Raw genomic sequence first — 144,179 nt, 5'->3', positions numbered from 1 at the left:
CGCCCAGATTATATTTGGTGTTAAATATAGAAAAGTCAGCAGCGAGTTATAGACAGGGAACTAGATCCCTGCTTTATGCTGTCTATGTATATACCCTAAAGTAGCATTTAAAAGACATAGTGGATTGACTCTTTACACTCTACTTTTAGTTTTTTTATATTTAGGAAAATTGTGTTTATAATGTATATGAATTTATATGTTTTTTAATGATGCTATTAATTATCTATGTGGAATGCAAATCTGTACAGTTTTATATTGAATAAAACATAATAATATTTTTGACAAAAAGAACTAGAAGACCTATAAGTGCCTTAACTTATTCTAAATACATGGTCAGTACGGTTTTTGTGAAGTATGAGTATGGTTGCATGACGGGTGTGAATTGTTGAACATAGGCTCAATCCAAAGGGAACATTTTTTTTAACCTGACCATTTTTTTCTGCTTTCTCTTATGTCTTTTATTCAAACTGTTTGTGTTAGCATTCATTCCAAGCGTGCTTGTGAGCTGCTTCCAAGACTCGAACCAGGTTCCCCAGCTCCAAGGTCAGGAGTTCTAGTCGTTATGCCACATCCTCTGCCCGGCTTATTCTCTCTATTTTAAACCTGCTCCGGGCTTCCTCTGGAATGCAAACACACACACATATTCCAGATACCTCGAGTTTAGTTTGAATATCGCTTTCTTTTCCCAAAAGAAGCACTGCTAGTGTGGCGTATTGATGTATTTGTGCTTCAATTGTGGGTTAATGTAAAAGGCTGCTCTTTAGTTTTGTGGTGTACAGATGGGGGAATACCTTGTGTTACAGTTGACTGGCGCTGTTTCTACAGGGGACACTACAGTGATCACCATAATAATAGACGAACAGTACTATAGAATGGAACGGGGGGCTCTAAACGCCAATGATGAGGATGCACATATCGATGTTTCTTGTTAGTCTATTTCCTTCATAGATGTGTGTATTTCTGGTGGGCATTGTTACTGCAAAAAATAATATCTAACACAGCACCTACACCTGGATCAGCCCCCTCCAAGTATCAATACTTGTAAAATAGTCTTTTAATTTGCACCCCCTCTCTGCATTATTTGTGTCTGAAGTAGCCCAACAAACTCACATAGTCCTTCTTCTGTGTCCATGGAGGTTAGGGTGCTAAAAGTCACATTATTTAGCCGACTGATGCAACGTCCACACATGTGTGAGCTGCATTGCTGTATAGTCTCAGGTCACAGTGTCTTAGCTTCACCACACATACCTGGTTTTAAAGTCCGCCGACAAAGTAATTCATTGCGGATCTCTCATGTCACCTGACAGGCTGCATCAACTTCTCATGGTTTCGCTTTTATTTAAATAGTCACCCCCTTCCGAGTTGCTCATACATTCCTTACAGATAAAAGCACTTTTACCCCTGTGCAGCCTTAAACTCCCCTCTTCCCAGAGATCTGGACACAGTGAATGTCTGAGCATTGGTCTCTTCCGTCTCTCTTCAGACATGTCTGCTACAATGCTCTGCTGGCCAGCCTCAGGGGGGCCTTGGTGTCGACCCTGGTACTGCACCGCTTGGACCTCGTCAAGATCTGCTTTGCAGGTAGCGTCTCTCACTATCACTCTTCCCTTTAATGTTTCAGCTGCACTGCACAATCTTATCTCCAAAGGATTGCATGGGTACATCAATCCCTTCCCTATGTTGCACCCGCAGGCCTTACAAAGATCTATTCATCTCACTCTTAAAATTCAGCAAGGCCGTACATTTCTCTACGAAGATCCCCAGTTTAAAGTTACTACACCTAAATATTTGCAGCATTTCTATTATACTCCATAACGGATAGCTAAATTCAATGGGAGGGACTGGATCAAATGTGTGAGATGTGGTACTTTATTAGCTGACTTCTTAATCAATCAATCAATCATTTGTAAAGCGCACTAAATACCCATGAGGGTCTCAAAGTGCTGGGGGGGGGGCACTACTGATTGAACAGCCAGGTCTTGATCATCCTCCTGAAGGTCAGTAGGTCTTTGGTCTTGTCCTAAGCTCAGTGGGAGGGTGTTCCATGTCTTGGTGGCAAGGTGGTTGTTCTTCGGATGCGCGAGACGGTGGCGAGTGAGAGGTCAGCGGAGCGTAGCTGGCAGTTGGGAATGTAGAAGGAGAGCTGTCTGTTGAGGTAGGCTGGGTCGGTCTTGTAGAGTGCCTTGTGTGCATGGGTGAGGAGCTTGAAGGATATCCTCTTGTTGACAGGGAGCCAGTGCAGGTTTCTCAGGTGGGGGGTGATGTGGCCGTGGTGTGGTATATCAAGGATCAGTCATGCCGAGGCGTTTTGGATGCGTTGTAGTCATTTGATGAGCTTGGTCAGGGCTCCCGCGTAGAAGGCATTTCCGTAGTCTAGTCTGCTGCTGATGAGGGCCTGGGTGACTGTCTTCTTTGTATCTGGCGGAATCCATCTGTAGTTCTTGCGGAGCATGCGGAGGGTGTTCAAGCAAGAGGAGGAGACGGCGTTGACTTGCTTGGTCATTGAGACCGTTGAGTCGAGGCTGATTTCCCGGTTGCATGCGTGGTCGGTGGGTGTCGGGGCTACCCCAAGTGCCGTCGGCCACCAGGAGTCGTCCCAGGCTGAAGGGTTGGAGCCGAGGAAGAGGACCTCCGTCTTGTCCGAGTTCAGCTTCATGCGGCTGGTCTTCATCCAGTCGGCGACGGCCTTCATTCCTTCGTCGAGGATGGCTTTGACGGTGATGGGGTCCTTGGTGAGGGAGAGGATCAGCCGAGTGTCGTCGGTGTAGGAGATAATGTTGAGGTTGTGCTGTGGGGTTATGAATGTGAACGGGGCCATGTAAATGTTGAACAGCGTCGGGCTGAGAGAGAATCCCTGGGGTACCCCGCAGATGGTCTTGGAGGCTTGGGAATGGAATGGGGGAAGGCGGACGCACTGCATTCTGCTGGAGAGGAAGGAGGTGGTCCAATCCAGAGCCATGTCTCGGATGCCTGCGGTGTGGATGCATGCGCGTAGTGTGCGGTGGCAGACGGTGTCAAAGGCGGCAGCGAAGTCTAGGAGGATGAGTGCTGTGGTCCCACCTGATGTCATTGATGGCTACGATGAGGGCAGTCTTGGTGCTGTGGTTGCTGCGGAACCCTGACTGGGAAGGGTCCAGGATTCTGTTTTCTTCGAGGTATCGGGTTAGCTGTCTGTTGACGGTGTTCTCGCTGACCTTGGCCGGGAAGGGGTGCAGAGAGATGGGCCGTAAGTTCTGAGGTCTATTGGGTCTGTCTTAGGTTTTTTGAGTATGGCTTGGTCATGACCGGTCCTAGCAGGTAGTTTTTCATAGCATGGCAGCTGTCCTGAATGTCACCATCAATCCCTCGACCAAAGCTTGCAGTTCTAATATTTTGCACACCACTCTGTGCCAGCAATGCTAGCAGTAGCTATGCCCCAAGGTTTGCTGTGTAAATATATGCACACTGCTCATTGTTGGTAGTGCTAGCAGTAAATACACCACCAAAGCGTGAGACAGGTGGTCACCTCAAAGGAATTGCCTGACTGGATGACAGGTGATCATGCTGAGGAGTTACGGGTACCACCATATCTGTGCCCTATACGAGGCAACAAAGATGCTGTGGGCCTAGTTGTTGTTGATCTTCTTTGAACTCAGGGTAGGGGAGGCAGTGGTGGGAAGGCAGAAAGGATTCCCCTGCTACATTCTAACCAAAATGTCTCTCCTAACAAGTGTTTTTTGGAAAATACAATACATAAAATTGTTCACACTTCATGCTCCTGAAAGTGGCAAAAAGATCTAGCCAAGGCTCTCATGTCTGGTGGAAGACACCTATCACCACTTCATGATGTAGTTACCATTCATAATCTGCCAGGCAACATCTGCTCTATTCACCCAGACTGGCACTCCTGCCACCTCCTGAGGTGCAAAGCCTCTTGGCACAGAATCCAGGATCCCACATCATCTTGCTCTTTGCAGTACCACTCGCCACTGGTGCTTTTCATGAAAACTTGCACCAGCTTCTGGCTGATGAGTGGCAGAAAAACCTTCAGGGTCACATGAAGGGCTCATAGCTTGAACTGGTCGATGTGTATCTGGCCCTCTACTACAGCCTTTGATTGCTACCTTCCGGGGTGATCCACCAACCCCGCAGCAATGTGTCCGTCACCACTGTCAGCTGGTCGGAGGGAAAGTGGCATGCTGCAGGGCAGGTTGTAATTGGTCAGTAACCTTTGCATATTTTGGGTCGCCTCCTCGGAGATCTGGATCATGTAGGAATCATGATGCCTGGCCCACTTGGACTGTAAGTTCCACTTCAGGGCATGCATGCGCCACCTGTTGAGGTTGGTTAGAAAAAATCTTAGTGCCACCTGCACCTGCTTCCAAGATTGAGTCTGAAACATTAGGATGATAGTCTGAAAGTGCCAGAGTCAATGTATCAGAGGAAAGCCCTTGAACTTCCCCATATCCAGAGCTGCCCCAATGAAAGGAAGTCTATGTAATGGGGTCAAAGGGGAGCAAAGTAAATGGAAAATGCTCTTGATCCACCTTAAAGCACAGTTAGGACCTGTGGGGCTGCAGGATGGATAAGAAACTATGCATCTTGCAAGTCCAAAGGCACCATCCAGTCTCCTGGGTCTAGGTCAGAAAGGATCTGAGCCAATGTGAGCATTTTGAATTTGTTATTCCGGAGGAAAGCATTCAATAAACAGAGGTCCTCATCCTTTTTGTGGATTGAGAAGTAGTAGGGATATAATCCAGTGTCTTTCTCTGAGTCTGGGACACTTTCTATGGCACCCTCGGAGATCAAAAAATGTACATTTTAATGCAGAATGGACAAATGGTCTTCCGAAATTAATTCTGCAATGGGAGTGATATCACGTGTAGTGGAGAGAAAGCAGGGCGCACCACTTTTTCACAATTTGAAAGATTGCTAACTCAGAAGGATCCTGCCCTCCACTATTTGGGCGTGGGGCGCTGAGGGCAAACTAAAGTGGCTTATTGTTCATTGTAGCAGGGGATGTGTTACAACCATCCCTTCTGCCTCCTTGGCATTAGTCTGCACTCCGGTGCTGAAGCACTCCCGAATAGGAGGACGTTCCTTCCGGCTGCAAGTGGCTAAACTATGAAATATTCTACCGCTTGTTCTGAGACAACTGCAGGATCTGCTTCCCTTCAGAAAGGCCCTAAAACATGATTGTTTCAGCAATAATCTGGTACTATGCTTCCAGGATATTACCCCTTCCTCATCATGTTAGCCACACTCACCCAGTGCTGGGACACTCAGTAGAGTAGCTGTGCGCTTTATAAAAACACTGTTAACATAACATGGTGTCTTGGCTGCATGGGTGTCAGAGAACCAGAATGCTTTGCATGGTTCCTCGTTTCCCAGATCACAGGAAATACAGCATGCAGGCTGGTGCTGCTGGCTATTAGTTTCCCTCACCAGGGCTGCCTTCCCTCATGCTACTGGGCTCCTAGCAGCTACACATTGCTCCTTTATTTCCAAAATGACAATCACCTGCTTTAGGGTTAGCAGCTGCCTTTTAACACTACTCCACCACTAGTATGGTTCAGTTTTTCATTCCTGTTTCATTCCCTTTTCCATCTTCCTTGCTCTTTTCTAGTTTTCACAAACCTTTGTGTTTCCTTTCATGTGATGTTTGATGTAATTTCCTTTTCCTCTCCTTTTAGTATATAACGGCATCATATTATTTGAAGGTGCATTGCAACAAAGCAGTATTATGGTGATTGTTTCTATGCTCCCTCCACTTGCTGATCCTAACTCCTTCCACCTAAAGAATTCATAGCAGATTCCAGACTCTTGCTTTTCTTCAATCCTTTAAAGTCTTTGTCCAGAAAGGAGGCTTATTACAACTTTGGCTTTTTCCTCCTGAGAAGGTGGCAGCTTCTCAAGGGCACTTTCCTACCACATATTCTAGTATTTAATGAGACTGTGGCTTCTGGAAACAGTCACACCTACATCGGACATTAGATGACCAGGAATGGATTATGGCTAAGCATCCATACTGGACAGCAAGAAGAGTTGGAGAGCTGATGCCCATGCTGACCCACACGTTGCCTCCCGGATCTGCTTGTGCAACCTCAAACTGGCAATCAAATTTCTTTGCAGTGGTCAATGGCCTCAAGGAATGCACTATGGTCATATTGTCTTTAAAGTATTCCAAAGCAGAATCCGCTTTCTCCCCAAAGATATGAGGTTTATCAAACAGCATGTCCATTAGTGAAGCTCGCTTATCACCGTAGAATCTGGTGGACCTCATCCAGTCATGTCTATTGTGAGGAAAGTGGTTTATTATACAGTTTAGTTGTGTGACCTCACCATGTCATAAAGTCACAATTCTCTATAATGTCTAGTCAGATTAGTTTGTAAAACCTTAGCTCCGTCCTGGGTAGCTGTTGCTCAGAGCAGCCAGGCTTTATTAAAGGAACAAGTGTAAAGCAAAAAATGTGACAGAATAAAAATCTGACACTAATTTATAAAAATAGGTTGAATTTTCCTCCTTAAATAGGCACCTAAACCTCATAAATTCACTGATGGGCTCATGAGATATGACTATTTAAAGAAACAACATCCAATCTACCATGGCTTGCAATTTAGGGTTAACCACAACAAGTAACTTAACAATATGCACTCTTGTGGGGACCAGCTCCGATAGCGAGCCAGTCACAGGGACCAATATGGGCCTGTTGAACACTTACTCCATAATAAAAGGAGTCTCTGGTCAAGGTACAAGGTCAGTGGGCGAGCCACCATAAGAGTCAATTGAGTGTTCCCGCCTTAAGAATCAAGTGAGTGGTCCTGATGCAAGGGATATTGGATGCTGAGCCAGTGCTGAGGGTTTTACTGTCACCACTGCTTGGTTCACAAACATGGAGGAGGGTATTTGGCCTCAGCGGTTGATGTTCCACGAAGTCTGGGTGATGTCCAGCACAAAATCAGTTGCCACTGGTCTACTGGTCTCCAGTTATAGCCAAACCAGCAGTTCTGCTTAACTTGAAGTACCTTTTGCACTGGGCAACCAAAGTGCACTCCAAAGAGTCTCCTAGGCCCAGCAGACCCAGGTGCAAATTTTAAGGGTTGGGACCCAGACTCACAGGCTGCAGCTTGACATCCAGCTGCAATTAGCTCCTTTGTGATGGGCTCTCACAGGAGCAAGCTCATTAGCTTTTATGTCCTGTAGCTGTAACAAGGAGTGAACCAACTGACTCTTGGAATCAACGTGTCATTGTTCGACTCGGGGGCAGTTTTTTGTTGTGGGGGGCACTGCAGGCACAGTCCTTTTTTTGCTAGTCCAGGAATCAGCATGTGCAGTCCAGTCTTTGGTGTAGCCTCTCTTTGCTGGGTTCAGAGAACTGTAGGGCAGTCCTTTTTTTAGTCTTTCCCAAGTCCAGACATAATCAGAGGTCTGGGTGTCCGGGGTGCCCTTTTTATGCCTGCTTGTTGTCTAGGGGAACGTGGCAACTAACTAGCCAATAGACGATGAGGCCCTTCTTATCTGTTGACAACTTCCTACGAAGTGTGGCATCTAATTAACCCAAAAAACATGATGCTGCCCACTCCAAGCATGTCGAAACCCTCCTCTTGGTGTATCTCCCTAGCCCATGCCAGAGTTGTGGCTACCCAGGTGCTACCCGTCCATGGAAAAAAGGGTATGGCAATGGCTCCTCTCTCTCTGTCCAAGATGCCAACCTGTCCACTAAAACAGTCCCTCTCGCATGTATCTGCCAATTGCCCTTTAAAGGTGAATTCTCTTTGAAGCTCTCCTTTTGGGCTCACATCCTGCTTGGTCATCCTGCCAGGAGGAGGTCACACCTTGTTGTAATTGTTTATTACATAGCCCTGTGCTGATGCAGTTCATGCAAAGAATGTTCACGGTCTCCATGGTAGGGGGGTTCTATGCAGTGGGAGTTGGAGACTGGGAGTTGGAATGGCTGGTTGCGCAGTTGGTGGTGTACTGCTGAAGGCACAATAAAATACCTTTCAAACTTGAGAGGCTCTTTATTTTAACACACTTCTGCCCTCGGCAGGCCCTTTGTGTTCCTTGCTGAGAGTCATGCACACCTCTCCCGAGGAGGAAAAAAGGCGTTCTCAAGGGCAGCAGCTTGTGTGCGACCGCACACAGTCACTGGAAACTGTGGCCAACTAAGTGCCAAGCATTTACAGTTGCCATTTGTCCAAAAGTTACATTATATTCAACTTGAGCAACAAGTCAGGGGTAATGCAAAGGTTCTTTGGGTACCTTGAAGTACCATATTTAGTAGTACCATCCAGAAATTAACACTACTGGGTTGTCAGCATGTTAACTCTGTACTAGCCAATGGGGCTATTAGACTTTCTGCAGTAAAAACAACAACGCAGGGTTGTTACTGTTAGAACATGCAAAGTTAATGAAAATGGCCATCTTCTAAATATAATGCACCCTCCCTTTTCAATAGGCCTGCCTTAGGGTTGACTTATAAATATCAAAGAGGAAAGTTTGGGGGTTGCCATTAATTCAAATGGAAAAGTTGAGTCAGCAGTTTAAAACTGCTTTGACAGTTGGCAATGGCAGGCCGGGAGCCATGCCCTGTTTTGTCTCATTCTTTGTTGCACATCAATGCTGCATTTCATGAGGGACACTTAATTTACAGTTTTACAGGTGCTGGGTACCCCTGGTATCATATACTAGGGACTTATAAGTAAGTTAACTTATGCCAATTGTGGGTGACCCAATTAGGCATAAGACTCAGTGCACTTACAGAGTTGAAAAACCAGCAGCATCAGTCCAAAAACTTGGGGGTGATTGTACAAAAAGAGGAATTTCCCTACATCTATAAAGGAAATGTACTAGTACAAACAGCCCTGCAAATGCAGTCCATGGTATCTAAACCAGCACAGATAACATACCAGACTGTGTCCTGTCCATCATGGATCGTCTGAGCCAGAGAAGTCATAAGGCCCTCCAAGACTGCCACAAGATCTCGATGCCATATCCCAAACGGCATGCGTGTATCAGTCCAACCGACAAACTGCATTTATGGAATACCATGCCAGACTGGCAGAAGAAAACATATATTTGCCAAAGGCATTATTCCTTATAGGCAGGCGAGTATATGGCTTTGACCAAGTAGCCATGTGCATCTGTGAGGCATCATTTAATGGGAGCTAGGGATCACTTGGTGCTGGCCTAGGCCGTAGACGTTCCATCTAGACATTTGTATTAGTCTCAATAGAGCACAGCTGTATTTCTTGTACCTTTAAGCTCTCTGAACTACCACTGCAGATGAGGTACTTAATTTGTTTTGTGACAAATGTGGCAAGTAAATTCTGTTTCAGACGAGTTGTGTAAGCAAATGTTGCCCAATACTAATAAATTGTGTGTTCACCCTTTAGGATATTACAATAGAGATCAGAGCAGATTTGGTTTTGATTAATTATGCCTTCTTGGGCAAAATTATATAAGTATGAACATTGTCTATTTACTATGCAATTGCTAGAGGTTTAGGAAGATGCTGTCCTCCTATGAGGTATTTGAATATGGGCTAAGATTAAGGGCTTGATTATGAGGTTGGTGGTCTAGCAGCTGGCCGCCACACCCGCGCAACGCTCCAAGACCGCCAAACTTGACCGCCTCCCGCCCGCCAGATTCCGAGTCATTTTGTTGTCCGGTGGGCAGGTGTTACGGTGATCCTACGTTGGTGCAGTTCAAAGGTTCATATTTGAGCCTTTCAACTGCAGTGCTGAGGGAGCACCAAAGCAAATTCCTGCACAACATGGAACTTGCAGTCCATGCCTTACAGGAACTCTGCAGCATGCAAACGGAAGGGCATACCATGTGCCCTGTAGGGCCCCCTTACTTCCCTGATCACAACACTTTTCTTGGCAGGATCATCGCCATGAAAAGTGTGGAGGGCAGGAAAGCATAATATACTAGCGGCACCACCAGCAAATAACTGCCCCAGACCGCCACACAAATATTGAGGGATCACGGATCCCTTACAGTTGATGTGGTCCTATGGTGGGACCTGCCACACCATCGTGGGTTTGGTTTTCCTATGGGCCTCCAAACTCAGAATTAAGCCTTATGTGTTCCTTGAAAATACTTCAGGATATTCTTTCCCACTGAGGATTGATGTTTTTGAAAGGAGTCGACCTTAATTTCTTATTTAAGCTTTAAGGAGGCAATTTATTATTGTGGATTGATCAGTATGGAAGTCGAGGCAAATCTTGTTTTGGATAATGCTTTAATGGTATATGATTTTAATTTCACAGTCGTCACTTCCACACATTTCAGTGTTTTTATTGGGCATACATTACAGGATCTTCTGCTTAAAAATGTGAACTCCCTTTGTTTGTAGAAAATTTATGATGGACGAATCAGAGCATTTTGTTTGTGGAATAATTCTGTAGCATTTTCTTTATTTTGACATGTACTGCAATTTGTGAACGAGGCGTAGTATTTTTCCATGTTTGCATGTTACATTTATAGGTAATGTTTGCAACCAGTGGATGCCATAATTTATAATTAATTTTGGTAGTTCATCCAATGAATATATCCTGTAATAATGCATTTTAATTGATGAGTTCACACAAAGTTCAGTGAATGTGAGCTTGTTGTCATCGTTTAACTATACACTGCAACCTATATTGTAGAAAGATTTGCAAGTAATTCAGGTTCAGGAAAGACTAAAAACAAAACACATCACCTGAGATTCCATAAAAACCATTGAAACTTTTCTTGAGTGAGTGCCGTATTATGTGTCTTCTGGCAGATTTTTTTTTTTTTGCCCTTTTTCACCCGCTATTGTTTTTCTGTGCCCGACTGATACCACTCTCCCCCCGCTGCTGCCCCTGCGGCCCACCCCCCGGTCAGCCCTGCTCCCAACTCCCACTCCTCTGCATCCACCCCTCCCCTACTAAAAAGCGACCGCTGAGGGGGAGTGCGCGTGATTCCTTGACCTCTGGTCAAGTAGCACTCTCCCCAGCTGCACCGCTCCTCGGCCATCCGTCTTGAGCCTCTCTTCCCAGGGTTCCCAGGGTTCGAGGCTGCTGCAGTACCTGTGACCATATTCTGTGCCTGATTGCTGCCTCACTGTATTTACTGTCTTTCACTGGTTTTTTGCCCTTTTTCCCCCGCTATTGTTTTCCTGTGCCTGACTGATACCACTTTCCTGCCGCTGCTGCCCCTGCAGACCCACCCCCCCCCCCGGTCAGCCCCACTCCTGCCTCCCACTCCTCTGCTCCTGCCTCCCTCCCCTACTAAATGGTGACTGCTGCGCAGCGGTCGCACTGCTGGGGTGCCGAAGGTGCGCCTAAGGCAAGCCTGTCTGCGCCTGTCCGCACCTGGACCACCCCCAGCACCAGAACCACACTCAACGCCGGATGATCATGCTCCTGCTGCCTGGCCACCTGAAGCGCACCCAAGAACCCTTCTCCTGCCAAAACTGCAGCTTCATTAGCATCCGCCCCACCAACCCACCCACCGGGAAAGAATCAACTACCTCAGATGCATCCTTCTCAACACCTGCTCCGCCTGCGAACACGCTGTTGAACTCTGGGACTTACTCGACTCAACCTCCCCAGACTCCGCCTTCCTGACGGAAACCTGGCTGAACCCCTTATTGTCCCCCGACATCGCCATAGCCATCCTGAACGGCTAAAAGATCTCCCGCGGGGACCGCACCAACCGAGTAGGAGGACGAATGGCCATCGTCCACAGGAACACTCTCAGAGTCTCGACCCACACCTATGACACTCGCAGAACCGCCAAACACCTGCACTTCCAGATCCACACCGATCCCTACTCCACCCTCAGAGGAACCCTCGTCTACAGACCCCCCGGACCCTGACCGCAGTTCAGCAACTCCATCGCAGACTTCATCAGTACACACGCCCTCGCCTCCACAGACTACATCCTCCTCGGGGACCTGAACTTCCACCTTGAGAACAACAACAACACCAACTCCACCACCCTGATCGCCAACCTCGGACTCAGACAACTCATCACAACACCAACCCACTCCGCTAGCCACCCGCTTGACCCCACCTTCTTCACAAGCTCACATGTCTCCTTCAACCACACCACCCAACTCTACTGGACCGACCATCACTGCATCCATTTCACCTTCCGGAGACCCATAATGCACCACCGCACCCAACAGATCCCCTGCCGCTGCTGGAGCAAAGTCACTGAAGACCAGCTAACCACCACCCTCACCCGGGGCCCACCCACCGACCCCACCGACCCAGACACTGCCACTCGCAACCACAGACAGAGGGTCGACGACTGCGCCAACACCCTCGCCCCAATCAAGAAACTCTCCAACAGTCACACCAGCAAGAAAGCCAGCTGGTTCACTGAAGACCTCCAGGCCTCCAAGCAAACCTGCCGAAAGCTTGAGAAGAAGTAGCACCATGAACGGACACCAGACAGCTACGCAGACCACAAGAACGCCTCCCGCGGACACCATCACCTCACCAGATCTGCCAAAAGGGCCTCCTTCAAAGACCGCCTAGACAACAACGCACACAACAGCAAAGAGCTCTTCAACATTGTGAAGGAACTCTCCAACCCCAGTTCCAACACCAACGACATTCCACCCTCGCAAGACCTCTGCGACCCCCTCACCACCTTCTTCCATCGCAAGATCGTAGACATCCATGACAGCTTCAACTCCACGACCAACTCGACAACCACCGAGACCTCTGCTCCTATGGCCACCTGCCGCAATGACCTCCTGCTCTCCAGGACCAACGTAAACGACAACAACACCATCAAAATCATGAACACCATCCACTCCGGTTCTCCGTCAGACTTTGCCCACACCACATCTTCAACAAAGCCAGCACCACCATCGCACCCCATCTCCGGAAAGCCATCAACACCTCCTTCAAGACAGAGACCTTCCCAGAGAGTTGGAAGCACGCCGAGATCAATGGCTTACTCAATAAGCCCAAAGCTGACCCCAAGGAACACAAGAACTTCCGGGCCATCTCCCTGCTCCCATTCCTGGCAAAGGTCATCGAGATCCGCAGCAACCACAGCACTGAAACTGCCCTCATTGCCCCCACAGATGACATCAGAGCCCTGCTAAACAACGGAGAAACCACGGCCCTCATCCTCCTGGACCTGTCACCCATCTTCGACACTGTCTGCCACCGCACCCTATACACAAGCCTTCACGAGCCGGGATCCAAGAGAAGGCCCTGGACTGGACCACCTCCTTCCTCTCTGGCCGAACCCGGAGCATCCGCCTCCCCCCTTTCCACTCTGAAGCCACCAAGATCATCTGTGGTGTACCCCAGGGCTCGTCCCGCAGCCCAACACTGTTCAACATCTACATGGCACCACTCGCCCACGTCGCCCGACTGCATGACCTCAACATCATCTCCTACGCCAACTACACCAAACTGATCCTCTCCCTCACCAAGGACAACCACACTGCCAAAACCAACCTCCACGAAGGAATGAAAGCCGTCACCGAGTATCGGTAGACCAGCTGACTAAAGCTGAACTCGGACAAGATGGAAGTCCTCATCCTGGGATCCACCCTCTCGGCCTGGGACGACTCCTGGTGGCCGATTGCACTGGGAACAGCTCCAACACCCACCGACCACGCACGCAATCTAGGTTCATCCTCAACTATACCCTCTCCATGACAAAGTAGGTCAACACCATCTTGTCCGCCTGCTTCAACACCCTACAAATGCTCCGCAACATCTACCACCGAAACAAGAAGAACAGTCACCCAGGCCCTCGTCAGCAGCAGGCTGGACTACGGAAACGCCATCTACGCAGGAGCCTCGGCCAAATTCCTGAAATGACTTCAACGCATTCAGAACGCCTTTGCACGCCTGATTCTTGACATCCCTTGCCTCAGCCACATCACACCGTACCTGAAAGACCTGCACTGGCTCCCTGTCAACAAGAGGATCACCTTCAAGCTCCTCACCCACGCACACAAGGCACCTCACAACACCGGACCAGCATACCTTAACAGACGACTAAGCTTCTAAACCCCCCACCGCCAGCTCCACTCCACTGACCTCGCCCTCGCCACAGTGCCCCGCATCCAAAGAGCAACCTCTGGCGGCAGACCGTTCTCCCACCTCGCTGCCAAGACCTGGAACACCCTCCCCATCTCCCAACAGCAGACCCAGGACCTGCTAACCTTCAGAAGACTCCTCAAGACCTGGCTCTTTGAGCAGTAGCTGCACTCCCCCCCCCCCCAGCACCTTGAGACCCTCACGGGTGAGCAGTGCACTTTACAAATGTTCTGATAGATTGATTGATATGTAATGGGCCCCACACCTGATGCTGAGCACAAAGGCGGATGGTAAAAGCAGCCAACTGTGGGACAACTACACATAAATAATATGTCTGCATTTCTTTTCAAAGCGAAATAATGTATTAATTATCAGTGACTACGAATTCACATTCATTGAATGCCATGATATCTTTTGAGGCAGAAACATAATAACCAAGCATTGGTAATGCCAACAACGCTCAGCTATCACAGACTCCGCTTTGTCAATGCTTTCTTGAAATTTACATTTGCATGTGAGTTCAAGCACCATGAGGCATGCACGAGTAAGACCAGGAGCTCGGGATTCATTTCCTACTAAAGAAAACCCATTCCAAGATCTCTACCATTGTGTGGACAAATGTCACGATGCATAGGTGTGCATGTGTTATCATGCATATGCACACATGCATTGTGACGAATACATGTCCCTGCATTGTGGTGCATGTTCATCAGTATGCATGTGTGTACATGCATCATGCAGTATGGTGGCCACTTTGCAATTTTTAATATGTTGTACAAACCGAAAAATAGAAGGAATGGAGTGACCCTGTAGCATTTTGCAGCTGCAATAAATAAATAAATTAAGAATTGAAAATGTGAAGGGAGAGAAGTAAGGTGAGAGCGAGATGTAAAGATGAATAAGCAGGGGAAAGAGCAAGGAGCCACATGAACTTCTATGGCTTGTTGAATGATCACTAAGAATGGACTACCTTCAAGTTAACAATAGAAGGATACAACTCATCCAGTGAGAACAATGTAGGACCAAAAGGCTCCTTGGTGGGGCAAACACAAGCCACGAGCAGGCAGATAACCCAACACCAACTGTAAGTATATCGTTTGGATTGGAAACAATAGGTCTGCCTATAAAGATGTGGAGAAGGGTTAAGATGGATTTGCATATGGCTGGGTCAAACTGAGGTGGCATGGTGTGCAAAATAACGATGGACTGGGAAGCATCACTAAATAATTACCAGTGGCTGAGATTAATTCAAGAGTTAACTCCATCACTTTTTTGTATACTTCATGGTCAAAGCGCTGTCCTATGGAAAATTAGCCTGTATACACTATGGTAAATGTTTGCTTTACAGCACTCCTTTTATTGCAAAGTAGCCTGCAGCGAAGCAAGGCTTCAAAAACTGAGATACTAATTTGCAAATTAAATTTTTGTCTATTTATTTGTTTTGAATCCCCAACCTGTGCAGAGCCTCCTTAACTGGAAAGCTTCTCTTAATCAGTACCCATGCTGCTACCAGCACTTACAAGGTTTCTCAGATCTTACAGCAGCAGGACTTCAGGGAGAGCACGATCCCAGCACCCACATAAAAACTAAGTGAAATGTGCTGCTCGGCTTCTTAAATCCCCCTAATTGGAAATTGTTCAAAGCTCATTCCTCTGGCTAATTGCCATGTCTTCCCAGGCAGGGTGTCTGAAGCATATTAATTGAGCTTGAGATAATTGAGATTACTTGATTATGTGCTATGGATAAGAGTCATGTTAAGGTGTGCTTTCTAAGGTTTGGAAAACAAGGTGAGACAATAAATTTCACATGGAAGATCATTTTAAGTGATTTTCTGTTTGATAAAAAGAACACTTTTAAAGCATCTGGTCTGGAAGACACAAGACCCCAAATGTGGACCTCACAAAATAAGATAAAGATTATTTCCTTCGCATTTTCAAGTTTCATTTGTTTTGTTAGTGCTTGGTAAATCAGTTTATCCATAAATGTATCTTTTAAAAATTTATTCTGCTGTGGTGCCTTTTAAATTTCCATTGGTGCTGTTGGGAGGGGGGGTTGGCCGGTCCTGTCTCCTGTGAAGAAACACAGGGAGTATATTGAATTGGGTGCCTCTACGGACAGCCATATTCATGCGCCTGAGCCAACTAGAAGAATATGACTCTTTACTAATCAAGTCATTACATTGCGTGCCTTCACAACGTGGCCATTACAACAACTGCGTTGGTACAACGCAGTACCATTACAACGCAGGTTGTTACGACGACTTGTTATATATGGCTCGCTAGACTTAGGAATAGTATGATTTACTATTCCAACTCCAGTGTGTACAACAGTAGGGAAGGTGTTGGAATAGTAAATCATACTATTCCTAAGTCTAGAGTGCCATCTAGAGCAAGTCGTCGTAACGACTTGCATTGTAATGGCACTGTGTTGTAACAATGCTGTTGTTGTAACAACCGCATTGTGAATATATTGCGGTCTAATGTCTGCGTTGTAAAGGTTTTTCCCCGACTTGAGGTCCCATTTTTGGGTGAAGCCGCGTTCTGGTCACTCGGCAGTAGGCGGTGGAATTCCTGTGCCGCAGGTACATTAAAGCAGCTCTGCAGTGTAAATTAATTTCTAGTACTCCTTGTTTACTTTTGACGTTGAATCTCTGACCTAAGCCAAGCCTGGCTGCGTCCTGACCGCAGCCATCACAAGTCATGTTGATTGAGGCATATCTGCAACTCCAGTAGTGAGCTTTAGACTCTTCACCTATGCTTTACCTGCCCTAGCATGCTGTATTTGGAGTTTAACCTGGATGTGTTTCCTGTCCAGCATGCTATTTTGAGCCCTCTCTGAAAAGCCTGGCCCCTGTTCCCTTCACCGAGCCCAGGTAGGTTCATTGAACATCTTACCAGGAGTGAAATACTTAGTGAGTAAATTGTCATTCCTACTAATTAATGTTTGCTCTCTGGATAAGCTGCTCAGCACATATTTGACTTACTCAGTAGTGGCAGGCTAGATGTGCTTTTTATGACAGAGACATGGCTGAATGAATTCTCTGCTTCAGGTATTGCTCTGGGTATTCCTGAGGGGTACTTGTTGATCCACTGCGATAGAAGTCACAAACGGGGTGGAGGTGGCGATAGCTTTTAAGCATCCTCTGACATGCTTCACTTTTGAGCTTGCTGATCTCCAAAGGTGGAGAGTCTAGGTTTCCATCTCGTGCCATTGGGCCAAATCTCCGTTACTGGGATGCTGACTAATCATCTTCTGGGCCTTGCTGGGGACTTATTGGATCCCTAGAAGATGCTCTGGCACCTTATTTATTTAAATATGTCTCAATTGGACGTGGCACCCACTCACTCGCCATTGATTTGATTTTTTCTGTCTGTTGCCTACTTGTCCTCTGAAGGCCGCCCAGTGGTCCCACAATTGTTTTATTTTGTATTAACTGTAAAGTAGGCAAACTCTGCCAGAAGGGCAGAACAGCAGACCACACTGATGTTAGGGTATGGAAGAAGGTGAAAACCTCTTACTGGGTGGCATTCTTTGCTAACACTCGCTTCTGTCTGACCAATGATGTCAACTAAAATGTGAGGACTGTCAACTCTTGAATAGCCGTAGTGATCCAGCCTAGCTCCCAAACAACCCTCAAATCTCATCCCACTCAACCCAAGAGCAACTTCACTTTACTCATCGGTGGGGCCCATAGCGCCACGAGTCACACATCCACACATCACACTACTCCTGATTCAGTGGAAAAGAAGGCGAGATGCTGGATAGTAGGATACCTCATTAACTTACACTCTAAATTGTATACATTATATACATATATGTACATATCAAAATACTCTCAGCAGACATAAGGAAATAAACATCAAGGTACGCCGCTATTTTGTTGATGGACCAACTAGTAGAAGTCAGTTTATGGCGATTAAGACCCACTCAATCACATTATTCCCATAATTTCAATGTTTAATTTGTCATAACTTTTATTCTGAATTAAAACAGACTCGAGATTATATTTTACAGAAATATATCTAAATTCAATAGGAAAGTAAAATAGCATTTCCTTTAAACAAGCAAAAGTTTTAGCATTTATTAATTTCATTCAAGAAATGAAATTTAGAAAGCATATTACCAATCTGCAAGAGGAAGGTGACAGAACTGCATAGAAAAGGTTCCCAAACTGACTGTCTTTCTAACCTCCTCGATGTCTCCCTCCCGACATAGAACTCTGAATTCGATTTCTATGCCCCATCAAAATTTAAAGTCTTAAATAATTCAAAGTCTTTGCACCATAAAATTGTTCAGACCGACAGCATGTCGTGGTGCGAAATAAAATCCAAGGAACCAACTTTTTCCCTCTTATGCGTAAGCTCTTTTATACCTGTTGGACCTTGCTCTTTTGGCAGGTTCACCCCGAAACTCTTTTGCTTTTGTCTAGCCTGTTTCTGTAACCTGGTGTTGGCTATTTTAGGTCTCTGCGCACTTTTTCACTGTGGTTCAGTGTAAAGTGTGTGCGCTCTCTGTGTGTGTGGTGAGAGTGACCTGCCCTCCCATAGGAATGCATGGGGAATATGTGTGACCATGGTAGTTCCTGATGTGTGGGGAGTGCAGGGTCGAGTTTGGTATGTGCGAACTCGTGAGATTGACTGCTGTGCAATGATGTATGCGGCATGATTGTGTCTAGTGTGGAAGTGCCACTTCTAGAAGTTGGCATGTTAGTGTAATTTGTGTCTGGCGTGTGATTGGCTGGAGCTGGCTAGTGAGCCTGGCTCCAGGAATCAGGATGGGTCTGCCCCGGTGGTGAATGGAGAGATTAGCATGCTGATGTGAGGTAGGGGTACACCTGGGACCTGAATAGGGCTGGTCCTTCCCTCCACAATGTTGGCTCCACCCCCTGTGGTGCGTCTGATGTCCCTAGCCTGGCCAGTGAAAGGGAGTTCCCCATAACCAGTTGTAGCTGGTTCTCCCTTGCCTGCACCTTTTACAACAAAGGAGTTTGCTGTATAAATGAGAGGCTGTGACCCCATGTTAGTGTTCTTGTTTCTGACTGGAATCAACCAGGGGCGTGCTGCTGCTGGGTCCCAGGGGAAGGCTTTCCTCCCTGGGCCCTGCCCAGCCCCTGGATACCTGATGGACTTTTTCTGTAGGACTTCTCTTGGACCTTGTTGCTGGGACCCGCTTTTTGCTGTCAGGGTCCTTTCTGGGGGGCTTGGTAGTATCTGTGCCCCCTTAGCGCCTGGGACAGCACTTTATTTTAACTTGCCTGCGTATGCAAAGCAGGTGCCCACCCTGCATTTTGGCAGTGCTATGTTTATTTAATTTGCGGGTGCCGTCCCGTGTCATGGCCGCCTATATTTATGTTTGATTGCGAGGGAGCCTAACCCTCATTTAGCCCGGGTTGCATATCACCGCCACTGCCCGGGGCCTAGAATCACCAGAGAACCTCGCCGTCCTCAGCCCGGGACCGCGGACGAAAAACCGAAGGGGCCGCGGTGCGATTGGGCCGCTGCTGGGGGCTCGTCCCGTGGAGCCGCACTCTGATTGGCTGGTCCCCGGGAAAGAGCTGCAGCGTCAGAAGGGGCTCATCCAGTGAGCCGCGCTAGTATTGGCTCAGCGCAGAACCCCATTGCCGAAGACGCCAGAGAAACGGGACCGGGTGAAGACTTGGCGCATTGTGAGGGCGGGGCTCTCGAGAGGAGAGAGAGCCCCGCCAGCGCCACCTGTGTTCCTGTGGAGGAGGGCTCGAGGCACACTTCCGGTGCCTGCCCCCCTTCCTACCTCCTGCTGCGAAGTATCGCCGCCCGGAGGATCCCCCGCCAGAGAAAAGCAGCCCGGTGAGTAAGAGGGGCTGGGAGGCTCTGTGGGGGCATGATGATTTTAGAAGCCCTAGTGCTCCACAGTGGCAGGGGGCATGTAGGGTGGCCCCGGATGGCAGTGGGCCACCCCGCGCTATGCTGGTCATTTCCCGAGCCCGAGGGCTCCAACGAGGCCCCAGTTGTGTCCAGAGCCTCAGTGGCTCCAACATGGGCACTATAGTTTAAAGGCCCCCAGTGGAGGTCCCGAGGGCCAGTAGGCCTGTGCTTTCCCCCAGTAGTAGGCTGAGCCAGTTCTAAGTGCCAGATGGCTCCAACCTTTAAGGGGCACATTCGTTTTAAGAGCCTAGAGGGCTCCAATGTGCCCAGAATGTGGTCCAGAGCCTAGAGGGCTCCACCGTTGGCGCAGAGTTCTTCAGAGCCTGTGTGGCTCCAACCCCTGCGGCGCAGTTTGTCTTAAGGGTCCGTGCGAGCCCATGCCACAGTTCTACATTCCCAGCTGCCCAGCAAGTAGTGGGCAGCTGCACCGTTTAGGCTTTTGTTTCTGTTAGGGGGACCTGTTCTTTGTGAATCCAGGAGTGAGTCGCACTCCCTTCACCCCTACCTTGGCCTTTCACAGCTGCGCAGCACTTAGTGCCAGCTGCAGCGTTTAGGCCATTGTGATTGTCCTCAGCTGCCCAGCAAGTAGTGGGCAGCTGCAACGTTTAGGTTTGTGCCGGTGGCGCACCCCTGACTGGCGCTGCATTGGCAGCGCGCTATGACATTCTGGACACAGGGCATTTGAGCCCCTCCTTGAGATGGCCAGTTGGCCAGGGGGCTGGTATGTGGATAGGGCACAAGGCCCTAATGTGTTTTCTGCACAATGTGATTTTCCACTATGTTTGTGATGATAATTGCCTAATGGGATTTATGGGCTAGAGTGATGTGGTGCTAGGAAATGTATTGTTTATAATATGTTTGGCATACCCTGTATCTAATACCTCTAAAACTTTGGTTTATGATTGAGGTTGTTTTACCTATGTAGGTTTATGCTATTGAGATGTTTTCACTCTGTGAGATATGCCCCTAAATGTGAGTTATTCTTAGGGGGTAGGGTCTAATGTGTTTAGACTAGTGAGGAGATTGCCTACTGTATTTATACTGGTTAGGCCTAATGTGATTGCGGCATAATGTGCTTTGCTTTTATGCTTGTGTTAAACTTCTAAAGGTGCTCATGCTTAGAAGTTTGCTTTGCCTAGTATGTTATGCTAGTGAGTTTGTGTCCCTGCGTGATCTAGGATCTTAGTATTGCGTAGTGTGTACCTACCTTTACCAGTAGTTACTGGTTGTTTTCTACAATTGTTATTTGGTACTACAATTGTTCTATGTTCTAAGTGCTAGCTATACCAAGTGCTTATTCCTTGACAGTGGTCCATGTGACCCTGTCCCATGTAAATAATTCCTTGTGAATATTGCCCGTGCCAGTTGACACAATGTATATGGTGTGATTACTATCTGATGTGTTTTGACAATACAAAAGTTATTTTTATATAACCTTGTGTGGAGTTCCTTTTGTAGTGTGCCTGGGATGTTGTTGCTGTGTGCGTGCGCAAATGCTTTACACATTGCCTCTGGGATAAGCCTGTCTGCTCGTGCCAAGCTACCAAGGGGGTGAGCAGGGGTTATCTTGGCGTGTGACTCCCCTTGCCTTGACTAGAATGGTGGTTTTTGCCTGGCTTTGGCGCAAGCCTTAGCCAACCAGAAATCCCAGTTCTAACATTGTTGGTCAGTGGTGAGGATTAGGACTTGTGTTTGCGCAGTACCACAGCGACAACTGGCTACATTACAAAACTCTGCATTTTAGATAGTCACATGTTGGGATTATTGATTATGATTTTGTTTTTCCTCAAGAGTGTCATTTTCAAACGGTGTTCCTGCGCTTTTATGTATAGTGGCAGAAGAGAGAAAATGACCGGGCGGGACGCCAGTAGAGGGGGAGGTTCCCATAGATAAGGAATCCCTTGCTGGGTCCAGTGCCCAATCCCTCTTCCTGTCCCTGTGTGGGTAGATGGAAGAGAGGGAGTGTGGAGGAGAAATGGCTTGCTCGGGAGGGTGGTTATCCCCTGAGTGTAGTGTGTGTGTCTGGATTCCCCAGTATGGTAGGAGCCAGTGGTGGCAGCTAAAATGTGTCCAGTGCGTGAAGTCCCATTCCCAGTTCCCAGAGTATGGTGCCTGGTGCTCAGTAAGAGGGCTACAGGTTGAGAGCCAGGGGTAGTGAGGAACTGTCTCACCAGTCTGAAGGGGGAGTGTGTGGATGAGTGGTGTATTGAACTGGAGGAGTTGGTGTGAGTTTTTTTTATAAAAGGAGCTTGCACTGGAGGTGTACCTCTGGTGGTGTGCAGAGGCACTGGACGAGAAGGTGGAGGTCCCGAGGGCCAGTAGGCCCGTGCTTTCCCCCCAGCAGTAGGCTGAGCCAGTTCTAAGTGCCAGATGACTCCAACCTTTAAAGGGCACATTTGTTTTAAGAGCATAGAGGGCTCCAATGTGCGCAGAATGTGGTCCAGAGCCTAGAGGGCTCCACCGTTGGTGCAGAGTTCTTCAGAGCCTGTGTGGCTCCAACCCCTGCGGCGCAGTTTGTCTTAAGGGCCCGTGCGAGCCCATGCCGAAGTTCTACATTCCCAGCTGCCCAGCAAGTAGTGGGCAGCTGCACCGTTTAGGCTTTTGTTTCTGTTAGGGGGACCTGTTCTTTGTGAATCCAGGAGTGAGTCGCACTCCCTTCGCCCCTACCTTGGCCTTTCACAGCTGCACAGCACTTAGTGCCAGCTGCAGCGTTGAGGCCCTTGTGATTGTCCTCAGCTGCCCAGCAAGTAGTGGGCACCTGCAACGTTTAGGTTTGTGCCCGTGGCGCACCCCTGACTGGCGCTGCATTGGCAGTGCGCGCTGACATTCTGGACACAGGGCATTTGAACCCCTCCTTGAGATGGCCAGTTGGCCAGGGGGGCTGGTATGTGGATAGGGCGCAAGGCCCTAATGTGATTTTTGTGCAATGTGATTTTCCACTATGTTTGTGATGATAATTGCCTAATGGGATTTATGGGCTAGAGTGATGTGGTGCTAGGAAATGTATTGTTTATAGTATGTTTGGCGCACCCTGATACCTCTAAAACTTTGGTTTATGATTATGAGGTTGTTTTACCTATGTAGGTTTATGCTATTGAGATGTTTTCACTCTGTGAGTTACGCCTCTAAATGTGAGTTACTCTTAGGGGGTAGGGTCTAATGTGTTTAAACTAGTGAGGAGATTGGCTACTGTATTTATACTGGTTAGGCCTAATGTGATTGCGGCATAATGTGCTTTGCTTTTATGCTTGTGTTATACTTCTAAAGGTGCTCATGTTTAGAAGTTTGCTTTGCCTAGTATGTTATGCTAGTGAGTTTGTGTCCCTGCGTGATCTAGGCCTATGGTTATTAGTATTGCGTAGTGTGTACCTACCTTTACCAGTATATACTGGTTGTGTTCTGCAATTTTTATTTGGTGATACAATTGTTCTATGTTCTAAGTGCTAGTTCTAACAAGTGCTTATTCCTTGACAGTGGTCCATGTGACCCTGTCCCATGTAAATAATCCCTTTTGAATATTGCCCGTGCCAGTTGGCACAATGTATATGGTGTGATTACTATCTGATGTGTTTTGACAATACAAAAGTTATTTTTATATACCCTTGTGTGGAGTTCTTTTTGTAGTGTGCCTGGGATGTTGTTGCTGTGTGTGCACAAATGCTTTACACATTGCCTCCGGGATAAGCCTGCCTGCTCGTGCCAAGCTACCAAGAGTTGTGAGCAGGGGTTATCTTGGCGCGTGACTCCCCTTGCCCTGACTAGAATGGTGGTTTTTGCCTGGCTTTTGCGCCAGCCTTAGCCAAGCAGAAATCCAGTTCTAACAATACCCTTTTCACTAACTATCTAACCCAAAATTGAAACTTTCAGGGTCCGCACTCATTTCTCACTGGTCCATTACAGGGGTGGTGATGATCAACTCATGTCCTCCTTGTCCAAACCAGTTCTCAATTTTTTCCCTGTCATTCCCAATACTTTCTCATGCCTTAATTGTCCACGTTTGCAATTGTCATTCAGTCCTTGTATCTTTTATTCATAATAAGGTAACAACGTCTTCCTTTCCCTGGCTTTTAAATGCAAGCATCCTTTGGCACGTCTCCCAGTCATAGGTCAAGACGACCTTGACGTCTCTTGCTCCGAGGACAGGCCATTCACTCATTTATAGCATACACCGTGCATTCGTGGGGGCCCTCTTTCCCGGAGTCAATTTCACTGTTTCTTTTAAACAGCCATTTTCAGACTAGGCCGCACAGGCCTCAATGGGAACTAATATGAAAACAAACACAAGAGACGTTAGATATAGAATTTTAACCCTTCTGTTTACCTCCCACCATTCTAATTTTTCCGTGTTAGTAGTTACCTAGCAAAAGCACACGAATATGCATCATTTAATTACCATCTGCATTTTTTTTGCCACAAAACTTCTAACATAAGCACAGATACACACGTTTTATTTGATTATATCTACAATATCACAGCTCTTTATTAATATGACTTTTGATTTATTAGCAAATTAATTTTTAGCACAATAGTAATTAGTTTTCCCACTTGTGGTGTCTATTCTTTGTGCAATTGGTTGATTAGTTTTCATGCATCACACATTTAATAAATGTTACAGTTATGAGATAATGAATTTACAAGGGGTTCACAACATTTTTTGTCCTTCCCCTGCTCCATCAACTCCCCCCTTTGGTGATTTTATCACTACCAATCACCCTAACTAAATTTCTTTAAAAACATGTTTCATGTTATTTTCATTCATTTTAGCTTAAACTTTAGTATCTTTTACCCTTTGTCTTTTTGTATCTTTATACATTTTCTCTTTAAATTCTTCCACCTCGATTTCTCCCATTCCATGTTCTCTTTCCTTACTTTTGTCAATTTTCTCCTTTATCAGTTTTTCAGTTTCCTTTTTCTAACACAGTTACACACTAGTCTTAATATTTATGCTATAAAAATTACTATTGTTAAGGGAATTAATACTTTCCATACTATCGAACTACCTATTTCTGCAAACCACTTCTTTACAGCAGAAAAACTCTTACCAAGTTTCTCCAGAACACCATCAACCTCCAGTGGAATAATTCAGTAATATTCTTAATATATCTTTGAATGTTCTGACGTTTGTCAGGTATATACTTATAACAGTATTGTACTTTTAAAATTCCACAAACTCCTCCTTCCTGTGCCAATACAATGTCAAGAGCAAATCGATTTTGCATCACCATAGCTCTCATAGCAACCATTTCAGTATTTACCATTAAAAATCCTCTCGTAGTATTTGTTGATAATCGATCTACTATCGTAGATAATTTCCAAATTTTATTTGCATTAAATGATATACCCACTGCTGGTATCAATGCTCCAAAAATTTCATCTTTTTTTCTAAAAAAACTCTTTTACCTGTTAATGGTTTACCTATCTCATGCATTCCGTTACTTCCTCTATGTACATGGAATATTTTTGGAAAGACCAGACCTACATAGCACGTCCCATACCAATGATCTGGTAACCTATAATAAGCTTTGTTCCCGGATACCAAGTAAATTCCAGGAAAAACAGGATCATTTCCACCTTTAAATCCCCATCCCCCTGTGATTATGTCTTTACATTCACTTGCACCTACAAAATAATTGTCATACATAGTATTGTCTCTCCGAATACCCAATTTCCCTCGTTGTGGCATATCTAAACCTATTGCTACATTAACATTATTTTTATCAAGGTTTTCATCTTCAAAATTCCACATTGTTGATTTTGATTTATTTTCAGTTGCTTTTCTTTGATATCTAATCTCCTCTCCTCAACCATATCCAGGAATACTTTTTCTTCCTTGCGCATTCTACATGTTAAATTATATTTAAAAGCATACTCTAAAGTCATTTCTTTTGTTTCCAGAAAATATTCACCAAAAACTTTACCCATTTTCATTTTGTTCAATCCACGTGTTATCGACAAAGTTGCAAAAGTGTTATCTGAATCAGAATAATAATATTCTAATTTACCTGTTTTGTAAAATAAACTAGCCAAAAGTCAAAGGAAGGTGATGATATGTTACTCCCTCTGATACAGATGCTGGTAACTGCATGCAGCAAAACACACAAGATGATGGACGGAATGATGCACAATGGCAAAACATTCACCCCTAGTCACAGATCTGGGTTTAATCCATCCTTATTTTGCTCACCAAGCCACCCCAGTTCAGACTTGGCCATATGCATGCAGACATAGCAGTCACAGATGTCCATAGTTTCTACATACTCGTACAACAACCTTGTAAAAATATTCTTTGAAAAATCATTAATTGATCTCTCACTATGTAATTCAGTGTTATCCACAAGTTCCACCTCATTCTTTAAATCATGTATATTCTCACTTTTACTATTATTTTGTTCTACATGTTCATAACTCGGTCTAAAAGGAATCACTATTGCTAAAAGAAACCATATAAGCATTAATAAACCTGTACAGATCAACCACATTCTACACCATTTGCGAAAAATAGCACATTTAGATCTAATATCATTTTAGGAAAAAAAAATTCACACACAAATACATGTCTTTTAATCCTTTCTTTATAATGTCTCTTTTACCTTTTTTTTGTCCTCTTAAGCCAAAAGATATTCTCAAAGTACATTCAATCTCTACCATCCACTACACAGCAGATGTACCCCAGTATGTGTTGTAGGCTCCGAAGATCTTATTGGAAGCGCTTTTTGCAGATACCCTAATAGGAAAAAGGTCAATTTAGTTGATCTAACTTGCCAGCCATGGAACTGATCCTAGGGTATTATATTCTGCAAAAAGGCATAATCTTTGGACCTTGTTTTAAGATGTATCCAACCAAGCAATGCAGGGAATCCAAAAGTGCTTTTTCCTTTTCCAATTTGCCCTGTCTAGATTCAATGTATGTTTAATTGCATTAATCCAGTCTAGATAGGTGGGTGCGGTATCTTTTAACCAGGATTTACAGATTTCTCTACGATCGAGTATAATTAAGTACAAAGACAGCTTGTTAACATCTCGAGAAAGAGATTCATAATTCGAAAAAATACCAAAAAATATCAGTGTTATACTAACCTGAATATTGAAATTAAACATATTTTCCATACCTTCAGCTACCGCACACCAAAAATTATACAACACCGAACATGTTAAAAACATATGGAGATCGTCTGCTTTTTTCTGCTTACACTTTGGACAGCAGGGGGTAGTACCTTTTGTAAACTTAAAGAGCTTAGCAGGGGACCAGTAAACTCTGTGGAGAGAGAAGAAATGGTTGCGTTTTAAATTGGCGGGAGATACTGTAGTGTGTAATAAGTCAAAAGATACTTGCCATAGCTCCTCTAGATCTACGTCCAATATGTGGTCTCCCAATAGGTGAACTGGCAAGGTGAAATCGCCGTCCTCTGCTTCAATGAAGGTTCAATACAGAGTTGCTGTCTTTATCTTGCTGCTCTTTCCTTGAAACAGGTTCTCCAAAGCGTTTGTTGTTCACACTTCCGATCCCACAGCCTGACTCCAGCTCTTTATTTGGAGGTATTTAAACTTAGATAAATTGTTGTGAGTCAAGATAGAGATCTCATCCCAGGATAAAAGCTTCCCATCGGGCATTAGCTGAAGCCAGTATTTTATGCCAGCAGCCAGCAAAGGTTTTGCGAGAATATCTTTAGTGCACTCTGAAGAACCGGGAGACTCCCAGATAGGAGCCATGGCTGTATAGTATGCAAGTTTCAGAGATGTTCTTACTCTTGCCCATGTAAAAGCCATATCGCTCAGCAACTTCAATCGAACCTTTTTAAAGAAGCGCGGGTCCCCATACTTATATAAGAAACCATGTGAGCCCCCTTGGATTCCTGTCAACATTTCCTTGAACATTGTGCTTACTTCCGATGCATCCGGGCAATTAAGAAGCATTATTCCTGCTTTGAGTAACAAAGTCCACGCATAGAGCTTCAGGTCTGGGGCAAACAAACCGCCTTTACTTTTTTCTACACAGTTTCCTCCATGGGATCCTGATACCCTTTAAGGCCCATACAAAAGAATTACATTTAGCTTGGATTTTCTTAACTTATCTTCCTTGAATGCTAAGGGGATGTTCTGAAATAGAAAATATTAATTTGGGCAGAAGCATCATTTTTATAATGTTTACTCTTCCAATTAGTGTGAGAGGAAGAAGAGACCAGCCCTTTAAAGAGTCGACAATTTCTTTATTTACTTTCTCAAGATTTCTGTCAGTTATTTGTTCAATATCCTGGGTAATTTGGATTCCTAGATATCTTATCTCTCGTTTTAAAATGGGGAGATGTACTTCTAAATTCCATACCATGCATTCCGATTTTGACTGGTTAATCTGATAGCCAGAAATCTGACCAAACTGGGTGGCTGCACTATAGATTAACGGGATTTTACCTCTTGCACGTGAAAAATATGTGTCCTCAAAAATCCTTCTTTTGGTAATGTCACTTTTCTTTTTATTTTTCCGACTTTCTTTGATTTGTCATCCTTTAATTTCAGTTAAGCACACTTTGTCTCTAATCACCTTTTCACTCACCAAATTTATCTTGGTTCTCTTGACTACTTTCAACTTCCTCTATATCAGGCAAAGCATCGTATATCCATTCAGGTGATTTATATTTCAGGTTTGGTCTCCTCACTCTTTTTGGCCCTTACACAATTTCTTTATTTTCTTTTATTTGATCCTTTTGACTTGTTATTTCATTCACTTGTTCCTCTTGATTTCTATTTATCAATTTGAACTTCAGTCCTTTAATGTCTTTCGGCCAATTATCTCCTTTTATTGACCTTTTTATTTCAGGTTCTATAATTCCACGTTTAATTCTCCAAGCTCTTTATTTCCTTTTCACCACTTTCACGATTTACGTTCCGGTCCTCAGAATTCTGTGTTTGATCTTCAGAGTTCCCACTTTTACCAGTTTTACTTTGCTCTTTTTCAGTGTCCAAACTAGTATTTGGTACTTCCAGATGTCGACTTACAGGTCGATCTTCACTATATGGAATTTCAATTATCTCATTCTCTGCTTCAGATGCTGAACTTGTGTCTGATATCTCCAGATGTCGACTTACAGGTCAAGCTTCCGGATCTGGAGTTTGGTCTGTTTCACCCTCAGTGTCAGAGTCTGAACTAGTAGTTGCCTTCTCCAGATGTTGATTTTCAGGTTCTGGTACTCGAATGGTGTGGCCCGCATGAACCCACTTTTTCACACCTGCACACTTCACTGCAGTGGTGCTGACCAGAATTACCTGCCGCTGTTTATCCCAGCGTGGAACTAGACAGTTTCTCCTTCTGTGCACGTTTATCCGAACCCAGCCTCCAGGACTCAGGTCATCAGCTGGATGCTTTTCCTTAGTACTTGTTTTTATTCCAACTTGGTGAAACACAGAAGTCACCATGTCAGACAAACCCTTGCAGTAATCCAGTATGATATCATCATCTAAAGTTAGCATGTCGACAGGTACATATGCTTGTCTCATTACTCGTCCCATCAGTATCTCATGAGGACTCAAACCTGTTTATCTGTCTGGTATGCTTCTTAAGGTCATTAGAACAAGTGGCAAAGCATGAGGCCATTTTAGTCCTGTGGCCAAACATATTTTTCCCAATCTGGTTTTGATTGTTCCATTTACTTATTCGACTATCCCAGAAGCCTCTGGTCTGTAAGCACAATGCAATTTCTGACGAATGTCCAGTGCTTCACATATCAATTGTATAAGTTGATTTTGGAAGTTACTTCCTTAGTCTGTTTCAATTGTCGCTGGAAAACCAAACCTAGGGATGACTTCCCTTAATAGGAGTTTTGCTACAGTAACTCCATCGTTCCTCCTGGTTGGATAGGCTTTCACCCATCGTGAAAACAAGCAAATGATCAGAAGCACATATCTCAAATGATTACATGGTGGCAGCTCAATAAAATCTAACTACTTTCTGGTGAAAGGACCTCCCTCCCGTCCTATGGTTCCCAGACTTACAACAGTTTTTTGTCCTGGATTCATTTGTTGACATACCAAACATATTTGACACAAGCTTTCGGCTATCATTAGAAACTTCGGATTATACCAAGTCTGTCTAAAAAGTATAATCATTGCATCCCTACCAATGTGTGCTTGACCATGGTACATTCGGGCCATGTTGGAAATCATGCTTTCAGGCACACCTGGTCTTTCATCCCTGTATACCCCAATTTCGTCTTCCTCTCTTTGTCTATAACCTGTTTTTATCCATGTATCTTTTTCCTCATTACTTGCCTCTTCTTGTAACTGTTTCACTTCCTGCCAGGTCTCAAATATGTTAGTATGCATCAAAGGACTTGAAACATGTTCTTTTTCTCTGCCCCGATTTATAGATGATGAGTTCTTTGCACAATATTGGGCTATTGCGTCTGCAAACCTGTTACCTTCTGTGACATATTAATTTCCATTTTTGTGAGTAGCACACTTCACAACGGTAATTCTTTTTGGCAGCTGTATCGCCTCAAGCAACATTCTCACACATTCACCATTTGTAATGGGTGATCCCGTCGAAGTCATATATCCTCTGTGAGACCACAGTTGTCCATAATCATGGACAACTCCGAATCCATATTGACTGTCAGTCACTACAGTAATTCGGACATCTTTTCCCAATTTGCATGCTCTAATCAAAGCAATCAGCTCAGCCACTAGGGTGGAATGTATTCCCTTCAAATAAGATGCTTCCATGACATCTGCCACTGTACATACAGCATATGCAGCACTCAAAACACCTTCATCTGTTCTCAGGCATGAACCATCCACAAACAACACCTAGTCTGATTTTTCCAAAGGTTCATCCTTAATGTCAGGTCTTGGTTTGGTACAATACTCAAGCACATCCAAACATTTATGATCAACATCATTTTTGACTTCCACCTCCAATGTATCAGGCAACAAAGTAGAAGGATTCACATTTACACATCTGGCAACTGTCACATTGTCTGCACCCAGAATCACTTTTCTTTTTCATATCTGGTCAAACCACTGTTTGTGATATACTGTGTTTTGGTCCTAGTGAGGAGGATCTCAACTGAATGTGGCACATATGCCTTTACTAGATACCCCATCACTATACCTTCACTCTGTTCCAAACTCACACTTGGAGCAGCAACAGCTTTCAGACATCCAGGTAATAAGGCATGCCTAATGCTGGTGCTTCACACAAGCTAGTTTTAAACTCCTCAAATGCTTCCAACTCTTTTTCATTCAGTACTATAGGGTCTTTTACATCTCCTTTTGTTAAGCTCTGTAAGAGTTTTGCAATTATTGAGAATCAACTTATCCACTGTTGGCAATAACTAACCATTCCCAGAAACATTCTCACTTGATTCTGTGTCTTTGGGGGGTTCATTCCTCTGATAATCTTGATTCTTTCTGAGGTCACTTTTCTCATCCCTTTCCCAATCTTATGACCTAGATATTGTACTTCTTGTTGACAGAACTGTAATTTTGATGGAGACACTTTATGTACTCCTTCTGCCAAATGATTCAGTAATACAATAGTGTCAGTGATACAAGCTTCTTTGGTCCTTGATGCCACTAATAGGTCATCAATATATTAAACCAAACAGATTTTTCAGGCATTTTTAGACTTTCCAATGATTTTCTAATATATTATTAAAAATGGAAGGACTTTTAGTATATCCTTGAGGAATTCGGCACCATGCCAAAATACCCTTGCCAAACCTGAATGCAAAAATTTGCTGACTTTCAGGGTGTAATGGAACTATAAAGAATGCATTACACAAATCAATGACTGTGTACTATTCGGCATCATGTGGAATTTTATATATTATCACAGCCGGATTTGGTACAATTGGACAGCTTGGGACAACAATTGTATTCACCTTTCTTAAATCCTGTACTATCCTAAAAGTTGCATTTGGCTTTTTCAGTCCCATTATTGGTGAATTACACAGACTACTCATTATTTCTTTCAGGATTCCTTGCTCAATCATTTTATTAAATACTGGGGCTAGTCCTTCAATTATTTCTGGCGTTAATTTATACTCTGGGGTATTTGGGTAAATAGCTCCTTCTTTTACAGTGAGTTTTACAGGACTCACTCCTTTCATTACACCTATTTCTTCTCCTGTGAAATACCACACGTCTTCTTTGACTGTTTCACTTTTTTCTGAATCTATTATTGACATTGTCATTTCCTACAGAATATCATCATCTGCTGTCTGAAAAGCAATGCCATCTGGTGAACAGTAAATGGCACAGTTCATTTTGCAAAGTATGTCGCATCCAAGCAAATTAACAAGACTGCTGTCACATACTACAAAACAATGCATTTCTTTAAAATTTCTAATTTCCTCCTCCAAGGGTTGTGTGAGAGGGGTTTTGATCTGCCTGTTTGTCACACCTACAACTTGGATATGCTCACCTGCGAGAGGAAGGGTTTGAATTTCTACTGATCTGACTGTAGAACGGTTAGCACCTGTGTCCACTAGGAAAGTAATATTTACACCATTCACTTTTCCATTCACAAAAGGAACTGACTGATCTACCTCCAGAGTTGCACCAAGCACGCACTCCACTTCCTCTCCTAGGCACCGTCAATAATTTTCATCGGACTCATTTCTATCCAACTTCCACCAAAATTGCGGAACAGCAGCTGCACGTGACGATCTTTTTACCTGCTCTCTTCCGTATAATCCTGTCTCTGCACTGTGTTTCTGAAGATTAACATTCTGTGGGAGAGTTGGTATTGGCACCTTACTCTATTGAGTAAGTACCTGTTGCTGTGGCGGTGATTGTTGATTTACCTCATACTGCACCTGTGGATTCAATGATTTATTTTCAGGGTTAACCTTTGGGGGTAACTTACACTCCTTCCTCCAATGCCCTATCTTGCCGCAATTATGACATGGCCATTTCTTTATAGCCTCATCTATATTCATTTGTCCATTTTCTTCATTCATACTTCCTTTCATTTTGGGTTGACCCACTTCATTATTTTGATTAATCAATTGTGCTTCTTGTTGTTCTGCAACTTTCATTTGTGCCCACCTAGCCTTTTCTTTGAGCTTTCGCTTTTTAGCGTTGATTTCATCACTACAATACTTTGAGTATCTCAATACATCGTCCACTGAACTGGACTGCCAACACATCATGTGGTGCTTTATCATGTCACCTATTTCAGGTTTCAAACCAAACACAAACCTATATACAAAATGATTCATATTCTTTTCACTCAAATTTTCATATCGACTGTATTGTTTAAAAACTAGAAGCAATCTTTCATAATAAGCATGTACAGATTCCTTAGGTTCTTGAGTAGATCTGTCAATGTTTGCCCAATCTGTTTCTTTAGGAGGAATTTTATTTTTCAAAAATGTTATAACTTGATCATATTTCCTCATTACCCCCGGACCTAGAGCACCAGTTTTAGCATCCTTTGGATATTCTTCTTTTGGGCAATCAATTGTAATTTTACATTCTGTCCACAAATCTGCAAGTACAACTATATCAAACAATCCATCTAAATCTTCCCACAACACCTTTGAAACTTTTACAAACCTATCTACTTGTCTATACCATTCTACAGGTTTTTCTCGTAATCTTGGGAAATCATTTGTAAATGACAATATATCCTGTCTAGTCCATGGTACATGTACATAACCTCCTCCTGGTATTTCTCTCATGGGATATTCGGTTACAACTGGACTGGTTCCTTTTCTTTAACAGGGAAAGCTAAGGATGTTTTATCATTGGCCTCTTCCTTTTTCTTTAACCACCTGCTTCTCCAGTGGTCTACATCTCTCCATTTTCTCAATAATACAATTAATTCCTTTATCTGAGTTAAACTTCCTTTTGTGTTCAAATTATCTAAATCTTTTTCAGCAAAATATACTCTGTAGGGTTTCTGTAATAACTTTATTTTTACAAATTCTATCCCTAATTCATTCGCTGTTTCTTCTAGTTTCTTCTAGTTGATCATGTATACTTTTACAAATAAACATCAGTCCGTCATCCTGGTATGTTTTTAGTCTTTCAGTTCCAATAGTTCCAATAATCAGTTCTTCCATATCTATTTTTAATCTAACCACATCTAAAAGATTAGGTTCCAGATCTTTCTTTTGTAAGGCTTTAACCCAATCATTTAATTCTTTTGCTGTTGGTTCTATCTGAGTTTTTGTCAAATCTACTCTATCTATACTTTTCTCTGGAGTTTCAGTTGCCGATTCGGCTCCCATATGAATTCTAGATATTGGACTTTGATTACAGAAGCTATAGTTACTGGTACAGTTACAGTTTCTAAATTTCTCATTAATTCTTGGATTTTCTCTGTGAATTCATTTGTCGATCTTGCTAATTCAGAAGTACCAGGGTTTTTAATTTGTATAATCTCTTTTTTTTCCGGGGTACTCTTTACTTCAGAATATCGTTTAGGGGTTTCTGGCAATCCGATCTCCATTGGCGGTGCATTTGGGGTCACCACTGCAGAAGTTGGCTGATATGGAGGGGTATTCTATTGAAAATATGCTCCAGTACCTCGTCCTCTGTTTCACTAATTCCACAACCACCCTTTTCTGGTAATACATTTTTCCTCTTCTCTGTACATTTTCTTCCTACAGTCTCATCAACTGTTCGCATTGGATACATCCCATTCCACATATCAGCATTTCTCCATCTTCTCATTCTACTCTCATGAGTTATTCCCCATAATCCTCTTGGACTACATCGGTTTTCTTTTGCATCTCTGAATCTCTCTCTTTCTCTTTCATGCATCTCATCTTCCCATTCTATCAATGCTTCAAATTGTGTTGGCCTAGGTCTCGGTTCAAGTCTTACCATCTTTTCTCTCAAGTTTCGTAACACTGCTGGGCTAAACAAACCTGTTTCTGGAAATGTTAATACTCCATCATTTTTGGTATACTTCACCCAATTTTCTAGCCAAATGCAAGTATGATAGCCATATTTTGTCATCATGTATGATCCTGGCATTTTCGGTGGAGGAAGTACTTTTCCCTCTCTGATGACTATTTCCTTGTCCTTCTTAAATAGATTCTTAATTTTCTTGAACCATGAAGGTTTCTCCCTGTCTTGCTCATAATAATAATACATTTTTCACAGATTTTCCCTTCAAAACAATCGTACACTAGTTTTCAGCCTGTTCTGATATTCTGTCCTATCCCAGCGCGATTCACACTAACGCATCAATCAGAACAGTACATGTCACAATCATACTGACCTATTCCAGCGCAGTTCTTGCTAATGCACCAATCAGAATATCAAACGTTACAGTCGTGTGGACCTATCCCAGCACGACTCTTGCTGATGTCAGCTCTACTCATGCTTCTGCTGACCACTCATTTACAAAATTTATCGGCAGCTTATTTATATATATTTTATACAGCTTAAATCAGTTAGTTATGACACTAATACATTTCCATTGTCTATTTCTCTAAAACTAAAGTGATAATTTGTCCAAATTTACAAGTTTTCTGTATTTCCAGTAGGCAGCGCTTACCTCTTCCCTACCACAGAAATATGTTTCGCCGATAAAGTAGCACTTCCCTCTACCTTACCTTTCTATCATGCCCAAGGCAAACCCATTTCTCTGGGGATAGTACACATGTAGAGACTACAGCTCCTGAGAATTAAGGCCAGAGTTTCACAAGAATACCTAATGCTATTCATTCAACGTGACTCATACAAGAATTCCCTGACATAACACCTTCCTGTGTTATCAACTTTGAAACTAGACAATGTACGATTCCATGTAATTACCTTGATACACGTTTTCCCCTGCCTGCATACAGATCAACCAACTTCCTACTTCCCGGAAGCTTCAAAAATTCCGACTACACATAACCTAATACAAACTCAACATAAAGTGTTAGACATAAACCTTTGAATATAGTGGTTTTATATACACTAAGCTAATCAAAAAAACACTACTAATCACCAAACTGACCTATTGTAACCAGACCTCTGCTAGCAAGAAATCTGATCCAGCACGGCTCCCAAACAACCCTCAAATCTCACCCCACTCAACCCAGGAGCAACTTCACTTTACTCATCGGTGGGGCCCATAGCACCGCAAGTCACACATCCACACATCACACTACTCCTGATTCAGTGGAAAAGAAGGCGAGATGCTGGATAGCGGGGTACCTCATTAACTTAGACTCTAAGGGCCAGATGTAGGTAAATCGATTTTACCGATTCTAAAATACCGAATTTTACAGATTCGGTATTTTAGAATCGGAAAAAGGGATGTAGGTAAGAAATCGGTAAAAAATACCGAATCGGTAAAATTCGGTATCGGACAATCAGAACTTACCGAATCGGTGTTTATCGAATCGGTATTCCCCATTCATTCCTATGGGCCAAAAGGCCCATAGGAACGAATAGGGAATACCGATTCGGTAAATACCGATTCGGTAAATACCGAATCGGTAAATTCCGAATCGGAAAGCTAACAAAAGTGAAACTCAAGTAGGCAGCCAATCAGGTGCCACCACCCTCCCCCTCCTTACCAGGAAGTGGCTACACAGGCAGCTGCAACTAATTAGAAGCTTCTGGAAAGGCAGTCGGAGCTGAGCAGAGTGCAGGAGCAACAGAAAGTGTTTGGAGCACTTTTAAAAGCGAAAAATGACAAGCAACCAAGAAAAATAGCAGCCTGAGAGGAGGAGGAAACTGAAATTCAGCAGCATGGAGCTGCAGGGCCTTGCGGAGGAGGTGGTCAAGGTGCACCACAAATTGTTTGGCAGGCAGTCCCTCACTGTGGCTGAATCAGCCAAAAGAAAAATCTGGCTGGACATTATGAAGAAAGTAAATGCCGTGGCGGTGACCACCAGGGACATAGAGGACCTCAAAAAACGTTTTTATGACTTGAGGAGCCAAACCAAGAAGAAAATGGCAGAACAACACAAGCAGGCATCAAAAACAGGCAGAGGCAAGAACCCAGCTCCACCCCTGACTGACCTGGAGGAGATGGTGGCCTCAACCCTAGAACCAGAGAGCGTCTGCGCACTGGGAGATGTAGACAGCTCGGCCAGAGATGCAAGCAAAAAAGGTAAGACAAATGCACTGCATTCCCCCCAATAGCAACACCCTTACCTGTACCCTTAGTGGGCAAGTGAACCCAAGTCCAGTACTGCTAGCAATATACAGGGCCAATGCATGATGCGATATGTAGACAGGAAATGTAAGGACATGTCATACACCACACCAACCAACTAGTTCATGTAATGACTGCATACAGAACATGGCCCATGTGATAATTATTTAATTGTAGTGACTGTGAAACAGTAGCGGTTAGCTAATGTACGCTCATATGTCCACAGGTGAAACGTCTCGCAGGCGCTCGCAGGAGGCTGAAGGGACACCACCTGAGAGGGAGGAGAGCCAGGATGCAGGACAAAGTACCCCCAACGTACCACAGGAGAAAGCTGCATCAAGTAGCCATCCACCTGCCCAAGACGCAGAAATGGCCCAAGATTTGCTGGCGTCCCCTAGCAGATCTCAGTCCCCCCTCCTGCTGTCATCACCAGATATGCCAGCATCACAGCATGATGTGATACCCCCATCACAACCAGGCAGGAGGCATGTCGTGGCTCCACTCCCCGATTTGGAGCCCGTAGCAGCTGACATGGAGGGTGACGGACAACAGAACTTGCCTGTGGCAGTGAGCCCTGGCACAACACACTCCAGTGCAGGGATGGGCCATAGTACTGCAAGACGCCACAGAGGGCAAGAAAGGGCAGCAGATGCACCAGTTGAGGGTTGAAGTGTGTTCCTTGATCTGGAGGGGAGCATGGTGCGGATACAAAGGATGCAGGGAAGAGCCATCCAGGCATTCCAATGACAGCTGAGGTCCCTGAATAGTAACATTGGAGAGATAGGAAAGGGCATCAGTGAGATGGTACAGGTCAACAAGGAGATGGTACAGGTCAACAAGGAGATGGCAGCAGGGATGCGGGGAATCAACAACTCGGTGCAGCTACTATGCACCAAACTAGACAATGCTTTTGTGGCAAGGCACAGGGATAGGCGTCGCGCACATGTCCAAAGTACAGCCATCAACCGCCTGGCCACTGCCACATCCCTGTTATGCAGGAGAAGCTCCAACATGCAGGAGGCCATGACACAAAACACAAATGAGGTCACTAGGGGCATGGGCAGGATGACCAGTGCTCTTGAGGCGCTGTTGAATGCACAAACTGCACACACAGCTGCTCTGGATGTGCCTATAAGTGAAGAGAGCACGAGCAGGAGCAGGAGCAGCTTTGGAAGCACCCCTGTAACTGAAACTAGGAGGAGCCGGCGCCATGCTGAGGCCACAGGCCAGCAAGACAGTGAGCAGGTTGAACAACCTACTAGTGGTACCGGGAAGCGAGCAAGGAAATAACTTTCACAGTTCATGGTGAACTTAACCTGAACTGAGAGCTTTTTGTTGCACTTTTGTGCTTTAAAAAACCAACGTCATTACAAAATTAAAGTAGTGTTGTAGCATAACACGCCTGTCTTTGTCTCCTTACTTACTTAAAAATAGTTGTGTATGATCTCTTCCCGTTTGTGTCGGCCATCAGTTGATGTTGCTCCTCCAGATGTGTGTGGTTCAGGGACTGCTTCCTCGTCGTCATGGTCCTCATAATCTGAGATTTCCACTTCTGTGCCCTTCTTGACCGCCAGGTTGTGCAGCATTGCACAGGCTGCAATCATTTTGCAGCAGGTGATTGGTGTGTACTGGCGGCCCCTCCACTTTTATGGAGGCAGGGAAACCTGTTCTTCCACATGCCAAAGGTGCGCTCCAAAATGTTTCTAGTTGTTTTGTGTGCCCTGTTGTATCTCCTCTGACTTGGTGTTGTTGGGTTGAGGTAGGGTGTGAGGATGAAGGACCGGAGGGCATATGCACTGTCCACTATTAGTAATAAGAAATTGACATTAATCACATGCTCACACACATCCACCTGTAATACGATTCAAGTGATTTCCACACAGTGTCTCACCTAGCAAGTATCCTTCGCCAAATTCCCCCGCAGTCAGGTGTGCGTAGATCCCACTGTTTTTGGAAGATGTAGGAGTCGTGGGTACTCCCTGGGAATTTGGCTACTATGTCAGTGATCACGTATTTTGCATCACAGATCACCTGTACATTTATGGTGTGGGTGGATTTACGGTTCCGATAAATGTACTCTGTGGCAGCAGGTGGGCATATTGGTATGTGGGTACCATCAATGCAGCCAATGATGTTAGGGAACTGCGCCATCTGAAAGAAGTCTGTCTTTGTCCTTAGCAGTTCTGAATGCGTAGCAGGGAAGCTAATGTAGTGCTGCATTCTCTGCAACATGACATCAAGGAATTTTTTTAAGAAACGGGACAGACAGCTCTGGGACACCCCACCTACCGCAGCAACCAAACTCTGGTAGCTTCCAGATGCAAGCAGGTGTAGGCTGCACAGCACCTGCACATGGGGTGGGATGGTGTGTGCCCTTGGGGTAGGATGGTCCAAAAGTGGGTGTAGGTCCCTGATGAGGTCCAGGATTGTTTGTGGGGCCAGTCTGTACCTTTGTAGGATCTCAGGCTCAGTGAGCTGGAATATTGTGATCCTCTGCCTATACACCTGCTCCTCCCTCCTCCAGACCCTCTCTCCTTCTGCCTGGAGCAGTAGCCGCCTCGCAATGACATACAATGCCGCCATTCTGGTGTAAGTGGTGCTTTTTGGGTCCTTTTTTATAGCCTGCACCTGGTTCCCACCTGCTTTCAATCCATAGTAAATACCGACTCTTAAATACCGAATTTCATGCAAATTCTGTATTTAAAAGGGAACCTAAATCTCGAAATTCATTTTTACGATTTCTTATTTACCAAATCGGTAAAATTTACGATTCGGTAACTTTTCCGATTCGGAAACTTTACCGATTCGGTAAATATACCGATTCGGTAAAGTTTCCGATTCGGTAACTTTACCAATTCTGAAAATTTACCGATTCGGTAAATTTACCGATTCGGTAACGTTACCAATTCGGTAAATTTACGATTCGGTAACTTTACCGATTCAGCTACTTTTTGGTCCCCTACATCCCGAATGCCCAATACCGGTCGGTAATGGCCGAAATTACCAAATTTTGGCCGTTACCGACTGGTATTGGGCCACCTACATCTGGCCCTAAATGTTATACATCACATTCATTTATGTACATATCAAATTTTTCTCAGCAGACATAAGGAAATAAACATCAAGGTACTCCGCTATTTGGTTGATGGACCAACTAGTAGAAGTCAGTTGATGGCGATTAAGACCCACTCAATCATATTATTCCCATAATTTCAATGTTTAATTTGTCATAACTTTTTATTCTAAATAAAAACAGACTCGAGTTAATATTATGCAGAAATTTATCTAAATTCAATAGGAAAGGAAAATAACATTTTCTTTAGACAAGCAAAAGTTTTAGCATTTATTAAGTACATTCAAGAAATGAAATTTAAAAAGCATATTACCAATCTGCCATTGGAAGATGACAGAGCTGCATAGAACAGGTTCCCAAGTTTACTGTCTTTCTAACCTCCTCGATGTCTCCCCCCGACATAGATCTCCACATTCAATTTCTTTGCCCCATCAAAATGTCAAGTCCTAAGTTAATTCAAAATCTTTGCACCATAAAATTGTTCAGACCAACAGCATGTTGTGGTGCGAAATAAAAACCACGGAACCAACTTTTTCCCTCTTCTGCATAAGCTCTTTTATACCCTTTTCACTAACTAACTAACCCAAAATTGAAACTTTTAGGGTCCGTACTCATTTCTCATTGGTCCATAGAGGGGTGGTGATGATCACCTCATGTCCTCCTTGTCCAAACCAGTTCTCAATTTTTGCCCTGTCATTCCCAATACTTTCTCATGCCTTAATTGTCCACGTTTGCAATCGTCGTTCAGTTCTTGTATCTTTTATTCATAATAAGGTAACAACGTCATCCTCTCCCAGGCTTTGAAATGCAAGCATCCTTTGGCACGTCTCCCAGTAATAGGCCAAGCCGACCTTGACATCTCTTGCTCTGAGCACAGGCCATTCACTGATTTCTGGCATACGTGGGGGCCATCTTTCCCGGAGTCAATTTCACTGTTTCGTTTAAACAGCCATTTTCAGGCTAGGCCGCACAGGCCTCAATGGGAACTAATATGAAAACAAACACAACAGATGTTAGATATCAAATTTTAACCCTTCTGTTTACCTCCCACCATTCAATTTTTTCCGTGTTAGTAGTTACCTAGCAAAAGCACACGAATATGCAAGATTTACTTACCATTTGCATTCTTTTTGCCACAAAACTTCTAATATAAGCACAGATACACACATTTAATTTAATTATATCTACAATATCACAGCTCTAAATTAATATGACTTTTGATTTATTAGCAAATTAATTTTTAGCAGAATAGCAATTAGTATTCCTACTGTGGTGTCTATTCTATGTGCACTTGATCGATTAGTTGTCATGCTTCATACAATTAATAAATGTTACAGTTATTAGAGAATGACTTTATAAGGGGTACCCAAAAATTTTTGTCCTTCCCCTGCTCCATCAGTAGCACCCAGGGTGCCGGCTCCTCTACAAGAGCAGAAGAAGAGAAATGGCAAACTCCTGGCCCTTTGGGTCTCGCTTCTTTAGCTGCAGAACTTAAATTTTGCAAAAATCTGGAATGAATTTGGTGCATGAACTACTCAACTGACAGTATTCCAACTACAAATCCACCCTTAGACCCTGTCATGTCTCGCTTAAACAGGCTCATAGTTTGCATTTTGCAGACAAAGTTAATTCCGCTGAGCATAGCTCCTGCTCCATCTTTCAGATTGTGATATATTTACACTCTGGAGTCCTGCCACAGGGCAATTGCCACGTCTCAAGAGCTGTGCAATGGGCTAGCAACATTCTTTGAGACAAAAATCTTAAATATTCAGAAATCACTGCTTGCTCTGCAGGAGAGTTTCCCTTCTGTCTGCCATGTGGATCCTGACAGCCATAGTATAAGGCATATCCAGTTCAGGCCAATTTCATTAGAACAATCTAGGGAAGACATTCTGAAACGTAAATAGGGCTCCCCTCTGGATGCATGTCCACCTACCTTGTTAGCTGTAGCAGCAGATATCCGCAATCCTGTGATGAAGTCAAGCAAGGCAAGCTATTACACCGTAGCAAATCTGGCTTTCGCCTCCGGCACAGTACGGAATCTGCACTACAGGAGATTTCCGACCATATTAAATGATCATTAGATTCAGATAGAAATGAGGACATGATTCTTCTTAATCTATCCCACACTCAATCCTCCTGCACCAGTTGTCCACTGTGGGTGTGAGGGCTATTGTGTGGGCCTGGGACAAGTCCTTCCTGGACTCTAGAAACCAATAGGTTTGGCATGCCCCTTGTTCTTCTGAGGTCAAGGTAGTCAAACAAGAGGCCCGCACGGCTCCTTGTTAAGCCCTACCATCTTTAATGTTTTTGTGTCTCTCCTGGCCTCTATCATTGAGCCTTTTTGGTGTAAAATAATTTTATTCTTCGATGATCCTGTTTCTGGCTCACAGGGCAGTCTATCTATCGAGCCCTGGTTATCTGGCGAACAGATGTGTCCAGTATCTCCCCTACAGAGTGCTGCGTTCTGTCTCTGCTTTACTTCATTCGATCCCCTGCTTTAATCATGTCCGAAGGGGCAGTAAATCCTAAACTTTACATGCTGCCAAAGTGTGGAACGAGCTTCCACGTGAATTGCATCAGATCCCCCTTGAGACCATGTTCCACAGAAAACTCAAAACTTGGCTCTTCTCTGTGGGACATTAAGGTTTTGATTTTTGGGTGCCTATCATGGGTTCCTTCCTTAGTGCCGGAACCCTCCTCGGAGTAGCTGCACGCGTATAAATCATTCATTCATTCATTCACCCCTCCATACTCAAGAACCATTGGCAGTACCTTAGATGTCTTGATTTAGATTTTGTATGCTTTACGTTTGACTTAATTAAAGCACGTGGTAAAATACTATGATCGCCGATGTTGCCTTTAATTTTGAAAGCAATAGGCTGAAACGATATTTTCCATCATACGTTTTGAAAATAATCAATGAAAAGGAAAAGGTAGTACAGGCAGTACAACTGGGATATATGTCAGAATAGAGTTCAGCTATCAGGTTCTCCTCTTATATGATCCAAAAAAAGCAGCATAACGTCTCAGACTAAAATACCAGGAGCCGGGGTCTAAAAGTAAACAAAACCTAGATAGGATGGGCTAGCATAGAGGTTTATTGAATATATGTCTTTGTTCCTTCTGGTCAAGCAGGTGTGCACTAATCCTAAAAATGAGTATTTTATCGCATGGCCCAAGGCTCATATTTTGTTAGTTTAAACTTAGTCACCAAGGCCAACTAGGCAAGAAGGCCTAATTTGCAATAGAACATCTAAGATGAGTCGCCTGACTGATCCGCATAGAATAGTTCCAAATGCTCCCGTATTAAAATTCTGTTCAGAAGCCATAACATCCTTGGGCGATGCAAACTTTTGAAATATTGATGGCTGCCTGCTGCATCGCCCTCTTATCTCACCTCACCAGGGGAGCCATGATATCAGCATACAAACCTTTCTCGAGAAATAAGAAGCTGCACACAAAAAAAGTCCTTGCATTTAGTTCCCTAAGTCATCACACTATCCAGAGACTGAGTGGAATGGGAGATACTGGGTAATGCAATCTGTCCAGAGGCATCTGGTACAGAGACATGTACTGAAAAGACATCTTAAGAGGAAAATATGTTATGCTTAAAGTCGTAACATCTGATACCCAATGGAAAGCTTTAAAAACAGCAATACACAATATAGACAACAACTTTTGACAATGCAAATAGGTCTGCTTTATGAAAACATGCCAAACTAGAGATATAATTCCATCCTATCTGCGCTGCTGCCAGAGAAAAACACAATCAATTATCTGGTTATCTAAGACACTTTATTAGCATTATGTCATGTGTGTGTCTCTTAAAGTTCAAGCTCAGGCAATCGGGTCATCAAACACAATGATCACAGCTTTGGAGGGCAAGGAAACACTTGATTTGTGGAAGAACACAAAGGTGTGGCGCCGTGGCCAGGGCGACTGACGCTTGAATCTGGGGATCACGGTTCGATCCCCGGCTCCGGCGGCAGATTAGCCCAGCACCATGTGACTCTGGGCAATAGCTCGCTTAATCTTCCCGACGGCCCCCAGCGCCTAGAGACCCTTACGGGTGATTGTGCGCTTTACAAATGTGGACTTTACTTCCCAATGAAAACATGTCCTCCTGGCTCCCAACATATGGGCGGAGTCATAGCCCCTTTCTTGGTGGTTGACACCAGCTGCTCTGTCAAGCCACACAATAAAAAGAGGGTCGGCACTCCTCTAAAATGAGCTTAAGTAACCATCCATTACTTGGTGACACCAAATAACAAAGAACGAGGTGAAAACTTTCTTTTTTAGGGTCGGGCAGGAGACAGTTTTAGCTGTTTTTCAGACCGCTACGAACAATATCACACACTAACCAGCATTTAGAAAGGGGATTTGGGGCACTCTGCTTCATTCATTGGGTATTTCATAGATGTGGCAATTGTTCAGCAGTTGGAACTGAAAACGGAGTTAAGGAAAAAATTATATTTTATAACGATATATTCTGTATGTAGATACACTTCAGCAGTTGATTAATGTAGCTGGCTATTTTACATTTTCTCAGAAGTGCAGTTTAGTAATTTCAAAACGGACGCGCGAAGGTCAGCGTCATGACCCATATAAGGACCATGCCCCATCCCCTCCTGCTCTACTCGCTGCTGCTGGGAATAGGCAGTTCACCTTCCCACTCCTCTGCAGTTCCCACCTGGGCCTGTCTTGACACTGGTCCTACCTCCTGCTTCAGGTCCTGCAGCCCCCTCGCACAGTGGTGCATGTTGAGGCACAGTCTATCTTCCACTGCTCCTCCTGCACTGGCCCCACCATTGAAAATGCATGAGCCACTCGTCTGTGCTGAGTGCCACACCTCCTGCACTTGTTACTGTAGAACAGGAAGCCTAGGACTCGACTGGGTGCTGAGCCCCCGAGCAGGCTAAGGACACCTCGTGGTTGATAGGGCAGACAGTGCATGGTTCAAGCCCCAGGCCACTCTTTACTAGAGGATGGTGCTTGATGATAGAGCTGCATGTGAGATACTCCTCTGTGCTCAGTGCCTTTCCTCCTGTACTCTGTCCCTGCAGAACAGGAAGCCTAGGACCCACAAAGAGGTGCTCTGGTGCTGCTCTACCTGGTGCTGAGTCGCCGAGCAGGCTAAAGACACCTCGTGGTTGATAGGGCAGACGGTGCATGGTTCAAGCCCAGGGCACTTTTATTAGAGGATGGTGCTTGATGATAGAGCTACATGTGAGGTACTCTTCTGTGCTCAGTGCCTTACCTCCCGCAGAACAGGAAGCCTAGCACCCACAAAGAGGTGCACTGGGGCTGCTCTGCCTAATGCTGAGCCTCTGCAGAGGTTAAGTACACCTTGTGGTTGATAGGGCAGACGGTGCATGGTTCAAGCCCCAGGGCACTCTTTGCTAGAGGATGGTGCTTGATGACAGAGGTACATGTGAGGTACTCTTCTGTGCTCAGTGCCTTACCTCCCGCAGAACAGAAAGTCTAGCACCCACAAAGAGGTGCACTGGGGCGGCTTTGCCTGGTGCTGAGCCTCCGCAGAGGCTAAGGACACCTCGTGGTTGATAGGGCAGACGGTGCATGGTTCAAGCCACAGGGCACTCTTTACTAGAGGATGGTGCTTGAAGATAGAGCTGCATGTGAAGTTCTCTTCTGTGCTCAGTGCCTTTACTCCTGCACTCTGTCCCTACAGAACAGGAAGCCTAGGACCCACAAAGAGGTGCACTGGGGCTGCTCTACTTGGAGCTGAGCCTCCACAGAGGCTAAGGACACCTTGTGGTTGATGGGCAGACGGTGCATGGTTCAAGCCCCAGGGCACTCTTTACTAGAGGATGGTGCTTGATGATAGACCTGCATGTGAGGTACTTTTCTGTGCTCAGTGTCTTTCCTCCTGCACTCTGGCCTTGCAGAACAGGAAGCCTAGGACCCATAAAGAGGTGCGCTGGGGCTGCTCTGCCTGGTGCTGAGCCCCCGAGGAGGCTAAGGACGACTTGCGGTTGATAGGGCAGACAGTGCATGCTCCACACTGCCAGAGGTGCAGAGAGGGCAGTCTAGCAGGCAGGACTCCAGCTGACTTTCCCATGTCGGTGTCTCCAGCCTCGTTAATGGTCCAATCACTGTTATCAAGGTGAAGAGTGGCATGAACATGATAGAGCAGGAAGGAGTGCACCAAACACTGCCAGGTGCTGCAAGTTGCACCAATGATACGTTTGCACTTTGCAGCCCTTTTACTCTTCCATTCCTCCACTGTGTTCGCAAATGCATTGATTGGGAAAATGTGCACTACCAACTCATAATTTTATTTTGCATCTCATAAAACTCAACACATCAAATGTTTGTCTTAGTGCGCTCTAAAATATATTAATGCAATGACTGCTGCCTAATTTTCTCATAAATCTCTCATGCCAGGTTATCTGGTGTGCTCAATTTCAGGGATTTCATGATTTTGGCGGCCGGTGTATCTCTTGATTTTATAATTCAATTTGCTAAATCTGTACTTTTTGTTCAGTTTCCTCATGGGAATGTCATTAGTAATTTGCTAAAGCCATCAGAGCTCACATTAAGCTTACAGGGTGTGAGAAATGATTTATCAGAAAATAATGTCACTTATAAAACCTAAGTTTTCTTTCTTTAAATAATCATAGCATTTTTTCTTTATTGTTCTTCTAGATCCTGAAAATTACGTAATGGAGAAGAAGGGCGAAGGTTTACTACACATTTGCACAACGCAGCACAGCAGGCAAAGGGGCTGCTTTGCGCTCGTGCGAGAGTGCAACACAGAACCATATTTACTGACTAAAGCCTGCCGCTGCACTCTTTACAAGTTCTGGCACAAAAATAGGCTGCACAATGGAAATTTGTGCGGGTGCTAACTAGCACACCTTGTGTACTGTACCCTATGTTTGGATTACACTTTTAACAGTTCACACATTAGATGTCTGCTCTATTGTGCAGCACAAGTCCACTGATTTAAATACTTAGATGCATTCAAATATTTCTCCTACTGAAGGCCTGTTCTCCAGGGCATATGATCAAGCCCATAATGGGCTTGATAATATGCCTTGGAGAATTCCAATAGAAGCCCATGTTCACAGCAGAACATTGACTTCTATTAGAATTCTCCAGGGCATATTATCAAGCCCATTATCACCGCTTTAGCGGCAGTTTCCTGCGGCTAAACCGGTGAAATGTTTTTAACGACGTTCTTGATAATATGCCCGTTTGTGTGGCGGCACAAAGCCTTGATAAACCCGCCCACGGTTTATAACATCAGGTCTCCACTCAGAGGCTCTCCTCTTCTCGTCCACACTGTAAAGAGCTTCATTGCAACTCGAAGGACCGTCACAAGCTGTTTATTGTAGATTATTGAGGCAGTCCTACCCATTTTACAATGCATACTGGACAGATGATTGCAATTGTTTATGGTATTATTTATACCTTCTGAACACACTCCACCCCTAGTTCCCTTCTAGACGTATTCCCTTTCTCTTCACCTCCCCCATTCCCATCTCCCTCTCTTGTTTCTGTGCTTGACCATCTCTTCTAAGCTGCCACAATGCCCAGTGTCATGTGTCACCTTCTGCCAATTCAGGCTTTTTAGCCACCTATTAGGGTTCTGAAGCTCGTAGTTTTGCCTTTTCCGTCTTGTTTTTTTTTTTTTTTGAAAATCCATTTATGCAGAGGGCTCCCTGAATGGAGGCATCACAGTTAGCATTAGGCCACCTGGCAGACATAGCACCCGCACCTCCATCAGTACTGTTACAGACACCACTTCCCTACTCACCTGACACTAAATCCCCTTTATTGCATACAGCTAATCCATTAATGCAGCTGTATGACATCTCTGTTACAATCAAGGATATAGTCCTGTGGGTTACAAAAGAAGTAGGCTTATTAGGTTTAGATCAGGTTACAGGCGAATCCTGTAAAACCCCACTAGGAGCAGCATCCTGCTGCTCAATCCTTTTCACTCCAACTGTCCACTCATCCAAGCACAAACACTCTCAACATTCCAACCATCCACTGACCTCACATACTGGCTGAGCAGCACTTCTCAATCCAACTATCCACACATCCAAGCACAAACACTCTCAACATTTCAACCAGCCACTGACCTCACATACTGGCTGAGCAGCGCTTCTCAATCCAACTCCCCATCCATCCACTAACAAAAACTCTCACCATTCCAATCATCCAATGACCTCACTTACTGGCTGAGCAGCGCTTCGCAATCCAACTATCCACACATCCAAGCACGAACACTCTCAACATTCCAACGATCCAATGACCTCACTTACTGGTTGAGCTGCACTTCTCAATCCAACTGCACTCTTATCCACTAACAACCACTCTCAACATTCCAACCATCCACTGACCTCACATACTAGCTGAGCATCGGCTACCATCAAGACTGTAGGGAGAATGCATAGGATAGCATGAGGACACAACACTCTCCACGTCCAGACTCAAACATAGCAATCATCGTAGAAAATGAAAGCATAATCTCCCTCTTTCTCAATGTCCCAGGGCTTCTAATGTGCTATTACACAGTGGCCTTGCACAGCTAGTCATGTTCTACTTTTATCCCTTTAGATGCTATGACTGATAGCTTTATTTCTCCATTGTATGTCTGGGCCAACCTGCCTCACCATGCTGACTACGCCTGGCTACTGATGAACTAAACAAAGTGTCCCTCAGGACAAACAGACAGCAGAGTACGCACAACTTGACCCTTTGATGCATAAAGTCTTGCACTAGGCTGGCTAATTGCACCCTCTCTCATTTCAATATGAACAACAAGCACATGTCTTAAACAAGCCAAATCTATTGACTTTGGCTGTCTGCTTTCAGTAGATGAGAAGTGTTCCATTGACATATTTTTAATTTTCTTGGAGCGCTGCACAGCTTTGCACTGTTTCTGATCTCAAACAGTTATAATAAGTGGCACAGGAATTATCATACAAATCAGAGGGAAACATCCTTTACAACGCAACTTTTACCACGCAGTGCCTTTACGACGCAATTTATACAACGCAAACCATTACAACGCATTGCGCTGGGGGGCGCTCTAGGATAGGGAATATATTTGATTTACTATCCAACACCTTCCCTACTATCCACAGGGACTGGAGTTGGAATAGTAAATTAAACTATTCACTATCCAGCACCCCAAAGCGCTATGCGTTGTAAAGGCATGCGTTGTAAATACCGCGTTGTAAAGGCATGCGTGGTAAAAGCATGCGTTGTAATATAATACATCCCAAATCAGATGATATTCCCCTAACATGAAACCCATTAAAAGGAAGACAACCAATCAAAAATTATCAATCTAGAAATGTTTGCTGTCAACAACTAGGATAATTCTTTTGGATCTCTCAGGCTCAGGACTACATTAATAATCTGTTATTTTGGAATGAGATTCCTACAGCTTCATGTGTTCTCAAAGATTCTTCAAGCTGCCAACAGTAACAGATGGTCCTAGAAGAGCAGGTATTTGTGACTTATAGGATCCCCTAGTATGAGATGAAAGGTAATTTGTGGCAGGCTTTTCCAGATCTGCAATGAGTCATCTGTGGACAAAAATGATATGACTAGATCCAACATTGCACCTGAAGGCAAAGCGTTCATATTAACCTTGAGATCACCACAAATATTGGAATCACATATAAAAAAAAGCCCTGAGACTATTCTTAAAGGAACACATGCATCTGATGCCAAGGCAAAAAAGTACCCGTGGGCCTTCATCTGCAGATACTGCTGGGCCCACCATATTGTTACGGTGCCAGGAGTACCCCCCAGTGAGACGATGCCCTTTAATGCTGAATTCCCTCGCGGCCTCTATTCGGGCATCTCCACCTGAGACTACAGTCAAAAATCTTACCTGTTTAGGCCTGTGATAGGGTTGTGTTTAGGTCCTTTGACTAGCTAATATGACCTTTTTAGCACCCGATAGTCATATAAACTTGTGGTTCTGCACCCTGACAGGACATCGATTTTTCTGTGCCTGTAGGTGTTCTCCCATGCATGATTTTGTTGCCACCTGGGATCTTGCTGCTCTCCTCAGAATCATCTTCCACAAACTTTACATGCCTTTACATGCATGGCTTTTCATCTTTACTACTACCACCATAAATGTGCACTGTCACTCCCACCGCGCCATCTCCTCAGCTTCAGATATCTCGTTTCACTCGGTGAAGACAAACATATGGGCGCACCTCTGCAAATGGTGAAAATCAAAGTGAAAATAAAAACACACAAACACCTTGTCGGCTATGTCAGTCGGGAACAGGATCACCTCCACACTCAATGCTGTTAAGTCTACACCTTTGCAATATCTTCCTAGACTTCCATGCATAGCATCCTGATGGCAACGTTAACAACCATCACTCTTGCCTCGCATCTCAAACACTCAGTACCCTCTCTAAGACCCAGACTTTGTAGAGTATATTGCACCTCCAAAATAACGAATTTTAGAACCTCTATAACCTGCCATAATGTATCTCCAGACCCCCATTCCCATTAACTAACAGGTTCAGTTGGGGCCTGGCAGGCAGCCCACTAGTCAACAGTCAGGGGAGTCTGTGGCCTTCACTGTCCTTGCAGAGGACTATTCACCATATTAAGAAATCTGGTCTGGTGGCTCCTCTGAATGTATCGGAGTGGGAATAGATCCTATCTGAGTGGGAAGTTTGTTTTCAGAAAGTAAAAAATGTAATGACACTGACAACTAAGGAATTATCGCCCTGTGCGAGGGGAACTATCAATGTTCCCTTCCCAGGAAAACGTTGCCTGCATGGCACTAACGGGTATTGAAAATGAGCGTCAAGTACCCTAATTAAGTTAAGATGACCGTCACTATAAACTGGTAGACCAGGATAGATGGGTGTCAGGTAGTGGGTTCACACACAGGAACAGCCGAGGTTCCCCTAACTCTAAATGGAATGGTGGAACCACAGTTTGGTGGCACCGGAGCGTCACCGATTCTCATTTGTGCTCCTGATCAAGTAAACTCTAGGGATCGATTTAAGAAAAAGTTGTGCAATGCAGCGCAGCCCCCTGCAAGGCTGTGCTGCGTTGCGTTGCGTTGCGCGACAGGTAGGGAGCAGGAGAGTGCCATATCTAAAAAGAGATGGCTATCTCATCCCCTTTCCCTTGCGCTGGCGCTGATCACAGCTGCTGTGCGCCATGCACACCCCTTAGCGCCGCAGAGCTACTGTGTGTGCCTCAGTCCAGCATAGGTTTTGTTCAGGAAGGGAAAGCTTTTCCCACTTTGTATGCGTGCCGCACAGTGCAGCACACATGCAAAGTCGGAAAAGAAAGGAGAAATGAAAGCATTTCTCTTTCTTTGCGCTTAGTTTAAAAGGGCACAGTTTTCTCACGCTAAACCCAATCTACTGTTTTTAGTAAATTGGGTTTAGCGTGAGAAACCTTGGGTGGTTTCATGGGAACGGCTATGCACCACTCTTTGTATGCCCCTATGGCGCAAAGTAACGCGAAGCGGCGCAATGCGCTGCTTCGCATTATTTTACGTTATTTCCAGCGCTAAACAAGTAAATTAGCTGGAAAGTAAATTACAAAAAAAGATTTTGCGTCGTTTGCGTCACTTCTGTGATGCAAACACAGCGCACAAGTAGTGAATCTCTTCCTAAAACTCTAGACCTCTCATTGTATATTTTTAACATCACTCTTTAACTATTCACTTAGTTTAGGTATCAGTCCCAACGCTTTAACCCTTGGACGCTCATGACGAGCCCAGCTCGTCATGGAGTTTCCATTGATTTCAATGGAAATTACATGGAAGCACTGCAAGTAGCTTAGCATCCAAGTGGTCAACCATCGTCCAACCCCTATTCAAGAAACTCACCGCAATTAGATCCAACCCTCTCCCTGTTTCACAACCTCCCCATGTTCTCTAAAATCTTGGAATGCTTTGTTTTTAACCGCCTCCATGCGTTTCTTAATTGCCATGACTTAACTAACCCATTAAACTAGCTTTAATCTCTACACTCTACTGAAACTCCACATTGTGATTTGTCCAAATTTATCACATTTGCACATAATTAAAATTGGCATTGATGCCAAAAGTCTTTGACCTTTTAGCCACATATATGCTATTTACAATGCAACGCTCCTTTCCACGCTCACCACTGTAGGCTAATGATAGGTGGAATTCTTGTCCGAACTTCGAAATAGGTAAAATTCACAGCGCTTTGTTAGTGTTGGTCCACACAGGTGGAAAACAAAGCACAGCCCAGTTGCTTTTAGGAGCACCCTGAGGGCCAGGCAATGTAATTGCCTCAACGTTAATTGCATTAACATAAGTATACATTGACAAGTCCTCTGACAGTGCTCTTCAATTAATCTTTCCAAGCAACTAACAGCCTGATTCATCAAGCCGAAATCGGCTCACAAAGGGCCAGATTCTCAGAATCTGGCCCTTTGCGAGCGCTATTTTTGCATTTGGGATTCATCATCCCAAATGCAAAAATCGGTAATAGCGATTTCGCTATTTTGCGAGGAATTACATTTAAGGAATCTCTATTTGAGATTCCTTAAATGCAATTCATCATCCATTTAAAAATTGCGAATTCTCAATTTCGGCCCGCTATTTACCGCGAGGTCAAACCTCGTGGTAAATAGCGAAAACTTAGAAAAATGCTTTTAAAAGCATTTTTCTAAGTTGCATGTTGCACACACACATGTCCTTTGGACATGTGTGTGCGCAACACCTGTTTCAATTTGAATTTAAGGGGTGCTACAGGGTATCCTTTGGACACCCCTGGCACCCTTTAAATCGTTATCTTATTTGCGATTAGCTAATTGCTAATCGCAAATAAGGAATACTCCCCATTCATTCCTAAGGGCCTTTTGGCCCATAGGAATGAATGGGGAGTATTCCTTATTTGCGATTAGCAATTTGCTAATCGCAAATAAGGAATGTGTAGGAATCGCATTTCTTTATGCAATTCCTACATGAATCCCGTTTTGCAAGTCCTTAATAGCGATTCGTTATGAATCGCTATTAGGGGCTCGCAAAACGGGAGATTGGTGAATCAGGCTGTAAGTATGTGGAGTGCCTGCCTGAAGATTCCTCCAGAGACTCTGGCAGGCAGGCTCCACTTACAGGCCTCCCTGCAGCGAAACTTCCTTTCATGATTAACATAATCTAATTCCAATTACGGTAATTAACTTGTTCAACCCCTGACAGGGAAGGGCACTACACACATATTCCGTGTTGAGCTTGGCCCACTCTGCAGGATCACCCCAAACCTGTTGGCTTCATCTCTCTGGTTTTCTAAATCCATTTTGTTGAGTTTTAGGACACTTTACCTCAACCAACCAGTGCTAAAGTGGCTTGCACTTGATTGGTACATTTAATGTACTTGTAAGCTCCTAGTTTATGGTACAACTGGTAACCAGGGCTGTAAATGAAATGCTACTAGTGAGTGGCAGCACTCATTGTGCCAGCTACTAAAAGTAGCCTTTAAAAGCATGTCTCCGGACTGTCATTACAGCCTGTAGGGCAGTTTTTAACTGTTGATTCGACCTGACAAAATAAAAATTTGCCAGGCCTAAACCTTTCTTTTTAATCCACAAAAGCCCCCACTAAAGTAGGCCCATAACAACTGATAGGGCAAGGTGCACTGTATTTAAAAAGTAGGACATTACTTTTTAAGTTTTACTTGTCCTGGTAGTGAAAAGTTTTTAAGTTCATTTATCGTGAGGCCTACCTCTAATATTGGACAACATTGGGTTACCTTATACTGTTTAATAAGTGCTAACGTTTGATTTGGAGCAGGTGGAAATGTCATGTCTGGACTTAAATGAATTGCAATTTAAACCCTCTTTAATGGTAAAGTTGAATTTTAGATTACAATTTTGAAAACACCACTTTTAGAAAGTTGGCATGTTCCTGTCCTAAATTTTCTGAGGCCTTCTAGAAGTTTCCAGCTCCTTGGACCTGTTACTTGCTCCCCTTCAGGAGTGTGGATTGATCCCAAACAATCAACAATAGGACCTAGGTGTAGCTGAGAGAGTACCATTCTTTCAGGATGGGACAGGTGAAGCTATTCTTTGTCCTACTTTCATTTCAGAGGGCTGCATCCAACGCACTCACAAAATAACTTAACATCAGCCTTTGTCACCCTAGACCTCTTGGAGCCTGGGCAGAGGACGAAAGGGGAAGGAATGAATTTTCCAGAACCAGATGTGTGGTGGACTAGAATTTTCCCCACTTTAAAGGGTGGCCCAGGTATAAATATTGGAACTCTTGAGCCTCTTATCAGTACACTCCTGGATCTGTGAGCTGCAGAAGTAGTACCCTGCTTGAGGCCTGCATTGTTCTGCAGAGGAGTGCCCTGCAGCTTGAGGCTGGTCCTGCTCTCTGAAAAGGAAGACTGGATCTGCTCCCTTCATTCCAGATTAACCTGAGTGAGTCCAAGAGTCAGTTAACTGACCTCCTGCGCTAAGCTACACGACACAACAAGCTATAGAGTGCTCCATGCAGCTGATTATCTGACTTGCGGCAACTGGCCCTGCCTGGACCTGCAAATGTACCAGCCTGGACCTGCAACTGGACCTGCCAGAGCAATGCTGGTCTCCGCTGGAGTGAGTTGCTGACCCCCAAAAGGTGCCTCCCCAATTCCTGGGCCTATGGCTGACATCAGTCAAGCTCCACCTGTGAAATCCTGAGGTTTTAGGCTCTCCACACCAGACTTTGAGAAGGTAACTTTCTCAGTGGGACTAATCAGGTCCCTATATTCGGCCTGCACTCCAATGAGCTTAGCATCAAAACTTATGAGTTTGTCCCGGTCTAGTGTGACCAGATACCCACAGTTAGTGTGTTCGGCTTCTTGGTGCTAACTTTCTAACTTGGTGTGTGATATCTGTTGAGTTGTGCTTTAACATTTATTTTATTAACATTTGTATTAGCTATACAGAGGCACTACAGACAAAAAAGCAGACAAGGGTCATACAAGTCGTCAATTAAAGTATTTGTAACTGCAATTCTATAAGGATATTATAAGGAAATAACCCAGTGGGCCGGAAAGTATTGAAACGCTTGCCAAAATGTAACCAGACCCTTACCAGGTGGCAATTGAATAGAAAATAAATACCTTTGAAACAAGCTCGAGCATTAGTAAAGTAGTCAGGCTATGAAATAATTCCTCATCGGCAGTTCAGTTACCACAGCTGATAATATAGATGTCCAGGGCGTTGCTTGGCTCCAGCAAAGATGGCCGCAATTTAGGAGAGCTCCGGCTTGCGCCTGACATCGTAAACCCTCCATTGGTTACTTAATCTAACCCAATCGATGTCACATGGCCCCAGCACATACCCCCAGCAATTACCCCCCGCGTGCATGTGCGGCTGGAGGAAATCGACCAGTGGAGCCCAGGAGTGAAAAGAGGCCAGACCAGCCGCCGGTGGAGTGCACTGGACCTGGCCCAGAGCAATGAAGCCAGTGGGGGCCTGGAGTGTGCTTACAGGGGAGAAGCGGCTTTTCTTCCCCCCTCGCAGGGGCGTCCTAATATTGGAGCAGTGAACCTGAGGAACTGGCAGCCAGAACGAGAGGGGTGCAGAGGCCCGACTCAGACGTGAGTATCTGACGCCTGAAGGTAGCGCTGTACGTGATCTATGGTCCCATATCTAGGCAGCAAGAAGGAGGGTGGGGCCTGCTCGTAGGCCTCAGAACTGGGCCAGGATGCAGGGCGGGTTGCGAAGAGGATGCAATGGTGGGTGAGAGTCTCATTGACATCTACCAGTGGCGTGGTGGAGATGGTAATGGGCCCTGCAGATCAGCTGAACATTTGAAAGTGACTGTAAGGGGGCTGCATCAGACCATCCTTGAGGCTTAACAGCTATAATTGTGCAGAATACTGGAGGGAATCCCGCTAGGCCCTTCACCGGACAGAGTGTGAGTGGTGGATTTTGCGCACCGACCACCGGGGATGGGCCACGTTTGAATTCCCTGTGTGGCGCTTCTGCCTGGCCCTTTCATCCTGTGGGCCTGCACCAGAGTGTGAGGGTGAGGAGGCCTGGCCGGCAACTACAGGGCATGGCCTTGGAGTGCCTGGAGTGGGGAGCCCTCCCTCTGGCCTTTTCTGTCAGACTGTCATAAGAGCTGCTGCTTCTGGAGGGTCATGGGGAAATCAAAGGAGCAATTACCACTGCAATCTAACAAGATGGACAATTACACAGTTCCCATGCAGTCCTTGGATGTTGTGGGGTCGGCCAGGGGATTGGTGGAGTCAGCAGAGCCCTCTTTATGGACATGTGGTGGCCAAATAGGATCTTAAGACCTTGCTGGAGTCTAAAATAGATGAGGTCCCGATAGACGTTGGTCTTCTGCATGGGAATCTTCAAACATGTTCAAAAAGGTATTGACCGCTGAGTCCAATATCCACACCCTTAAATCCACCTCCAAGTTATTGGAAGACCATGTACTCAGCCTCACGAAACAGCACAAAATCATGGCTGCCAGACTCGTGGACCAACAACATCAGAGTGGTTGGGGTCCCGGAGTGGTCAGAGGGACCTAGTGCTGACCTGTTCATTGAAGACCTTTTAACCTACTTCCTGTGACACAAAGGCCTCTCCAAATTCTTTTTGGTTGAGCAGGCGCTGATCCCCCATGCACTATTATTGACAGGGACGCCATACTCCAGGCAGCTCACTCACTTGGGGAATTGGAGCACAAAAACGCCACAGTGCGCTTTTTCCCGGACTTTATGATACAGGCACAACATTAGTGCTGTAGCTTTGAGGAAGTAAAGTGGGCACTCCTTGATAGAGAATTAAAATACATGATGTTGTTCCCAGCCAAGCTATGCATCCTGGTGGATGGTAAATCATGGTTCGTCACTTTCCAGGCGGAGGCATGGGACTAGCTGGAGGGCTGGCGTATCTCGGAGAGGAGTCGGCCTCATGGGGGCTTGAGAGGGCACCCTTGGGCCAACAGAGCAATGATTCACTGGCACTTGTTGACAACCAGGCAATTGATGCAACGGAGGAAGAGGCACCGTGAGAGACACTTACGGGCACTGGATGAGTACCTGCTTGCATTGTATTTCCGACTGCCTGTGAGACTACTGGCCATCCCCTACTGAGGGCAATTAGTCTGACTTTGATCCCCTTAAGTGTTCTGTGGGCCCGTGGGCCCGGGGCACTATTTCATTCTCCTGTTTTATTGGGGGACCCAATGGAGCTTATTGATAAAAGTTTATTCTAGTGTACTAGAGAATGTACGAGTGCATGAGGGATTGTGCATAAATCTATTTTATGGGCAATAGCTTTGGGGAGACATTAATATCAGTCTCCCGAGTGGTTTACAGGAGCCTTAAGTGGTCGACAACGAATTGGTAGAGCAGCCAACTCTTGAAATGTTCATTGTTGAGTTGAGGGCAACAGGCACTCTGCAAATTGGGGTGGTGGGCATGTTTCGACACACAGTGGAGGGTAGCGGGGGGAGTTTATAGGAATGAGACAAGGGGGTTATGGTTCCAACCATGGTGAGGGGGTCGGATGATAACCAGATCCAAATCTTGGGTGGGAAGGGCCCGCTCCACCACACAGAATGGAAACGCAGGCTTCCACAACCCTAGAAATCCTGCCCTGCAACGTTAACAGTCTGGATCAGGCTCTAAGATTAAAAGTACCCTAGTATTGCAATTTATCAGTCAACATGCCCCAGAGCTTGTTTTGTTACAAGAAACCTATTTGAGAGGTCACTGCTGTAAGGCCCTAGATAGATGGGGCTACACGCTGATAGCGCATGCAGGCTTCAGCAATGGGTCACTGGGATGAGTATCCCTCTGAAATTCTCTACACCATACACACCTCGAAAGATGTGGTACGACTCTCTGGGTCGCTTTGTGCTGCAGATGGGCATTTGGGAGTATCTGGCTCTTAACCTCTGCTCTATTTATGCACCGCCTAAGCTTCAGGGGGACACTTTATCTGCACTTGGATCTTCTCGCTTGAATTTGCCGACTGGCACACTAATTATGGGGGGGCAACATGAATAAAGTGATGGAGCCGGGATGGGACGGGACAGGTGGCAGGAAAGGGGGGCTGCTCAGGGAGGGAGCCAACTTGTCTCCTTTACGACTGCCATTGGTTTGGTAGACATTTGGCAGGTACATCATCCAAATGAGAATCAGTTCACTCACTTGTCAGGCAGACATAGCAACCTCTCTCGCCTGGATTACATCTTTACCCATCACAAAAATGTGAGTTGTTTTAAAGGAGTAATGCTGTTGGCATGCTGCATTTCTGATAATTTTCTTGTGTTGGATTCCCTGACGGGCCTGGTCAGGGAGACAGTACTGCCACCCATGATAGCATGTTGGCCCTTGAGAGACAGTAAATTCGAAGACCATGTGATTGAGTGCACCGCTCAATACTTATCTGTCAATGCGGGATCAGTAGATTTGCATTGCACTTTGTGGGGGGCTTTTAAGACTGTGTTGCATGGACACACTCAGGCCCTTATTGGTATTAAAAGAAAGGACCAGGTTGCCCAGTGCGTAAAATTGGAACAAGGGGTCATGTTCCTAGAGCAGGAGGCAACAAGAAGGAAGGCTTCAGACGCTGGATATTGGAACAGGACCTGACAGCGGAGGAAATTGAGGGGACAGTTCATGGGCTACAATCTGGGAAGGCAGCAGGGCCTAGCAGATTGCCTGTAGAACTGTTTCAATGCCAGTCAGATAAGATAGCGCCCCACATACTCAGAATGTTTCAAACAGCAAAGAAAGATGGAGCTCTCCCGCTTGATCCCCAAGAAGGGCAGCCCGCCTACAGCCTGCAGATCATACAGGAACATTTCATTACTTAATATGGAAGCCAAGGTATTGGCCAAGGCATTGGCTACAAGACTAATGAGGGTCATATCCTCAGTGATACTTTCCGGCCAATCTGGGTTCATGCAGCGCACGGGTACCCAATTCAATTTGAGGGATCTCTACGGTGTGATGCACATGACGGCGGCGCCGGCAACAGAGGAAGCCATAATGCTCTCTCTGGATGCAAGAATGGCTTTTGATAGCATAGAGTGGCCATATCGGTTTGAGGAACTGCCCAGGTTGGGCTTTCGACCCAAATGCTATTTATGGGTCCAACTTCTATATCTGGATCCTGGGCAAAGGTACAAGTGAATGGTGTAGTTTCCCGATCTTTCATCCTTCTCAGGGGCACACGTCAGGGGTGCCATGTATCACCAATGATATTTGCCTTGGTGGGGAAGCAGTTGACGGCTGGGATCCTGCAAAACCCACCCCTGTAGGGCATCCAGACAAATTAGACGTGGTAGGAGAGGATCTCACTGTATGCCGGCTACATCTTTTTATACATCTCGCAGCCTTCCCTGTCGGTGGACAGGATCCTACACATTTTTCCCCTCTTTGAGGGTTATTTGGGCTACTGAATTAAGTTCCTCATTTTCCCACTGACAGGGGACTACCCAGTCCTTCCATTGGCCTGCCTAGCTTCGGTGGTGTTGAATGGTTTTTGTTACCTGGGTATCTTCCTGACCAGGGATATCGAGGAATGCTTGCACCGGAAATTGTTTGCTCAGCTTGAACATTTTTCGGAGGATGTGACCCATTGGAGGCCACTGCTGATTTCTTTGATGGACAGGGCCATGCTTTTTAAGATGATGGCCTTACTCCGCATGCTGTACGCTCTTCAAAACACTTCAAAAAGGGTGGCACACAATTTTTTAAATAAAGTTAACAGTGTATTTCACAAGCTTCTCTGGGATGGTAGTAGCTCACAGATCTCCCTTGGGAAGCTGCCGAGGAGCATGATCGAGGGGGACTGACCTTCCCTGACATCTGTGCCTATTATTGGCCGCCCAACTGATGCCAATTAATGAATTGTTATTTGGAAATTCGGAGGAGCCAGCAGACAGGGTAGATCGCGCAGCTATGGACCGGGGCTATCTTTCTATCCTGTATGACAAAAGGCGAATGGGCTCCGTGCTGAGTCATACTCAGGTGGTCATTAAGATGTGCCACAAGGCCAATAGATACCTGGGCTGGGAAGGAAAACTGACAGCCAAGACTCCACTGTGGGAGAGTGAACAACTTGGGGAGGTAAGGAAATTGCGGGCCCTCCTTCGATTAGGACTGATAGGAATCGATCAACTTGGGGACATTTGGCGAGGGGACAATTTTGTCCTTCACTGACCTCGAGGCTGAATATGACATAGGGGCTGAAGAGCAATACAAGTACCTGCAACTGAGACATGCACTGCAGTGTCATGTCCCTGAGGGGGAACAGCTGTCGGTGGGCCAGTTTTTCCACATCCTACGGCACTGTCCTGGTGTACCTTAAATATGGTTGATGTTGGCAGCAGGGCTGGCCAAATGGAATTTTGCAAAAATGTGATGGGCGAGTGGACCCCCAGCTATCCAGGACTGGAAGAAAGATCTAGACTGGTGTCAGCTAGAGGAGCGTGAGGTTTATCAGAGTCAGGGTTGTCCTGGAAAGAATGAGAAGATATGGGAGAAATGGAGCCAATACAGAGGTTTGTCTGGGGTCGTGTGGGAGTGGGGAGGAGGGGGACTTCCATTTACATTGTTCTCCATGTTTCCATGTGCCTGCAGCCTCGTATCTGTGTAATGCTAGATGATTTCCTTCTTCTCTGAAATGGAATGGGGTTGGATTTTCAACACAGTGACTTGTTATGTGCATCTCACATTTTGTAAACATTAATGCATACTGAGCAAATGTTTGATAACAAGACTAATAAAACATAAAAAAATAATAATATAGATGTCTACTTACAAAGTAGTAGTGCTGGGTGGACGACACCTTCCCACATGATAACCCCAGCTCCAAAGATGGCTTACCAGTTGTTACAAGGGAAGGATGAAGTTACTGATGTCAGTGGTTTTGGCCAGGTTAGGACAGGTATGGGCTCCAAATGGCTTTAAAGTTGTGCAACTGGTCATTAAGTTTGTATATCAAGCATTCATGAGAGGCCATCACTGCCATGGCCTTGCACCAATCTTCAATGGCAGAAGACAGGGGCGTATTCCATCAGCAAATTATGACAGTTTCGCTGTAGCAAAGGCCGAAGCCAACCTGTGTCACTTATGTCATTTATGATTGTCAGTGACAAAGCCAGGTTGGAGATGATGAAATAAAGTCAGAGTGACTGATGCGTGGAGGTCTAGATTGCTGCTTTGGTGCAGTGACTCCCTGACTCCATCCCTATAATCCTGGAAGAGTTTGCACCAGGTCAATGATATCTCAATGAGGTTGTCAGTTGGTGCCAATCCAGAACGCAACAGCATGCATTGGGTTCATTGCCACCCGTGATGTATTTTAAAGTAACTGAAATGTAATTGTGACTCATGAAGATACTGGTCAGAAAAGCAGTCCATGTACTGTCCATCAGGGACATTAATGGGGTCTACCGAGCTAGCAGTGCCCAAGATGTTGGTTTTGAGTGTAGGGCAGCTATCAGTACTCCATAAAGTCCCAAGATGAACTTCCTGTATGCCCCAAAATAACTCTGAGTCCTTTAGCTCATCTTGCTTTCCACGAAGAGCAGCCATTATACAACTCTGTATGTACTGTAGGTGGTTGTATTACAGAAGGGTGCCTCCCTCCAGTTGGATCAGTTCCTGTAGCTCATGCAAAGGCTTTTATCTGCCACGACATTATTACCTGGAATACTACAAGACTACCTTTCAGCTTCCACATAGTCCAGCTGAAAGGAATGTCCTCAATTAATAGCCTAGCATTATCCCACATGTGATCCTGAAGATGTAAAAGTCAATCAGAGCAAATAAGGAGGTGGGTCTTCTTCCATAGTTGAAGCATGGTTGATACCACCGGATTATCAAGGGCTTCCTGAGGGAGGCATCATAGGTACAGCATTTGCTGACTGATCATCCCATGCCAGAGGCTGTTTCAAGTATCACCCAGTATGGTTTTTCGAGGTCCGGGGCAAAAAAGTAGACCACTTGGGAGAGATGTTGTGCATAAGTATTAGAATGTGATGTTTAGTAGGCTTAAGCTTCCACTTATTGTGTCACATATAGTTTTGAAATGGTCAGGCGTGGTATGTCCATTTTCCGGATGTAAGACTTGTACAGGTTGTCTATCCAGCACAGTAGGTTTTGTTGGATCGAAATCAGTAACATGCCAGCACAGTTGTTACGTGAGGCCACCACCACCTTGACCGCTTGGAGGTGGCCCCAGAGTGACAAGCTCAGATAGCTCCACTTCTAAAAAGTCCCATTGCAAGCAATGGCAAAAGATTGAATTGAACAATTGCATGAATAGAGCGTGGGATCCATATTCTAAAGTACTACATCTGAACAGGTTTTCATGAGAAGGGTGAGTTCCATTATCAGGCCGCTGTAGTACTGTACATCATTTGGAGGGCCTTACTTTTATCCCGGTTAACTTTACAACCGGAAAATGGCAAAGTTCTTCCAGAACAGCCATTAAAGCTCCCACCTAGGATGCCATAGAAGAAAGCATCGTCAGGAAGTCAACCGCGTATAGCTGGAGTTTCAATTGACCAGCAGCCACGGTGATGCATTTTATCTTTCTGAGATTTGGATTGTGGAGGCCACCGGTTCTAATGGGAACAGGAAGAGCAAGGATGACAAAGGACACCCATGACGAATTCCATGATGGATGGACCGAATGTCATTACTAACCATGGTAGCTTTCACAGTGGTGTAGAGCCAAGAAGTTATGGCAATGAAATACATCCAATCACAAAGTGAGCCATGGTATGAAATAAGTAGCCCCGCTCCACCCGATCGAAGGTCTTTACTTCATTGAGAGAGAGGGCCACTTTCTCACCTGCAGCTGTTTTCAAATACCATAACAGGTAGAGCAGTATGCAGAGGTGGTTCTGGGAGGACTTTCCAGGGACTAAGTCCACTGGGTTTTGTGTATCAAATAGGGGAATGCTGCCTCCACTTCCTCTCGGACGCCGAAGAGAGGTACCGACGGATAGAGCGGGGCCTCATATTCCCGAGCGGTTGCCGGGTGAGGTGAGGCCATTCCCCACAAAAAGCTGGGAAAAGAAAAACGTACTTCATCTCCACCAGAATACATTAGGGATCCAAGTTCCTGGTGGTATGGTATTAATTTTATTACCACACTTTTTCCGCTATCTTTCACGAGTTTGTATATATGCAGTAGCTTTTTTTCATCTAGTTGGTCCTGAAGAAAGCCGGACAGTGTTCTCCAACCGGCTGAAACATGTCGACCCTTCTGCACATCGCCATTGTTTAGTCATACTTTCAGACTATCAGGCGTTATTTTTAACCTTGGCACCCAGACAATACTGATTAAACATATTTTTTGTCTTGGTAGTCATTTTTAATTTCACTCACGTTTTCACATCATAGCACTGCACCCCATCAGTACCATCAAGATACACCTTGGTTAGAGTTCATCTATGGTATCCAGTTTCGCACCATCAATTTGATGAGTTGGGCGATCTTTGGATTTACCATCTAAATCCCACATGATGATGTTCCGCCAGAAGGGTGGCTGATGGGAATTTCTCGGGCCAGGTGCCTTTCTTGTTGTTGCTGTATGATGGCTTGTTCTCTTTAGTTTCTGGCACGGGACACACACATTCTTCTTTTTTCTGACCGGACATCTCCCCTATTTGTTGTTGTCATATATATTTGGGGTACGGAGGTGTCAAGGTCGATGAATATATTCCCCCAGACCCCCATTTCTACTTCTGTTTCTTAGAATACTGCTTTCAGCCTGCTGGCCAATACTTTGGAGAAAAGTTTAACATCATTGTTGATCAGTGATATTTGGCTGTAACTGGTACATTGAAGGGGGCCCTTTCTGGCTTTGAATAGCACTGTTATATAAACGTGAAGAAATTCCAGTTTAAAACCTTTCTCCAACTTTGCCTCTTGGAATATTTTACCCAGAAAGGGATCTATTGTTCTGATGTTATCTTGTAGAGCTTGATAGGGAAACTCTTCTCCTCTGGCGCCTTTCCCGTAGGCATGCTTTTTATTGTGTCAGCAATTTAAGCCTTCATTATGTCTCCATCTAGCCAGTCACGCATGGCTGCTGGTAGAACCGGTAGGGGCAGTTGGTGCATGAGCCAATCTTCGGTAACAGTGGTAGATGGGGGTTTGGAGGTGTAAAGCCAGGTGTAATCTGACGCGAATTCCTTGCTTATGTCCCTGGGGTGCATGAGAATGGATCCTGATCTGTCAGAGAATGCTGTGATAGTTTCTGGGTCTGTCTTTCTGTGAGTTGCTAAGCAAGGAGCATTCCTGCTTTTTCAAAGTGTTCATAGTTCTGTTAACGCGGGATTACTGGTTACTAGTTACCTTACCAGATCCCAAACCAAGTCGACTGGATCGTTGGTACCTGTCATTGAGTAAAAGGTAATCTAACAATAGGTCAATCAATTAAGAACTTACACCACTCTAAATGACCACTGACCAGGATTAAGTTTCAAAGATTTAATATAAAGTCAAAGATAACTGAAGATACAAACTTCTCAAAATGAGATTCAGAAGATAAATTGGTATCACTATGAACATGAACTTTTTGAATAGTCTGAGTCTGAAAAACAGAATAATGAGTACAACTTCCAATAACATGAGCGTTGCCAAAATGGATACAAGTTGCAACCTCAAAGTCATTACAGAAAAGAAAATTAAGGTTAGTCTGTCCCTACACTATACTAAGTGACATCCCTACTTAACAAGATCTTTACCCCTCTAGGTGTCAGCCGTGGTGACTTCCTAAGAAGATCACGCACTTCTCTTTCTCTCTTCTCTGATAATGGGTCTCTCCTGATCAGTCTATCTGCCTATCCATCCGCTTCCTTAGGCTCCCAAAATCATCTGCTCTGCTCTCCTCCCGGGTCGCTTTCCCTAATACCAAATCACATTTCTGATAGGAACGCCCCTTGGGACGCCCCTCACGTGGTACATCTTTGCGCGGTAAACTCCATGATGATACTCTTCAAGACCCTCGTTAAAGTTGACCTTGGTTCCCAGGCTTCTTCTCCAGTGCGCCGATACCCCCTGAAATTCCTGAAGACTCCTACAGGCCTGCGCCAAGCGCCACTGAACAAAGCCCCTTTCATTCTAGCTGATTAGGACCCTCGCACCTGCATACAGTTCGTCCTGCAGTGGGCCTCAAATTCCAGACTTTACCATATCTATAGGCTATAAAACATACGGGAATCTCTGCACTAGACGCCTCTCAACTTCTCTTCTAACGAGCACATGGCACATCAAAAGAGATGACATTATCAGTTCAGGCCTACTTGATTTACATGAAGCAAGTCCCTGCACTCTAAAACATTAACTTGATTTAAACAGCATTCTTAACTAGCATACGTTTCTTAAAACAACACATCTATAAAGCATATATTTCCATACTAAGTTTCGATAATACAATTTATGGAAGAACCAGGTTAACCCCATCTCACATTATTTTAGCAGCACGTTTAGATTTGCTGTGAATTGCCCTAAGGCCTACACAATATACTGGATTTTCAGAGTTCTATTCAACTCTAACATGATTCCTTTAACATGAGAACGTGAGGTTTTCATATTCATTCCAACATTTCTACATTAATCTCACACAGTTATGATTATTGTTACTCTACTTAAACATTCTATACATTTCACTACTGAATATAAGACACTCTGTGTATTTCACTTCTAGATATAAAACACTTGTGTGCAAACATGTTTAAACTAACTACGTGCTTGTAAATATGGTGCACTTATACATTTTTCAGACTTGTGCTCTCTCAATCCCCCCTTTGATGACCTTCAGGGGTCATCACCATCAAGACACCATCACAAAATGTAGAACCCTTCAAAGTGAAGTCGTTGCAGTACCACCTCTTTTCATTGTCTCCAATGCTTTCAGACTCTTGTATTGAGTGTCCTGCATCGCTGTCAACTTTTTCTCCTGTTTCCTCATAGATCTTTGCAACCTATTTGCTCTATACCACTGATACAAACGCACCAATCCCCACAAAGTGATTACACAAATCACTATTATGATGATGGGCTTCAATATGTACCAAACGATACCTTTTCCTAGGTTGGCAAACCAACCTCCAACTTTACCTATTCCATGACCTACTTTTTCCCACACGTTGACCTTTGCCAGATCCTCAATTTCATGGTGAATTGCAGTGATGTTTCGTATATACTTCCCTAGAGGTTTTGAATTGTCCGGAATGTAAGTGCAGCATTCCTGGACCTTCAAAGCCTTACAGACTCCTCCCTCTTTAGCTAACAGAACGTCTAAAGCAAGTCGGTTCTGAAGAACCATTGCCCTAATCGATTGCATCTCACCTTCCACCAGCATTAATGATCTAGCAGTACTGGCAGATAACCTATCTACGACTGTAGCTAGTCTTCTAATTTTGATGTCATTCAGTATCACTCCCAAGATAGGGAATGCAGCACCAAACACATCCCCAATTACTTCTTCAGCTCCTAACCCTCTCTTTCCTCTTATTGGTATTCCTCTCTTGGTCGATTCTAAATTCTCAACATGATATATTTTGGGGAAGACAATTGCTAAATAGCATGATCCGTACCAATTATCTGGTAACCTCACATAAGCATTTCTTCCACACACAAAATATACATTTGGTATGGCTTGTCTTTCTTTCAAAAAGTCTTTGGAATAATACTCCAACTGGAAAGCATGTTCACAACTAACTTCCCCTACAAACAAATTCTCATAATAGGAGTAACTTCTGTGTATACATAGTTTCCCCCTTTTCTCTTTATCTAAAGCAATTGGACCCTTGCTACCTTTCCTCTGGTGTTCCCTTTCTTCCTTGGTCCAATCTGTTTCCCATTGTCCTGAAGCTTTCTGAATGTTCTGCCTTCTGTATCGAGTATCCACCTGCCCTATAAACTTTTTCTCAATTTCTGACACTTGACAAGTCAGATTATTTCTTCGGGCATGTGAAGTATCTAACGTTCTCCATGGAATGAACCATTTGTGTAATCTGTCTTCGCTCTTGTAATAGTCCCACTTGTTCAGATGCTTGTAGTTTGGGACCTCTGGCAAAGTCGAGTCGAAGTTCGAGAAATAATACTCGAATCCTTCTCGTCCATAGAATATGCTCAACAACAAACTGCATGTGATTCCATATGTCAATGGAAGATGATGGTATCTAATACCCTCATCCACAGAAGCTGGTAACTTCATACATACGTAGCAGTTCTTCGCCTCCATGACATCAATGTACTCATAAAGCAATTTGGCATAAGCATTTGACCTGAAATTTCCCTGTGACTCGTCTGTGTGTAACCTTTTTATTTCTGCATCTAACAACGTTTTGTCTTTATCATTGATGTTTCCCTTATAATTTACAGTAGCAGTTCTCGGTGTTGGCACTCCCTTGACTTCTTTGACTGCAGTTGCATCTCTCTCGTGTCCCACTATGTATGAGACAGTAACCACTAAAACTATAAGAGAAATCACTACTCCTAAAAGCGTGCCAACTATGCATTTTGCCCTGCGGTTCGGGTTGCCAGCCTCCATGTTCTCTAACAGTGTAGCTTTGGATGTTTCTCCAGCATTAACTTCTTCTTCTTTCTGAACAAAGTCTTTCTTTGAAACAATGTCTCTTTCTTTTGACTCTGAAAAGCTGACAATTTACTCCGAAAAACAGTTTAAAGTCCTGTAGAAAACAGACAACCCTAGCCCTTCTCCATCCGCTAAAAGGAAACCCCTACCATTTTTCTTCTTCCACTCGGCGCTAGGTTATCTTGCTATGATTTTAAGGTATTAATCCACAACAATGAGCATTCCAAGAATTTCTACTACTCGCTCAAGCATTTCCAAACGAAGAAGAGTTCCCTCCAATATTGGATATCGTGAACAACAAACTGGGAACTCAACTGTCTCTAAAATCAATTTTCGTATTCCGCTCAGGAGAGGAGGATGAACGATGTTGAGTGTCAGTAACCTTTCGGTCTCCGCTCCCGGCAGCAGGAACCTTATTTGCACTGTGATGATCGGGTCAGTTCTGACCAGGTCCACTTTCCTGATCCTCCCGGTTCTGTGTCCCCCGGACATCTGCAACGAGGTAGGTCCAATCGGGAGTAGAGTATCTTCTGCTAGGCACTCGCACCCTCCTTGATCTTCTAAGACCCTCCTCGGCTTGATCTTGGATATCTTCTTCTGGATCTGAGTCTTCGGATATAGGAGCAAGCGTTTCTTCCTGAGCCGACCTTAAGCTTAGCCTCCTTCTCCTTTCCGGCCAAGTGGCAGCTCCCAGCCTTATTCTCCTATTCCTCGTCCTCTCACTTGGTTCTTGATCGCTCTGATACTGATCTGAGTCTGAGTCGTATTCACTACTGCTCTCTCCTTCAGTTGCGTCCTCAGTCTCACTGCCGTTCTGTCTTCTTTCTTCGTCTGGATCCAATGCGTTCCCAACTTCTTCCGACACCCCCTCAGCTGTTTCGATCCCTTCTTGTGACTCTTCTTCCACTTCAGGACTTTCGTCAGGGATGGGAGCTGTTTCTTCTAGAGGTGCTGGAACTCTTCGAGTATGGGATGCATGGATCCAATTTGGCAGCCCCCCGCACTTCACCGCGGTGTTCGTGATCAGGATTACCTGAAAGGGCCCACGCCAACGAACATCTAGGCAGTTCTTCCGGACGTGTTTCTTGACCAGCACCCAATCCCCTGGGTTCAGGTCGTGACACAGATTCCTTGATGCTGGAACTTCAACCGCATGCACCTGAAGGGACACAGAATGGATGGCGTCAGACAGTCCCTTACAATAATCCAAGATCAGATCATCTGTAATATTCAATAGGGCAGCAGTTGGAACTGTGGGAAGTCTCATGGCCCTCCCCATCAGAATCTCATGTGGGGAGAGACCTGTCCTCCTGTCAGGGGTGCTGCGCATGCTCATGAGCACTAAAGGAAGAGCATCTGGCCAACTCAAAGATGTGGATGCCACTACTTTAGCCAATCTATTCTTCAGAGTGCCGTTCACTTGTTCCACAATTCCTGAAGCTTCTGGTCGATAACTACAATGCAGTTTCTGATCAATCTTTAGTGTGGAGCACAACATCTTCACTATTTCGCTGTTAAAATGTTTTCCTCTGTCCGATTCCAGAGAGGCAGGCACCCCGAAGCGCGGTATCAACTCCATGAGTAACAATTTAGCCACTGTGAGTGTATCGCACCTACGTGTAGGGTACGCTTCAACCCATCTGGAAAATACGCATACAATCACCAACACATACCTAAGGCGGTTGACTCTTGGCATTTCAATAAAGTCTAGTTGCATTCTATTGAAAGGCCCCCCCGACCTCCCAATGTGACTCAATGTGACTGGTGTACGTTTGCCTACATTCAGTTGTTGGCAGGTAACACATCGCTTACATACTGATTCTGCTGCTATTCTAAATTTAGGGCACTACCAAGTTTGCCTAAACACTCTCATCATAGCATCTCTTCCTAGGTGTACTGGACCATGTATTTCTCTCGCCATGGGATTAGCTAATTCTTCGGGTAACACAGCCCTCCCATCTGCTGAAACCCAAAAATCCATTTCACTTCGCACACAACCGGCTGTTTCCCATGCCTTTTTCTCAGTTTCTGGTGCGTTCTCCTGCATTACCCTTAAATCTTCCCAGGTATCCACGGTCTCTAACATCATGCTCAATTCTGTCTTTTCTTCAACACCCTCAATTTCCACTTTTGAGAAAGAATAGTTTTGTTCTGCACAATAGCGTGCAACTTCATCAGCATACCTGTTGCCCTGTGATACAAAGTCTGTATTCTTGGTGTGAGCTACACATTTCACTATGGCAATGGCACCTGGACCTTGCAATGCTTCTAACAACAATCGCACAAATTCTCCATTTCGAATGGGCGAACCAGAGGAGGTCATGTAACCTCTCTGAGACCACAACTGCCCGAAATCGTGAACCACACCGAACCCATATTGGCTGTCCGTATAGATGGTGACTCTCTTTCCGTTTCCCGCTATGCAGGCACGTGTTAGGGCAATAATTTCTGCTACCTGTGCGGAATGTACTCCTTCCAGGCAAGCGGCTTCCACAACTCCAGTAATGGTACAAACAGCATAAGCTGCTCTCAACCGACCAGTATCGTCTCTTAAACATGAGCCATCAACAAAATAAATTTCCTCGGGGTCAGACAATGGCTCATCCACAATATCTGGTCTGGGTTTCGTACATAGTTCAGTCACATCAAGGCAATCGTGGTCTTCACATCCTTCGCCTTCTATTACAGTAGGTAATGGCATCAAAGTAGCAGGATTCAAGACAGAGCATCTCCTGAGAGTCACGTTCTCTGCGGCAAGAATAACTTGCTCGTAGCGCGTGAGCCTACTATTGGTCAGATGCTGCGTCTTCGTCCTGGTCATTAACAATTCAACTGAATGCGGTACATACACCACCACTGGATGTCCCATCACGATACTCTCGCTTCTTTCAATGCTGACACCCGTTGCAGCAACGGATTTGAGACATCCGGGCAACGCTGCGGCTACTGGATCTAATGTAGCCGAAAAATATGCAACTGGTCTACGGGCATTTCCGTGGGTCTGTGCCAAGACTGACAAAGCACATCCCTCTCTCTCACAGCAATAGAGTGAAAATGATTTCTCGTAATCGGGCATTCCCAGAGCCGGAGCACGACACAAATCGTCTCTCAGCTGCAAGAACGCCACTAGGCATTCGTCATCCCATGGTACCGGATCACTCACCTCCTTGTGCGTCAGTTTTTGTAAGGGCTTTGCTTTCAGTGAAAAGTTAACTATCCACTGTCGGCAGTAACCCACCATTCCTAGGAACATTCTAACTTCTCTCTGTGTTGTAGGCGCATTCATCTTCATTATCGCCTCAATCCTCTCTGGGGACACCTTGCGTTTTCCCTTTTCTAACCGGTGTCCCAGATACTGCACTTCAGTCAGACAATACTGTAACTTGCTCGGAGATACCTTATGTCCATTTTCAGCTAAATGGTTCAGCAAGGCAATCGAATCTGCTTTACAAGCTTCCTCGGTCTCTGACGCAACAAGTAGGTCATCTATGTACTGGACCAGAACCGAGTTCTGGGGCAGTACTAGATTTTCGAGATTCTTCTTCAACAACTGGTTGAAGATAGATGGACTGTCTGTGAATCCTTGTGGGATTCGACACCATGTTAAAACGCGATCTTCCATTTTAAAAGCAAAAAGATACCTGCTCTCTTCATCCAATGGGATTGAAAAGAAAGCCTGACAAAGATCTATCACTGTGAACCATTCTGCTTGACATGGTATTTGAAACAGTATCACTGATGGATTCGGTACCACGGGACAACATGAAACGACTATGTTGTTAATTTTTCGTAAATCCTGCACTATCCTGAATTTCCCACTAGGTTTCTGTAAACCCATAATCGGGGAGTTACAAGGACTACCCACGATTTCCTTCAGTATACCCTGTTGAATCATTGACTCGATCACAGGTTTTATTCCTGCAATCGTTTCCTGGGACAATTTGTATTGAGGCGTTCTTGGAAACTCGGCATTTGGTTTTACCAGTATTTTTACTGGTTCTACCCCTTTAATCAATCCTATTTCTTCTCCTGTGAAATCCCATACCTCTGACGCTACTGTATCTCGTAAGTCTTGGGGAAGATCTTCTACTGTCAGAGTAGGATATAGTTCTACACAGGATTTTGAATTGGCTACCTTGAAAGTAGCATCATCGTCTGTAGTCTGTACCTCCACTCCTTGCGGGGTGCAGTATATTGTGCAGTTCAGTTTACACAACAAATCCCTTCCCAACAGACATACAGGACTCGAATCACAAACCACAAACTGATGCTCGTTCATATGGTTTCCTATTTTCACAGACACCGGTTCTGTCAAGGGACTAGTCATTCTTTTGTTTGCAACTCCTACCACCTGAATCGTTTCCCCTGACATCGGCAAACCTGGAACCACCGCTGATCTCAGAGTTGATCGAGTAGCCCCAGTATCCACTAAGAACGTTGTAGGACACCCTGCCACCTCTGCCTCAACAAACGGCCCTCTCTGATCCACCTCTAGGACTGCCCCGAGGGTACAGTCCTCTTCACTACTCACTCGTTGTCCTGTCAGTGGATCAATGTAATAACACTTTTCTTCCTCGATAAAGAGAGGCATTTGTTTGAAGACCTTTCCCCCTGTCGATATTTTCGGTGGCTGTGGGAACTGGGCTCGTGGAGCCGAAGTCCCCCCTTTGGCCCCCTTGCTTCCTGTAACTGTCACCTTTGGGGTTGGGACCTCCTGAACCTGTTCTTCTACTTCTAGCTCTCCCTTTTCAGGGTTAAAAGGACACTCGCGTCGCCAATGTCCCACCTGGTGACACAAATGGCACTTTGTCGTTTTCTTTAAAGTGGCAAAGTCTACCCTAGGTCTCTGCCCTTCTTCATTATCTTTGTTCTGACCGTTTGGTTTTCGTCCCATCCCCTGCTTCTGCTGTCCACCCTTTCCGGCTGACTGCATTTGCACCACCATCAATTTCTCCTTTAGATTCTTGGCTTTAGAATCTATCTCGTCACTGCAGTATCTCGCATAAAGCAGGATCTCATCTAATGGTTTGTTTTGCCAGCAAATTAAATGTTGTTGGATCATCAAACAAATATCTGGTCTCAGCCCCAAAACGAACTTGGACACAAACTGCCCTATGTCCTTGGGATCCATTACATCTAGCCCACTGTACTGTTTGAATATTTTCAGTAACCTCTCATAAAACTCGTGGACTGTCTCCTTGGGCTCCTGCCTTGTTCTGTCTATTTTTACCCAATCTATATCTTGTGGAGGCACTTTATCCTTTAACCAGGCTATTACTCTTTCGTACTTTTCCATTACACTGTCCGCTGGTCCATTAGTTCTAGCATTCCTCTCGGGCTCTTCATTTGGCCACTGGACACTAATCTTACATGTTACCCACAAATCCCCTGGAACCACAATGTCGAATAATGTGTTCAAATCAATCCACAGCACCTTGGAAATCTTTACGAACCTCTCTACCTGCTTATACCACTCTACTGGATTCTCCCTCAACTTCGGAAATGAGTTGGTAAATGCAGCTAAATCTCCTCTACTCCATGGCACATGTACATAATTTCCATTTGATACTTCTCGCAAAGGGAATGCCTCCATCTGCATCACCCTTCCCTCTGGGGTCATCACACTTGTACTCCTTCTAACAGTGCCCTTTTTCGACCATCTCTCTTCCCATTTGTCCAGTTCTCTCCACACCCTTATTCCTGATACCAATTCTCTTATGTGTGTTTTTAATCCAGTGGTTCTCTTCTCATCTAGATCTTGGTCCGAGTACTGTAATCTGTGGTTACTCTGCAATGCCCTTGTCCTGGATAAATCTACGGCATACCTGTCTGCCAAACTGGTCAGTTTCTCATGAAACGCTCTAGCTTTCCTAGTAATATCCTTCGCTATGAACAGTAGCTCATCCTGTTCGTACAAGTCAATCCTTTCTAACGGCACCGTTCCTTCTATAATCTCATCTAGATCGGATTTCAGGCTAGAGACATCAAGCCTTTTAACCTTTATCGCAGCCTTTAGTACCTCCGCTCCAGATGCTCCTTCCACATCCCGCCCGTCCCAGCTCCTAGTCCTGCGCCTAGGCACCGGTGAATTAGCGGGAGTCCTCCCCTGTTCCCATCTCTCTAGGTCCCATGCCTTTCCATCTTCTCGAGGTGGATAGTGAAACACTCCTTCGCGCCTCATAGCCCCGCGTTCCCCATCCTGTCTAGTTTCACGGGATGCCTGGTAAGATATTCCGTTACTCCCTTTTTCTTCTTCATGCATCTGTGACCTCCGATCACTCGATGTATGACGTGACCGTTCACTGTTTCCTCTTTGCCAGTGATGTACATTTTCCCCAGGTGCGTGTGAGTGATGAGTGCACCTAAACCTATCCCTGTACTCTTGCGTTCTTTGGTCTCCCTCGGTTTGCATGAGGCGAGACACCTCCTCACACTCCATACTCCTACCATTCTGCTCCTGCTGTTCCCTCCCATTCATCGGACAGGTAACTCCTCTGTTCTCCTGACTTTGACCTTCTCGGCCCTGACTGCTCTCGCTGGCCCCACAATGAGATACAGTCCCGTTGCCCCTGGTTTCCCACTCTGGTTCTGTTCTTGTCCTGTTACTCGAGAATACTGTGGACCCGTCCCACTCCCTCAAATCAGCTCTTAATTCTGAATAGGGCCTTGGCCGCGGTCCCCTTAGATCCATTGGTCCTCTTGGACCTCCCTGTCCTGAATTGGGACCGACAGTTGTGTCTAATGGGGTATTCCACGTTACCGATCCTGGCAATTGTTTCCATGCATTTGTCACATTATTCCTCCTTTCCATCTCTATCCTTTCTCTATCCGATTGCCTCTGTTCTTCCTCTCTATCTCTCTCAGAGTTATAGATCGATACTATAGGTCCTATGGTAACAGGCACTTGGAGAGCATCCGGCAATCCAACAGACTCAATCCTTTCGGTGGTCGGCGTTTTCTGCACCACAAACCTTCCCACTACACTCTGTACATTGTTGTTATGAGGTGTCTCCTCGCCTTTGATAGGCGTCCATTCTGATACTGGGAGTGGTGTATACCCCTCTATGGCATTCCCATCTTCCCTTGCGAGTCCCCTATCTGCGATCTCCCCAACTCTCGGAGGTGGTCTATCTAACAACAACCTGTTTATCAGGTTGTCTTCCGGTTCACTTTCTTCGTCCTCTTCCATGAGGTTTCCTCCTCCTACCACCTCCCTCATCGGATACATTTTTTCCACCTCAATAGCCTGTACCCTCCACCGCTTTGCCTCCTCATCCCATTTAGAATCTCGCACTGCTCTTACCGATCGCGTCAGTCTTTGTTGACGCCTGTTCAAATTTCTGTCGTGTGCCGCCCTAATCCATGCATTAAGGGCCTCAAACTGTGTAGGTCTAGGTGAGGGTTTCAATGAGGACATAGTTGCTTTTAGCCGATGTAACACCTCTAACTTAAACGTCCCGTACTTCGGGAACTGCATTTCCTCATTCCCTTCCGTAAGCTTATTCCAAGCCCCAATCCATAATATGGTATGCAGCCCCACATTTGTTCCCATATAATGAGCTGGTGTACCCTCCGGCGGAGCCTCTTCCCCGTAATAATGTTCACTTCTTTTTCTTTTAAAAATCCCTTTCAAACACTTAAAACACTTCATGATTTCTCTCTTTCTCCGCGTTTGTTTACTTCCTGATGACACTCCACCAATCTCAGCGTAGTTCTCGCTAACTGGCCTATCCATACGCGACTTTCCTCCGACGTCACTCTAGCCGCCCAACCAGAGCGCGGCTCCAGCTAACGTCACACCAACCGCTCAATCTCAGCGCGGCTCTAGCCGACGTCACCCGTCCCCCTTCGCAGCAGTTCCCCTCCTTTCTCAGCTCGTCTCCTCGGTCATGCACACGTCCCATTCATACTCTGAAAAATGATTACTTCCGTCCAAGCGATCACTTTTCTTGACTGTACGCCCACAGTCTTTTCTGTAGTTGTCACCTTAACTTGACGAAGTGTCTTTCTGACAATCGCCTTCACTGATAGGTTTCTTACACTCAGTAACTTTCGACCAGCGTCCGTTACTCATACACTCGCTCTAACGCTCCCCCTATCTCGGTCCCACGGCGGTCAATGGTACCTCGTGACATCCGTACTATGGTTGACAACTACCCTGGATGTTCGATACACCCAAAACCACTTAAGCTCTGGCCTGAACTTAAGATTTGCCAGTTCACCCGTTTACCAGGTTTACCGGTTCACCAGGTTGCGCGCGCTCACAACCTTCTCTCATTCACACTACAGGCATTCAACTCCGCAAGACATTACAATACAAATACAACACAAAACACCGCGATCTGTTCACGCATGACCCTTGTTATACTCACTCTCCTCCGATACTGCTGCTTTTCTCGCACCGTCTGCACCTTCGGCGCACGATTCTTCCGCTGCTCTTCTCTCGATGTCTAGGGGCCTTGGGGTAAACTAACCTCTCTAGATTACCTTCCTAAAGAAGATAACCATCCTCTGCTACCAACTGTTAACGCGGGATTACTGGTTACTAGTTACCTTACCAGATCCCAAACCAAGTCGACTGGATCGTTGGTACCTGTCATTGAGTAAAAGGTAATCTAACAATAGGTCAATCAATTAAGAACTTACACCACTCTAAATGACCACTGACCAGGATTAAGTTTCAAAGATTTAATATAAAGTCAAAGATAACTGAAGATACAAACTTCTCAAAATGAGATTCAGAAGATAAATTGGTATCACTATGAACATGAACTTTTTGAATAGTCTGAGTCTGAAAAACAGAATAATGAGTACAACTTCCAATAACATGAGCGTTGCCAAAATGGATACAAGTTGCAACCTCAAAGTCATTACAGAAAAGAAAATTAAGGTTAGTCTGTCCCTACACTATACTAAGTGACATCCCTACTTAACAAGATCTTTACCCCTCTAGGTGTCAGCCGTGGTGACTTCCTAAGAAGATCACGCACTTCTCTTTGTCTCTTCTCTGATAATGGGTCTCTCCTGATCAGTCTATCTGCCTATCCATCCGCTTCCTTAGGCTCCCAAAATCATCTGCTCTGCTCTCCTCCCGGGTCGCTTTCCCTAATACCAAATCACATTTCTGATAGGAACGCCCCTTGGGACGCCCCTCACGTGGTACATCTTTGCGCGGTAAACTCCATGATGATACTCTTCAAGACCCTCGTTAAAGTTGACCTTGGTTCCCAGGCTTCTTCTCCAGTGCGCCGATACCCCCTGAAATCCTGAAGACTCCTACAGGCCTGCGCCAAGCGCCACTGAACAAAGCCCCTTTCATTCTAGCTGATTAGGACCCTCGCACCTGCATACAGTTCGTCCTGCAGTGGGCCTCAAATTCCAGACTTTACCATATCTATAGGCTATAAAGCATACGCGAATCTCTGCACTAGACGCCTCTCAACTTCTCTTCTAACGAGCACATGGCACATCAAAAGAGATGACATTATCAGTTCAGGCCTACTTGATTTACATGAAGCAAGTCCCTGCACTCTAAAACATTAACTTGATTTAAACAGCATTCTTAACTAGCATACGTTTCTTAAAACAACACATCTATAAAGCATATATTTCCATACTAAGTTTCGATAATACAATTTATGGAAGAACCAGGTTAACCCCATCTCACATTATTTTAGCAGCACGTTTAGATTTGCTGTGAATTGCCCTAAGGCCTACACAATATACTGGATTTTCAGAGTTCTATTCAACTCTAACATGATTCCTTTAACATGAGAACGTGAGGTTTTCATATTCATTCCAACATTTCTACATTAATCTCACACAGTTATGATTATTGTTACTCTACTTAAACATTCTATACATTTCATTACTGAATATAAGACACTCTGTGTATTTCACTTCTAGATATAAAACACTCGTGTGCAAACATGTTTAAACTAACTACGTGCTTGTAAATATGGTGCACTTATACATTTTTCAGACTTGTGCTCTCTCAGTTCTGCTATTGAAGTCAATGTATAGCCTTTTCCGCAGAGTGGGAGCAGAGAGTATTGAGATCATTATTTTTTCGAGTCAGTATCTGTAAGTGGGCAGTGGTGGGGAATTTATTATAGGAATCATGCGCTTCCCGGACCTCCCTCTCCAGTTGCTTCTGCAAGGCAGCAGTTTAACATCATACCTCAGACTGTTCTCGCATCAATATGCTTGGGGTACCCTTACCTACAGCCAATAACATTTGTTGTGAGGTACCTCAATGTTTATTTGGGGTGACATAATCTTTACGGTTCGCCTGAAATTATATTATTTAATTTGGCTGTTGGTAATATATTGGTGAGTCTAATCTCTCATTACCTTTCCCCTGTAGTTCCTTTGTGACTAGGTTTCGCCCCTTTGTCAGATCCTGGTAGAATGATAAAAGGGCTGAAAAGCTGTCCAACTGGATTTGTATTGAATTTTAGTCCCCAAGAGGCAGAACTGGCTTTTCCAAGCCTCCTTGGAATAGGCAGGGTCGTATTCATCAAACTTAGCTGTGCTGTGACCTCGGCTAGAACCAGAAGTTTGTTCTGAGTGGAGTGTGCAGAAACCTCTATGTGCTATGGACTTGCTCCATTGTCTACTTCTGCGTCAGTTTCACATGTCAACTTACTTACTGAACGTGTTCTAATTTCAGCTTGATCCAGCGCAACGTGTTAAAGCGCCTCGTTTCCTTGTTGCTAGATCACCGCCATTCACAAATACCGAGACAAATGCATATATTATAAAGGCCTTAAAGTATGTGTAGTCTGTAGATTCATGTTGTAAGGTCGTGCTGCTCTTTTTCCCATGATAATGTGCTTTAAAGGGTTTAACACAAGCACCTACAAGCTGTTTCTTTCATACGAAGAGGTAACCTACATATCTTTTTCACTCGTTCTCTCTCGGCTTAGCCCACTGATGGTGAATCACGGACATTCAAGACGGTTTTCTGTCAAAGGTCGCAAGGTTTAGTTTTTAATTTGTTGATATGCGCCACCTACAGTTGCCTTTGGTAAACACGTTGCTCAGAACTGCTAGAAGCTCATGTCACAAGCCCTAAACTCCATCCCAGTACTTATATTTTTTCGGAAGGCAGCACTTGGAGTGGGACTGAGTCACTCGGAACTCGAGAGGCAGAAAGGCAGTACTGCAGAGTGTATAAGAGAAGTTGTTAAAGGTGCACAAGACAACTCTCTGTGCCAGTAGTGAGGTAGATAATTATTATCCAAAATAAAAATCAATGACGTGCGTGCCCTACAGCAATGCATGTAGATTGTAGACCCGGTCCTGATAATTGCGTGCCGGTGATGGAGCAAGAATTCGCACGTAAAGCGTCTTGCTTGAATTCATGAACCTCAAATAACCCTAATAGTCTTAATCAACCAGTTTGTTTTACTAATTTGCCCTTATTCTGACATTTTGGGTGTCCCAGAGACGCTTGCTTATGTGTTTACTAATCCTAATACGCTTGCTGCTAAGATGGGTGCTGCTAAGCGGGAATTTCGTCTGCGCTTGCGTCGGTCATACCCATGTGATGTAACGTACTCGCAGTTCTGGTGGGAAAACTTTTGCACTTGCGCAGTAAAACTAAGATGGCTGCTTTGTGTTCTCACATGTCTGAAGCTTGCATCGCTGCTTTTGCTATACTGTTTGTTCCGCGTTAATCCTAATGCTATAGTTATTATAAAGTAAGGGGAGTAGTATAAGGATTCATGGTTTACAGTGCATTCATTTTTTCTGTATTCTAAAACTGTTCTTTTCTATTTTATGGTACATTATGAAATATGGCCTGCCTTCCCTTGCCGCTCTCCATCTTGCTTGAAACTGAGTCTGCGCGAGATTCGGCGAGTCTCCAGAGCAGATGACCTTCGCAATACTGCCAAGGAGCTGACTGACTGAGCCGATGCTCCTGGGAACCTCACCTTATGATCCCCAGAGAATTACAATGTATTTGTAAATAGAACATGTATTGTTGTACAAATCAAGATGTCATGTGAACCTGAAGTTCGAGAGGCGTGCCCAGAAAATGTAAATTAGGGGCTTGAGAAAGTCAAATCCTAGCTGGTGTGATGACCTGTCCTTTCTTTCGTCCAATCGAAATTGGGGATTCTTACACTTGCAACGTTTGGGGGGTGGTACACTGACCCGAAAACAGTATAACTAGCCTAGGTTTAGCTAGAGATTTTGTCCGACTTGTACGAATAGCTGACCTGTCACTGATCCTACGCACTCAATAGCTGATCGAGAAACAGAGGTGCTGCAGAGGGGGGGGGCTAGCTGTTTTATGTAAAGTCTCTCTGCCCTGTACTATTAAAGCGCTATCGTTGGCCTCGGATCCTTTTGAGGCACTGTACTTTTCCATTCTATGTGCTCCCTCGATCTCCTTCACGGGCATTCTCGTTTACCGGCCACCCGGCCCGAGAGCCAGTTTTAGTGGAGAGCTGCTGAGGATTCTTGAACCCTATTTTGGGAAATCCCATCTCACCATATTAGGGGACTTGAATTTTCATTTAGATAATCTGGGGGACACTGACACCGCTATGTTGGTGGACTCACTTGGGGCATGTGAGTTTACCCAACTGGTTAATAATCCCACCCATCGGGCGGGGCACACCTTAGATGGTGTGTTCACCAATGACCCCAGACTTTCAGCTGGTCTTCCGGTGCCTTTAGTCTGGTCAGACCACTTGGCAGTACCCCTTGTTGTCCTGACAGATCTGCAGATTCTGACGGCTGGTACTAGAGGCCCAAAAAGGTGTTACAAGAATATCACTAATGAATCCCTTGCCCCATACATAAAGACCAGTGATCACTCTCCTTTGAGAGAAGCTGACGAAGCAGCCCATGAGCTTGCCCACTCTATCGCCAATGCTGTTGATGAACTAGCCCCTGCATCTTATCGATACTCAGCTCGGCATAAACCTTCTGCCCCATGGTTCTCTGAACCGCTAAGACTCCTGAGACAGAGTTGTAGAAGACAGGAGAGGAGTTGGAGGAAGGCTTGGGACCCCCTAGAAAGAGACGCACATAAGCGCCTGTTGAGAGAATATAAGGCTCGTGTAATAAAGGAAAAACAGGAGTTCTTTTCAAATCTTACTACCTCTCTGACTTCGTCTAGAGAACTTTTTAAAATTGTTGACTCTCTCTGTTCCCTCCAAATGCCTGATCCGGTCGTGGGCTCGCAGGAGCTGTGTAATAATATCTCTGAGTTCTTTTATAAAAAGATTGAGGAGATATATATGCTGCCTTGGAAACTCAGAGGAATACCCTGGGGGATTCCTCCTTTCAAACCCTAGTTAGCTTAGAGTCTGGTCAAGAGATCCTACCAGGATCTTCTCGCATTTTCCTGCACTTTCTCTTGAGGGGCTTGATCTCCTGTTGGACCGGATAAAGTCGGCCTCACCTTTGGACCCTTGTCCTTTGAAAACTCTGAAGGATTGTAGGCACACGCTTTTGCCGCCTCTCCTGGAAGTGATGAATGGGGCGATGGCTCAAGGTACCTTTCCCTCGGTGTGGAAAAGAGCAATAGTGAAGCCCCTGTTGAAGAAACCCACCCTGGACCCAGACCAGCTTAAGAATTTTAGGCCCATCTCCCTGTTACCCGCCCCCGCTAAAATGCTTGAATCACACCTGAACGCACACCTTTCCTCCTTTCTGGATTCCTCTGGGTTCTTAGACAGCTCCCAGCACGGATTCAGAAAGGCCCATAGTACGGAGTCTGCACAGACTATGGTGGTGAACAACATCCGTCTGAAGGTGGATCGGGGACAAACCACTGTGTTGGTATTACTTGACCTCACAGCAGCGTTTGATACCCTGTCTCCCTCTACATTAACATCGCGTTTGAGGGAGGCAGGGATTGCGGGCCCGGCCCTGAGCCTTCTGCACTCTTTTTTACATCTGAGAGAGCAGAGAGTCATGCTCGGATAGTTCCTCTCCCCTGCTAAAGCCATGCAGTATGGGGTGCCACAGGGGTCGGCCTTGAGTCCGACCCTATTCAACATCTATGTGGCTCCCCTTTCTAGGCTAGTAAAATCACAGGGGATGGAGGTTGTGTCATACGCCGATGACACACAAATCATGGTGTCTCTGGCCCATTCCGCTACCACCTCCGCCGTCAACTTTAGGACTTGTATGCAGACAGTCTCGGACTGGATGATCCAAAATTCCCTAAAGCTGAACGGCAATAAGACTGAGATCCTGGTCTTTGGCAAGGACCAGGACATTTTGTCTAGTGAGTGGTGGCCTTCATCTTTGGGAACGTGTCCATCTCCCTCCCAATCGGCCAGAAACCTCGGCGTGATATTCAACACTACTCTGTCTATGACGCTACAGGTCAATCGAACAGTGACCACTTGCTGGGGGGTAATCAAGATCCTAAAAAAAATCTTGCACTATCTCTCTCCCCAAGCACGTAGGCAGACTGTTGTGGCATTAGTGGGTTCCAGGTTGGATTACTGCAATGCTCTATATGCAGACTCCAACAAGGGACTCATTCAGCGCCTTCAGGTCGTCCAGAGCGCGGCTGCGCGTTTTGTTCTAGCCCTACCCAATGCAACCTCCGCTACAACGGCCAGAAAGAGCCTGCATTGGCTTCCTATACAACAGAGGATTGCTTTTAAAATCTTGTGCCTGGCCTTCAGAGCTCTTGCGGCTGACCCTCCAAACCCCCTGGGATCTTTGCTTATCCGCCATGTGCCCAGTAGAACCCTCAGATCATCTGAGATGAATCTGTTGGTGGTTCCCCGGGTTAGGAAGGTCCGGTGGGGCAGCAGAGCATTTTTCATCGTTGCCCCTAGGTTGTGGAATTCACTCCCTTTGGAGATTAAAGCCCAACCGTCATTGTCCCTTTTTAAAAAAGCGCTCAAAACTTGGTTTTTCATCAAGGCCTACCAGTAATAGAACATATTTGCTCCAGCTAGTTCTTTGGATAGGCGCCATGATGCCCTTTTGGGCTTAGTAGCGCTATATAAATTTGTTTTCATTCATTTCAGAGCACTCTGTCCGACTGACTCACAGACCCATTCGGGGTTTTGGGAACCTTAAGTGCTGGCGGAGCACTTTGCTGGGGAATTCGAGAACCCAATCGGGGTTTTGACTGATAGCTGCAGAGGAGGTGTAGCGCAGACGTTGCAACTGAACTGCGGGTGCTGGTCTTACCTTGGTGGTCCTGTCCTGATACTAATCTGGTTTTCCTGTCCTGGGTTTCCATTTTGCACCTGCTGGCCTATTAGCGACTGTATTCCTTGGGGTTCCTACTGTCCTTAACCGACCCGTGGCCAGTGTTGGTCTCCACACTGTTCTAGGTAAATATAATTCTGTGCGGGAAATACACTTACGTTTTTTCCTTGCTCTCTTAAACTGCTAAAAATTTTATATTCGCACTTTGTTCCTTTTCTTACCTTCCCTTTGCTGACCAATAATAAAGGTTCTGTTTATTAGCATGTTCCATTTTCTTCCCATCCTTCACGTAAAAGGTGAAATACTGCTCATGAAATCGATGTTCTCTTCCTTTACCTTCCTTTTTTTTGGCCGTATTAAAGTGTTTTGCTTTGAAATATTAGCATGTTCCACTTTTTACCTTTCCTATAGCTACATGTTACCTTCAAATTCTCTATAGACAAATTAAAGTTCTTTTGCTTTACCCACCTTCGAGGGGTATTACAAACTGTGACATTCTAGCATGTTCCTTATTATTCCCGTCCTTTAGTCACTCCATATCAAGGCTAAACTCTAAAATTTCTTACAAGCATGTTCCCGGTTCTTACCTTCCTTTAGATTTCTAAATGGATGGCCTTATTCTATTCTTATATGGATACACACTTTTTACGATCTTGGTAATTGACAGCTTACTCACTGTGAATTTCATGCTTACTGACTTTGAAGAGAACTAGATAAAGGTTTTCAAAACTTCCTGAGTCTGTGGTTATTACAAAGAGTGCAAATATAATAAATGTTATTGTATTTTGGTGACTGCTTATCTTTTACAGCTAGCTCCCTGATCCATTGTGATCATAGGTACCCGTGACGAGGATTGGTAAGTCGGGTACATTGGTAATAAATAGGAAGGAACTGGGTTTCTGGTTGTAGTGTGAAGGTTACCCGATTAATAAATATGATAAATTGAATTTATGGGCCCAAATGTGCATATGGTAAAAATTATAGTCGGGTGACCTGCGCGCTCTATCTGTAATATTCTGTTAGCAGAGGTGATGGTTAGGGACTAGTAAAAGGTAGGTAGGACTAGTTAAGATTGGTAGATAGGTAAACTGCTGCTAACTGTGAAATTTTGTTGCTGCTAAAAGTATCGATCGATCAAAAATAACATTGTTTTGCTTTAAAATGTTATGACATGTTTTAAATTGTTTTGAAATGCTGCTATATTGAGTTAAATGTTCTAACAAAACTCGTTAGTGATTGTTATATGTTTGTCTGGAATCCCCGGGGCAGAATAGCGGGTGGTGAGGAGAATCCACCTCGCAGTGAGGTCAGTTGTTGGAGGAAAAATTGGTGCAGGTTGGGCAGAACTGGAAGCACTAATTAGGGCTTCAGTATAAATGTATGAATAAATGATAGCAAAGAGTTCGCTGGCAAAACTTCTATTGTGATATCACCTAGTAAGGGTCAAACGGAAGGACTAGCAGGTTCATCTGAGCTTGTTTGAAAGTATAGGGGTTCATTGGTGAAACTTTTGGCTTAGTATATATCTCAGAGTGGATGAGTCGAAGGAGTAGCAGATTCTCTAATGCTTTTGTGAAGAGTAGGCAGAAGGGATCTACTCGCAGTATATGAGAAGTAAACGGAAGAGATTTACGTGCAGTGAAACAAATCTTTTCTTTCTAGACACTCGAGTACAGTGGCGAATGTTTTTGCGTTGTAAATTAAACAGTGCACTTGCACTTTAAATAAAGAATTGAGTTTTCCTTACCTTGTGAAGGAGGGAGTCAGTAGCAGAGCTTCTCTGACGTCACTCAGTGCCGTGCTGGTATTGGTCGAGACAGCAGGCGTGTAGCTGATATAGTATTGTAAAGGAGGGGTGAGCACAGAAGCGTGAGAACTCGTTTCACGAGAAACGCCGCGCACCCAATGGTCGAAGTCGTTTGAAATCGTGCTGTTGATTGGTTGCAGAAAAATAAAAGACGAATTTGTATAGGAAGTGATTTTGTAAACAAAAGTAATTTGCGAAAAGGTATATGTGGTATTCCCATCATCCCGAGTCCCGACTGGATCCTAGATATCAAGGGTTTGTGAGAGATCAGTGGAGAACAGAAAGATATAGCATTATGTACGGGAGCAAGAGAAAGATGACTTTAGTAGACAAAGTAAAGAACTATTTCAAGAAAGACAAGCCTATCAAAACTACAGAAGGAGTTATTATTCCACCACCTAACACTCCCGCATCATTTATGATGTTTGACAGAGGCTACCATGCTTGCGTGTGGTTAGAAAATTGGGTGGAATATACTAAAGATGACGGAATTTTGGCCTTTCCATTAGAAGGTACATTCAATGGCAGGATTCTGTTCAATTTGAGAACCCGAATGAATGATTTACATCCTAGACCCAGACTAACGCAATATGAGGCATTAGAAGAATGGGAAATAGAGGCTTTTGAGCGAGACAGACGCAGAAATGACAAAGGGTTAACAAAATTCTACCCGAAAGTAAATAGAGAGACCCGAGAAAAAAGAATGAAGGAATGGAGACAAAACATGATGGTAGAAGGACTGTACCCCGTAATAACAGTAGAGGGGCCCATGGGAGGGAAAAGGACAGAGAAAACAAAGCATTTAATGACCAGTGGTGATTCGGACGATGATTATTTGGAGGATTTGTTAATGAAAATTCCACCACCTTATAATGAAGGACCAAGATCTTTAAGTACGAGAGATACATGTCTAAGACCTCCTTATCAGGAGGAATCAAGATCCTTGAGTATGGGAAACCCCTTTCTGAAACCAAATTAGGGTGAGGGACCGAGTATGACACATTCGGCTGCCCCGAGTTTTAGCCCTACATTGGTTCCGCAGATAGTACATGAAACCTCCATGGAAAAGGTCCTGCAGGATAGAGAAAGAGAAGCTATAGTTAAGCAAAGAACAGAACTAATTCAGAAAATCTCCCAACTGAATACCAGTCCTGAAGCTCTGACAATCCCAGTAACTATTAGACCAGTAGTTCCTTTGTACGGGGACATGCAGAGTAGTCCAAAAACTCCAATTATAACCCCATCTGTAGTACAGCCAAGTAAAGAGCCCTTGATAGTAGATGATCAGGCAAGTGAATGCGAATCTGTGATCTCCTTGATGGATTTACCGATAAGGGAACCAGAAGGGAGTTCACAGAGAAAGAACACTCCTTTTACTTCAAGAGAAGTTCAAATTGAGTCATCTTCCGGTACTAGAAGTGCTACCGTAGTGATTCCTGATGAAATAGACAGATGGACCCGAGAATTAGAGAAACCAAATCCTCAGCCGAAACCATTGGACATATACAAAATGAGAATAGATTTAGAGGAACTAATGGCTGGGAATGTGGGGTTGGACAGACTAAACACCCTTAGTGAAGAAGAATTGTTATTCGTTTGTAAAAGTCTTACCCGAAATACCAGAGTGTACCATGAGAAATTAGTGGACACTGCAGCTAGTATGGGAATAGACATTAGCCAATCTAAAGTTTTGCAAAAACCCTACAGAGCAGAATTCTCAGACAAAGATTTGGAAAACATGAATGTGTCAGGGAAAAAGGTACAGATCTGAGAATTACTAAACCTGTTGCAAAAATGGGGAGATTTAGAAAAATGGAAAGCCAGGTGGGCCATAAAAAAAGAAGATAGTAGATCAAAGCAAATAACATCTGAATATGTTTTAAAAGAAGCAGAAAAGGTAGAAAAGTTATATCCTATGCGAGAAGTGCCAGGTGGAGGATATGTACATGTTCCATGGTCCCGACAGGATATTGTGACTTTTACAAATGACTTCCCATAATTGCGAGAAAAACCTGTAGACTGGTATAGACAGGTCGGAAGATTTATGGAAGTTCAGAAATGCCTCCTGAAAGATCTGGATGGTTTCTTTGACATTGTAGTTCCTGTAGATTTATGGACTGAATGTAAAATTGCTGTTGATTGGCCTAGTGAGGAATTCCCGAGGGACCCGAAGACAGGGGCTCCTTCAGGAGATGTGATGAGGAAGTACGATCAGGTAATGTTGTATCTGAAAGGAAAGGTGCCTGCAAAAGAAACTGACTGGACCCGAATAGACAGAACTACCCAGAATAGAGATGAAACTGTGCATTCTTATTATGAACGACTGTTACAGGTGTTCAAGACGTACAGTGGTCTGGACAACATTGAGATGAAGGACATGACTCACTTCATTTATCGATTTGTGCTAGGGTTAAGGCCTGAGATCTCACAGTGGATCAAAGATAATAAAATCTGCTGGCAAGCAAAACCAATTGATGAAGTCCTGAAGTATGCTAAATATTGCGAGGATGAGCTGGCAGATAAACGGAAAGAGTTAAAGGAAAATGTCATGTGGGCACAGATAAAGTTAGCAGAACACCAGGAACAGCAGTTAAGTAAAATGGCTAATAATCAGAGTCAGGGCCCCGGGGGTGGGGGAAAGCCCAGAGTAAAAATGAGCAGAGAAGAGGCAAGGAAGAAGTTCCCCTGTCACGGGTGCGGAAAGATTGGACACTGGAGAGACGAATGTAAGGCTGTGCAGAATGACAATGTGCAAATTAATGATTTGAATCCACAGACGCAGAATGAAACACCATGGAAGACCCAGCAGCAGATAAAACAGAATCAGTTGCCTCGTGCACCTAGGCCAAATTACAGGAGCAAAGCACAACAGAGTGAAGACACTGATGGTTGGGAAGGAAGCAACTTCACAATTTCTGTTAAATGACACGTTTCTCTGTGATGACATCTACTGACGGTGCCTGAGGGGGGAGGACGAGGAGTGCGTGCTTGGCGCCTCCTTGCCGGTGGACCAGTCAGGGCCATACATAGAAGGAAAGGTTGAAGGAAATGACGTCACCTTTCTGTTGGACACTGGTGCTACCTGTTCTACTGTGAGAACAGCAGACGTTCCAAACCTACCCTCTCGGGAGAAGCGATCCAAGTAGTGGGCGTTTCTAATCAGCTAGTTAGTACCCCAGTTACAGAACCTATGGAGATTAAAATTGGGAATTTTAAAGAAATGCATAGATTTGTTGTGTGTGATTCCAGTCCTGTAAACCTGCTAGGACGAGATTTGCTGTGCAAAATGAATTGTACTATCTTTTGCACTCCAAATGGCATCGAAATTCAGACCCCAGATGAAGACGGAGTTTACAAATTAATGTTAGCAAGACCCGACTCAGAAATTAAAAGGCTGACAATACAGGACTTACCTGAAGAACTCCAAGAGACAGTGAAACCAGAGGTATGGGATTTTACTGGAAAGGATGTAGGATTAATGGCAAATGTTGACCCAATTAAAATAACCCTAAAAGAAGATGCAGTCTACCCCAATACCAAGCAGTACAAAATGAGTGCAGAAGTGAAAGCTGGAGTTCTATTGAAATAAAAAGATTGCTAGAGGCAGGCATTTTACAAGAAGTATTGAGCAGTCCTTGTAACTCACCAATAATTGGCATCAAGAAACCTAGTGGTAAGTACAGGGTAGTACAGGACCTGCGCAAGGTAAATAAAATCGTAGTTCCTTGCTGTCCTGTCGTGCCAAACCCTGCAGTGATTCTATACCAAATACCATGGAATGCTGGATGGTTTACCGTCATTGACGTATGTCACGCATTCTTTTCAATTCCATTGCATCCAGACAGCAAATTTCTTTTCTCATTTGAATTCGACAGTCATGTCTACATCTGGAATCGTGTCCCTCAAGGGTACACGGAAAGCCCTTCGATTTTTATTCAGATTCTGAAAACGTGCCTTGAAACTCTGGTATTGCCCGGAAAATCAGTCCTGGTGCAATATATAGATGACCTCTTGGTGGCGTCAAAGAGCAGAAAAGACTGTGTTACTGACACCATTGCCTTACTGAACTATTTAGGTGAAGGTGGACATAAAGTGTCACCAGAAAAACTACAGTTCTGTACCTCTTCAGTAAAATATCTGGGCACCAGCTAGAGAGAGGTATTAGGAAAGTTACCACAGAAAGAATTAGAATAATTCGAAATATGGAGTTGCCAAATACCCAGAAAGAAATCAGAATGTTTCTAGGAGTTGTAGGATACTGTAGGCAGTGGATTGTGGGATTTGCAGTCCTAGCAAGACCATTGATAAAAATGACAAAGAAAGGAGCCAAAGATCCAGTGGAATGGGATGACGAAAGCATGACTGCTTTTGTAAAATTGAGAGAATGTCTGTGTACAGCTCCTGCATTAGGAATGCCTGACTATTCAAAAGATTTTGCACTTTTCTGTGATACACGAGATAATTGTGCACTTTCAGTCCTAACCTAAATTCATGGTTTGACTCGATGTCCGGTGGCATACTTCTCATCCACATTGGACCCAGTAGCAGCTGGATTACCTGGATGCTTGAAAGCTGTAGCTGCAACATGAATGAGTCTTGAACAGAGTGAGTCCATTGTGATGGGACATCCAGTAACTGTATATGTTCCACATTCTGTTGTAATTTTGCTGACAAGGACTAAAACCCAGTACCTCACACCTAGTCGGCTGACTAAGTATGAGAGAATCCTTGTAGGAGCAGGAAACGTAACCATTGCTAGATGTAATATTCTGAACCCAGCTACCTTACTGCCTTGTTCATTCGCAGCAGAAGTGAGGGAGGAAACTGAACATGATTGCATTGATTTGACCGAGTTTAGCACAAAACCACGCCCAGATATAAAAGAAAATCCTTTAATTAATGAAGATTTTGAGCTGTTTGTAGACGGCTCATGCATGAGACATGAGGAAGGTGACCTAAGTGCTGCCTACTCAGTGTGTACTCTAGGACGTCCAGTGGAAGCATCCTATTTACATGGAGTCAAGTCTGCACAAATAGCTGAATTGGTTGCATTGACAAAAGCCTGCAAATTTGAGAGGAATTCGAAGATAACCATATATACTGATAGCCAATATGGTTATGGGGTTGTGCATGACTTTGGCCAGTTGTGGATACAAAGGGAGTTCCTGACTTCTTCAGGCACCCCTATCAGAAATGGAAAATATGTACAGGATCTACTGGAATCAATCCAGTTACCAAAATAATTGGCTGTGGTCAAGTGTGCTGCTCACAAATCTGGTGATGACATAGTGACAGCAGGTAATCGATAGGCTGACCAGTTAGCCCAACATTGTGCAAGATACCGAATAGCAATCAATATAAAGGTTGTGGGATACAGAAACAGCTGCCAACTTTTGATGCTAGAGGGAGTGAATACATGGGAGAAAGTGAGAGACTTACAGGAAGCAGCAGAGCCACAGGAAAAGCAAAGATGGAGAAGCTTTGGTTGTCGAAGGAGAAATTAAGATGGTGTCATTGTTTACCTTGATGATATACCTGTGTTGCCAAACTGTATGCTTGCTCCTATGGCTAGGCTGATACATGGAGACACACATTTAGGCAGGGACGCCATGATTCGCATGTTTCGTCAGACCTGGTTCAATTCGAAATTCAGAAATGTAGCAGAAGCACTCTGCCAGAGATGCCTGGTTTGTCAGCAATTTAACCCAGGAAAGAAAACTGTAGTGTTACCAGGAAAGATTGGAAAGGCAGAAGGCCCTTTTATTAGACTACAGCTTGACTTCATTCAGTTGCCCCCTTGTCGAGGAATGAAATACCTACTTGTCATTGTCTGCCTGTTTTCAATATGAGTGGAAGCTTTCCCTGCACGTAGAAATGACAGCATTACAGTAGCCAAATTATTACTTAGGGAACTTATACCTCGTTACGGTTCCCAGGTCCTGATTGAATCTGACAGAGGAAGTAATTTCCAAAATGAAATAATTAAGCAAATTTGTGAAGCATTCAAAATCACGCAAAAACTGCACTGTGCATATCGCCCAGAGGCTTCTGGAGTGGTGGAACAACTGAATGGCACAATTAAAGCAAGATTGGGAAAAATGTGTGAATACACACAATTAGAATGGCCTGATGCTTTGCCACTTGTGTTGATGGGACTCAGAAGTATTCCAGACCGGAACACGGGCTTGAGTCCCCACGAGATACTAATGGGAAGAGCAATGCGGCAAGCATGGGTGCCATGATACAAACTGATAAGCATATCTGATGATTTGGTACTAGAATACTGTAAAGAGCTGGCTGACCAAGTGCGTTCTATCTTTCACCAGGTTGGGGGAGACGCCGTCGCCAGGCCAACAACTCCAGCACATGACCTGAATCCAGGTGACTGTGTCGTAATAAAGAAACATACCAGGAAAAGTTGTCTTGAACCAAGGTGGGGGAAGCCACAACAGGTGATCCTCGTAACCACCACAGCAGTGAAGTGTGCAGGAGTACCTCGCTGGATCCATGCCAGCCATACGAAGAGAGTGACAGAACCTGAAGAAACTGAGGCTGAAGGTTGTGCAGCTGAGGGGTCCCAAGATATCGGTCCTGAAGTAGCTGAAGAGGAACAACCGAGCTCCAGTCAAGATGATTGGGTCCCAATAATCGACCTGACTATCGACCCTATACGAACCAGAAGACAAATCTATTTAGATAGACAGTGGGATAGTGAGGACGAGACAGGTATAGAAGAAGGTACTCAGATCATCGAAATCCAAGTCAAATCTGATTCTGAGGAGGACCAGATAAGGAGAGAACAGGTAATTGACACTCCACCACGAACTCCTGAGCGAGGAGAGGGACAGATAAAAATTAGGGCAGAAGTTCAAGCGGAAGAAAATCAAGAGATCGAAGAGCTTGAACAGGATCAGATAGGATTAGAAAATTGTGTTCAGGAAGAAGAAATCGAAACAGATCAAAGCCACAATCAGCATACACCTGAACAAGGCCAGTTTAGGGACCAGGCAGAAGAAACTGATGAAAGACCTGGACCTAGTCAGTTAGGGGAAAATAAAGAAGATGAGCCTGAACCAAATGTCCCACATCTGAACGACAACAAAAGAGGGTTTGAAGAGGGCCAAGACACAGTGCCAGTTAAAAGAATCAAAAAAGGTGACTCAGTACCCAGATTTGTGAAAGACTGAGATTGCGACTAAAAAGAATAAATGAAGAGTCTGAACAGGTGAATGAGGTTTCAAGTCAAACTGACCCAACAGTAACAAGGCCAAAGAGAAGAAGTGCCTGTATAAAGAAACTGAATAACAAATACCGAGTCTCGAGTGGACTTACTTTGTACTGGAAGAATTTGAAAATTTGGAAATAAGTGATGAAAGTGATGCAGAATTGATAACTGACAAGGCCGAAGAAGGAGCGGAACCAACTTGAAAAGTTGCTCGAATAAGCAAAGCTGTGGAGAGTTACAAAGAGGGGTTGAAACTTCTTTTGAGCCAAAATGTCTGATTCTTCTGTGAATGGGAGACCAAGACGAAGTTGTTTAAAAACATGCTGCCTAGTATGTTTATGTAGTGTAGCAATAGTATTGATACTTTGGATAGGACTAACAATAGCTATTCCCTCTATGATGAGTAAAGACCCAAGTTTGTACCCAAATAATCACTTGCCAGAAGACACTGTAGAATCACACACTAGAAATACACCACAAAGAGTAGATGCACCAGAAAAGCTACTTAGCCTTAAGCAAACGAGACTAGATTTAGAAGCAAACCTGTTAGTACATTATGTAGAAGCTATGGAAATAGATGATTGCTATGTCTGTATGAAGCTACCGACTTCAGTAGCTGAAGGTGTGACTTACCACCACTTGCCCTTAACCTATGGAATTTCCTGCAGTATTCTAACTAGTTTATTTTATAGAAGAGGACCTTTACAGCATTATTATTCAAACGTTGATGTGACATTTTCTGAACTTCCTGTCCGCAGAAACCTGAACTGTGTACATACAACTAGAGATGTAGCAAAATACATGAGTGATTAATTTCTAACTTCAGGTAAAATAGACATAGATAACGCACACAAAGATAACTTGACCTGTTCATTACACGAAAAAGAGAAAATGTTTTTAAATATGGTAGAGAAAAGAAGAGAAAGTTTCCAAAAGAAAGCAAAAGACAAAAATCAGAAAATTCCTAAATGGGCCGAAAGCATAGAAAGCACCTCAAATGGTGGGGCTAATGCTGCCATGTTGCTGGATTTCGAAAAGAAAGGGAAACTCTGTCTTAAAAGAGAGAAAACTAGTTATTATAACAATATCTTCATTGGTTCCAGTGAATGCGAACACAATTACAAGGTAATTGGGGGTTGGGGTTTCAAAGATGGGTCAGAGCCTGTGTTTTCTGGAATTTATTATATATGTGGGAACAAGGCTTACTTCAAATTGCCCGACCATTGGTACGGAAGCTGTTATTTTGGTATTGTCTTCCCAAAGATACACCATGTGGGGAAAATCACTGGAAGCACTGAAAATACTAATGAATTACTACGTAGTAAAAGAGAAAGTGTTGGTGAAATAGTAGGTGATATATTTAGTGCAATGATACCTACAGTGGGAGTGGCTCTGAACACACACAGAATTTGTAAATTGTCAACAGTAGTAGATCGGTTATCCACTGACACTGCTGGAGGTTTCCTGATGGTCAATACCGAAATGGTTGCGATCAGATCAATGGTTTTACAAAACAGACTTGCTCTTGATACATTATTGGCAAAAGAGGGCGGAGTCTGCAGAATGTTGAAAGCACAACATTGTTGCACCTACATACCTGACAAAAGTGTAGAAATCAAAGGGTATGTGAGGAACATTATTAATTTGGAAAAGGAGCTCAAACCACTTTAGGTTGACAGTGCATGGAAGAGACTTATTGATGGTCTCTCTGCTGTAGGTTATTGGTTTTCTAACCTAGGCAAAAGTCTTTTGAGTAAAGTACTGATGCCAATTGCGGGAATAGGGTTAGTAATGTTTATAATAGTAATTTGTTGTAAATATCGAAAACACCAAAAGAAATATACTGTGAACAAGAGAGGTGTGAAACGAAATGTTGATGAGCTTGAATTAGAAGAACTAAATAATCAGATTTATAAAAGGGTGAAAAATTCTCACCCTAATAAAGAGACTGAGAAAAAGCTGAACCGAATGTTTGAGGAGATTGAATTGGGTAAAATGTGAAAAGTTGGCATCTGGTTTTATTAATTTGTGATGATATAAAATATCATCAAAGAGGGGATTGATGGAGCAAGAATTTGCACGTAAAGCGTCTTGCTTGAATTCATAAACCTCAAATAACCCTAATAGTCTTAATCAACCTGTTTGTCTTACTAATTTGCCCTTATTCTGACATTTTGGGTGTCCCAGAGACGCTTGCTTATGTGTTTACTAATCCTAATACGCTTGCTGCTAAGATGGCTGCTGCTAAGCGGGAATTTCGTCTGCGCATGCGTCGGTCATACCCATGTGATGTGACGTACTCGCAGTTCTGGTGGGAAAACATTTGCACTTGTGCAGTAAAACTAAGATGGCTGCTTTGTGTTCTCACATGTCTGAAGCTTGCATCGCTGCTTTCGCTATACTGTTTGTTCCGCATTAATCCTAATGCTATAGTTATTATAAAGTAAGGGGAGTAGTATAAGGATTCATGGTATACAGTGCATTCATTTTTTCTTTATTCTAAAACTGTTCTTTTCTATTTTATGGTACATTACGAAATATGGCCTGCCTTCCCTTGCCGCTTCCCATCTTGCTTGAAACTGTGTATGCGCGATATTCAGCATGTCTCCTGAGCAGATGACCTTCGCAATACTGCCAAGGAGCTGACTGACTGAGCCGATGCTCCTGGGAACCTCACCTTATCATCCCCAGAGAATTACAATGTATTTGTAAATAGAACATGTATTGTTGTACAAATCAAGATGTAATGTGAACCTGAAGTTCGAAAGGCGTGCCCAGAAAATGTAAATTAGGGGCTTGAGAAAGTCAAATCCTAGCTGGTGTGATGACCTGTCCTTTCTTTCGTCCAATCGAAATTGGGGATTCTTACACTTGCAACATTTGGGGGGTGGTACACTGACCCGAAAACAGTATAACTAGCCTAGGTTTAGCTAGAGATTTTGTCCAACTTGTCCAAATAGCTGACCTGTCACTGACCCTACGCACTCAATAGCTGATCGAGAAACAGAGGTGCTGCAGATCACTCTGTCTGACTGACTCACAGACCCATTTGGGGTTTTGGGAACCTTAAGTGCTGGCGGAGCACTTTGCTGGGGAATTCGAGAACCCAATCGGGGGTTTGACTGATAGTTGCAGAGGATGTGTAGTGCAGGCGTTGCAACTGAACTGCGGGTGCTGGTCTTACCTTGGTGGTCCTGTCCTGATCCTAATCTGGTTTTCCTGTCCTGGGTTTCCATTTTGCACCTGCTGGCCTACTGGCGACTGTATTCCTTGGGGTTCCTACTGTCCTTAACTGACCCGTGGCCAGGGTTGGTCTCCACACTGTTCTAGGTAAATATAATTCTGTGCGGGAAATACACTTACGTTTTTTCCTTGCTCTCTTAAACTGCTAAAAGTTTTATATTCGCGCTTTGTTCCTTTTCTTACCTTCCCTGTGCTGACCAATAATAAAGGTTCTGTTTATTAGCATGTTCCATTTTCTTCCCATCCTTCACGTAAAAGGTGAACTACTGCTCATGAAATAGATGTTCTTTTCCTTTACCTTCCTTTTTTTTGGCCGTATTAAAGTGTTTTGCTTTGAAATATTAGCATGTTCCACTTTTTACCTTTCCTATAGCTACATGTTACCTTCAAATTCTCTATAGACAAATTCAAGTTCTTTTGCTTTACCCACCTTCGAGGGGTATTACAAGCTGTGACATTCTAGCATGTTTCTTATTATTCTCGTCCTTTAGTCACTCCATATCAAGGCTAAACTCTGAAATTTCTTACTAGCATGTTCCCGGTTCTTACCTTCCTTTAGATTTCTAAATGGATGGCCTTATTCTATTCTTATATGGATATACACTTTTTATGATCTTGGTAATTGACAGCTTACTCACTGTGAATTTCATGCTTACTGACTTTGAAGAGAACTAGATAAAGGTTTTCAAAACGTCCTGAGTCTGTGGTTATTACAAAGAGTGCAAATATAATAAATGTTATTGTATTTTGGTGACTGCTTATCTTTTACAGCTTTTACTAGCTCCCTGATACATTGTGATCATAGCTACCCGTGACGAGGATTGGTAAGTCGGGTACATTGGTAATTAATAGGAAGGAACTGGGTTGGCGGTAGTAGTGTGAAGGTTACCCGATTAATAAATATGATAAATTGAATTTATGGGCCCAAATGTGCATATGGTAAAAATTATAGTCGGGTGACCTGCGCGCTCTATCACCGGTGCCAAGCACCCTCAATCACAGGCACAAATTAAGCACTGGTTTAGGGACTGGCAAGTGGGTGCACTTGCCCTGTCAACATTGCAGTACCAGACTGCACACAGGCTCTGCGATGGCAGAACTGATACACACTTTTACAGGCTGCGTCTGTGGGTGGCACAACCAGTGCTGCAAGCCCACCAGCAGCATTTGGTTTACTAACCCTGGGCACACTCAGTACACTGTACTAGGGTCTGACACGTAAACCAAACCAACCAATCATGGAATCACTAATCCATACATCAATTTACCATAGGAAGCACTTGCACTGTGGCACTGGACATCACTGGCACAGTGCCTAAAGTTTCTATAACCAGCAAAAACACATGAGGCAACAGCAAAAAATGGTAGGGAGACCCACGTCAAGGTGCCAGGTCTAACACTGACATTGAACCATTTGTGTTACATCTCTGCCACCATTATCAATTCATTTAGTTATGTAATTGTTTGAGTTATTTTGTGTATTGCTTGAACTCTAAATGGACATGATAAAGGACCAGAGGTGTCATGTAGGGGGTAAGTGGTTGATAGATGAAGGATTCCAGAAGGTCCACAAGTAGACCACAGAAATGTGAAACAAAATACTTCATTCTTTATACTTGGGGCCCTATTAAGATTAGCCAGGAGTATGGAGAAGGAGATATTGGTGCTAGAAATACTAATCTCGGCCAGTGTTTCCTCTCGTAGCAGTGGACATGATGAATAGAAGTCCACAACTTGAAAACAAGCATTTGCAGTGCAATTGTGAGATTTTCTACATATTGGCATTGTAAATGACAATGCCTTTTATTTGTGTTTAAAAAACCTGTAATAATAAAAGGCATTGTCATTTACAATACCAAGGTCAAAGTTTCTAAAGTGCTAGACCTATTGCATGTCAATCGCTTGTTTAAGGTTGCAACTGCCAGACAGCACAAGCTATTTGGTTGTGAAAGATCTATTGTAAGTTTATAGTGGGTTTACAGCCCATCCATTGGTTAATCATTGGTTGGTTTTATTGTCACTCTCATTTGCTTACTTCTTAGTTAATGACTTGCTGTCCTATTCTTGTCTTTTCCTCCCCTAAAGCATAGCCCTTTTATTAACCTTTTGATTGGATGACTTGTATCCGTACACTGCTGAGATTAAAAGTAGTACTTTTTTCTTTTTCATTCAGCGCAAATTAGAGTGCATGTGTTAGCTAGCTCTATTTCATTCATGTGCTGCTTCACCCCACAACTATCCCCTACCCGTGTTGTGTTGCACCCCATCCCAGCCACTTTGTCATCCAAAGCACAGCAATAGGGATATGTTTAAGGGGTATGGCTGAAAAGCAGACTTAAAGGGTTGTTTTTGTAATATGTCTGGCATTTACTCAACATATTCAGTGAAAGCATAAGCTTTGCCACACAAAGGCTTTCATGGTGCTTGGGACTGGGTGGCATTTGCTGCAGTTACTCAGCTTACTATTATAATTAACTTGTGTCTCTCTTTTCCTTGGCTGGGATTTCCCTGTTGCTCAAATAGTGTGAGTGGTAGAATGCCTGGTGACATCATGGAATGTTTGGTGCCTGGCTTGTGTGTGGAGTGGCAGTTGATGGCAGGCAGGCTGAGTGACAGGGAGGTTTACATCTGAGGCAGAAGCTGTATTTCGTGTGACACTTCTCCTGGAGGCCCAGTAATATGCCCCTGGGCTAGTGCATAAGAGCAAAAGGTTGAATCCTCTGGACTGTAAATTAGGTATTGCCAATAATTTCCCTCAACATTCTGGCATTCAGTCTTATTAAATACCTTTTAAAGTTTCCTAAATGAAAACCATTTGAGGAATAAGCCACACCAATTAAAAAAAATAATTCAATGTGGCGTTTTGAGCTAAGATGTGTATCTGCTTTTACTTGAGGATTTTGAAATATTTGTTCTTGTACTTTTTAAATCAATAATTTACAGACAGACATTGGCAAATCCAACAGCTCAGCATTTCCATAATAAAGGTGAGACCTACTGGCTTTGTCAAGGCTTGTTAGTCTTGTGTTTGAAATAAATCCAGTATTTATAATAAAAACAGATTACAAGTATCAGGGAAAAAATATGAATGAATCTGTTGCCTGTCTGCCACTTGTCAACTTGAGAGCTCAATTTTATATTGGGTGGGTTTCTAAATTTAAATTAGGGGTCTGCTAACTGGCGTAATTCTCTCGAGCATAATTATTATTTTATTTATTTAGCGATTTGTATAGCGCCTGGTGACCCAAGGACATCCCCGCGCTGTAAAAAGGCTGATATCCATTGAGGGAAGGGAAGGGAGGAGGGACATTTATTTCGGGAATAGGTGCGTTTTCAGTTTTTTGCGAAAAACCAGGTAACTGGATTCCAGTCTGAGGGTGCATGGGAGGGAGTTCCATCCCAAGGCCGCTTGAACCGAGAATCGTCGTCCTCCTGTGCGTGTCCTTTTGAATTTGGGGATGTTGGCTAAGTGCTCATTCTCCGAACGGAGGGATCTGGATGCTTTGTAGGGGGTGACCAAGCTGCTGAGGATCGCAGGGCCAGATCCGTTGATTAGTTTGTGTGTCATGCACATGGCTTTGAATTCCACCCTTTGGCGCACAGGGAGCCAGTGCAGGGCCTTGAGGGCTGGTTTTGCTGACACTCTCGAGGGAAGGTTCATGAGCAGACGTGCCGCAGCGTTCTGTGTCCGCTGCAGTTTCGTCAATGTGGCCTCTGGGGCTCCGAGGTAGACCATATTGCTATAATCCAGACGGGACAATACTAGTCCCTGGATAAGGAGTTTCCTGGAAGCAGGTGGTAATAGGGGAGAATCTTACGGGTAGTACGCATGAGCCCAAAACAGGTACCCGCAGTTTTGGCCGCTTGCGTCTTCATGGTGAGCTCAGGTTCTAGCCACACTCCAAGGGTTTTGATTTCACGCTTCGGAGAAGGGATTTCTCCGTACACGTCAGGCCAGACTGTTGGGGGGATGGTCGCCCATTGTTTTCCCAGGAGCATCACTTCCGTCTTAGACCCATTTAATTTTAATGATGAATCACTCATCCAGCTGTGGATTTGTGTGAGACAGTTGGCCAGGTTCTCTGGGTGGTCGACTAGTTGGGATAAGGAGACGACCAGTTGAGTGTCATCAGCGTAGCTTACCATTTTTATGTCAAATGGTGTCACCACTTTTTATGTCAAATGGTGTCACATAATAACTCGCAATTACTTCAGAATTACTCGTACTTATGTGTAATTGTCTGAGAAGCATGATCCAGCATTTAGAGCTATTTTCAGAGTGCAAAATGCGCCCTCTTGTCCAAAATTGGCCCAATGGTGCATTTTGTGCAATGAAAATAGCACTAAATGCAAGAGGACACAAACAGCAGTAGCCAGCAGCCACTCTCTTTTAGTTTGTTGTTCTTGTGATATTTCAGTAGAATTTGTACCCACAAATTCCTCCTAATTACTCAAGCTGGCATAATCATGTAATTTCGCATCACAAGGGTAATGCATAATTACTGCAACTACTTCAATTACTAGTGTAGTTAAAATTTCTAATCCAGCTAGGTCTGGGCTTTGTCAGCCATCTGCAACTCCATCACAGTACGACTCATGGGGAGTGCATAGAAAGGCAACCTGGGCATCCTTCGCTCATATAATGCAATGGAAGGCAAACCGGCAGCTCTACATGCTTGGGTGGAGGTGGTGTATATGCATCTGGGAGAGGTCTCGTGTGGCATTGGCCTCTCTGCCCCTTTGCCGTAGTAGCAGTGCCATTTTTTAAGCAAAGTGTATGTGTGTGGTGTGTCGGTGTGGGTGTTTTGCCTAGAGTTTGCAATATTGTTGCAGCTACATAACCGTTTAGCCACTGTACAGTCAGTACAATCTTAAATATAATAACTCAAGCAAGTCACAGAGCCCACACAAAATCTGCATATCCCTGTATTTGCCAGGACTCCTGGTCTGTTTAAACTCTGAAAGCATTGACCTACCTACATTTCACAATGGGATAATCCAAAGGTACGACCTTTAACGCAACTGGATGCTACTGCAATAAACATCGCACTACTTATAGTTGCAATTACCTGCACAGAAAGGGGTTCTTATTTTATGAGGAATTCCTAAATATTTTGACATTACATTTTACACGTATGCAACTGATACCTGAATATTCCTAGAATCCTCAAATGCTCTGTGACCGAGTCCTGACCCTGTGACAAAATACCCAAATCTGGGTCTTTTCTGATAAAGACAATAAAAAGAAGTTTGTGCTTTCATCTTTTTAGACCAAGTTAATGGAGGTAAGATTGAGTCTGCAAAGGGCAAAACCTAAAGACTTCAACAAAGTTAGAACACAGCTGCTGTGCCATCTGCAGATCTGACCCCGCAGATCTTTTGATAGCAGTTCTCAGAGCTCCTCAGCAGCTCTCTCCTGGTACACAGATATTAGTGTCTACTTTCAAGGGGACACATTGAGCTAAGTGCATGCTTTTGTTGTTGTCAAGCAGAGGATATTAATGGTGCTAAGAATTCATCATCTTAGATTTAGTAGATGATCAGATGTAAAGGGTAAAGGGATGTTTTTCTCTCGTCACTACCAGTAACATGGACCCCTACCTTACAATTCCGTCTTCTTACTGTCAAAGATTTTACTTGATCAGGTTTAGGTTCGATATGGCCACTATTTGGTCTCATACCCAGCACTGCAAACCAGGATTCTCTATTAGAACCATGACCATTTGATTCAGCTTCGACCCAGTCCCTTCTGCATTTTCTCTTCTTCTGCAGTACTATATTACGGACCAAGAAAAGAGTTTTTAAAACAACTGCTAATGTTTCTGAATATTAGAAGATGTAGCCCTGCCCAATTTTACTTACAGCTCCTTCAAATAGAATACATCTGCTGGATGGTTTATGAATACATTTTCACTGTTGTCCGCTTGAGAAACTTAGGGGCTGGTTACGATGTTGTTCGGAAACTGTTCTGAATAAAACGTTCTCGAACTAATCAGGTCCTGCGAGTCCGAATGACCGATTAGGATGCTTCCCAAAATCGTTCGGTCAGACTCACATTGACTTCAATGGGAGCCTGTGTTCCGAACGAGAGCACAGGCTCCCATTGAAAAAATGGGGGGTAGGGGAAAGCCTTGCACCTTGTGGCGGGCACCCAATGGTGCCTGCCACATTGCGCATGGTTGGTAAGAGGTGTCACTTGTGTACCATCATGAGACCCAATCGGACACCTCAGGCTGAAGGGGGGCCCACAATGGGCCCCCAAAGACAGATTCCCACAGCTGTTTCATGTCAGACAAACCGAATCAGAACAGCTGTTTGCATTGGTTATCGTAATTGCTCGTTTGTAAATCATGCCCATAGAGCTTTACGATTCGGCGCCGAAAGACTCTGGCTGTCCGAATGCCTTTTGGAACCGATTCGGACTGCCCAAACAGTTTCCGGGCATCGTAATCGGTCATTAGGAAATGTGTATGATTCGTTCGGAAACAAGGGTTCCGAATCGAATTCTGCAATAGCGAATCCCAAACAACATCGTAATAGGCCCTTAGTCAGGAAGTAAAAACTGCCAATGCTGTATACGGCAGAAAGCACAGCAACTTTGCGCAGAGATCTTTCTGTACCTTGCACATGGCACTTTGTGCTATTTTTGTTTACACCTGCACAAAGCACTTTATCATTAGAGACGCGAACCCTTTGTAAATTCATCTGTGTTTAATATCTACACAAGACACTTTTTTACTATGAAGCCTGAGGCCTTGGTTATCCTTTGCCATACTTTCCAACTACTTAGTGTAAGCTCTGGAGAAAAATGTCCTGCTACACGCTTTTGCAATCCTTTTGCCTAAAGTTTTGTGATATATATGCCTTTAGTCTTATTGCCAAAGAAATTGATTTAGCATTGGCAACTATTAGATTTTATGAGATTGGATTAGTTGGACAGTGGCAATTATGGAAACCCTATAACTTGTTTTCTCTGTATGTTTTTTTGACTAGGGCATATGAACTGTTGCATGAATTAATGGGATTTTTTAGAGAGCATTGCCGCTGCTCTGCCTGGAGCGTCCGGGCGCTAGGGGCAGTCAAGAATGCCAGGAGACTAATAAATCTAAAAGGCAGATATACAGGGGAAAATCACAGTTCTTTAAAAAGGTGGGTGTTTAGCTGGGCTCTAAATACTGTTACTGCGTGGGTCTGTCTGAGATATCCAGTAAGAGTACTCCACAATTTAGGTGCTAAACAGGAAAAGGCCCTGCCTCCGGCTCGGGGTTTGTATATTTTCTGGACAACTAACTTGTTTTGGTGAACAGATCGTAAATTAATGTGGGATTAACATCTTAGCACCGGCACTTAATAATCAGGACCGGGTCTGCATGCATTGCTGCAGTGCACGCACGTCATTGATTTTTATTTTGGATATTAATTATCTACCTCACTACCTCACTACTGGCACAGCGTGTTGTGTTGTGCACCTTTAACAACTTTTCGTCCACACTCCCCAGTAGTCTTTCTGCCTCTCGAGTCCCAAGTGACTCAGTCCCACTTCAAGTGCTGCCTTCATGAAAAAATATTAGTACTGGGATGGAGTTTAGGGGTCATGACAGGAGCTGCTAGCGGTTCTGAACAACGTGTTTACCAATGGCCAACTGCAGGTGGCGCAAATCAACAAATTAAAAACGAAACCTTGCGACCTTCGACAGAAAATCGTCTTGAATATCCACAATTCACCGTCAGTGGGCTAAGCCGAGAGAGAACGAGTGAAAAAGATATGTAGGTTACCTCTTCGTATGAAAGAAACGGCTTGTAGGTGCTTGTGTTAAACTCTTTAAAACACATTATCATGGGAAAAAGAGCAGCATGACCTTACAGCGTGAACCTACAGACTACATGTACTTTAAGGCCTTTATAATATAGGCATTTGTCTCTGTATTTGTGAATGGCGGTGATCTAGCAACAAGGGAAAGAGGCGATTTAACATGTTGCTCTGGATCAAGCTGAAATTAGAACCCGTTTAGTAAGTAAGTAGACATGTGAAACTAACGCAGAAGTAGGCAATGAAGGAAGTCGATAGCACATAGAGGTTTCTGCCCACTCCACTCACAAACAAACCTCTGATTCTGGCCGAGGTCACAGCACAGCTAAGTTTGATGAAGACGGCCCTGCCTATTGCAAGGAGGCTTGGAAAAGCCAGTTTTGCCTTTTGGGCACTAAAATTCAATAAAAATCCAGTTGGACTGCTTTTCAGCCCTTTTATCATTCTACCTGGATCCGACAAAGGGGCGAAACCTGCTCACAAAGGAACTACAGGGGGAAGGTACTTAGAGAGTAGACTGCCACCCCCCACTTGTGTATCTGGGTACTGATCTTTGCATTAAGGTTTTTTAGATGAAGCATGATGTGAAACAGTCTGTTTCATGAGCTTCTCTGCATCCCACATGCCTGTGGTCAAAGCTTCCATCAGGGAAGGGTACTCTTGGTAGAATCAGAGGGTGGCCATTAATCGCTGCTGCTTGAGTCTTTTTTTGTGTGCAAATTTTGCCCAGCGTGAGGGGGTGGGGGGGCGTGGCGCTCCAGTACTCAGGACGTCTCCCGGCTGTCATGAGTCGCAGTAGGCGTGTGCTCATGACGGCTGGGAGCCGTCCGAAGTCTGCCCACTAATTATTTCGCCCGCACAGGCGGGGAATAAATTGCGCGTGGGCGGAGCGGCAACGTACGGACGGCTCCCAGCCGTCAGGAGCACATGCCTACCGTGACTCATGATGGCCGGGAGCCGTCATGAGCATGGAAGGTGTTAATGAAATATACAGCCAGTGCAATTGTCCAGAATTCCCAGTGCGAAGCTGTGATGAGCGAGCTGCTTGGCCTGCCCTGGCTGACCCAAGAAGAGAATGGAGATTCATGAATGAATCTCAATCGTTTGTTGATGGCGTGGTGGCCGCGGCCCCCAGTTCAATCACAGACTTGCCGGCCCGGTGGGCGGGACACTGATTTTGGGCTGGATTTTGGTCCGAAAGGGGCTGGCACTGTGCAGCAGAAGGCATTATGCGCAGATCTTTTCGGATTGCGCACACTTGGCACGAGGCCATGCCCAAGCATACCCGCACGGCTGCACCCCACCACCGAGTCCCCAACGGCTGTTCAAGCCATCCAGCCAGACCTCACCCGACCTTCCAACGACCACGTGAGGACTGGCAGCAGTAGAGCTGCTCCAGTACTGGCAACAGCACCAGGTGAAGTAGGCAGAAGGCTGGCAGGCCAGGCCTAATCAGTTATTGTTAATAGACTAAGCAAGGCAGTGTGAATGCAGTCAGTGTGTGTCCCGACAACCCACTGGGTCCACCACGAACGAACTGGAACAAAAGATAAGCAAGCATAGCAGACCTGCAGTACAGTACTGAAGATGTTAAGCAACTAGTAGTAGCGGCGTAGCGTAGCCACCATGCCATGATGCCAAAATTCCCAATAATATGCAGTGGGTGGATGGCAGTGGCCCATGCCAAAGCAACGCTGCTTTTTTATTTTGAGAGCGTGGTTGTGGCATGAGTCAACGGTCGTTAGCAGGTCATGTCAAAGACTAGTAAGTAACTCTGGCCTGGCCGAACTGCTACACAAGATTTATTCAAATTATCATGATTGAAAGAATGATCATCATGATGAGAGATGGACTGCCTGGCTGGCGGCGAGTACTAGCTGTACTAGCTGCCGCCGGCTGTACACAGGCACACACACACATGTTTTACTGAAAAGTGTGCTGGAAGTAGAACCCCAGCTTGCAATGCGCCAAGAGTGATGCTAGTCCTACTGATGTTCAGAAATGATTGCTCGCCTGAGGGGCCTCAGTCTATACCAGCTGCGAAGATTGCCTGCATACTGAATCAAACATACAATGAATGTGGACATGAAATGGATGGATCTGGTTGCTGTAGATGGCCATGTAATGGTTGACGTATATCATTTCTGGTGCTTTATTTAGGGGTAGACCAAAAAACCTGCTTCTGATACCATATCCACTGCTGGGCTCAAACACACGAAGAGCGTAGCTGTGCTCTTTTCCGTAACCAAGATATAGCTTAGGAAATTGTATTTAAAAACTGGCAGACAAGTGCAAACCCTCAGTAGAGTATTGTACTGTGCTGGAGAGGCCTAATTGTTGTGGTCCATAGTTCAAGCAGATAAATACATGCTGGCTGCAGGCCAGGGTTGTTTACTAGAGACACTGGCACCCTCCCCCTATAGAAGTAATAAAAGGCTGGGTTGAGTTGGTGACAAGGTACAGACTGACAATAGTCAGTGAAAACATGACAAGAATTTGGCAGGCTACAGTAGATGGTGAGGTAATAAGATACAGACTGTCTGTGATTGGTCTGTCTGTAATGGAGCTAGGTAGGTATCAAGACAGTGACTGGAGTCTCATCATTGGTACAAGATCTGAGGGTCATAGGTTCAGGTATATGTCGAGAAGACTGCAAGACTGAGACTCCAATGTTATCTATAGCACTACGGCAGTAGCGGAGTCCACTTTTTCAGTGCATTATTGATTTTAGCTAATTTATTTCAAAATTGTGCTTTAAATACACTTTTTATTTAATCTTTTTTTCAAAATTTTCACAGGGCAGGGGAACTTCCTGTCAAAACCTTACTATGAGTAAGGCTCCCTTGCTGAAATTCAGATCAGGTATTACATCTGACTTTTAGCAGTGGCAGTTAAATATGTGGGTGGAGCTAATAGAATAAGTGGGTTGAGCCAGTGGGGAAACTGGGTGGGGCCAGAGAAAAGTAGGTGTGGCCTCTGTCAAAAACTTGAGCACCTGCACCTCATATTTTACAAATTAAACACTGGGGGCCAGTGTAGTGTTTTCAGTCCATTTCGGATTTGTTTGAGTTTAGGGACATTCAGGGCCAGACGGGCCGCTGAATTGTGGTTCCTTGAAGCCTTAGAGGGTCCCCGAAGATCAGGATGGTTGCATAGTCCTGTCTGGATGCAATTAGGGTGTGGGTAATGCTTTTATGAGTGTTTGAAGGTAGATATTTAATGATTTTTCTGAGAGATTTTAATATTGCAAAGCAGGTCCAAGTCGTGGCATTGACTTGAGGCTTAAGGGACAATGAAATATTTAATTTAACTCCCAAGACTTTGCCTACGGTAGTGGGGGCAGGGGGATTGCAATCTCATCTGGCCAGAATCTTGTTGTGTCCAGTATAGAGGAGGTGCCAAGGCAGCCTTGGAAATTGTCTACTATGGAGTTGTCTAGTTCATTAAAGGCCAACATTAGTTGGGTGTAATCGGCATATGACACCACATTAAAGCTCCAGGCTTGTGCCACAGCAGCAAGAGGGGCCATATAAATGTTAGATAACATGGAGCTAATGGCTGAGCCCTGAGGTACCCCACATTTGACTTCTTTAAATTCAGAAGTGTAAGGAGACAGGTAAACTGCTTGCTGTCTGCCCGAAAGACAGGATTTAAACCACTTCCAGACAATGCCTGTTATTCCTATTTCCTAACAAGATCTCATGAGAGACCATATCAAATGCAGCCAACAGGCCGAGAAGGACTAATATAGATTTTGCTGTATGTTTTAATGGAAGATTTCACTACATTGAGCTAGTAAGATAGCTCAGTGGATTTAGTGTCTGCTGCAGTAATTCACTTCTCATCTTTACAAGCTTGGCAATTGAGACCTTGATAGGGCTGACCTCTGTATACTGGGAATTGTAGGTATGATTGAGAAAGTGGAACCACAAGTCTCAGCATACTTACAACTGATCCCTGTAAAGTCTCTCCTGCCTTGGGATAAGCTAATAAATAAGAGACAATTCCACCTACTACCCAGGCTCCAAGAGACATTGTCTTCGATGTTTTGTACTATATACATGGATATTAGGGTATCATTATTTCACAAAACTCTGATAATGTGTGAGGTTGGTGTTCTGGGCAGTATTTTCTACAAGGTAAACAGTAAAATAGATTTGACTTGACTATCAGGCACGGGATCCATTTCAGAAAGGCTTTTGACAAAGCTGAATCTCTTTCAAGAATCCCTTTCAAGAACATGCACAGACCGCGGGCACAGTCAGTCCACAGAACATTGCTTTTGCTTGTTTCTGATAAGTGGAGCTGATAAACTCATCTGAAAGTGAAAGTGATTAGTGCGCAGTCAGTCCTCTCAGGGAGGCTGCTATTACAGATAGATCCCTTGGCTGCCTCTGCATTGATGTCTCTTTTAACCATCTTCTACAGTGGTGATTTCTTACTAATAGGGGTGCTTGGGGTAGCTCATTAGACAACTTGGTAGCGAATTCCGCAGCAAAGCTGCCATTTCTGCATGTTGCGTCCTGCCTGAAAATGGCTACCAAAAAGGCGAACTACAGGCAATCATTACGAAGAGGTCAAGGGACCGCTAGCAAATTACCTGCCTGCTAGCAGTTTGTGTACTTTTCATCATGGCTGTTGTGATTGGCTACAAGCAGCCAATTAGAATGCCATAACACATGGCACTATGCTCATTTTTTAGTACAGGGTCAATCAAAATGCTCGAAGAACAGCAATCTGACTGGTCAGAATAGGGGGCCTGATTTGGGCAATATTCAGGTTGACAATCCGCACTTCCCTGCTTCATGTTTTGCATTCAATGGTAACGTGAACACAAACGGTTTTCTGTGTTTGAGCAAAACATCTGCCTGTTTCTCTAGTTCACCTGAAGAATGGTAATAGTAGTAATACATTTACTATGCAGTATTAAAAAAAACGTTTTTGGACACATTCACTTTACAAACTCATTTATGTAACTTGAAACAAATTAAAACAGAATAAAACTGTCTTTGAAAAAACAAATAATAAGGGCTGGTGAATGTTCGTTGTGCATATTTTGCTGTGCCAAGTGTTTGATATATATATATATATATGAATATATATATATATATATATATATGTTGTTAACATTGTATTCCCTGTGGTCTCAGAGCAGGGAGAGGAGTAGTGGGCAATCTGTTCCTGTGCATGAATGTTTGGCCGGCCTTCTCGTTGCGGACAGTCATGCGCACTTTGCATGTTCTCCACCCAGGCTGCATTACAGCCTGGGTGTAGAATATGCCCACGCTCCCAGTACCCGTCCAAGCACCGATCCATGGTACTCAGACCAAGCATTGTGATTGGCTTAGGGAAACCTGGGTGCTTCCTGCATCCAGCCGGAGAGGAGCAGCGATGACGAGGTATGATGAGGGGAGACGTGGCAAGGTGGTTAATTTAATTTTCTATTTTTTTACTCTCCCCCTGCCCCCACACCCCAGATCTATGCCAGCCACCAATGGAAGTGGGGGCAGGATCCAAAAGACTTACACCCCAAAACTGAAAGTTCGAAGCCAGCCCGCTCAGCAACCATTTCATTTTCATTTCATTTGAGGAGTTTTATATTGCACGTACAAGACCCGTCAAGCTAGCAAAGCATTGTACAAATAGCAATAAAGTCTTACATACAGGGAAAATATGCAAGAAGGAATAATGAAGCAGTGTTACAGATACAATATAAACAACATCCTGGTATTTGCATGTTATATTGGGGTTTTGGTTATTATATGCTGCACTTTTATGGTTTGTTAAGTAGAATACTGAATAAAGTTTTAAAAGAAGGATACAGTAAAAGGAACAATGTTAAACTGATTTACACCATATGTCTGTCAAAGTAAAGAATATTGGGCCTCATTTATGAAAAGTGACGCATCGCTGCGAGAAAACAGCGATGAGTCACTTTTCATTGCGCCCTCCTTGCGACCCCAATGATGCGTCATATTTACAATATGACGCATCATTGCGCAAGGACTTACAGATACGTCAGTATTTCTGACGTATCTGTAAGCGCAAAAGTGACGCATTGCTGGAGTGTGTCACAAAAGTGACGCAACTCCAGCAATGCGTCCTTTCACATGGGGAAAGCCCCATGTGAAAGGGCATGCGTCAGTCTTACGCCTGCTGTGAGGCAGGCGCAAGATTTTGACGCAACAGCGTCCTAAAAGTGACGCAGTGAAATCTCATAGATTTCACTGCGTCACTGTTACGAGGCTTTTTGCGGGGGCACGCCCCCCTCTGCACACATTATACCTGGCGCAGGTATAATGTAGCGCAGGGGTTTACAATAGTGACGCTTCTGCTTAGATGAGTCACTTTGTAAATAGTGCGCAACAGGAGGCATGTTTTACGCTGCCGATGCGTCACAAAAAGTGACGCACCGGCGGCGTCCAAGTGACGCACGGCCTCATAAATGAGGCCCATTGTACAATAAGGTAGCAGTGATTACACTGTTGGGATATTTGTTACTCGGTGCCATCTACTACAAATATGGCATTTAATCTAAATGAAAAGCAAAAGAGAGGATTCCACGCTTAGGGTAATAACTTGCACTAGTGATAATTATATTGGTTAGTGAGACAGCAGCAAATGCCCAAAAGTCCCCTGTATCCTTATCAAGTAACAAACCCAATTGATATTTTCAGGTTTTCATTTCTTTTAATAAAAATAAAATGCAAATGTAAACAACGAATGAACAGCAGAGAAGCAGCATCCCCAACCACATCCTAACTCTGGACTCTGCCTCCTAACTCACCAATAACCAGACAGACTGGCCATCCCCAACCACACATAGCTCATTCATTTTTTCCGAATTGCTCCTTAAAAAGCGTCTTTTTATTCCTTTCAATGTGCTTCTACATATAGACCTCAAAGTTTCAATGTAGTGAAGAAGTGTGGCTCAATGGTTAGAGCGGCAGACCCTGATGCAGAAGTCTAGCCTGGGACCAGGGTTCAATTCCCTGCCTCGGCGGGTCTTGGGCTCAAAAATTCCACGGACCTGATAATTCTCGCCTCGGTGCCTACTCCAATCATGGAGTCCCACTCTGCAACTCTGGGCAATATCTTGCTTAATCTCCACAACAGCCCCCACAATGCTAAGGATGCCTGACCTCAACCTTGGGGGTGCCCAAGAGTGGACACCTCACAGAGAAAGCCAGGATGGGTTCCACAGTGGTATTCGTACAAGTGCCTTGAGACCCTTGCGGGTGAATAGTGCGCTATACAAGTATCAATTTACATTTACAGACAGTTTGTGGACAGAATACTTTTATAGTACAGCTGATTTCAAGATCTTTCAGTTTCCATTGAACTACCCCTGCCCAGCGGGTTTACCTTCCAAACAGGAAGAAGGACTTTTACTTAAATAAACAGAAGTTGCAATGTTTGCGGTGATATATGTGTTCATAACATATGATAGGACTAACACATTCATAGATTACCGAGGAAAACACGGGTTGCACAATACACAGTTTAAATAGCCCAGGATCTCTCAGGTGGGGGCAGGGCAGTCGACATCTGGAAACGGGACCAATGAGGAACTAAGATGCACGGTTTAGGGTTTGATTGATTTTCTTGCTGAATATAGTGCTGAATATAGTTATCCGTTTTAAATCGGTTCACTTACAATGCATTGCTCTTCTACAAGAAAGGATAAAAAAAACTTTGGTGAAGTTTTTGGGTACATTAATGATTTTTATGGTATTTCAGTTATGTAGAGTGGGTGTTGTTTGGGGTTATTTATTTTCACAATGTCAGGTTAGACGGAGAGGAGAACCTCCTGTCGTTGGGTTTCTTGAATGGAGGCACCTGCTGTGTAATGCTTGCTAATCGCTTCTGTTTATGCAAAGCCTTCTGGAGATGGTTGTGGGCCGCAGCACATTTAAAACATCTGACTATTTTCACTCTAGGCAGAACAATTACCATTTCCTCCTTACTTTCCCTTCTGCAGTTTCAGCAGAAAAATGTAGTATACATAAGAAAGCAATGAATAAGGTTTCTTGGCGCCCTCATGCATGTTTGTGTCAGCATTTCAAAGTCTGCGCTTAAATGTACAGCAAAGAGAAGGCAATAGTATTACAGTGTTAAAGCTCATAACCGTCAGGCCAAAGCATAGAGGCACTGCACACTCGTCTGCAGCTCAGATATTAGAGTTCCGTTAGAAGCAGTAAACACTACCCTCTTGCAAAAGGTTCAGGCCTTAAAGAATGGACATGGTTGAAAACATCGGGTCATATTTCACTTTCGGTGACGCTGTGGTGGCGATAGGGTCTTCACCTTATTTACAAGGCAGCGTTAAGCCATTTAACGTGGCTTAACGCGGCCTTGTAAATAAGGCACCATTTCACGCTGTACTTAGCGTAAAAGGAGAAAGCAATGGGTGCTGTGTTGGGCATTCTACCAAAATCCCCATGGATTTAGACGCTGTTCCCTATTTACAAGGGTAGCGTAAACTGGAGGCAGCGCCAAAATTAAGACCACGGAAAACCTGGGCGCATATTTACAATGAAGTGACGAAGTGCAGCTTTAGCATTCCTGGCTTAATGCAGCACTCCACCACTCCAGAAACGCAGGGCTGCACCATATTTACAACAATACGGTGCGGCCCTGCATTTCTCGCTGCACTGGTGCTAAACATAGCAGCCTAGCGCCAATGCCGGCACTCTTGCACCGTAGTGCAAGCGTGTCTGCGTTACAGGGGAAGCAGGAAGGGAGACCTTCCTGCACATAAACAATCTTTAAATGACATCAGTAACTGTTATGTGTGCTAAGTTGCATAATGTAATTTATTTTTTGGGATTGTTTATGTGCAGAAAAGGACACTTTCCTGCACATAAACAATCAATGGCAATTTGCTGTTTCCATGTGTGCTGCGTTGTGCATAAACACAGAGAAATAAAGGGTTACTCCTCATTTCGCATGCCTAAAACCAGGTTTTCCCCGGTCTTAATTTTGGCACTGCCTCCTATTTACGGGACCCTTGTAAATAGGGGGCAGTATCAAAATCAATGTTCCACCGCAACACCCATTGCCCTCCCCTTTCATTCTAATTACAGCTTGAAAAGGTGCCTTATGTACAAGGCAATCTTAAGCCACGTTAAGGGGCTTAACGTTGCCTTGTAAATAAGAGGAAGCCCCTATCACCATCACAACATCACTGAAAGTGACTTTTTGGTGGCAATAGGGGCTTGTGAATACCTTAAGCATGCAAAATGAGGAGAAAAAATGTCTTTCTTCTAGTTTTTTGCGGTTACATATGTGCTGTATTGTGCAGCACACATAGAAACAGCAAATTGCCATTGACTGTTTATGTTCAGGAAGGTGTCCCTTTCTGCACATAAACAAACAAAAAAACAGAAATGACCTTTTGCAACTATATGTGTGCTGCATTAAGCAATCCACATAAACATACAAAACATCATTTACAGATTTACAGATTGTTTATATGCAGGAAGGGAGACCTTCCTGCACATGAACAATCTTCCCCTGCAACGCAGACACCCTTGCACTATTATGCAAGGGTGCCTGCATTGGTGCTAGGCTGCTAAGTTTAGCGCCAGCGCAGGGGGAAACATAGGGCTGCAACATATTGTTGTAAATATGGTGCAGCCCTGCATTTCTGAAGTGGCAGAGTGCAGCATTATGTAGGGGTGGGCGGACAACTCAGTTACGCCCACAAAATGTGCAGAATTATGCCTGTTCTGCGTTCCGCGAAGTAGGCAGAGCAGGCACACCCGCGGCGGAGCGGAGTTGGCCTCCCACCCGCGCTATTTACAATGTAGTTTATGTTTAAAAAAAGCGATTTTAAGACTATAAAAACTCCTTACCTCATGTGCGGCGTCCCTCTTCCTCCATCGTGACTTCCTCATTAAAACAGCACATGCACGGGCGCCTGCGCATTTCTCGTGAGGAGTGCGCATGCTCAGTTTTCATGCAGAAATCACGATGGAGGAAGAGGGACGCTGCAGATAAGGTAAGGAGTGTTTATAATCTTAAAATCGTTTTTTTAAACATTAACTACATTGTTAATAGCGCTGGTGGGAGGCAGGTGGCACGTAGCGGAGCTATGCAGAGTGTGCGGAGATTGTTTTAATCTCTGTGGCACTCCGTGTAACCCCGCTATGTCACCTACGCCCACCCTTAGCATTAAACCAGGAAAGCTAACGCTGCACTCCATCACTTAATTGTAAATATGCCCCTTCATCCGTACTATACTCCATGTACTAAGCAATTTACACAGGTTTGCACAAATTCATTAATGTCTGCAATGCCAGCTATCCTGATCAGACAGATATTTTACAGTAATTCTTTTCCCTAAGACGCCTCAGACTTCATTGTGAGTGATAACATGTTGAATGGGGACCGAGAGGTGGGGCTGGGGTGATGGGGAGGACGATAAACCTGGGCTGGGCACTGCTGAGCCTTTGCACTGGAGTCCACTGCTGTTTGTTTTCTTTCACCAGGAGAGAGGAGCTGGAGTAGAGGGGGAGAGTAAGAAGTGCTGAAAACAAAGAGGATTCGAGCCCCACTGTTTAAACTCAATGTACTAAGAAATTTACACAGATGTGCACATATTTATTAATGATTGCAATGCTTGCTGCTCTGATCAGGCAGATATTTTACAGAAATCTATTTCCCTAAGGTGCCTCACACCTCATTGTAAGTGATAACATGCTGAATTCGGAGCGAGAGGTGGGGAGGGGGTGAGCACGATAAAACGGGGCTGGATACTACTGAGCCGTTTCACCATGAGAGAGGGCCTGGAGGAGAGTGGGTGAGGATCAGCTGAAAACACAAGGGATGATGTTAAATAAGAAGTACCGAAAACAAAGTGGATGAACACAAGTACTTGGGCTATGGGATAATGATTAGAGAAGCACACGAGGAACAACAGGAAATAGTGTGCTACAACCAAAAGAAATGGAGGAAAAGTAAGTGACAAGCACACAAACAATTGAGAAGTAAGGGTGGGATTTAAGCCCCTTTTAAGATTTATATAAAATATAATAGATTTCAAAAGCACAGTGCAAACATTGTAAAGGCGAAACCTAAAAAACTGAGCTGATGTCAAAATGGAAAGTAAAGGTTTAAAACAAGTAAAACAGGAATTGTATCATTAAAAGCAGATATTGGCTGGTTTGAAGTATGATAATAATTAACAGAGACCAATTAAATGTATTGCACAACTAAAAACAGGTGACATCATTTGAACAAAGGTTTCCTTAATGTTGTCTTCTAGCTCACCTTATTTGGAAATGATTAAGAAACCAGGCTTGGCCCGGATAATTTCGCATCCAAAAATATTTTAGTCTTGCTGCAAATGGTATACGTGTATATTCCCATTTTGGGGTCTCTCAAGTAGATCCCAGTGAAGGAGTGGAGGGGGTTCGTACTTTAAAACTAGTGTTGTAGTTAGCATGGATTGGATGCTGGAGTGTACATCAAACCTATGTAAAATATGTTGGCATTTAAACCTATATTGTAATTTAAGGGGTAGTATTATGATTTGAACACGTTTTTGTAGCAGACAATCCACCAAGTAAGATTTTCCACCCACACTTCCAGGAGCATAATCTTCTATATACAGTATGCCAGATTGTGGACATACTGTTGGTGCAGATATCTTTGTTACCTCCATTCTTCACATTTGTCTCTGCCAGACATGGTAGAGAAATACCTTCTCATTCTTGAGGGAATAATCCACCACTATGCATGATGGTATTTAAATTCATTGAAAGGCCACTATGGAAATCATCTCAGATTTTCCACAAATGGTGCCCCTAACATTCTTACAAATACATGGATGTCAATTCACCAAAATCCCTGGGGTAGCAGAAGTGACATCACCAGCCCTTTACTTTCACTTACACACACACACACACACACACACACACACACACACACACACACACACACATACATGTTTATATCACTCTATGAAGACCAGTGAAAAAAACCTACATTATGAGGGCCACCCTTTCTGATCATCCGAGAATCAAAATGATCATACATTTTATGTTTATACTTTAATGACAGTATGAAAGTTATATCAGATTTTCAAAAAACGATTATGGGAATAGTTTTGAGACTTTCTGACATAACCCCCTTATGAGGACCGCACATGTCCCGTATCCAAGAGTTATGAAGACCATTTTTACACACTACATAAAGACAGCAAACAGCTTTACGAGGACCGGTGTGTGTTTTTTTACAAGTCTGTTTATGAGGACCAGATTATATTTGACATATAGTGTCTTCCTATTTGGCACAGTATATATTTGTCAAAATAAACAGTCTTTATTTGGATCCCTTTCGTATCTGACTGACAATTTATTACAGAATACATATGCATTTAGCAAACACTGCTTTCTTATTTCATCCAGCGAATATTTAACTGACCATACTGGATTTAAAATAGTGTATTATTTAGACAATACCTTTAAAAAATAGTTCCTAACTGCTAAATATCCATCTTTTCACTGTGTTTCCCTTTGAATTTGTGTAGTTCTGCATCCTCAATTCAGTTGGTATTTTGAACATTTGCGAAGTGAAGAGCTGCTTTTCAGTTTCCAGCCACATGTGCTATTTTCTTAAAGTAGTAAAAAATGTAGGGTCCGGATTAAGCATTGTAGCACTTGTAAAACTGCAGACGGGATCTCCATCTCGTTTGTGAAGGTGTATTCCATTCGTCCAACTCTAATTATGGCATTTGACAATTTGTAAGTAAATTCTGTCCATAAATTGTGAAAATCTGGTTAAACGTCAACTTCAACATAAGAACTTGAGGTCGCTCAGATAAGACCTGGAAGGCAAGAGTAGAGCTGAACCTATTTTGATCTTTAAAATGGGGAAACATAGGTGTTTGTCTTTCAGTAGCTATGAGTTTTACACATGTTTAGGTGCCTGATATGTCTGTGCTTCTATTGCCATCATATGGATCATATCTTAGTGTGTGTCAAAAAAGTGTGATCTGTTATCCATCACAACAAGGACCATATGATATTGTGTGTTAAACATCTGACCCTATTCTCATAACAATTACCTCACCATTAGGTCTGATGCAAATTTGTGCTGTTATCAATGCTACTGCTATCAAGCATGAATTTCTTTTCTATTCAATAAGGACTATATCACTAGTATATTACAATTGCATGTGGTTGTACCATTTACACTGAGAAACAGATAATATGGCATGCTACAAGATTTTGTTCTTTGATACATCACATTGAGGGCCACATCAAGGTGTTTGTTAGTAATATGAGCGTGTGCCTATTCATCACAGAGGACATTTTCATACTGTCAGGGCTCGACAAATCCGAAAAATGGTACTAGTCCTGAAGGTCTGGTGCCATGGAAAATCCCCTCGACCTGACTGCAACCCACTTGACCTCCGTCTCTGAAAACGGAGCAAAAGTGACAAGATAACAAGATTTAAAGGCATCTTTATTGCTCAATCCCTTTGTGAGCAATAAAAATGCCGTCAAATCGTGTTATCTTGTCACTTTTGCTCTGTTTTCAAAGACATAGGACAAAAGTTAGTTTGATTTCCTACTCGCCAGAAAGGGCGAGTAGGACCTAAAAATAGCTCGTCCTCATCCATTCTCACTCGCAAATGCGAGCGGGCGAGTGGATTTGTCGAGTCCTGTGTGTATTGCAGGGTTGTGCATGCTTTAAACATCACCAGGAGAAAAATATTATGGAGTGTGTTACAAGTCAATGCTTGTTAGACCAGTCAGCCTTAGGGTGATCATCCCCAAAGCTTATTGCCTTCACCCCCACTATATTTATGAATTTGCTTTTGTTGGCCTTAGGACTGCTAACCAGTGCTAAAGTGCTTGTTCCCATTCCCTAAAACATGATAAAATTGGGCTACAGACCCCATTGTCACATTTAATTTATTTGCAAGTACCTAGTAAAGTGATATTGCATGTACACCCACAGCCTGTAAATTAAATGCTATTAGTGTCCCTACAGCACTTTTTGAGCCACCCACTTAAGTAGACTTTTTTTAACCTGTCCCTGGTCTGCCACTGCAGCTTGTGGGTGCAATTGTAAACTGCCATTTCCACATGTCAAAATAAACCTTTTACCAAGCATAAACCAATCTGTTGAGTACATATAAGTCACCTAAAGGGTAGGCCCTCAAAAGCACATAGGGCAAGGTGCAGTTTACTTTAAAAAGTTGGACATGTAGTTTTTAATCTGACATGTCCTGGTAGTCACTATTGCAAGGCCTGCCTCTTTCATAGCATACCATTGGGTACCTTATTACATTTAATAAGTGTTAATTTTTGATTGGGAGCAGGTAGGAAAGTCATGAATGGTATCAGAGTAATTTAAAACCATCTTGAATGGTAAATTCATATTTCAATCCTCAATTTTAAAAATGCCACTTTTTAGAAAGTTGGAAACAAGAAAAAGGTCTGGACGTACATTTTGGAATAAATACATTCATAAATAACCACCTTAGATTCTCAAGTAGTTATATTGTTTTCATTACACTTGTTATTTGTTCATTTATTTGTGGAACAAACAAGATGGATATTTCTTTCATGTCTTAAAGAAGAACAATTAGTACAAACATATATCAACAACACAATGGTAACAGTACTTTGGACATATAACAAATACTTAGGAAATGGCCAAACATGACAAAACAATAGACCAGTCCTTATTTTAACATAAAGAACAATGGCGGTACAATTCAGTTATGTGTTTCACTACATACACCTGCCATAACCAGCGACGCAGTTAAACAGTTACACCAGGCCTAAATGTCCTGTTTGTACTCGGTATGGGTCGGTTGATTGGTGGTGATTATTGCTGGCTGGGTGGGGTCGACACATTTCAGAACCCTATTTGATTTCAGGGTTCTCCTCAGGACCAGGACCTGGTCATTCACATTTGAGGTGAGGGAATTCTCACGGGTGATGATGCCTTATGAACTCAAGGGGTGTGGTCCTTTTTCTCTTGTGTCCAGAAACGACCGCGGCGGTTGCTGGTGCTTCAATATGATATTCACGCTTCAAAATAATTAGATGATGACAGGGGGGACTTGTTAATGGCTTTCAAGCTGTAGCTTTGTGAATGGTTCTCATGGGGGCCTCACATGGTTCTTCTCCTCATGTACGATGTACATCCCATGTGAAGCGTATGATTTCTGGCAGAACCCGTGATGCATTGACATTTTTGCGCAGTGTAATGCGGGCGGTGGGGAACACAAGTATTTCAAGGACTTCCGCATTGTTGGCATACCAGGGAGAGACGAGGCAGCAGAGGAGGACCTCGATCGGGAACTTATAATTGAAGGAGCTGAGCCCTTCATTGAAAGACTCGCGTTCCCCACCGCCGGCATTTCACTGCACAAAAATTTCATAAGGCTGCCTTAAGATGCTTGATAGAGGTAGGACTGTACCCGATTCTGAGTGCACTCCTGACAGAGATTGTTCCCCTTAGGTGCTGATAAGCAGGAGTTGTTTTTGATAGTTTAGTCCATTAAAATGATTATATCACATCACATTTCATATTGCAACATTGTGCGCTATTAAATCCTTTATTGAAAAAGCATCATGAATCACAGCAGGGTCATGGTTGCGGGGCGGCGTGGCGGCTGCGCATGGTGTGCTGGGATGACAGGCATTGGATTTGTTATTTTCGGGTGGCGTTTCTCAATGTACCCGTGTCGAGTATGTGCTTTTCATTAATTATACAAGTTTAGAAACTTAGTAGAACTTAAATGTTTATCTGTTATTAAGATAAATATTTATATATATTTTTGATGACCCTATATATTGTGATCATGTGAAAGCATAAGGTAAATCATGCACTTGTGTTAATTTATTTACGTTGCCTAGACCTATTTATATCAGGCCTTCTTCCAAAGGTTCTGGGCATCGTACAAGGTCCAACAAAGTCTTTTCACTATGTTTACTCATATGTGAGCTTGGTGTTTATAGGTGATAGGGTATAATCACCACGTATGTATTGGCTTTGAGAAAGACCAGTTTGGTTGAAACGCGTCAGCCGAATAAAACTTTCTTGGGAAACCTTAAAAAAAAAAGAACCAGCAGGGTCACAATCATAACCTTGCCAGTGGTTTGCTCCTGCCCTCTAAAATGACCATAGCTTTGAGTCTTACAGATGTGTTGGTATGTTATATATGTGAGCTACTATTATCATACTTTGGATCAAGTCATGTTGTGCATCACAGCAGTTTGATTTTATCCATCACAATGAGGACCGCATGATGTTGTGTGTTACACAACTGAGCTTTTTCCTATCACTGTGATGACCACACGACTAGGTCTGTTGCAAAATTGTGCTAGTACCTAAAGTACTGTTACCAAGAATTAACTTCTTTCCATAACAAATAGGAATATATCTCATTGTATGTAACAAATTAATTTGTGTTTATCAAGTGCAATGAGCGCTAGATGCCATGACAGATTTCAAGATCCCTTGCTTTGATACATCACATTAAGGAGCACATCATGCTATCTGTTACAACATGAGAGATTGTCTATTTATCATAGAAGGCAATTTCATATAGTTTTACATCGATGTGCATGTTTTAAATATTACAAGGAGGGCAATATCATGCAGTGCACTACAACTGCATGTTGGTTTATTTCTTCATTTGTAATTAATCGCAGAGACTTTGTGATGTGCTGGCATACAATAACAAGGCTACCATAGGATTCTTAATAGAAATAGACCAATTCCTCATTACAACTGTATTCATGTGAGATTGGTCCCATCTGGTGTCAATAAATATGATTTGTTTAAGACTTTTAGTCCATCAAACTCATAACGAGATCACAGTGCATGTTTTAACTCTCTGTGATATTACACCACACTCTGATAAAAAAAAAACTCTTGCGTGTTTTTATCCATCAAAATGAGGACTACATTGTGGTATGCAATTCAGATGACCATTTGTGTAAATTGTGAGGTTTTATACATTGCAAAAAGGAGCATAGCAAAGCACATGTTACAGTTTTCTTTTGTGTTTCTAACATGTAATAGACACTGCCGCAACTTTACATGTGTATCAAGCATATGAACCTTTCTTATGGACACAGAAAACCATTTCATATTTTGTGTATCACAAGAAGGTGCTCTTTTATGCTTTACAATTACTCCTATATAAAGGTGGCTTATGCTCCTATGTGCACTTATAGGTCAAACTGAGGACCATGTTAAATTGTGTGAGACAGGGTTGTGTACCTTTATCTGCCACAATTAATATTGTGGTACCTATTACAGAGGTTGGCGTTTTTATCTATCACAATGAAGACTGTATCAAGATGTGTGTCACAATTGTGTGTTTTTATCCAACACAATGAGGACCACACTTTGGTTCATTTTAGACATGTGTGCTTCTGCTAACACAGAGTCACATCATGTTGCATTGAACACGTTCATGTTAATGTAGCTTCATTAGAAGTACTACATTAATGCGATTTAGTTTTATTGCACATTCCATTAACAGTAAGCTTCTTTAACATTATGTTGGGTATTAGTAAAGCGTTTTTATCCATCACAATGAGGACTGTATCAAGATGTGTATAACAACTGTGTGTTTTTATCCAACACAATGAGGACACATTTTGGTGCAGTTTAGACAAGTGGGTTTCTTCTATCACACAGTCACATCATGTTGAATTGAACAAGTTCATGTTAATTTAGCCATCATTAAAAGTACGACATTAATGTGAATTAGTGTTATCACATATTCCTTTAACAGAAAGCTCCTATGACATTATGCTGTGTATTAGTAATGTGTATGATCTTAAGTAACTAAAAGAATCTATATTGTATTGTATCTTGGAAATGTGTGCACTCATCCATCGCAATGAGGGCTCTATACAGGCCTGGTCCCTAGGACATGCATCATCCAGCCAATCGACCATCATAAAAAAGCACAGGTGCTAATGTGCACAGGTATACATTTACACTTGCAAAGAGATGACTAGTGAATGTGAGTAAATACTTCTGTGTGTGGGGTTAGTGATTTTTCAGAGGGCTTTGTTGTTCTGCAAAGTATTTGTGTGCCTGCAAATGTGCTACTTTGTAACTGTCCACAAACATTTCTTCAGCCCATTCCAACCCAGGGAACAATCTGAGATTCACTTCTAACACGTGCCAGATTAAATCTGTTTACAGGGTTGGAAGTGGAAGCAATCAGACAAAAAATTGGAAATTGCATAGATGAAGGGATTATTCCATAGGGGAAAATGTTTTTAAAATGTTATTACTTCTACTTGCTTCAGAATATTTCCCAAAATCTAAGCATGCAAACTTGTTCAAGGGAAAATGGAATTCTCAAAAGAAAATGAAGACTACCCCTTGAAATACATCCTCTGTAGCTGTATGCTAACTGTCCCCAAGACAACCTTTCTGAATTAAAAAGCAGCTTGCTCATGTAATCCAAAATTATAATAAATGTAGCACTTGGTGTAGTGAATTGAGTAAATGTAAATGTAAATGTATAGTATTTAAATAGCGCACTTCTACCCAGAGGCCTCGTAGCTCTGTATTCATACCGCTGTGGAACCCATCCTGGCTTTCCTGTGAAATGTCCACTCCTGGGCACCCCCAAGGTGAAGCCAGGCATCCAAGCGCTGCTGGGGCTGTTGTGGAGATTAAGCAAGCTATTGCCCAGAGTCACAGAGTGGGACCCATGATTAGACTAGGCACCGAGGCGAGAATTATCAGGTCCGGGGAAATTGAACCCTGGTCCCGGGCCAGACCTCTGCATCAGGGTCTGCCGCTCTAACCATTGAGCCACGCTTCTCCAGTAAATGATAAAGGGGTATAATGGTGTTTGTCTATATGAATCACAGCAGGGTCACAATCACAATCTTTCCAGTGGTTTGCTCATACCCTGCACAATGACCATAGCTTGGAGTGTTACAGGTGTTTTGGGGTGTTATATAAGTGAGCTACTATTATACTTTGAATCGAGTCTTGGTGTGCATCACCATTGTTTGTTTTTATCCATCACAACGAGGACCATATGATGTGTGTTATACATCTGAGCTTTTGTATATCACTGTGAGGACCACCCCACTAGGTCTGTTGCACAGTTGTGCTATTATCTAAGCTATTGTTACCAAGAATGAACTTATTTCCATGACAAATAGAATTATACTACATTGTATGTTACAAATTAATTCGGGTTTATTAAGTGCAATGATCACTAGATGCCTTGAAGTGTTACACGATTGTTTGCCTTGATACATCACATTAAGAAGCACATCATGCTGTCTGTTAGTAATATGACACAATATCTATGTATAACAATAGACAATCTCATACAGTGTTTTACAAAGATGTGCATGCTTAACCATCACCAGTGGGGCAATATCATGCAGTGTACTAAAACTGCATGTTGATTTACCTCTTCATTTGTAAATCATTGCAGAGAATTTGTGATGTGCTTGCCTAGCATCATAAGGCTGTCTTAAGATACTTCATAGAAACAGACCTGTTCCTCATTAAGACTGTATTCCAGTGAGAGACTGGTCCTCCCTGGTGTCAATAAATATGAATTGTTTAAGAACTGTAGTCCATCAAACTCATTACAGCATCACAGTGCATGTTTTAACTCTCTGTGATATTACACCACACTCTGATAAAAAAAAAACTCTTGCGTGTTTTTATCCATCAAAATGAGGACTACATTGTGGTATGCAATTCAGATGACCATTTGTGTAAATTGTGAGGTTTTATACATTGCAAAAAGGAGCATAGCAAAGCACATGTTACAGTTTTCTTTTGTGTTTCTAACATGTAATAGACACTGCCGCAACTTTACATGTGTATCAAGCATATGAACCTTTCTTATGGACACAGAAAACCATTTCATATTTTGTGTATCACAAGAAGGTGCTCTTTTATGCTTTACAATTACTCCTATATAAAGGTGGCTTATGCTCCTATGTGCACTTATAGGTCAAACTGAGGACCATGTTAAATTGTGTGAGACAGGGTTGTGTACCTTTATCTGCTACAATTAATATTGTGGTACCTATTACAGAGGTTGGCGTTTTTATCTATCACAATGAAGACTGTATCAAGATGTGTGTCACAATTGTGTGTTTTTATCCAACACAATGAGGACCACACTTTGGTTCATTTTAGACATGTGTGCTTCTGCTAACACAGAGTCACATCATGTTGCATTGAACACGTTCATGTTAATGTAGCTTCATTAGAAGTACTACATTAATGCGATTTAGTTTTATTGCACATTCCATTAACAGTAAGCTTCTTTAACATTATGTTGGGTATTAGTAAAGCGTTTTTATCCATCACAATGAGGACTGTATCAAGATGTGTATAACAACTGTGTGTTTTTATCCAACACAATGAGGACACATTTTGGTGCAGTTTAGACAAGTGGGTTTCTTCTATCACACAGTCACATCATGTTGAATTGAACAAGTTCATGTTAATTTAGCCATCATTAAAAGTACGACATTAATGTGAATTAGTGTTATCACATATTCCTTTAACAGAAAGCTCCTATGACATTATGCTGTGTATTAGTAATGTGTATGATCTTAAGTAACTAAAAGAATCTATATTGTATTGTATCTTGGAAATGTGTGCACTCATCCATCGCAATGAGGGCTCTATACAGGCCTGGTCCCTAGGACATGCATCATCCAGCCAATCGACCATCATAAAAAAGCACAGGTGCTAATGTGCACAGGTATACATTTACACTTGCAAAGAGATGACTAGTGAATGTGAGTAAATACTTCTGTGTGTGGGGTTAGTGATTTTTCAGAGGGCTTTGTTGTTCTGCAAAGTATTTGTGTGCCTGCAAATGTGCTACTTTGTAACTGTCCACAAACATTTCTTCAGCCCATTCCAACCCAGGGAACAATCTGAGATTCACTTCAAACACGTGCCAGATTAAATCTGTTTACAGGGTTGGAAGTGGAAGCAATCAGACAAAAAATTGGAAATTGCATAGATGAAGGGATTATTCCATAGGGGAAAATGTTTTTAAAATGTTATTACTTCTACTTGCTTCAGAATATTTCCCAAAATGTAAGCATGCAAACTTGTTCAAGGGAAAATGGAATTCTCAAAAGAAAATGAAGACTACCCCTTGAAATACATCCTCTGTAGCTGTATGCTAACTGTCCCCAAGACAACCTTTGTGAATTAAAAAGCAGCTTGCTCATGTAATCCAAAATTATAATAAATGTAGCACTTGGTGTAGTGAATTGAGTAAATGTAAATGTAAATGTATAGTATTTAAATAGCGCACTTCTACCCAGAGGCCTCGTAGCTCTGTATTCATACCGCTGTGGAACCCATCCTGGCTTTCCTGTGAAATGTCCACTCCTGGGCACCCCCAAGGTGAAGCCAGGCATCCAAGCGCTGCTGGGGCTGTTGTGGAGATTAAGCAAGCTATTGCCCAGAGTCACAGAGTGGGACCCATGATTAGACTAGGCACCGAGGCGAGAATTATCAGGTCCGGGGAAATTGAACCCTGGTCCCGGGCCAGACCTCTGCATCAGGGTCTACCGCTCTAACCATTGAGCCACGCTTCTCCAGTAAATGATAAAGGGGTATAATGGTGTTTGTCTATATGAATCACAGCAGGGTCACAATCACAATCTTTCCAGTGGTTTGCTCATACCCTGCACAATGACCATAGCTTGGAGTGTTACAGGTGTTTTGGGGTGTTATATAAGTGAGCTACTATTATACTTTGAATCGAGTCTTGGTGTGCATCACCATTGTTTGTTTTTATCCATCACAGCGAGGACCATATGATGTGTGTTATACATCTGAGCTTTTGTATATCACTGTGAGGACCACCCCACTAGGTCTGTTGCACAGTTGTGCTATTATCTAAGCTATTGTTACCAAGAATGAACTTATTTCCATGACAAATAGAATTATACTACATTGTATGTTACAAATTAATTCGGGTTTATTAAGTGCAATGATCACTAGATGCCTTGAAGTGTTACACGATTGTTTGCCTTGATACATCACATTAAGAAGCACATCATGCTGTCTGTTAGTAATATGACACAATATCTATGTATAACAATAGACAATCTCATACAGTGTTTTACAAAGATGTGCATGCTTAACCATCACCAGTGGGGCAATATCATGCAGTGCACTAAAACTGCATGTTGATTTACCTCTTCATTTGTAAATCATTGCAGAGAATTTGTGATGTGCTTGCCTAGCATCATAAGGCTGTCTTAAGATACTTCATAGAAACAGACCTGTTCCTCATTAAGACTGTATTCCAGTGAGAGACTGGTCCTCCCTGGTGTCAATAAATATGAATTGTTTAAGAACTGTAGTCCATCAAACTCATTACAGCATCACACTGCATGTTTTAACTCGGTGTGCTATTATACTGCACTCTAAAACAAAAACACAACAGTGTTTTCATCGATCAGAACGACGACTACATTGTGGTAGGCAATTCATGTGACCATGTGTATATCATGTAAGCTTTTATGTAATGCAAAAAAGGGCACATCATGGCGCGTGTTACAGAATTGTGTTGAGATTTTTAACATATTATAGATTCTGCCACAACTTTATAAGTGTATCAATCACATGAACATCTGTTCAGGACACTAAAAACAACTTCATATTGTGTGTCACAACATTGTGTTCATTTATGCTTTGCAATTGCTCCTATATATATGGGGCTTATGCTCCTATGTGCACTTTATAGGTTAAACTGAGAATCATTTTACATTGTGTGAGACAGGTTTGTGTGCATTTGTCTGCCAGAGGAAATATGCTGCCTATTGGAGAGGTTGGTGTTTTTATCCATCACAATGAGGACCATATCAAGATGTGTGTCACAATTGTATGTTTTTATACAACACAATGAGGACCATATTTTGGGGCATTTTAGACAAGTGTGTTTCTATCACAGAGAAATATCATGTTGCATTGAGCAAGTTCATGATAATGGAGCTATCATTAAAAATACCACATTAATGTGATTTATAGTTTTCGCATATTCCTTTAACAGAAAGCTCCTTTAACAGTAAGATGCTTTAACAATATGCTGTTTAGTTGTCATGTGTATGATCTTAGGTAACTCAGAAAACTATATTGTATTTTATCTTGGAAATGAATGCATTTTTCCATCACACTGACTGCTCTATGCAGGCCTGGTCCGTAGGAAAGCAATTTATCACCATCACAACAAAACCCAAGGGCTAATGTTGTGTGCCTTTATCTGCCACAGGAAATAATATGCTGCCTATTACAGAGGTTAGTGTTTTTATCCATCACAATGAGGACCGTATCAAGATGTCTGTCACAACTGTGTTTTTTTGTCCAACACAATGAGGACACATTTTGGTGCATTTTAGACAAGTGTGCTTCTTCTATCACAGAGTAACATAATATTGTATTCAAAAAGTTCATGTTAATTTAGCCATCATTAAAAGTACCACATTAATGTGAATTAGTGTTATCACTTATTCCTTTAACAGAAAGCATGTATAACATTATGCTGTGTATTAGTAAAATGTATGAGCTTGAGTAACAAAAAAAACTATATTGTATTGTACCTTGGAAATGCATGCACTTATACGACACAATGACGGTTCTATACAGCCTGGTCCATAGGACATGCATCATCCATCGAACGATCCATCACAAAAAAGCACAGAGGCTAATGTGAACAAGTACATATGTACTCTTGGAAAAAGATGACTATTGAATGTGAGCAAACATTTTTTGTGTGTGGATAGTGATCTTCACAGGGCTTTGTTGCTCTGTATAGTATTTGTGTGCCTCCAAATGTGTTACTTAGTAACTGTCCACAAACAATTCTTGAACCCATTCCCACCCAGGGAACAATCTGAGATTCAGTTCTGACAAGTGCCGGATTAAATCTGTTTCCAGGATGGGAAGTGAAAGGAATCAGACTAAAAATTGAAGATGGCATAGGTGAAGGGATTACTTGACAGGGGAAAATGTTTTTCGATTGTTATTACTTCTACTTGCTTTGTAATATTTCCAGAAATGTAAGCATGTAAACGTGTTCAAAGGAAAATGGAATTCTCAAAAGAAAATGAAGGGTACTCCTTGAAATACATCCTCCTTAGCTATAAGCTAACAGTCCACAAGACAACCTTTGTGAATTAAAAAGCAGCTTGCTCTGTATCCCAAAATGATGATAATAAACGAAGCACTTGGTGTTGTGAGTTGAGCCAATGATTAAAGGGTATGAAGCTGTTTGTCTACATGAATCGCAGCAGGGTCACAATCACAATCTTTCCAGTGGATTGCTCATACCCTGCACAATGACCATAGCTTGGAATGTTACAGGTGTTTTGGGGTGTTATATAAGTGAGCTACTATTATACTTTGAATCAAGTGTTCGTGTGCATCACAATTGTTTGTTTTTATCCATCGCAACGAGGACCGTATGATATTGTGTGTTACATATCTGAGCTTTTTCCTAGCACTGCGAGGACGACACCACTACGCCTGTTGCAGAGTTGTGCTATTTTCTAAACTACTGTTACCAAGAATGAACTTCTTTCCATCACATATAGGATTATATAACATTGTATATTACAAATTAATGTGGGTTTATTAAGTACAATGTTCACTAGATGCCTTTAAGTGTTACAAGATTGTTTCCCTTGATACATCACATTACGTAGCACATCATGATGTCTGTTAGTAATATGAGACAGTAGCTATGTATAACAGAGGACAATCTCATGCACTGTTTTACAAAGATGTGCATGCTTTAACCATCACCAAGAGGGCAATATCATGCAGTGCACTAAAACTGCCTGATGGTTTACCTCTTCATTTCTAATTCATTGCAGAGAATTTGTGATGTACTTGCATACCATCATAAGGCTGCCTTAAGATACTTCATAGAAACAGACCTGTTCTTCATTAAGACTGCATTCCAGTGAGAGACTGGTCCCCTCTGGTGTCAGTAAATATGAATTGTTTATGATTAGTAGTCCGTCAAACTCATAACAGCATCACACTGCATGTTTTAACTCTGTGTGCAATTACACTGCACTCTGAAAGAAAAAAAATCACATGCATGTTTTTATGCATCAGAATGAGGACTACATCGTGGGAGGCGAATATTCATGGGACCATGTGTATAGCATGTGAGCTTTTATGTATTGCAAAAAAGGGCACATCATGACGCATGTTACAGAATTGTGTTGAGATATTGAGATTATGCTCCTATGTGTACTTTAAGGGTTAAACCGAGGACCATATTAAATTGTGTGAGACAGGTTTGAGTGCCTTTATCTGCCAGAGGAAATATGCTGCCTATTAGAGAGGTTGGTGTTTTTATCCATCACAATGAGGACCTTATCAAGATGTGTGTCACAATTGTATGTTTTTGTCCAATGCAATGAGGACCATATTTTGGGGCATTTTAGGCATGTGTGCTTCTATCACAGAGAAATATCATGTTGCATTGAGCAAGTTCATGATAATGTAGCTATCATTAAAAATACCACATTAATGTGATTTATAGTTTTTGCATATTCCTTTAACAGAAAGATGCTTTAACAATATGCTGTTTAGTTGTCATGTGTATGATCTTAGGTAACTCAGAAAACTATATTGTATTTTATCTTGGAAATGAATGCATTTTTCCATCACACTGACTGCTCTATGCAGGCCTGGTCCATAGGACATGAATTTATCACCATCACAAAAAATCCCAAGGGCTAATGTTGTGTGCCTTTATCTGCCACAGGAAATAATATGCTGCCTATTACAGAGGTTAGTGTTTTTATCCATCACAATGAGGACCGTATCAAGATGTGTGTCACAACTGTGTGTTTTTATCCAACACAATGAGGACACATTTTGGTGCATATTAGACAAGTGTGCTTCTTCTATCACAGAGTAACATAATATTGTATTGAAACAGTTCATGTTAATTTAGCCATCATTAAAAGTACCACATAAATGTGAATTAGTGTTATCACTTGTTCCTTTAACAGAAAGCATGTATAACATTATGCTGTGTATTAGTAAAATGTATGAGCTTGAGTAACAAAAAAAACTATATTGTATTGTACCTTGGAAATGCATGCACTTATACGTCACAATGACGGTTCTATACAGCCTGGTCCATAGAACATGCATCATCCATCGAACGATCCATCACAAAAAAGCACAGAGGCTAATGTGAACAAGTACATATGTACTCTTGGAAAAAGATGACTATTGAATGTGAGCAAACATTTTTTGTGTGTGGATAGTGATCTTCACAGGGCTTTGTTGCTCTGTATAGTATTTGTGTGCCTCCAAATGTGTTACTTAGTAACTGTCCACAAACAATTCTTGAACCCATTCCCACCCAGGGAACAATCTGAGATTCAGTTCTGACAAGTGCCGGATTAAATCTGTTTCCAGGATGGGAAGTGAAAGGAATCAGACTAAAAATTGAAGATGGCATAGGTGAAGGGATTACTTGACAGGGGAAAATGTTTTTCAAATGTTATTACTTCTACTTGCTTTGTAATATTTCCAGAAATGTAAGCATGTAAACGTGTTCAAAGGAAAATGGAATTCTCAAAAGAAAATGAAGGGTACTCCTTGAAATACATCCTCCTTAGCTATAAGCTAACAGTCCACAAGACAACCTTTGTGAATTAAAAAGCAGCTTGCTCTGTATCCCAAAATGATGATAATAAACGAAGCACTTGGTGTTGTGAATTGAGCCAATGATTAAAGGGTATGACGCTGTTTGTCTACATGAATCGCAGCAGGGTCACAATCACAATCTTTCCAGTGGATTGCTCATACCCTGCACAATGACCATAGCTTGGAATGTTACAGGTGTTTTGGGGTGTTATATAAGTGAGCTACTATTATACTTTGAATCAAGTGTTCGTGTGCATCACAATTGTTTGTTTTTATCCATCGCAACGAGGACCGTATGATATTGTGTGTTACATATCTGAGCTTTTTTCTAGCACTGCGAGGACGACACCACTACGCCTGTTGCAGAGTTGTGCTATTTTCTAAACTACTATTACCAAGAATGAACTTCTTTCCATCACATATAGGATTATATTACATTGTATATTACAAATTAATGTGCGTTTATTAAGTACAATGTTTACTAGATGCCTTTAAGTGTTACAAGATTTTTTTCCTTGATACATCACATTACGTAGCACATCATGATGTCTGTTAGTAATATGAGACAGTAGCTATGTATAACAGAGGACAATCTCATGCACTGTTTTACAAAGATGTGCATGCTTTAACCATCACCAAGAGGGCAATATCATGCAGTGCACTAAAACTGCCTGATGGTTTACCTCTTCATTTCTAATTCATTGCAGAGAATTTGTGATGTACTTGCATACCATCATAAGGCTGCCTTAAGATACTTCATAGAAACAGACCTGTTCCTCATTAAGACTGCATTCCAGTGAGAGACTGGTCCCCTCTGGTGTCAGTAAATATGAATTGTTTATGATTAGTAGTCCGTCAAACTCATAACAGCATCACACTGCATGTTTTAACTCTGTGTGCAATTACACTGCACTCTGAAAGAAAAAAAATCACATGCATGTTTTTATGCATCAGAATGAGGACTACATCGTGGGAGGCGAATATTCATGGGACCATGTGTATAGCATGTGAGCTTTTATGTATTGCAAAAAAGGGCACATCAAGACGCATGTTACAGAATTGTGTTGAGATATTGAGATTATGCTCCTATGTGCACTTTAAGGGTTAAACCGAGGACCATATTAAATTGTGTGAGACAGGTTTGAGTGCCTTTATCTGCCAGAGGAAATATGCTGCCTATTAGAGAGGTTGGTGTTTTTATCCATCACAATGAGGACCTTATCAAGATGTGTGTCACAATTGTATGTTTTTGTCCAATGCAATGAGGACCATATTTTGGGGCATTTTAGGCATGTGTGCTTCTATCACAGAGAAATATCATGTTGCATTGAGCAAGTTCATGATAATGTAGCTATCATTAAAAATACCACATTAATGTGATTTATAGTTTTTGCATATTCCTTTAACAGAAAGATGCTTTAACAATATGCTGTTTAGTTGTCATGTGTATGATCTTAGGTAACTCAGAAAACTATATTGTATTTTATCTTGGAAATGAATGCATTTTTCCATCACACTGACTGCTCTATGCAGGCCTGGTCCATAGGACATGAATTTATCACCATCACAAAAAATCCCAAGGGCTAATGTTGTGTGCCTTTATCTGCCACAGGAAATAATATGCTGCCTATTACAGAGGTTAGTGTTTTTATCCATCACAATGAGGACCGTATCAAGATGTGTGTCACAACTGTGTGTTTTTATCCAACACAATGAGGACACATTTTGGTGCATATTAGACAAGTGTGCTTCTTCTATCACAGAGTAACATAATATTGTATTGAAACAGTTCATGTTAATTTAGCCATCATTAAAAGTACCACATAAATGTGAATTAGTGTTATCACTTGTTCCTTTAACAGAAAGCATGTATAACATTATGCTGTGTATTAGTAAAATGTATGAGCTTGAGTAACAAAAAAAACTATATTGTATTGTACCTTGGAAATGCATGCACTTATACGTCACAATGACGGTTCTATACAGCCTGGTCCATAGAACATGCATCATCCATCGAACCATCCATCACAAAAAAGCACAGAGGCTAATGTGAACAAGTACATATGTACTCTTGGAAAAAGATGACTATTGAATGTGAGCAAACATTTTTTGTGTGTGGATAGTGATCTTCACAGGGCTTTGTTGCTCTGTATAGTATTTGTGTGCCTCCAAATGTGTTACTTAGTAACTGTCCAAAAACAATTCTTGAACCCATTCCCACCCAGGGAACAATCTGAGATTCACTTCTGACAAGTACCGGATTAAATCTGTTTCCAGGATGGGAAGTGAAAGGAATCAGACTAAAAATTGAAGATGGCATAGGTGAAGGGATTACTTGACAGGGGAAAATGTTTTTCAAATGTTATTACTTATACTTGCTTTGTAATATTTCCAGAAATGTAAGCATGTAAATGTGTTCAAAGGAAAATGGAATTCTCAAAAGAAAATGAAGGGTACTCCTTGAAATACATCCTCCTTAGCTATAAGCTAACAGTCCACAAGACAACCTTTGTGAATTAAAAAGCAGCTTGCTCTGTATCCCAAAATGATGATAATAAACGAAGCACTTGGTGTTGTGAATTGAGCCAATGATTAAAGGGTATGAAGCTGTTTGTCTACATGAATCGCAGCAGGGTCACAATCACAATCTTTCCAGTGGATTGCTCATACCCTGCACAATGACCATAGCTTGGAATGTTACAGGTGTTTTGGGGTGTTATATAAGTAAGCTACTATTATACTTTGAATCAAGTGTTCGTGTGCATCACAATTGATTGTTTTTATCCATCGCAACGAGGACCGTATGATATTGTGTGTTACATATCTGAGCTTTTTTTTAGCACTGCGAGGACGACACCACTACGCCTGTTGCAGAGTTGTGCTATTTTCTAAACTACTGTTACCAAGAATGAACTTCTTTCCATCACATATAGGATTATATTACATAGTATATTACAATTTAATGTGGGTTTATTAAGTACAATGATCACTAGATGCCTTTAAGTGTTATAAGATTGTTTCCCTTGATACATCACATTACGTAGCACATCATGATGTCTGTTAGTAATATGAGACAGTAGCTATGTATAACAGAGGACAATCTCATGCACTGTTTTACAAAGATGTGCATGCTTTAACCATCACCAAGAGGGCAATATCATGCAGTGCACTAAAACTGCCTGATGGTTTACCTCTTCATTTGTAATTCATTGACGAGAATTTGTGATGTACTTGCATACCATCATAAGGCTGCCTTAAGATACTTCATAGAAACAGACCTGTTCCTCATTAAGACTGCATTCCAGTGAGAGACTGGTTCCCTATGTTGTCGGTAAATATGAATTGTTTATGAATTGTAGTCCATCAAACTCATTACAGCATCACACTGCATGTTTTAACTCTGTGTGATATTACACTGCACTCTGAAAGAAAAAAATCAAGTGCATGTTTTTATCCATCAGAATGAGGACTACATCATGGTAGGTGAATATTCATGGGACCATGTGTATAGCATGTGAGCTTTTATGTATTGCAAAAAAGGGCACATCATGGCGCATGTTACAGAATTGTGTTGAGATTTTGAGATTATGCTCCTATGTTCACTTTTTCTTTTTGTTTTTTAAACTTTATTTCCAATTTTGTAAAATACAAAAGACAAAACCCCCCACCCCCCACGCAGGCATCATTAAAAACAGTTGTATACGGATCGCCTGACTCATTATGGCACATCACGGAATAGGACAACATCTGAAAACAAGGAAGTACATGTAGCATATTGAGCAGCATATTACGAGACTCGTGAGGAATACAGGCCAGGTCTCATGTCATGCACCCCGCAGGCAACTCCTCAGTGGTATTCACCCCCCTATCCCTCAGCCTATGTTCACTTTAAGGGTTAAACTGAGGACCATATTAAATTGTGTGAGACAGGTTTGAGTGCCTTTGTCTGCCAGAGGAAATATGCTGCCTATTACTATGGTTGTTTTTTTTCTCCATCACAAGGAGGACCATATCAAGTTTTGTGTCACAATTGTGTGTTTTTATCCAACACAATGAGGACCACATTTTAGTGTATTTTAGGCTTGTGTGCTTCTTCTATCACAGATAGGACAATTAACAGGGGAACCCTACTCACTGGGAGCCTGGGTAAAGTATTCACACAAAAACAATGGCTCCTGTGGAAAATTACTCTAAAGGTATGATAACATTAATGCACAATGGCAATGTGGGTGATTAGGAAAAGATGAAAGACAAGTAAGTGGTATATACACTGGAAGAATATATTTAGATACCAGCAACAAAAAATACAGATTTTACATATATAAACAATTTACACATTTATGTACACTTATACAATTTTGAAAACAGTGAATGTGTGTCCCAAGTGAATAATTACCAGCAAAAAAACTAAACATATTACAACAAAACATAGTGAAAAAGGAGTGACATGAAGTTTCTAATATGGATTCGTTTTTTGCAAAAGAAAGAGGCGACCTATTAATTAATTTTCAAATAAATATTTAAGTTGTCCAATGATGACAACTTATTTTAAAGAACGGTCTGCTTCTTTAGGAGTTGTCGACGACGTTTCGACCTTATGTGGATAAAAGGTCTCTTCAGGACTGACTGTGTGTGGGGCACCTGCTCAACACTAGTAAGGTATGCATCCAATAATGGTGACACCGTGAAGTGAGTGAATAAAAGCAACTTACAGAGATCCCAGCCGGGACCCCTGTAGTGACTAGATGCGGTGTAATTATGAGAAGCCGATTCTCTAACGCTTCCTGGAGTTCGACCAAGGTTCAAAAATACCTCTGAGCACTTGGTAGTGCTACAGATGAAGCGATTCTTATCACGGATGATGCGGCCAAGATGCAATAGGGCTCAGAAAGTACTGGCTCTTAACTTAGACTTGAAAATTCGGACAATCCCGAAATTAATGCCGGCGTCTGCACAATGGCAGGGCGTGCCAAGCGACTATGCGGAGTCTATCACAGAGTCATACCATGTTGCATTGATCAAGTTCATGTTAATGTAGCTATCATTAAAACACTACATTAATGTGATTTAGTGTTATTGCATATTCCTTTAACAGAAAGCTCCTTTAACAGTAAGCTGCTTTAACATTATGCTGTGTTTTTGTAGGGTGCATCATCTTGGGTAGCTCAAAAAAAACTACATTGTATTTTATCTTGGAAATGTGTGTACTTATCCACTTATCCATCACAATTATGGCTCTATACAGACCTGTTACATAGGACATGAATTTATCTCCATCACAAAAAGGCCCTAGGGCTAATGTTGTGTGCCTTTATCTGACACAGGAACTATTATGGAGCCTATTACAGAGGTAAGTGCTTTTATTCATCACAATGAGGACCGTATCAAGATGTGTGTCACAATTGTGTCTTTTATCAAACGCAGTGAGGACCACATTTTGGGCCATTCTAGACATGTGTGCTGCTTCTATCGCAGTAATATCATGTTGTACTGAACAGGTTCATGTTATTTTAGACATCGTAAAAAGTACCACATTAATGTGATTTAGTATTATCACTTATTACTTTAACAGAAAGCTCCTATAACATAATGCTGTATATTACCAATGTGTATGATCTTATGGATCTTATGGAACTAAATAAAATTACATTGTATTGTATCATAGAAATGTGGACACTTATCCATCACAATGACGGCTATATATAGGCCTGGTCAATAGAAAAGCATTTATCTCCAGTACTGAATAGCCCAAGGGCTAATATGCACAAATATACATGTACAATTTGAAAAAGACGACTATTGTATGTGAGTAAATATTTGTGTGTGTGTGGATAGTGATCTTCATGGGCTTTAGTGCTCTGCAAAGTACTTGTGTGCCTGCAAATGTGTTACTTTGTAACTGTCCACAAACATTTCTTCAGCCCATTCCCACCCAGGGAACAATCTGAGATTCACTTCTAATAAGTGCCGGAATAATGGGGTTTCAGAGTGGGAAGCGGAAGGAATCAGAATAAAAATTGGAGATGGCATAGATGTAGGGATCACTCAACAGGCAAATATGCAGAAAGGAAATATTTAACTACTTCTACTTGATTCTGAATAGTTCACATTTTTTTTACATTTATGCTTATTCAAGGAAAAATTATGTTCTCAAAAGAAAATGAGAAATAATGAAATACTGCTACTGCAGAAGCATATTAAGAATAATCAAGAGAACCTTTGCAAATTAAAAAAACAGCATGCTCGTGTAATCCAAGCACACTAATAATCAATGACAATAAATATAGCACTTTGTATTGTGAATTGAAGAGGATCTAGAAGCCTTAAGGTATGTTGCTATTTGTATCACATCAGGGTCACAATCCCAATCATGCCAGTAGATTGCTCATATCCTGCATAATGACCTTAGTTTTGAGTGTTACAGGTTTTTTTTGTGTTATATAAGTGTGCTACTATTATTTTACTTGGGATCACATTGTAGTGTGTGTCACGAATGGTTTTTGCTATTCATCACAACGAGGACCGTGTAATGTTGTGTATTACATATCTTAGCTTTTTCCCATCACAGCAATGACCATGCCACTGGGTCTGTTGCAAAGTTGTGCTATTATCTAAACTACTGTTGCCAAGAATAAACTTCTTTCAATCACAAATAGGATTATATTACATTATATTTTTGTCACCGGGTCATCAAGGAAGGGGTTAAGCCCCGGTAGGAATCAACGTGCGACTTGGTTCTTTTATCCCTTTTATTAGGTATGGTTTGAATATGTTTTTATTTTTCACGTCCTAGTGCATCTGTTTACACAGCTAGTAGAGGTTAGGTATGAATACTGCTTCTGTTCTTCCTCTTATGAGGCCACCAGGTCAGTCATGGACTTGTATGTCCCTCGGTAAGAAAATAAGAAAACCACCGGTGAACGTCGGGACATCGACAATATGTAGAAGTGCAGAGGGCCAGTGCAGGGACTATCACCACACTCAAAGAAGCCACCACCACCAAGTGTAGTCCGGTTAACCCATCGGTTTAGCAGAGGTGTGCCCTCTACTTACTTTGCTGCCTTCCAGCCCAGTGCCCGTGAGCAGCCCGCAGCCGGACTGTATCTTGTTCAGTCACATTCCTCCTAGAGCGTGGCAGAGCGAAGCGTGAAACGGTTGGCCTCCTGGCGACTCCTCCTCTGCAGGGGTTACCTCCCCACTTGTTGCAGGCGATGAGGTCCCATTTCTCCTCCAAGCGCTCTGGTTCACCTGGCTCTCTCCGCGTTCTTCAGGTCTCACTTCTTCCTCAGCATCCGTTCCAACATCCATTTCCGCTTTCATCAGCGGGGCTCTCTCTTCCCATTGGTAAGGGGCAGAGACGTCATCCGGACTTGCTGACCGCCTTCTTCTTGGGTGTCAGAGTCTTGTTCCTTAAAGGGACAGACCGGAGAAAAAGCCTGTACACAGAGGAAGAGTGCCTCATTCACCCTAGTCACCAGGGAGTATGGAATCTCCTCCAATAAGTCATCCTCGACCCTGTGACACAGCTACAAATGCATTTGAGTTCATCATGTGCATCAAGCACTAGATGTCTTAAGATACCTAATAGAAACTAACCTGTTCCTCATTGCATGTGCATTCCTGTGAGAGACTGGTCCCCTCTGTTGTCAATGAATATGAATTACATCACAGTGCGTGTTTTAACTCTGCGCTATAACACCTCACTCTGAAAACAACATCTCACACATATTTTCATCCATCACAATGAAGACTGCATCGTGTTATGCAATTCATGTGACCATGTGTATAGCATGTGAGCTTTTATCCATTGCAAAAAGGAGCGCATCATGACGCATGTTACAGTTTTGTGTTGATATTTTAAACGTGTAATACACACTGCCACGACTTTATATGTTTCAAGCATATGAACGTTTGTTCTGGACACTGAAAACCATTTCATACTGTGTGTCACAAGATTGTGCTCTCTGGTGCTTTACAATAGCTCCTATTTAAATGTGACCTATGGTCTGATAGGCAGTGGTGTAACTAAGAACCATATTAAATTCTGTACAACAGGTTTGTGTGCCTTTATCTATCACAAGAAATATTATGCTGCCTATTACAGAGATTGGTGTTTTTCCCATCACAATGAGGATTGTATAAATATGTGTGTCACAATTGTGTGTTTTTATCCAACACAATGAGGACCACATTTTGGTGCATTTTGGACATGTGTGCTTCTTCTATCACAGAGTCACATCAATCAATCAATCAATCAATCATTTGTAATGCGTACTACATACCTGTGAGGGTCTGAAGGCGCTGGGGGGGCGCTACTGATCGAACAGCCAGGTCTTAAGTACCCTCCTGAAGGTCAGCAGGTCTTGGGTCTGTCGTAGGTTCGGTGGGAGGGTATTCCATGTCTTGGCGGCGAGGTGGGAGAAGGATCTCTCACCGGTGGTTGTTCTTTGGATGCGCGGGATGATGGCGAGTGAGAGGTCGGCTGAGCGGAGCTGGTGGTTAAGGTAGTAGAAGGAGAGCCGTCTGTTGAGGTAGGCTGGGCCGGTCTTGTGGAGTGCCTTGTGTGCGTGGATGAGGAGCTTGAAGGATATCCTCTTGTTGACGGGGAGCCAGTGCAGGTTTCTCAGGTGGGGAGTGATGTGACCGTTGCGTGGTACGTCAAGGATCAGTTGTGCCGAGGCATTTTGGATACGTTGTAGTCGTTTGATGAGCTTGGTCGGGGCTCCCATGTAGAGGGCGTTTCCGTAATCGAGTCTGCTGCTGACGAGGGCCTGGGTGACTGTCTTTCTTGCATCTGTCGGGATCCATCCGTAGATCTTGCGGAGCATGCAGAGGGTGTTGAAGCAGGAGGAGGAGCCGGCGTTGACTTGCTTGGTCATTGACAGCGTTGAGTGGTGGATGATTCCCAGCTTGCGTGCGTGGTCCGTGGGTGTCGGGGCTGCCCCCAGTGCCGTCAACCACCAGGAGTCGTCCCAGCTGAAGGGTTGGAGCTGAGGATGAGGACCTCCGTCTTGTCCGAGTTCAGCTTCAGACGGCTGGTCTTCATCCAGTCGGCGACGGCCTTCATTCCTTCGTGGAGGTTGGCTTTGGCGGTGATGGGGTCCTTGGTGAGGGAGAGGATCAGCTGAGTGTCGTCGGCGTAGGAGATTATGTTGAGGTCGTGCTGTCGGGCTACGTGTGCGAGCGGAACCATGTAAATGTTGAACAGCGTCGGGCTGAGGGAGGATCCCTGGGGTACACCGCAGATGATCTCGGAGGCTTTGGAATGGAATGGGGGGAGGTGGACGCTCTGGGTTCTGCAGGAGAGGAAGGAGGTGATCCAATCCAGAGCCTTGTCTCGGATCCCTGCGGCGTGGAGGCGTGCGCGTAGTGTGCGATGGCAGACGGTGTCGAAGGCGGCAGAAAGGTCTAGGAGGATGAGTGCTGTGGTCTTGCCATTGTCCAGCAGGGTCCTGATGTCGTCGGTGGCGGCGATGAGGGCAGTCTCTGTGCTGTGGTTGCTGCGGAACCCTCACTGGGAAGGGTCCGGATTCTGTTTTCTTCGAGGTATCGGGTTAGCTGCCTGTTGACGGCTTTCTCGATAACCTTGGCTGGGAAGGGGAGCAGAGAGATGGGCCGGAAGTTCTTGAGGTCTCTTGGGTGTGCCTTAGGTTTTTAGGTCTCGCCTGCCAATGCGCTTGCGCATTGCTGGCGAGAATTATAGTAAGTGGAAAAGAAAAGTCTACCAAAACGGCTGCGGATCCCATACAGTTCATGTGAGACAGGCGCGTGCACGTCAGCCACATAACACACCACCATTTGTCTGTGCCTCGGCATCAGACATCAAAGGCTGCCGCTCCCCCTCCCCCCCTCGTGCACATCGCGCACCACCATTTGTCTGTGCCTAGGCATCAGACTTCAGAGCATCAGAGCTTGTTATCTCATTCCCTTCCGCACATACTCTTAAATACGTTTCCACTTAAATCTTTGCCTACCCATATCAATTCAGCTCTTTAAGGCTCTCAACATCTGTCACAAGGCTTCCTCCTACACTCACCATTAGGAATCACTACCTTCCTTTTATTTATTTATTTTATGCGTTTTTATATAGCGCGGACCCATTTGCTGCCATTAGTCAATGCCCTCCTCCTCCCCTTCACCTCTTAACTCGCCAGCCACTGGGAGTTGGGATGGGAACAGCGTGACAGCGCTTCTCTTTGTCGGCAAAGCCAACCGTTTACCTTTAATGTGCTATTATTGCATGCACTCATTATTTCTGCATGTTTGTCTGTATATGCGCTAGGACACGTAATGCCATACCTGCTTTTTTCTTATTAATAAGGCGGACGAAAGGTACGGACCGTGCAAATCAGCTCATACGAACGTAAAGTGTTTAAAACAAGCGCAAACAGCTTGAAAGGGACGAGCAGCATCCCTATTCATGCAGTAGTTACAAGCAGTGCAAATCTACTCGTACGCACATAACATGGAAAGCATCCAGCGTAACTCGCTTCAAATGATGGAGCAGGGAAGCCCAATGGCTCAAAATCTAGCTCAGCGCGTTAAGAGCTCACTACTGAAATCAGTGTGCAACCTGCACGTCTTGGGTTCATATGTATCCTCCCTACTCTTGCTCTGCCTTTCATCTCCCTCAAGCCTATAAAAGAAGTACCATTATTTTGGGCAACAGTGACCGCTACTACTAGTAGTGTTATGAGAGCAAGCACTACACGTATTATTATTATTAATGATTAGGTGTGCAAACTGAACACGGGACGTATTACACACTTGTCAGTTTTCCTTATCTTGATTTAAATATAAATTGACGCCAGTGATACGTGCTATTTTTATCACTTTTATAAGGATGTCTGCTTCAATCCTTTGAATACCCCCCCCCCCCATGACCCACTGTTAGCAAACTTCTTAGTGTGTCATTGACCCCCAGGGCCCAATGTTAGCACCCTTCTTAGTGTCACATTGCATTGACCCACAGTATGAGATTTTTTCCCTTGTGTCTGCTCCATAACCTTTGAATGCCCCCCACCCCCTGACTCACTGTTATCACCCTTTTTAGTGTCAAATTGACACCCAGGGGCACAGCTCTCTACACCCCTCTCTCTACACCCCTCTGTCTACACCCTCTCTCTTTACACCCCTCTCTCTCTCTACGCCCCCTCTCTCTCTCTCTACACCCCTCTCTCTCTCTCTACACCCTCTCTCTCTACACCCCTCTCTCTCTACACCCCTCTCTCTCTCTACACCCCTCTCTCTCTACACCCCCTCTCTCTCTGCTCGCCTCTCTCTGCCCCCTCTCTCTACACCCCTTTCTCTCTACACCCCTTTCTCTCTACACCCCTTTCTCTCTTCCCCCCTCCCTCTCTACACCCCTCTCTCTCTACACCCCCCTATCTCTACACCACTCTCTCTCTATACCCTCTTTCTACACCCCTCTCTCTCTACACCCCTCTCTCTACACCCCCTCTCTACACCCCTCTCTCTCTGCACCCCTCTCTCTACACCCCTCTCTACACCCCTTTCTCTACAGCCCTCTCTCTGCACCCCACTCTCTCTGCACCACACTCTCTCTGCACCACACTCTCTCTGCACCACACTCTATCTGCACCCACTCTCTCTGCACCCCACTCTCTCTGCACCCTACTCTCTCTGCACCCCACTCTCTCTACAGCCCTCTCTCTATACCCCACTCTCTCTACACCCCTCTCTCTCTACACCCCTCTCTCTCTCTACACCCCTATCTCTACACCCCTCTCTATCTCTACACCTCTCTCTCTACACACCCCTCTCTCTATCAACCTCACTCTATCTATCTATCTATCTATCTATCTGCCTCACTCTATCGCCCTCACTCTATCTATCTATCTATCTCTCTCTCTCACTCTATCGCCCTCACTCTATCTATCACCCTCACTCTATCTATCACCCTCACTCTATCTATCACCCTCACTCTATCTATTGCCCTCACTATCGATCTGTTGCCCTCACTCTATCTGTCTATCGCCTTCACTCTATCTATCTTTCGCCCTCACTCTATCTATCTATCTATCTATCTATCTATCACCCTCACTCTATCTATCTATCGACCTCACTCTATCTATCAACCTCACTCTATCCATTGTCCAGTTCGCGCAATATAAAACTTTATAAATAAATAAAATATCTATCTATCGCCCTCCCTCTGACTATCTATCTATCGCCCTCACTCTATCTATCGCCCTCCCTCACTCTATCTATCGCCCTCCCTCTATCTATCTATCGCCCTCCCTCTATCTATCTATCTATCTATCGCCCTCCCACTATCACCCTCCCTGCTTCTATCTATTGCCCTCCCTCCCTTTATCTATTGCCCTCCCTCTATCTATCTATCGCACTCACTCTATCTATCGCATCACCACCGCATCACTCAGCACCCCCCTGATGCATCATCACTCAGGGATACCGCAACATCACTATGCGCTAACACAGCATCAATCTGTGCAACCATTCAACAACAACTGGTTCAAATATGTTCTCTCCATGTTTCAAGCTTTATTACAAATGTTACAAATGTCACAAACATATTCTTCACAAGTTATTTACACAAGTTTAAGCTATTGCCATTATAAATTACAATAACTTTTATTTAAGTATTAATTATTTAAAAAAAAAATGCCTTTGTTATTTGTAATTTCAATACATCTAAGTCACGTAAATACAGCACATATTGCATTACAAATGCTATAGGTGTCACATTTGCGAAAGCTAAAACTATTGGCATTGTAAATGACAAAGCTATTAATTTAGCTATTTTCAAAACCAACACATAAATACAAAATTTGTCCTTTACAATACCAATAGCTCAAACTTTCCTAATGCGAGACCTATTGCATTGCAAATGCTTGTTTGATTAGGTCGTTGTTCTCGGCGTGCTTCCAGATCTCTGGGAAGGTAGCGGTCTCGAGGGAGAGATTGATGACGTTGCGCAGGTGGGGTGCGATGAAGCTGCTTGCTCTGTTGAAGGCGTGATGCGGGAATGGGTCTGACGGAGAGCCTGAGTGGATTGTGTGCATGGTCTTGATGGTGTCATCGATGCTCACGTCATGTTGTATTGAAAAAGTTCATGTTAATTTATCCATCATTAAGAGTACCATATTATCATTATTCCTTTAACACTAAGTGCCTTTCAGATTAAGCACTATATTACAAATGTGTAACTCAAAGAGAACTACATTGCATTTTATCTTGGAAATATGTGTACCTATCCATCACAAATATGGCTATGTAATGGCCTGGTCTATATGGCATACATTTATCTCAATTCCAAGAAAGACAAAGTGCTAAAGCGCACAAAGTACATGTGTACACTTGGAAAAAGATTTAAAAACTTACAGATATCTATGTGAATAAATATTTGTATGTGGGTATGTAGAGAAATTTTAAGGGCTTTATTGCCTTACAAAGTTTACGTGTGCCTGCAAACTTGTGAGTTTGTAACTGTCCACAAACACTTTCTCTGCCGATCACCACTCGGGGAACAATTTAAGATACACTTCTAACAAGAGGTGGAATAAATTTTATTTCCAGAGTGGGAATAGGAAGGAATTTCGGAGATGGCATAGATGAGATTACTCAACAGTGAAACATGTTTTTCAAATGTTACTTCTTCCACTTGCTTCACAATATTTCCAAACATTTAAACATGTTCAAGGAAAAATGGGATTCTCAAAAGAAAATGAAGAGTAAGGAAACTCTAGTGCTACTGTGCATAAAGTATATGTGTAGACTTAGAAAAGATTGACTAGCATGTAGATTTCTATGTGAGTACATTTACTGGACTTTAGAGCCCACGCTGCTTTGCCTGATTACCGCGCCAAGAGGCGCCGCCGCCATTCTCTCGCACCCGGAGGTGCATAAAGGTGCTCGCGGCTCCCGCTTCGCAGGAACCGCTTTACTGGACTTCAGAGCCCACACTGCTTTGCCTGATTACCCCGCCAGGAGGCGCCGCCGCCATTCTCTCGCGCCCGGAGGCGCATAAAGGTGCTTGCGGCTCCCTCTTAGCGGGCGCGGGCCAGGCCAAGGGCGGGCCTGTTTGAGCCCGTTAGAGACCGGATGAGGCCAGGCTCACTCACAAAAGCCAGTCATAATCAGAAGGTCATTTCAATTTGACATACGGTTGGTCTAGGGAAAAGTGTTATTAATTGGGAAGGTGGAATTTATTAAGTTGTTTTTTTGACCTCCCATCATTTCAGAAGCTTAGTGAGGATGAATTGGCGTGAGGGCAAGGGAAGATCTGCACAGCCCTCTGGCAGCGTGGTGGGGACTTTGGATCAGTTTTTAATTAGAGCCATCTCTGTCCTTGCTCAGGAGATAGCACTGACAGAGCGTCGTGAGTCTCTTGATCTACAAACAGCTAAACGATCCTCTCTGGGCGCCCTGGCTTGTGCTCGTACCCCTGATTGCTCCTTGGTTGCAGTTCCTGATTCTCCCGTCATTGTAAGTGACCCTGGATTGTCTCAAAATGAACCATCGGAAA

Source organism: Lissotriton helveticus, chromosome 7, assembly GCF_964261635.1.
Source record: "Lissotriton helveticus chromosome 7, aLisHel1.1, whole genome shotgun sequence".
Classification (NCBI taxonomy): Eukaryota; Metazoa; Chordata; class Amphibia; order Caudata; family Salamandridae; genus Lissotriton; species Lissotriton helveticus.
Note: the sequence above shows the minus strand (reverse complement) of the source record.